The following is a 140,223-nucleotide window of genomic DNA, read 5'->3' on the forward strand; positions in this document are numbered from 1 at the left end:
ATTTAATAAAATTAATTTCATGTAGTTTGGGTTTTTTTGTGTTAAAATTCTTTAAAAATGACTGGAATAAAAACAACTTATGGTTTTTGTGAAGGATTTAGCTATTCTTATTGTGTATCTGCGCATGTAGCGAATACGGAATAAATCCAACGTAATATTAATCAGCTGTTTTAAATTAAAAACCATTCCGGGTTGATATGCAGGTCGTGAGCGCTGAGCAGACGGATTTAGGAAATATTTTTGTTATTGTGTCAAAATTCAAAGTTTTGAAAGCATTTCAGTCGAGAATGTATGTTTTTTAAACAAGAATCTGCAGTAGGTTCATAAAGATATCGCCTATTTAAACATTTCCTTCGAGTTTTTGGCGATGGGAGCTCCAGATAATTAGCGGGCGCTCCGCGAATATACGGGACACCTCGGCCAGTCTCTCTGAAAATCTCCGCTGGCTGTGACGTCAATGTAGTGTTTAAACTGTGGATAAAATTCATTTCGGGTAAATTTAACGGGCAATCTTTGGTCTTATAAGTCTATAAGCAGTGTTTCTTTGTATAATTTGTTTGTAATTTGTAAATATTAATTACAATAAGGATTAATATGAACTGGGTTTGGACCGAGGGGCAACCTTCCGATCTCTCTAATGAAGCCAACACGGAAGTGACTTAAACTGCAATTCATCGACTTGCCGCTTGAGGCTGGCTCCAAAAGGGAGTCAATTCCCATAGACTCCCATGTTAAAAATGGCCAACTTTACAGTGGAAAATAATATGTTTACAGCCTGGTACAAAAAGTGTTTTTGGCCTATATAGCTAATTTCCCCCTGCGTGACAACTGTGAGGGGGGTGAATTTTTTTGTAACTCATCCATTTAGATTATATTAAGCCTTAAACTTCTGCATAATTAAGGGCGTGGCCGCTTGAGTGTCGGTTGAACAACCACTGCTGTCACTAGACTCGCGCTAGGCGGGCGTGGTTTCACCTCAGCTTCACCCATGTACCGCCTCTTTACCCATTTTCGGTTTTCCGCGAGTAATTCGCGGGGACGCGCGGCCCATACGCAGCCAAGATGGCGACGGCAGGCAACGCCTACTTTAAGCTTCAAAAGCGATCTTAACAAACCAATGGGTGACGTCACGGACACTACGTCCATATTTTTTTACGGTCTATGGTTTGGACGTAACTTCAGCTTTAGGACCCAGGAGGTCGCATATCTAGGATGCAGTCGATTCGCATGCTGCGATTGGTGGTCCAGATGCAACTCATTTTGAGTGACAGAAAAACTGACCAATCATACTGTTCCTCTGAATGGGTGGGTTCTCTTATCACTAACTCTCATAGATATGTATCATGTATGTATCTATTATGACAAATTCTGCTCGCTCGCTCACTCGGTTCGTGTTTTAAAGACAAATGTGACTTTACTGCGGTCTTTTTCGGTTTGTTTAGTTTTGTGTTAATTATATCCACAAAGTATTCGAATAAAATGGTAATGTAAAACTATTATCCACTGTAATTAATAGTGTGCTCAACTGCGACGCCCTGTGTTGAATGTTCCCGCGGAAAACATGAACAACCATTTCTGAATGAATTGTTTGACAAAGGCCTCTTACTGGAGTACAGTATCATTACTGAGGGGAAATATAACATTATTCCTTTAATTCCACAAAAGGTGAGTAAGAAATTAAATGTATAAGTTGTCTTTTTAAAATGTTTAAGCTTTCTACAAAATTGAACATTTATTATTATTATTATTAATTTCTAGTGCTGTGTTCAAAATATCGATACGATGATACATCGTCATGGACGCCTGACGATGCGCGCATCGATACAGCACCTTCCGTATCGATTCGGATGCACTTTTGAAAGTTACGTGACGAAACGCTGTTGATCCATATGGAAAGGGCGCATGTGTCCCGTGGAGTACGTAGAGTTAAAGGTAGCGGGGTATAGTTTCACTTTGCGTGTCTGTCTCGCTGGCGCACGTGTCTGCATAGCGAGCCGCATACTCGCGCGCGCTCTCTCTCTCTCTCTCTCTCTCTCTCGCTCGCGCGCATATTTAAAATCAATGAGTTCAGTATGAAAGCGCAGATATCTTAGCCTATACTACAGCAAAGGGCTTTATTAGCCACTCTCTTATAGAGGGGTTGCAAGTTTACAAACATTGCAGGGTGCGCGCGCAACCAAGAGGCAGAAAGCCCGATTGGTGAGCTGATCTGCTACTGCAACAACCTTAATTATTGAAGCGTTCTTTATTGTTTGTATATAAATAAGACTTGATTTTAGTTGTATCTGTTTTTCTGTCTTTATTTTTGCAGTGTTACTGTGATACATGTATGAATTATAATGTTATAATTATAATGCTAGTAACGTAATAGTCGCATCTACTGGTATGTTAACATCAGGCACCCAGCACTGACTCTGTTGGTACTATTTTCCACGCAACAATTCCTTGGCATTTTGAATTACAGACACCGCTACTAGCATACAACACAATGCACGTCTCTTCTTTCTGCCTCTCGGTTGCGCGCGCAACCAGTTAGTGACGTCGCCGTGCAACCCGTCTATAAAACAGTACTAACCCATTTGAGAAGAACAAAGATTTGTATGTGAAAAGTGTACGTCTAGAGAAGAGATACAGAGCTACTTCAAACTATAGCTGTCACATTAATAATCTGATTTCTACTAAATAGTATTAACTCTGACTGCATGTTTATAGATATGTTCAAAGATATAAAATAATTAAATGAGACAATGCCTAGAGTAAGGCACTATCTTTGTAAAACTGCTTTAAAAAAACATAAGTTACAACACTGCTTATTCAATGTACAATAAACAGATAATAATAATGTTACAAAATTCTGAACAAAAAAATGTAATTCAAAATAGTCTTGTATCGTGATGCGCATCGTATCGGGGAATTGTTGGCGATACACAGCCCTATTAATTTCGCGACCTATTATCTAAATTGTGTGTTCATGAAGGCCTGAGGCAACGTGAAACATTGCTGAGGGAGAACTTTATTCACAACAAAAGGTGAGGAATATTATTAAATAAATATATTTTTACATATTATATTGTGTATATAGTGTATGTGTGTGTACATGTGAGTTACTTGGTTAACAAATAAATATGTGACTATCCTATCGTGTGACATTAAAAAATGTAGTGAAAAGATTTGCCCTTATTATATATATAGTTTTTATATATTCTAAAAATTTTTTTTTATATTATTTGTCATTCCAATGAGAATTTATTAACAGTTTTCGATATTACTGCACATTTCAAACACACCTAATAAGCCACAAACTCAGATGAACTCCATTGCACATATCTTCCAGTTTTCTTTAAAACATTTTAATATACAAGTTTAATGTGTGGATTATTTCAATATTCAAGCTGTATACATTTATAATGGTTTTAAGACATATTTGCTGTTTAATGTTGCAGGATAAAGATGAATAGGTGGGACTTGAGCAGCTTGTGATGGCTGTAATTGTAAAGAATGGATTTTCTAGAAGTGGAAGCCCAAAGGATGCTGGGATTGTTATCGAGGCCTTAAAGGTGTTCCCAGGACAGGCTTTGTCCTCACTGGATTGGATTGGATCTATGCATTGAATCTCCATCTTTTCAGGTGTTTCAGAAACTTTTCTTGGAGCTGGATTCTTCAAAGTTTATAAACTGATTACAGTACAGTAAGTCTAAACTGCTGTCTGATGTTCTGGGTGTGAATCAATGTAACAGAACACAAACATGGAACCTTTCGTCGGGAAATGTGGACAGTTTTCTTTAAAGACTGTAAAATACTTTTTGTACACTGTTACAAATACACCATTAAAAATGAGATGCTTTCCTGTTCTTTTGACTGCAATAAAATAAGAATTGATTCATCTTTGTCTGTCATTCTGAAATCAGATATAATACTCATTACTAATAATAATATTAATGGATGATGTTAAATTAAAATAGTATAATTGAATAGTATTTATTGTATATTGCTAGGTCTTTGTCCTGTATACCCAATATTTTGTTTAAATTTAAATTAATTTCTAATTGCAAATTGCAGATTACCTTTTTGAATGGGTTACTATTAAGGAGTTTATGGAGTGATTCTAACTCAATTTTTATTTGTTGAATTTAATTAATGATATTGCTTGTAATCTGTTGCCACACTTTTATTGAGTAGATATGGCATAATATTTTTTATTGTATATGGCTAGATCTTTGTCTAGTATACACAATATTTTTGTTTAAATTTTAATAAAATTTTTAATTGCAAATTGCAGTTTGGCTTTTTGAATATGTTAATATTAAGGAGTTTATAGAGTAAATCTAAATCAATTTTGATTTGTTGAATGTAATTAATGATATTGCTTGTAATCTGTTGCCACAGTTTTATTGAGTAGATGGGGCATATTATTTTTTACAGTGTATAGCACCAAAACTATTGATTTGAATCGTAACCATAGAAAAACCGTTTTTAGTGCCATATAGCACCGGAGAAGCACCAGTGAAGCACCTGTGTAGAACCATATATAGGTGCCATATAGCACCACTATAGCACCACATATGGTTCTACATAGCACTATATGGTTCTACATAGGTGCTTCACTGGTGCTTCACCGGTGCTATATGGCACTAAAAACGGTTCTTCTATGATTACAAGCAAAGAACCACTTTTGGTGCTATATAGCACCGTTTGTTACAGCTGTACAAATAAATGCGTTAAATATATGTATTTTTAATTATTGGCTCATTCAGTATTGAGGAATGATTTATAGGACAGATGGTAATTCTGTGTAAATGTTTTAAGCTGCAGATAGTGAGAAAAACTGTTTTTATGCCTATATATATGTTCTAGTGCATGTGTTCTCAATCTTTTGGGAGCTGAGGACCCCTTACAGGGAAGGAACCCCTTTTAATTAACAGCTAAAAAACATATGCTTACTATAGTTTCTTCTTTTAGATATTTGTATTGTAGATGGTAATTTATTTAAAAAAATACATTTGAGACAACTACATTTGTACTTTTCAAGTTCACACACATGGTTTATAGTAAACTTTAAAGTTTACTTTAAGTGCTTCAACTTATTGCTCATATGAATGATTCAGAACAAATGTAACAGATTTAGAATATAAATTGGTTTTACAGTTGTTTTATGTTGTAATGGCGCCCTCATGTGGTTTGGTTGTGAGCTGCAGAAATGCTTGCTTTGACAGATGATGTAATACAGCAGTTACAATGGGGAATGCACGCCTCCTCTTCTGCCTTACTAGTCAGGTCACTTGCTGCAGCTGAAGCGAAAGTATCTGCACCCAGTCACACATAGGCATCTGTGTTCAGTTCACATCTGACTGAAACTATAAGCAGAAGTGCAGTGCAGTGAGGTGAAATGTACAGACAGGCACAGACATGCCGTTTGTATGGAGAAGTTCAGTAAGTTGTATGTAACACCTTGAATTTTTTTCAGCTCCGTTTTATTGATAAAGCGATAAAGACATTGATTTTGTCGCTGACTATAGCATAGCAAATATCATTGCATCATATGAACCGAAAACGGCCATCACTAAGATCCAGAAGTGAAACAACCTATTTTAGAAAAATATAATAGTAAAATTATCTGTCAGGGATGGTGGTGGATGAACCCAAGTGCAGACAGCTCTCAACTCAAAATACTTTTATTATAGAACAAAAAATCCCTCGAGGGGGTAAACAAGGCAAGACTGAAATAATAGCAAACATGACAAAACTAAAAAGACTCCTGACGATGACATATACAAACACATACAATGATACCACAAAGACAAGAGACACAATGGCATTTAAATAGGGGAACTAATTAGGGGACAATAACAAACAGGTGAGAAAACTAATCATACATAATTAGGAAACAGGACGGTAAGGTTAGACTAAAGACAGGAGAGCACGTGCCACACATAACACATAGGTCACGTGACTCTCCACACAAACACAGAACACTTATATGAGGGTGTCAGGATCCTGGGACTAGAAACAAAACTAAACACATAATGTCAGGATCCTGACATTATCAACCCTGCTGAAAAAAACAGCATACCAGCAAGACCAGCATATGTTGTGTTTTGGTGCTGGTTTGCTAGTGAACACCAGCTAAACCAGCATTAAACCAGCATCAGGACCAGCATTAGCACCAGCTAAACCAGCAACAAACCAGCATTATCACCAGCTAAACCAGCATTAGCACCAGCATGCCATGCTGGTCATACCAGCATATGTTGTGTTTTGGTGTTGGTATGCTGTGACCACCAGCTAAACCAGCATAGACCAGCATAATTCCCATGCTGGTCCATGCTGGTTTGATGCTGTTTTTTTCGGCAGGGAAGTAAAATAGCAAACACTGCATTTACTGACCAACAGCTCAAATTACGTTTCACATCATCATATTTTTTACCACTTGTGCTACAGTAAGAGCATTAAGTGCTGATCAAAAATTGTTAGAAGCTCTACTTTCTGTACTTTGAGTTTTTCTCCAAAGACAGAAACAGAACCAGGAGGATCACCAAGAGAGTGTTAGTTGTATGATGTTTTTTTATTATGCTACGCTGTAGACTACTCACACATTTGATCATGAATGTTCAACCCCCGCGGAAAGGACATCCATCTGGCACACTGAGGCACAGGTAACTGACTTTGAACTAAAGAAAAAAGAATCTTTTCATTAAGAGTTGAAGTTCTGTATTTCACAGTTAGGTTAACTTTGTGATCTTCATTCTGTTTTTCATGTAAAATGACATTGGATGCTACTTGACAAACATTTTATACAGTAATTGTACAATAAACATTCAAAACATTGTAGAAAGTAAGAACATAACCATTTCCCCCTGTGTTTTTTGTTTTTTACTCATCATCAAAACACCCATCTAACAAACACGGTATTTCTTCTGTAGAAGAACTGACTATATGGGCCATGAGAAAGAGATTGATGTCAACACTCTTGAAGCTATCAAACAATTTCATACCATGAGCAGCCACACTGGATATGATCGTGGACACCTGAACCCCAACAGCTTCCAATGCAATGAAGGCCGTAAGGCAACGTTTACGCTGACCAATGCTGTACCCATGGATGCTTGTTTCAACCGTGTCTACTGGAAGAGTTGGGAGAGCGCTCTGAGGAGTGATCTTGATTTGACAACAGTCTACATTATCACAGGTGGGGTACCCTGATGAAAATGTACGAATACCACAAAGGTAAGTCTTTGTAGATCTGTTGCTGTTTATACTGTATGTGAAAATAACAGGAAACATAAGCCTAGATTATTAAAATACCAATAGAGTCTCACTTTTCACTTCTTTACATTTATATTTTTTTACATGGCACAATATTACATATTCAGGTATATTAGTGAGTTTTACCTGCTATAAAATAATTAATTTATAATGTTTATTAGTGGAACTGAAGGTTGAATTAAACATGAAGAGCATGAATGTTGTCATTCGAATTCAAAATGCTATCTCGTGCAACTTTGATACCACAGTCATGTGCCTTCACCGCAAGCATACGCTGCTTCAAGGAAGCTATCAAGTACTGCAGTCGCCATTTTGAGAATTTTGACGTGACAGCAAAAAGATGTTGTCAAAATTCGTGAAGATTAAGTTTCTGCGTTGTTTTTTAGTGATCATCTTGGTGATTTCTGTTGGTAAGTTTCATATAGCCTATGCCAGGGGCGGAGTGGGACCAAAAAATCTACCGGGAAATTTCGTATACCACCGGCCCTCCGTGGTAAAAAAAATGTCTCGTAGCCTATTTGTAGTAAAACTAGGGTAATACAAATCGTAATAAATTTGCCGAACAAAAAAACATTTTCATAATATTAATAAAATAATCATGGCTAATTTTCCTAAATGAGTGAAATTATACCTGGTTTAAAGACGGAGTTGCGCACCTGTCAATCAGCTATTACATAACAGAGCGAGACCAGAGATGAATCGCTTATAAACGGGAGTAATATGGAATAAGTTGTGCATCTTTGAATAACTGTAAGAATATTTCCTTTAAATATAATTTTTGTCATATAAAGTTTTGAGAGATAATAATGTTTTTTCCACGGTTATTGCTTATTTATTTAAACGTGTTTGGGGCATTACCTCAGTGATTATTTCAGTAATATTGCTTTTTTTTCCGCTAATAATAATACAATTTACATGCTAATCCTGCTTCCTTGTCTTTTTATTAATTTCATTATGCTGTAATGTTAATTTATATTTATAGGTAATGGCATATGAGACGTTCATTGACGTTATATTATATCGTCTAATATTCAAATCATATCCGGAATAATGTGTGCATCTAGAATACAGATTCATTTAAAAAAAAAAATTGTCAAAGTTTTGAGAAATAATAATGTTGTGAGGATATTTATATATTTCAGTTGAATACTCTCGTCTATTAATATGGAAATCTAATAGAAATCTAATAGTAGGAAATATAAAATGTGATACTGCAAAGTTACCCTTCTAAACAGGCACGTGCAGAGGGTGGGGGGGGGCGGCAGGTGCCCAAGCACCTGCCCCTTTACCCCTGGATGACCAAAGTGCCCTTTTTGTCTAGCCATTTTTTTGTAATTAATGCCCTTTTGTGAAGGCCTGCCCAATCTAACTATTAGTAAAATTAATTAAAAATAATTTAGCCGCAAATAAAACTAGTCACATGATGACGTATTGACCTTTCATTGGACAATCTCTTTAGGGACGATCACTAGCTCACAGTAGCGGCGCGCCCACACGTGCACGACACGGTGCGCAGTACAGGCCAGGGAGGATCCCCCTCGCGCCGGCATTGAACCGAAGCGGTATGCTTGTTATATTATTATTATTTTACAAGAACAATGTGAGGAGAGCATGCACAGGGTCCGTGTACCTTTTGATAGTTTGTTTTTCAACTTCAAATGAAATAATCAAAAACAAGAAAACAGCGCCTTTGTTTGTTTTTTCGTTTTATTACCGAAAGACAAAAAACGAGATTTCGAGTTGATTTTTCGTTTTTTTGTTTTTTTGGTACAAAACGAATAAACCACTCTAAAATTCGTTGGGACATGTGGGCGGTCGCTAGACGCACCTATCCGCCAATTGGTCAACCAAAATGTGAATATGTGACATCATCTGTTGTTCCTCAAGTCTGTTCAACAAAATAAAAGTCCTCCCCTGCTGTAGCAATAGGCTAATCTTTAAACTTTACAGGTCATGTCTTAAATTGTGCTTTCTTATGTGTAACTTAACGGGTTTCGGACAAATATTTATTTCATAAATATTAATCTGCACCTGCATGTTTTAATTTTATTATTTTATTTTAGATATTTGGTGAAGCCGCGCTACCCTTTATAAACAGCGCAGCCCTTACAAAAAAAAAAATAACCATGGTTTTACTACAGTTAAAACCAAAAAACCATGGTTACTGTAGTAAAACCATAGTAACTACAAAATAACCATGGTTTTGACAATCATGGTTTTCAAATCCATATTTAAACCATAGTCAGTCAGTGTAGTAAACCATAGTTTTGCTGATAGTAATCAATAGACCAAAAAAACATGGTTACTACACTTTTACCACAATAAAACCATGGTTAATTTATAGGGTGTAAAGTACAGGGCCGGGTTTCCCAAAAGCATCGTAAGGCTAAGATCTTAAAAACCCTTACGAAAATTAACCATGGTTTTATTGTGGTAAAAGTGTAGTAACCATGATTTTGGTGAATGGATTACTATCAGCAAAACTATGGTTTTACTACACTAACCATGGTTTAACTATGGTTTTTAAAAACCATAGTTGTCAAAACCATGGTTGTTTTGTGGTTACCATGGTTTTACCACAGTAACCATGGTTTTTTGGTTTTAACTGTAGTAAAACCATGGAGCATTTTCGTAAGGGAACGATCGTACGAATCATCTTAGAATTTCCCAAAAGCTTCGTAACAAGTAGCACTTGAAAATCATCGTAGATCTACGAGTGGTCTGGAGTAATCGTTAATTCTTAAATTTAAATGTAGGCTATATTTATTTATTGGGTTCTTATTTGTTTATTTTATAATAAATATATAATATAATATATAAAAAATTCAAATGAGAAATCAAATTTAAATGACTAAACATAAATTAATAAAGAAGTAAAACGTATTTAGTACAAGTTGGTAAAAGTTTTTTTTTTGTATTTTGGTAGAAGTTGGTATAGCAAATTGATACATGGTTCCTACTGATTGCTGCTTCATCTAAAAATGTTTTGAGGGGAAATGGCATCTAATTAAAGAAACCAAATAAATATTTACAGTACAATGCAATAATCCATAATAATAAATAAACATATATAATAAAAACAAATAATAATAATCTATGCTATAATATGAAATAAAATGCAGAAGGCATTTCGCGGTGGAACGAGTCCTAACTAAATACGGAAAATAATATTTCATTATGCACAAATTATTAAAACATTTCATAAAACAAGTCATTGATCAATTATGATTAATAATATTAAAATATTAGTGCACATCGGCAGATCATTAGCCTAAACAAGCTTCTGCTACAAATTTGAGTCATTCTATTGGTGACATTTCAGCACTTAACAAACGGATAGCGACTCGTAAGTAGCAGTTATATAACAGCTTTGTGTCCGAAAACAGATCGGCCGAAAATTAAACACACATCCGCTTCCGATTTATGGCCGATTTTCATGACTGGATTTTGGGATTCACACATTTATCTGTAGAGGGATATGTTTGCAGATATGGTAGCACATGTTCGATGTATTTTCTCCTTTTGCAGCCACTCTTCGTCCACATTTCTTGCAAACTGGATATCCATCTTTAAGGACAACACGTGCTCATTTTTGGGATACCCAAAGTATTCCCATAATGCAGATTTTAACTTTTTCTTAGCGGGGGATAGAGGTTAGATTTGTGTTCTTTGGCCATGAAATTTTCTCTGCTGTACAGAGAAAAGCTATATGTGTGGAGTCTAGCAGTCATGTGAAATGAAGTATATATGCGCAGAAGCACAGATGAGATTTCCTTTATTATAATTTTTTCCAAAACCGGTATTAAGCAAATGTTTACGGTATGATAATCGTGCATGTTAATATCATGGTATACCGTCATACCGGTATACCGTTACAACCCTAGTTGGCAAAGGCTCGACTTCCAACGAAGTAAGCAGCTTTCCCTTGTTTTCGTGCTTTAGCCACCAGTGGCCACAGCTGCAACCTTCGCTCTCTGACTGCAGGGGACAGGTCTTCGGCAAAACGTAGCTTGTTATTATGCAGGAAAGTAGACTTCTTTGCAGCTTTCCAGACAGCGTCACGGTAAATACGAGCACCAAACTGTATAATTATCCCTTGAGGCTTGGTGGCACCTTTCTTTAGTTGGCCAGGACGGTGCACTGAGTCAATAACATCAGGAAATTTGGACTTGTGTTCCGGCAGGATGGATTGACAGATGTGTATAACCTTTTGACGGACGTTTTGGTCTTTGTTTTCAGCCACACCGTAGAGTTGCAGGTTCCACCGTCTCAAATAGTTTTCCAGCTCATTAATTCATTGTTCCAGTATGCTTGTCTTTTTCTCTGCGATGCTGACACGGTTATCAATGTGTGTCACTTTACCTTTCACATCACTGATATCAGCGCAGGCAAAATCAACAGTCTTCTTTAGTCCCACAATCTTCAGTGTGTTGTTAGAAACCATTTTCTCCACACTCTTTTCCAGAGAGTCGAGTCTCGTGTTGAAGATGGCTGAGATTCTCTGCACGATACCTTCACTGTCTAGATCGACGGAGCGCTGCGTTTTTTGGTGCAGGAGCTTTGGAGGGAGTTGTGGAAGGAGTTATAGGGAGAGCGGGAAAATCTGTGTCCCTGAGGGAGATCACAGGAACATATGTCATGCCGTAGTCGTGCAGGTTGCTCACAAGCAGATTATCCGTTGATTTCTGCATGCTGCCGTAGTTGTGATGCTAGTTAGCAATGCTGTTAGCCGAGTTTTTTCCACGTGCGTCGTTAAAAGGCGAGTATTTTATACAAAACACGGTTAACAATAAGATGACATGGTGCACTTAACTCTGCATTAAGGTATCTCCAAAAATATACTTTAAGTTACTATGAATCAATATGCAAGTCTGAAGGTGAACAGCTCTGGAGCGTACATGCACTCACACTGCCATCTTGACAGCTTCCTATAATGTAAGAGATATAAGGTAGCGTGTGAACTGTAGGGATGTTAGCCGGGACACCAAAGCTCCGAAAAGTGTGTCAAAAAAATGAAACGATTTTTAATTAAGCGCTGTATCGATGCTTGATTCGTTCTATCAAAATCACGTGACCAATGACGTCCGAAGCTTCATTTCACACACACCCACGTGACTGCTTCATACTTTGATTCAGGGTTTAAACTGCTTGAAACAGGATGTGTCCTTGTAGGTTGTATGTGTATGAGTATGTAATGGATTGTTGTCATGTATTTAATATATGGATTAATTCATTTATTCATCTTTCCATTAATTCATTTTTTTTTTTGCCTTCGAAATGGTTGGAAAACATTTTGGGACACAGCGCTTTCCCCCACTTTCTCCAGCAGAGTTCTTCGTCAAGCTTTGATTTGAAAAGCCTCGAGTAATGAATCTTTTTCCAAAACAAATGTGCTAAAAGCTTTGGTGGTTTAAGAAAAGTTCACTACGCCAACAATAGTTAACTGGCTGAAATGCGTTTGAGAGCCCTGATCTTGCATCTAACGTTCTAGAGGTTAATACACACAGCAATATAAACAAAAGCTGTGCATGCTCTCCTCACGTCGTTCTTGTAAAATAATAATAGGTAACGTTAACAAGCATACCGTTTCGGTTCAATGCCGGCTTGAGGGGGATCCTCCCTATGCACTGTGTTGTAGTAAGAGCACGTGAGCGCTGTGAGCTAGGGATCGTCCCGGAAGAGATTGTCCGGTCATCATATGACTCATTTTATTTACGACTAAATTAAGGTACCACCCACAAGCCCAACGACAGATACAAGTGGAGTGGGTGAAGGGGTCTCATGTTCGTTCCTTCCTCAGCGCTTCTAGAAGAATAATTCCATATCATGATTAAATTAATTTCTTTGATCTCTGTGTTTAAATTATAATCTGACTCCAATTTAATATACTAAGAATTTAGTGCATTATTCCAATTATCTGTTGATCATAATTTAGATGTTTGATTATTTATAAATTCCCATAGTCTTAATTATTTGTTCATTAGGGACCCGATATCGCACAGGATATATGCCGGCCGTTTGCGTACATCTCACGGACACAAAATTGCCAGTTCTGATCTTAGTCAGAGGTTGCCGGGTAAACTAATATTTTTATGTCTGGCCGCCCCATGCTTGCTCCGATCATAAAAATAGTTACTTTAGTCATGATCATGCAACTTGCTAAGGCAGGTGATAGACATAAATCTGAGAGTCCTGGTGAATGTGCTACCTGCTCCATTCAACATCAAAACACCAGTGTGATCATATCCTGACATACTTATTTTGCGGTAATACCAGACTCCTTCTAATCTACTGGAAATAATAATTTCTGAAAGAATTAAAATAAATCAATACAGTTTCTGAAGAATTAAGATGAATCAAATGTAACAATTTATTATACCAGGCAGGTTTCAGCTTCAAACATAAATTAAACAATATCATACAGAATTTGATTCAATTCCAATTAATTAAAATGATCAACAGTTGCAAAAGTTACAAAGTCATACCTGGCAATAGACACTCTGGCTACAGAGTACTTCCATCATGAATATAATATACCCAAAATGGTCTAGGAAGATTCTTGTTAAAGATTTCTCCCATAATGTTTGAATACACACACCACACCCAAAGTGTGGGGAAGATTCTTGCTAAAGAATACTTCCCTGAGTCTCTTGCCAAGCCACCTTATATACACAGAACGAGACAAAGAATAATAACATCTCAAATCAGGATTTGGTTGGTCGGTTCTCGTGACCTAAAGGAGCACCAAATGGGACTGTTAACCATCTGTAATCTAGATCTCCTCATGAGTTGACACCCATCACAGAAGTACAGATTATGTCTTAAGTTTTAAACTTTGATATACTTTCTCTTAACATTATAGAAATTAGACCTTTTTAACCATCGCACCATGACCTTTAAAACAACACCAAACATGAAGATGAAACCTTTGTAGCATCACAACATATGATATACTCAATGTTACATGTGTTTAGTATATTTCCAGAAACCAAAACCTTAAGGGAGAAAAGAGAGGGGGTGAAATACAGATCAGGGCTGCGTTCCCCGAAACCTTCTTAGCTCTACGTCGTTCTTAAGTTGTACCTTAAGCTGTACCTTATCGTTAATACGTGTTTCCCGAAACGTTCTTAGTTACGTATCACTTCTGTAAGTCATACGTTCGAAAGGTTGGTCTGAAGCACTCTTAGCTATACCTTATCCCACTTGACTCCGCTAGGGGCCATGACTGTGATAAAAGCTTGTGTAGATTGCATGCTATATAACTAAATATCTGTAAAAAAAAAAGTTGAAGTACACTCCGTGTTAAATTAGGCATTTTTTATTTAAAGATTAAAATATTCACATAATTAGACATTATTACACTGATGGTTGTTAGATTTTTTATATTTTTTCCAAAGGAACATCAGCTTCGAAATATTACAGGCTTAAGAAACTATTTAAAAAGAGTTTGGGTGAAGGAGTTGGTGAAACTATGGCAGGGCGAATCTATTTTAGCTGCAATAAAACAAATCAAGTAAAATCGCAGACCACAGGAGCACATTCATCACGAAATCATAATTGTTGATTTTCCTAAATATTATTATTGATGTTAAGTCGACTTTGCATCGAGGTTTTTTAATGTTTTCTAACTTTGAGGCAGCTGCATGCCAAATTCTTTATAAACACTCAAAAGAAAATGCTCCACTTGATAATTGCTTGTATAAGGTCAACAAATTTTCCACATTAAAACTCAAAGCTTAAACCTAAAACAATCATACTATATATTTATATATCATATAATATATATTTTATGTTATATTTAAGGTAAACAGACAGGCGCGGCTCCAGAAAGGCGTCCATTAAGCGTTATCCGCATTGTAAACGCGCTGCTTGCGCAGTGTCCAAACACATAAACGCGTGAACTAATGAACAACAATTTGTTTTTCTATATTTTAAGTGTAATGCCAAGCCAGGTGACTTGCACGACCCACCTTATTTCCCTGTGCAACGCATTTATTGGGAACCCCTAATATATAATTATCCTTTAAAGTGAAGGAATAATGGATGCATTGGAGCAGTTTATGCATTATACTTTTGGACATGAAGTTGCGAGTTTTGCATGGATTCGATATAAAATAAAATATACAAGGTTTATATTTAGTTGTTTGCAATTTGAAATGTTTTTACCAGATATTCCTAATAAATGTAACTTGAACTATTTCTGAAATGTTTCTTTAATAAATAACACCGCTATCTGATAAAGCAGCGAAGTACCTATTACATAAAGTGAACAATTGATTGTCGAGCAATCGATATCAACCTATTCAGCACCATCGCCATGGACAGCACCTGGTAACGTCGTACGTAAGAAAGTATACCTTAAGAAACCCGCTAAGGTACAGTTCGGGAAACACGCCTAGAAAAGGTAAACCTGTAGTTAAGGTTTAACTTAAGAGTCTTCGTAGCGCGCTAAGGGAGAACGTTATCGGGAAACGCAGCCCAGTTCCTGGGTATCCGTAACCCCTGTGGAGAGAGACAACAGGTCTCTCAAAATAGACACAGAATGAGGTTTTATTGTTTTATGGTCCAGCTCCAAAAATAAACTCTTGTCCACCTGTCCTACAGTTTTCATTAATTTTACTATTAGTTGGATTGGGCAGGACTACACAAAAGGACATTTAATTACAAAAAATGCCTTGATAAAAAGGGCATTTTGGTCACCCAGGGGTAAAAGGGCAGGTGTACGGTCGGGCACCCTACGCCCCACCCCCCCCCCACCCCCACCAAGCACGTCCCTGGTCGGAGTTTACTAAAGACACGGAGTGGACAATTAGCGACTGACCTTATTGCATATGCATTTGTAGGAGTTTCCTTTTCAGACGCAAAATTTATGTATTACCACTACAATCTGCACTTTTTTGGACATTGTTGTTCAAGAGGAAAACTTAATTTTATCTTCCACTACTTCTGTCTGCCATCTAATCCATAACAAATAGATATTTGTTACAGATTACAATTTATTCTAACTGGTTCACATGGTAACTGTTTATTAAAACTTTCTCAAGGTCTCTTTAAAAAGTCCCTTGGGAAGGAATAAATACTTCTACTATTAATCCTAATGGGTCTGAAACTTTTTTATAAATCAATTACTCATGAGTAATAATTATATTTAATTCTCTCAAACATGCAGATACTCTGGAGTTTCATGTTCGCGGTTCTGGTCCTCTGGTTGTTCCTCTGGGAGGTTCAGTGGTTCTGCCCTGCTATGTTGAAACTCCTTTAGTAATGGAGAGGGTGAAGGTGGAATGGACAAGAACAGATTCAGAGGCTCTGGTTCATCTGTTTCAATATGGAGATATTAGACCAGAGGCTCAACATCAGGATTATCATGATAGAGCTCATTTCTTCACTGAAGACATTAAACATGGAAACTTCTCCCTCCTGTTGAAGAATGCAAGAGAAGAAGATAAAGGGATTTACAGATGTAAAGTTTACAGTAACAAGGGTGCTGACAAAACTTTGGTTAAAATAAAAGTTGTTGGTAAGTGATGATCATTTTTATAATGGCATTTATTTTAAGATATCATTTCATAAAACAATGCTTGTACTATTGAATCAGTCTTACCTGCTGTCATACTTTATCTGTTTTTTTTTTTAGAATATTTGATAGTATCAGGATCAAATCAGTCCATATCTGCATCTGTGGGTGATGACATCACTATGAGCTGCTCTGTGAACTCTCACATCAAACCTGAAGAGATTAAAGAGGTTTCATGGAGGAAAATAAATAAAGATAAAGAAATCCTGGTTCTTCTCTGTGAAAACAATGAAACTTTACCAGAATTATCAGATGAGCAATTCATAGACAGAGTTGAGTTCTTCACTAATGAAATCCACAGAGGAAACTTCTCTCTCAGACTGAAGAGAGTCAGAACTGAAGATAAAGGAGTTTACATCTGTCAAGTGTTTACTGGACGACTTTCAGCAAACACAACTGTAATACTAGAGACACTGGGTGAGTTACAGAAAACAATCCAGACAAACATATGTTGTATTGATTTTTTCCAATAGTAGAAGAAATGGCTATTTAAAGCTCCCACAACACACACTGCTTCTGAATATATAATGTCAATCTGGAGTACCTATAGAGGAGTATTTCATCTTTCATATCTTCATATATAGTCTTTTGATCAGATTTCTAAGACAGATCAGCTCTAGCGATTCTTTCCGATAACATATGAAAAAACTTTGGAAGTTACGAGCTGCGGGAAAAGTGAGTCACGAGGCAAGCAACACTTTATACAACCCTGGATAACTTATGATTCACTACATGTGCGGGACATTTACATTGTATGCATTTATGCGCTGATTTCCAACATAACACAGAAGTCTTACTTACCACATGCAACTCTTGAGACTTTCAAGTGTTAAACAAACACACACGCAAAACTCCGCTGCTACCCCTGAAACTTTTACGACCCCTGGCAAAGTGCATTTGGCACAGAAATACTCGGTAACAAAAACTTTGTTAATAAGTCAAAATGCATGAAATACCATTGAACCACCCCTTTTAAATTATTTCAACTTTATATTTATAATTTATAGCAACTTTTTACCAGTCAAGAAAGTTTAAACGAATTGCAATTGTAAGTTTAATCAACCTAAATTTACAGTATATAATGATCCATTCATTCTATCCTTGCCACTTGGGGAAGAATAATGCATTTTAAGGGGGCATTTTATGCAGCCTTCAATTTGGCACACAGCTACAGAATCATTTAAAATGTTTTAGTCGGAAAAAACACTCTTTCAGGCCAGTCTTTTTAGACAACTTTTTAGAAGTTCAAAATTGATAACAACATTTTATGGATTTTTTTCACTAAAGCTATTTAAATTAGACACATCATCAAGTATACTGCTGTGTGACATGCTTTTAAATCATGAAGACATCAACATAAACTAAATTTCACTGAACCCAGAAAACTGACAGCGCATTTATTACATTTACAATTACATTTACAACTACATTTGAATAAATAGATTGCATTTCTTGATGAAGGGCATTTAATTTAAATTTGCAAAATAAAAACAAATGTGTATCCTGCATTGCTTTACAACTAGATCAGTGCAATATTGCAGTTTATGTCTTTTATATATTATTTTCTTATATAAATGGTTAAGAATTGGCAGCTTTTAAATAAAGCTGTAATCAAACTTATATTTTTTAAAACTGGTTGTAACTGTGTGTGTGTGTGTGTGTGTGTGTGTGTGTGTGTGTGTGTGTGTGTGTGTGTGTGTGTGTGTGTGTGTGTGTGTGTGTGTGTGTGTGTGCACGCGCGTGTGTGTGTGTGCGCGCGTGTGTGTGTGTGTGTGTGTTGCAGGTTTCTCAGCTCTACATATATTGGTGTTGATTCTCTGTATTGCTGCATTTTTATCAGCTCTTCTGTTCTGCCCTCTCACATACTGTACATTAAATAATAAAGGTATGCTTTTCAGCCGGGAACAAGCTTCATAATGTTTATTGAAACAATGTTTTGCAAATACTTTTCGTTTTTACTCAAGGCATAAAGCTGCTGCTTCATGTTTGTCTTCACTTTTGCCCAAATATTATGATGTTTCTGGCTTCGGTCCTCTGGTATGCTGCTGAAGGTATTTCAATGTTAATTAAAACTCATTTATCTAAATCTATTTGACAATTAATTCATTTTTTTCTAAAAATGTAGGCCTTAGTGTCTTAAAATGACAGGCAGACATTTATTATTAAGTTATATTAAATATTTCTAACATTTTATCAGGATCTTGGCTTGAGACAGTCTCTTGCTGTACGCTCTATATTTTGAGGCCTCTGAGGTTGTTTTGGGTTACACCTCATATCAGTGATTTTCCAGGTTTGTCTTTTTTTACAAATTAAAACTCGGATCTTTAGATTTCTCATAATGTTATTTTCTAATAGGTGTTCATTTATTTTACAGTAAATTCATTCTATAATATGTCATCACCGTTACAGTTCTTTTATTCGCACTTACAAGATTTGATCTTATCTTACAGACACAATTATTAACCATATTAAGTCTTCACATGCTGATCAGTATTTTCCTGCTGTTACGGTAGTAATGTTTTCAGGTTGGTACAGTTAATCCATTATTAAAAATATTGTTATGTTGACATTTTGTATTAGAACAAAACTATTGGTTACAAATTCAATTAATTGAAATAATTTTAAAGTAACAACCTTTTAAAAATCTATTCATTTACTATTTGTTTCTCTTTAAGTGTCATTGTTAAAGTTGATGTAGTGCTTTGTTTATTTAGTTTTTTAAAATGAGATATTATATGTCTGTGCTAGCTCTGTTAGCAGAACATTTTAAAGACATCAACAAAGTCACTGTTGTCTTTATCTGTGTATCACTGGTCCTGGTGTGTCTGAGCTTCGTCATACGTGAGTGATGTCATCTCAAATGTTTTTTTTTTTTACGTTATAAAACCTTAAAACAGTCAGAATGTTAATTATGCTTATTTAAGATTTTAATCACTTTCCAACTTTTCAACTGACCTCAATAATACAATGTAGGACAATGTGAATGTCAGACTTTGTTTGGATACACTTTCTTAAAATGTAGCTGTAGCCTCCAAAAAATATAATAAAGTTAAACATGTTTTTTATGCTTAGTTTTCCAGGATATGTTGTGTTCATATTCTGTTTGTGTTTCTCTCACCTAATCAAAAACTTAGATTGATGCTATTCAAGCTTTACATTCAGAAGAGCACTTGTTATCCAGTATAATAATGTTGCTTATCTTTGATCACAATAAAACTAGAATTCTTTAATGTAATAAAATCATACAAATATTTGTTTTTTCATTTTTGTGATAGATTTGGCTAGATGCTGTGTGAAGTTGCTCTCAGGCTTTGGTGAATCATGTCAACTAAAGAGCAATGAAACTATTAAGAGTGTTGCTGCCTGGTTGTGTTTTTATTTGCTGTCTTCAGCACAACTCTGTCTTTTTATCTACCGTGTTGACTTCTGGACAAGTAAGCAATAACATTTCAGACTCTAGCGGATGGTGAATTAGTTGTCCCCTTCTCTAACTGTCTCTTTTTTTTAGGATTGATTATTGTTGCAGTGTTGCCAGTGTTCGCTGGTTCGTGTTTTTTACAAGGGTGTTGGACTAACACAAAAAGGCGCAGGATGTTAATATTCTATCTGCTCTATTAAAACTGCATTTATCAGCAAGCTTTTTTGAATATAATGTAGGTGATATTATGTGTGATTTTTTTTGGTAGTGTTTTGACTCTCTTTGCTTCTTATCTTTTTTAGGGTTTTTCTATCTAGAAAAAGTGATATGGATACTGATGTGTTTGTTGAGTGTGTGGATGGTTTACTCTTACATTGAATTCCTGAGAAATAAAGAAGGTATGCATATTTTTATTAACTGTATTAAAACTTGATTTTATTAAATCTCTGTTTAACATTTTTTAATTGTGCATCAATTATAAAATACCTACTTATGTTTTCAATAATAAATAAGGCTGTGGTTGTGTCGACAGGTTATGTAGGAGTGGTTTGTATGGCTGGATTTTCTCAAGCGTTGTGGGTGAACATATTTTCTGAAGTCCCAGTCAATTATCCGAGTAAAGTATCAGTTTTCTTCTTTCTGCTTCTTTTGTTGTTTTTCAAGCATAAGATCTGGATTAGTTTTTTGATTACAGCAAAGTTTCAGTATTTCTATTCCAGCCTAATTAAATTTTCACTTTATAATGAATACTAGTGTTGGCGTAGCAAAGCTTTCTTAAACCACCAAAGCTTTTAGCACATTTTTTTTTAAAAAGATTCAAATCAAAGCTCGACGAGCTCGATGTCACAAAATGTTTTCCAACCATTTCAAAAGCAAAAAATTATGAATTTATGGAAAGATAAATAAATGAATTAATCCATATATTGAATACATGACAACAATACATTACATACTCATACTAACTCAAAGCAATAAAGATTTTGTATTATGGGTGTGGAAATAACAAAAACAATAATAAAGGATGTAATCCAGGTGCATGCACACAAAGTCATACACATTCCAGCTTATTACACTACTAATCAAAACAATATATAAAAGATGAAATGACTGCTGATTGGTGGGCCTCTGTGCACATGACCGATATATGAACCGATATAAGCTTGAATAATGATACAATTAGCCATAACAAATAAAATATGTTACACTATGCTGACACGAATGGGATAGTATAGGCTACTTCATGATATGATATGAAAGATGTGAAATAACAAAAAGTTGCCTATCGGTCATTATTCATTTTAACAATCTAAATCTAGGATCATATATTAGGCTCGGCTCGCTTCACCCCAAAAGCCAAATAAATTATCAACTTCTATCAACCTATAAACTTTTGCAATGCAACAGAAAAGGAACAACGCAAAACAATACATATTAACAACCCACAGAGGCACATTCTGTTTCAAGCAGTTTAAACCTTGAATCAAAGTACGAAGCAGTCACGTGCCTGTGTGAAATGAAGCTTCGGGCAGTCTATAGAAGTAATTTTTTTACAGAACATATTTTAATATTTTTCTATTAGCATTACACATTTCAAAGTAAAATGTAAATGTAGATTTGTTTACAGCTACTTACAAGATTACCATAATCAGACCAGCATCACTTTACAGACATTTGCAGAAAGCTTTACATTCTTCAGCATACTTTTACTAACTTTGCATAAAACCAGCACAAATGTAACTTTTTATACGTGCTAAATAGGACATGTTATAAAAGCTAATAAAACAATAATACCAACAATTAAACTTTAAATCACAAGAAGTTATTGTCATATTTCTGAGATTTCTGCTGTTTTCAATAGAAAACTGGTATTGTAAAGTAAATAAGTGCAATAATAATTTTTAACAAAAACGCTTCACTCTGCTCTACAGCATTTTGGAACAAAAACGTTTTGTTCCTGTTTGGATCAGTCGGTCTTGTTCTTGTGAACTCTGTGGCACTGATGACAGACTTAATATTTAAAGCTGGTGAGTTAATGTGACTTTATATTGATATTCTTAAGGTCATGATAAAGAGCATGTGCTGGTTGCATCTCATAAGCAGATCTACATTATAAGATACTATACTGTGCATTACACTGTTAAAAATGTGTTTTCATCCTCAGTTAACGGTAAACGTCTTGTTGAAGATCAGAGAATTGTTGTCTTCCCATTTGAATGCCTCTTTACCGTACCTCTTCTGATTTTACCCATTTTTACACCCTGTGAGTAAAAGTGTCATTTTGTTGTATTAGTGTATATGTGTTGTTTATGCTAAAAAAAGTGAAAGAAGTGGAAACCGCGAGTGTCCACTGTGGTACTGCTTGTCCAACCAACTTCAGCAAATGGTGTACTCCATAAGAGCAGGTAGCTTCTCAGTAGCAGATACTGCTGGCTTTCGAAGTGAGAAAAGCACCTGCTGCTTATATCCCCACGCGGTGGGGTGCCGCCGGTAGATGCAAATACCTGCATGCCATGTTCATTGGCGTTTTAGTAGTTTCTCGAAGTAAATTGGTCTCTCTAAGCGAGTTCACAATTCGACGGTCACGACATGACGTCGTAGTGACTGACTGAAAGGGAACCGCATCCAAGTGCAATTGTCCTGGAACCTAGAACCCGAGCTTTGAGATGGGGCACAGCAGCAGCACCCGCTGCTTTCATGTCAGTCTACAAAAGTCTCCAACCACGCCAGAAAAGATTCGTCCTAGTTGCTTTTTTTAAATAAAGTCGCTAAAGTTGCTAAATCTAGCAACAAAGTAACCAAGTTGCTCAGACTTTTTACACTACTCGGAGTCAGACTGTGCATGCTTGTTTGTGAACTCTGCCTCTGGTTGGCTTACGATGGAAATTAAGCCAATCATCATCAGTTATGTTTCTCCCAACACACACACACACACACACACACACACACGAGAAAAACAGTGTGTGGCTTAGACAGGGCCGGATTAACAAATTCTGGGCCCCTGGGCACAAAGGCATCATGGGCCTCTCCCACCCCTCTTCCTATCAACTCAACCTCAGCTAGTTATATATTTAAAACTTCGTGCTGATAGGTCTGGCACACATCTCTTACACCCATGGCAGTCTTTTCAAAGTCTGAAAACTGATCCCGAAGTGATGCCACAATTGACAGCAAAGAATCCAGTAGTTGCACAGCAGTCTTTAAATCAATGTCACTTTTCTGCAACAGCTCACTTTTCATCTTAAACCTGTGTAGGACGGCATTCCAGAAATGGGCCATGAAGGCTGTTTCCAAGCGTTCCATTTTGTCACACAACGAAGTTGCCTCACGCCGTCTATCAAAAGCGTCATGCATGTCTAAGTGATCTAAGTCTGGGGTTGAATCAACAATCACTGAAAAATATTTGGCATGCTGCAGCTCAGCTGCAATGACCCGCTTTATTTTCTCCCCCATTAGCACAATGAATTCCTTGCATATTGTAGAAGACAAATAAGAGGTACTGCCTCTACCCTTCTGACTATATTTCTGAATGTGATCAGCCAAAAAGGGATTAAACTGAGAAATCAGCTCTAAAATCCCAAAATAGTTTCCATTGTGCGCTGACCCTAGAAGCTCATCGTCGCCACGGAATGGTAGGCCTCTCTCACTTAAAAACTTTATCACCGCAACAACGCGCCTCAGCCAGCACCTCTTTCCAATACTTGCTCTCTCCCTCCACTTGCCGCACAAGTGATGCATCAACAGTACCAGTTGCATTACATCGCTGTGATAATGCAATCATGTTGGTTTTATGCTGTATGCTCTTCTCATGTTCAGTTATACGATCAGAGTGTTTCCAATCGCTAAATCCTGTTATAAATACATTTGTTTTTGTAGACAAAACCTTGCAGGCAAAGCAGAACACATGTCCAGTACTAGGTGAGTAAATTAGCCAATCCCTTGAAACTATTTCTCCATTTTGTAAGCGGCAAGAAAATAAATCATTAGTTAGTGAACGTTTCCTACCGCCAGCAACGTCCCGTGTTGACGCTGGATATTTGGCCGCTCGGTTTTGGAAGGCAGACACCCCGCTTTCAATTAACGCTGTTCGAAGTCGCTCGTCCATCGTGCCCCACAAAGACGGGTCATTTATTTTCCACGGGTTGTGCTTGAGCTGGTTGCACTAACCTCTGGGACCGTGTCGCGTGTAGCACTGCTTGCTCCAGGTGGTGGCGAGAGCGTCTCCGGCGGCTCGGGCTCGCAAGCGGGACTGGTGGTCTCACAATCAGCCTCACTGCTAACATTAGCAACAGGTGCCTAGTCTAACGAGCAACTAGCAACCAGCAACCTCCTTTTTAAAAAAGCTGTCGATAGAAGGCGCACTTTGTAAAAGAGCTGCTCCTCTCGCGTCTTTCTCCTTTTTTTGTTTTCGCTTAATATATCCGCTAGGAGTGCGTCAATCCATTTTTTCTGGTTTTGTGGTCTAGCTACGTTTTTTTCTTAATTTAGTCAAGAATTGACATTAAACCCGCCCTCCCTTACGATTGTACCAATCGTAAAGGGCATGTCTTCTGGTAGAAAATATTCACACTATTTAATTGGTCAATTTGTCACGCTTATACAGTGAGTGTGTACACATTAGACTGTTGACATGCACGTTTTAATTTATTTTAGTGGCATAAATGCACATTTCATCAAAATATGTTTTATGTACAAAATGTGTTTTTTGTATTTGATGTTGTGCAAAAAAAAAAAAATGCATGTTACGTGACATGTCGTCGGGGGCCTCCTGGTGGCAACTGCCCCAGTTGCCCGTATGGTAATCCGGCCATGGGCTGAGAGAGTGAGCCTACACAGGTGAAAATCACTTCAGTGAGATAAATTTTAGTAACGAACAGCATTTTAATGTCAGTAACGGTAACAGTGTTATAACGGGGAAACAGTAATTTATTTGATTACTCGTTACTGAAAAAAATAAAGCAGTTACTAACGCCAATTACTTATAACGGCGTTATTCCCATCACTGCTCATAAATAATAATGAGACACCAACGCATGATGATGTACTACTGTACAGTGCTTTGTCACATTACAGCCCATACAAATATCACAAAAAAGCTAAAAATTACAGTTTCCTCCTAATGTCAAATTAACAGATACTAACATTGTCTTCTATGATGTGAAACACAAGAGGCTGCGTTTACATTTTGCATTAACATGCGATCTCGGTGATCCGTTCACGCAGATCCGATCATCCGTATATCAGGACACGGCGCGTTTACATTTGTCACATAAATGTGGCTTCTGTATCTGGATGTGTGATCGAATCCCGTGCGGGGAGACGCGCGCTGGGTGGATAGCTGTCAATCAAAATCGGTACAGCTGTCTTTAGCCACAGGATTTAGGGTTTTCGCGCTAACAGCAATCCCGTATTGCACAGTGCTACTGAGAAGCCAACAGCAGAGAATAACTAGCAATCCCAACAGTCGTGTTGTTCACATTTTAAGCGTTATATTTTTTAGCTTTAAAAGCTTTATAGCGTCCGCACCGCGGATGAATGTCCTGTTTAACTCTACATGAACTTGACGTGCACCCGCATGCTTTAAATCAACAACAAAATCCGTGTGAAACATGACCGACTCCACTGTTTTATTCTGCCTTAATAACGGGCAACCATAAACTGTTGTTAGTTATGTTTCCTGGTAATTTTAATATGATTTAATTAAAAGAGCTAACAATTTCCTAAATTTCCTGTTCATAGTGCGTAAGAAGTAATGTAATTTACAAACACATATAAGCAGGGGCGCTGCTAAGGATTTTGGGTCCCATGAAAAGAATCTTGACAGGGCCCCCAACACAGCTGCGACTTTTTATATTAGTTTACATAAAATCATGTGCTTTTATGGTATTTTGACTACCAATGGGGTGAGAAAATTTTACTTGAATTAAGTGTTTAAGAAAAAAGAAATCTTATTTCACAATTTTTTTTCTCACCCCATTGGCAGATAATTTTGCTTGTTTTAAGGACAATTTCACTTAAATTGTATATTAATTTGTCTTAAAACTAGACTCATTTACTTCGGTCATTTTGCTCATCAAGAAAAAGCATCTTAATTTAAGAATTTTTAGATATTTCTACTGAAAACAAGACAAAAATACCAAGTAAGGAAGTCATTTTTTTCCAGCATTTTCTTGACCTTACATGAGGAGAAAATTGAGTTCCCTTATCATACACTTGTAACACTAGAACGGCCACCAGTAGTTATTTTAACCGCAACATTTAAACTTATGCATTGCAAAAAATGATTTTCAAGAAAAAAATTCTTAGGGCCCTATTTTAACTATCTGAAACGCAAGTCCGAAGCGCAAAGCGCAAGTGACTTTGTGGGCGGATCTTGGGCGCTGTTACTATTTTCCCGGCGGGAGAAATAAGTCTTGCGCCGGGCGCAAATCAATAAGGGGTTGGTCTGAAGTAGGTTCATTATTCATAGGTGTGGTTTGGGCGTAACGTCAAATAAACCAATCAGAACGCTATCCAACATTCCCTTTAAAGGCAAGGGCGCAAGTTCCATGGCGGGTTGCTATTATTATGACGGATTTGACAGGCGCACGCCAGGAGCGGTTCACAGCCGAGGAGACCGACGTTCTTGTAAGAGTAGTCAAAGACAGAGAAGTTGTTTTGTATGGGGATGGGAGAAACCCGCCCAAATCAGCGTCGGTTAAACAGGCGTGAGAGGAAATAGACGCAATTGTCTCATCAGCTGCGCCAAGCACTACATTGATGTCAGGAGACGCTGCGTCCACCCTCACCGCTGAAAGGGTTTGGGGGCTTTGAAATCGGACACAAGAAACGCAAGCAAGGTCCAACCCCAAAGTAAACTTACAAATCAAGTTCATATACATTAAGGTTTCTTATGAAAACATTTTAATTATTATTTAGATAAAATAAAAGTAATACAGCCACACAACAAACTTATGAAAATATTTTAATCGTTATTTGCATGATAATTGTTTAATGCTGCCACACAAAATAAATAAAAACTATCACCACAATGCTCACCACAATGATTTCCCTTATCTCATGTGTTAATATTTTTTATTGTAACAATTTATGATTTAATGATTTCCCTTATCTTCTATTTTTTATTGTAACAATTTATGATTTGCAAAAATAACTGTTGCATCTGTGTAGATTAGATAAGCAATGCGCGTTGTGCACGCTATACATTATGGTCAAGCATGCGCCCTTAAAATAGCATAATGAACCACGCGCAACGCGCCACTGACTTTAGACTAGTTTTTTTTGGTTAGTAGCGCAATTGTTTTTTGAAACTGCAAAATAGCATAAGAGGTTTGCGCCGGAGCACGCCTCCTTTTTTGCGCTGAACCGCCCAGGGAGCGCAAGTTCATTCCCTAGTTTGCCGACGTGCGTCTGTGGAGGGAAAAACCCGCTGTGCGCCGGTGCAAAATACGAAATGATACATGCGTCACTGACAAAGTCAATTGCGCTGGGTGCAAGATAGGCCCTTAGTATTTTTTTCTTGTTTTCAGTAAAAATATCTAAAAATTCTTAAATTAAGATGCTTTTTCTTGATGAGCAAAACAACCCAAGAAAATAAGTCTAGTTTTTAGACCAAAAACATTACATTTAAGGGATTTTGAGCATAAAACAAGCAAAAAAATCTGCCAATGGTGTAAGCAAATTTTTCTTGAATTTAGTGTTTAAGAAAAATTTTCAAGATTTTTTTGCTTACTCCATTGGCAGATTTTTTTGCTTGTTTTATGCACAAAATCCCTTAAATGTAATATTTTTGGTCTAAAAACTAGACTTATTTTCTTGGGTCATTTTGCTCATCATGAAAAAGCATCTTTATTTAAGAAATTTTAGATATTTTTACTGAAAACAAGACAAAAATACTAAGAATTTTTTCTTGAAAATAATTTTTTCCATGTGGTAATTATCTTTAACACTAGAACGAACAAGGCGTCATTTTGACCGTTTGAAATTTGCATAGTCAATAACTTTGTCTAAATAAATCACGTGCATAAATAAACATGCTTACTTGTCGAAAAATGCTACCGTAGAGACCTGGGGCCTCGTGTAAGCGTGCGTGTTAGCACAGAAAAGTGCCGTAGGCTACGATCATTGTCACGGACAATTTAGGCCTACTTACAAACCCACCTTGGTAACATAATGTCGACCCTTTGCCTCTTTCACTTCTTATTAATTTCTCTTTCCGTTTTTGACTTCTAGATTTTTGAGGCATTTTCACTTCCTTGTCAGTCAAGTTGATATTCTGCCGGCACTATAAGTGAAGTCAAGCTGTGTTGCCTGGATTATACAATTTGGGCGGACTGAACCATTTTATAACAATTGAGAGGGGGGAAAGGGGCCCACAGACATTTGTGTTTCCTAAACAAATAAATTTTTTGATACCAGGAAACAGCAAATAGAATAATTTAAAGTGAATAATTTTTACTATTAAATATTTTTAGCACCACAATTTTGGGGGCTTCTCTGGGCCCCCTCTTACTCGTGGGCCCCGAGAATCGTCATTGTTTACCCCCCCTTTACAGCACCCCTGCATATAAGTAACCTTGCATAAAACCAACACTGAATAAATGTATTTGGTTAATGTTATTATGGTTTGTACGTGTTTTAAAGTAACTTAAAATATGTTAAATGGGACAGAAACAGCCGATTGACCAGAAAGAAGCGCAACATTCACGTTGATATGTCACCATGGAAACTCAAACATTATAACGATCCTGAATTCTGCCATTAAATATTAAATCTCTCTATGAATAGGAACATATAACATATGCCTGAATAACTTAAATACAGTCAGCAGTGTTAAAATGCTTTTGAATATCGATTTATTAAGATACTTTTAAGCGTAGCTTCCATTGCTCCACAAATATGAATGTATGCGTCTCTCACCTGCGCTCCATGACCTAACGTCCTTTATTTTTGAGTTGTCAGTGAGAGGAGATGATAGTGGGCGGGGTTTTTTGTGATGTTGACCTGTTAATGCAGATACGATGGCTGGATTGCGTTTATATTACTCTGAGATCCGATCACAAAGCGTCCTCGACTACCTCTGCATCAGGACACACAGATCGGATAACATTCCGATCACAGACACGTTTACACTTGTCTTTTCAATGTGTATGTGGACAGCATCCGGATACAGGTCGCATGTTAATACCAAGTGTAAACGCAGCCTCTGATAATATCTAAAAAAGGTGTTGGTTAGTGTTTCATGACGCTTTAAACATTTTAATTTAACTAAGGCTTACAGTAGACCTGACTTTAGTTAAGCCATGGTCTGTGAAACCAGCCCTTAAAAGGCATAGTTCACCCAAAAATGAAAATTCTATTTTCTCATCCTTATGTTGTTCTAAACCTGTATGAATTACTTTTTATTGTGATGAGCACAAATGAAGATATTTTGATAAATGGTGGTAAGCACACAGCTGATTGTTACCATTGACTTCCATAGTAGGAAAACAAATATTATATAAGAAATGTGATAAATGATGAAGAAGATATTTTGTTAAATGATGGTAAGCACTCAATTGATGGTACACATTTTTAACTCATTTTGTTTTTTACTGTGGAATTCAATGGGTACCATTAGCAGTGTACTTACCATAATTTCTCAAAATATCTTATTTTGTGTTCATCAGAAAAAATAAATTCATACAGATTTACAACAACATGAGGATGAGAAAATGATTTTTGGCTGAATTATCCCTTTAATCTTTTATTGCATTTGTAATTTAAAAATCCTGTTAGAGAGAATAAAGTTGTCATAAATTCAAAGTACTTTTAAAATAGCTTTTAAATAGTAGTAATCATTTATTATACTGTCTTTGGTATTTGTGCTGAGACTGAGACTTTGGTATTTGTGTCTGCTTTCACACCTCAGGGACAGCTGTCACATCAGAATCTCAAGAGGACTCTCTGGTTGGTAAAACTTGGTATATTTAATATGATTTCTAAGCTACATTAATTAAAGAATCACTGAGAGTCCAAATAAATACATGTCAGCAAAAGCAGAAAGATTTGTTTCAAATGTCTTCTCTCTAACACAGAACTCAGCAGATTTTGATGGGACTTTTAACCAGAACTAGGCCCAGGAAGATCTTTAGAAATGGATGTTGTAAAAGTGCCTTTGCGCAGGAATGAGGAAAAGAAGGATATCACCTGACCTGACCTGACCGTAGGTCTCTCAGCATAATCTGTATTAACTGAATTTCGTAACACTGCCTATGAAGGCTGTCCAAAAAATGTTTCTCCCGGAGCTGCCTTCGTGCCACCAAAGTTATAGATGGATCGTTTTCCGCCTTGGCTATCTCAAGATTCAATGTGCGCCTGTGACGTCTGGGTATTTTAAAATAAACATTCAGAACTGTAGTTAAATCAAAGTGTATATTTTGCCAAACTAAAGGCCCATGTATGCCCTTGTGAAAAAAGTTCACTTTGATATATTTTTATAAAGTGCACTTATCACACAAAAGTATACTTTATCCAGAAATTTCCCCAGCAAAAATGGGACTTCTTATGCTCACAGTTTAAATGCAAGTGCAGTTTATGGTGCTATAGACACTCAGACTATACTGAAACAACATAGTCAAATATAACAGAAAATTCCCAATTTAACATCTTCCCTTTCAGGTGGATCTCTATGACTCCTTAAGAGTCCAGATACTAGAGACGTGTCTGAGCCCAAATACAGGCATAAACCTGAAATGCAGGTGATAGGTGTGATAATGCTTAAAGGGGTCATATCTCACAGTAATAAACTATTCATTATATGACCTCCCGATATAGCATCAGAACTAAAATTGTGCAACACAGATTACTTTAAGTTAAAATCCACTCACTCCCAGGCATGAACATATAATGCACATATTTTCACCATTGCAACAACATAACACTGTACCTGGTATAAGTTTTAAAACTATCCAGGCTTAAAACATCACACATATTTATGATTAATGACTTAAAATCCAAACTCGAAAGTTTGTCATACATGCAAAACCATTTAGCATCTCACATAGGAAATCACAAAACTCCTCATAATGCTAATCTACTTTTAATATAAAATCTATGCATTTTTCTTTTAAACTACGTAAAACGTTACAGTGTATGTAGGATATATGCATGGTAGTCATAAATTAAGGTTTTAGTCTCTGATTAAATAAAATAAAAGTAGTACTCTACTTGTAAATAAGACCTCTTTGAGAATAAGATAAGTGACGAATTAAGCCATTTGACGTGGTTGCAAACATGTCTAATGACATTAAACTTTAAAAAAAATGGTTAGATCTGAAGTGCTGGCATTTCTATCGATCAACAACATGATTCTCAATTAGACACACAACCATTGATTGCGACTTTGCCAACGTATATATATAGAATTTGTGAACAATGGTTAAATAAGAAATTCAGAATCTGTTTGTGTAAAGTTTTCTTGGTATGTTTTAATTTGCTTTACTGAGATCTTAGAACTGGTTAACTTGCATTTCAGTGTTCTGAACTAATAATATAGTCATATATCATATACATATATAATTGTGCAATACGTTTAAAGTGTACTTTTCAATGTACTAACATGCAATTTATGTGAACTAAAATACACTTTAATGTCTGTTGGAAATACATTTAAATATGAATTCAATGTAATGTTTTCAAACAACTAAATGTATATTAATTGTAATTACTGACAAATATATCACACTTTTATTTTAGATTAAATGCAATATGGTAATTTTTTTGTGTGTGTTTTGAACCATTTAACTGCCACCTTAATTTATCTTATGTAACAATATTGTACATGAAATATGTATTATGTAAGCAGTAGGGTACGAAAGGCTGTGCTGTATTGTAGAATAGGTAACGGCTGAAGGGCGTTTCCCACAACCCCTTCCGCCGTTGCTTATTTTACAATGCAGCACTTGCCTCGAGTACCTTTTTTGCTTTTATAAAACAGTTACCACACAATATTAAAATAAAAAATGTATTAGTGCAACTTTCATGAAGTAAAAAATAAAAGCATTCCTTCCATTAGAAAAAATAGTCCCTGACCGTGAACAACAACGTTCCAATCTATAATATGCATGAAAGCTCACATACAAACATCAAACCGTTCTCAAAATGATACGTGTGGTTGCAAAGGTGTTGCTAAGGGCGCAGTGATAGAACTGTTGGGTAAAGCGGTCATAACCGTGTTTTATTGTGAATAAAGCACAGCTATTGACCAATCAGAATCAAGGATTGGAACTAACCGTTTTATAAGTGTACAATGTACAAAAAAAATGAAAGTGATGTATCATTTTTGAATACGCAAATGATTTGGTATATTTTTACATACTTCCAGCTAGACTAATAAGTCGTAACTTGAAGAGTGCTTTTTTTGGGAAAACTAATTTGGCAGTATATTTTAAGTTTTTAAGTGTATTTTTATAAGTGAACACAATTTAAAGTGTACACTTGTTAGTGTACTTCTACAGTATGTGCTAAAGTGGAAAAATTTTTGGTATGCTTAGTACACTTTAAGTATGATGTAAAAAGTAAACAGTTGGATCAGTACACTAGACTTGTTCAATTGGTAACATCCCCAAAAATATTTTTTCAACTTTTCAACTAAATTAAGTTGGTTTAAACAGACGCAAAAACAATAAATTTCAAATACATATTTTTATTCACAGCATTCATAATTTACAGTATTTGGTTTTAAAAAGGAACAATTACTCATTGATTAATGATGTCAAGATGATGAGGTTTTCTAACATCTTTCTTCAACTAAATCAAGTTTAGTCTGACTGATAGTTTTGGCCTGATGGCAGTCTGAAAAAGCGAGAAAAGAAGTGTTTAAGACAGCGCATTTATTTAAGACTGCCCATTTAGCATATTAAATCTATAGTTTACTAGCTAAAGAGAACAATGAAAACTTAACAGTTAGTATATTTTTACATAAACACAAGTTTTACTAGAATGTCCTCATATACATTACTTTGGAAAAGTCTTAGGCCACCACCACCAGACTTGTTGTTTTATAAGTTTTAATGTCCATCCATATTTATTTTTCAATCTATTTTATTAAGATACAAACAGAAAATACAGGAAATATGTACAAGTGTTGACCTCTCTTGGCACTAAACACTGTGTGTTTTTGAGCAGAATGAAGTACAATGACTAATTTCTTTAAAATGAGAAATGAGGATTTAATTTCATTTAGGTTTAAGAGATTCTGCAGTTTCCTGTTATTGCTCAAGTGGAAGGGAAGTTTACCCTAAAAACTTGACACATCAGTTTACATTTTTGACAGTTATAAATACTATATACACATTTCCTGTGAAATATAATTGAAACAAATATATATGATCACTATAACATTGCAAAAACAACTTATCTAATTCTGGCATGGTGGCCTAAGACTTTTGCACAGTATTGTATATAGGTAGCGCTAAACACCATGCACATCTGTGGTTTCTAAACAAAATATTTGTTTCCAATTTTTTTTCACTCCAATTAGTTGTAGTTCTTTGTTACTTCTATGCCTAATAGAAAGAATTCATACAGTATATTTGTTTTCTTTTAATTTTTCTGTAATAGAAGTGTGCCATGTGAAGTTGCTGTCCATTTCTGGAGAAATATGTAGAAGGATGTTTGATAATGTGAAAAGTTTTTGGCTACTTTTATTATGTCACATTGATCTATACACTCTAAAACAAATGTTTTATAAGTGGTTCACTGGCTCGTAACCATTTTTAGTGCTATAAAGTAGCTAAAGCACATACACTATGTACCACCTGTGTAGAACCAAGTGATGCTATATCACTGCTTATGGTTCTTCATGGTGCTATATATAGGTGCTATAAAATTAAGCTTCTTAAGTGCGATTTAGCGTGCATTTATATTGCATGGTATTTGTGAATTTTAGCTTGCTCACCTTACTTCTATAAAATGTTAAAAATATAAAAATAAATAAAGCAAATTACTCTTAAAACTTTTTTGTCATGCTTCTGAGGTCTTTGTTTTTGGTGGATTGTTAAATAGTTTAATACATGCACTACAGTTTAATTGTTTATTAAAAACTAGACACAATATGTGTTAATTTAACACATTCATTTTAAGAGTGTATCTACATTTTATTTAACAATACTGATTATGCTTTGTGATTCAGGTCAGGAGGTCTCCTTGTCTTCTTCATCATTGTTCCCAGCTTCAGCAGGAGTCCCATCAGATTCTGGTAAGGTCTGTGTTAAGGAGGAGACATTTAAAAACAAATCTTTCTGTTCTTGAAATCTCATTCCCTCAGAAATGTCACTTGTTTTCTTTATTAATGCAATTTTCTTACAAATCATAAATATATAAAATATACTAACCTTAGATTCCTATTCTGACAGGTGTCCCTGCAAAGTGAGATCAGATCAGTATTAACTCATGATTTGCGCAGTGTTTTATTTTCCCTTCAATGTATTTTCTTTTAATTTAATATTTAAATATGTAAATGAACCAAAAGCCTGCACTGTGTACAGTATCATTTTCTGGTGTTTGCTTTTGTTTGCAGTTTGTTGCTTTGTGCTTATTTTACTAACACTATTTTATTATGGTATTGAAATCATGGTGATGTTTTAATAGAACCCATTTTTAATTTGATAAACACTAAACATATAAATATGTAAAACTACATTTTGTTATACTAAAAATGAGTTGTTTTTAATTTTGGTTTTTATTTTTTAGGAAGAAATAACATGAATAGCATCCTTTACTCAAGAATCAAAAAAGCAAAACATAAACTACTTTTTTTGAAACATTACAGTTGCTGAATTAGTTGGTTTCTAGTAGTCGTAGTTTATTTAAAAATATAGGAAAATTATTATTTTAGAGGTTTTTAATTCATCTGTTCCAGAGATAAATATTTTAGCACTTGCGTGCAAGTTCTGTAGCCAAGCAGAAACACAGTGACACTTGTTTTGTTTATATATTTGTTTTGTTTTTTAACTTCTTAGCTTAATATAGCTGTAAACTGATTTTATAAGACAGTGCCCCCACGATTCTTGTAAGTTGGCGACAGAAGGGTTTCGTACAGACTGATCTCACAGGAAGTCGTGTTAAAATCGCAAAAAAATTTGATTAATTTATTTGTGTCCATGGCACGAAAATCAACTTTTTTTTCATGCCTTGAGCATGAATTGCTTTTTCGTGTCACTTGCACAAATTTCACCAAATAGTTTTTTTTTGGTTGGCGTGGCACGTGACGACTCTCTTTTTCATGTCAAAAGCAGTAGGTTTTCAGTTTCTTTGTTTTAAAATATGCTTTTAAATTTTAACATGCAAAATTCAATGGCAAAATTTTTTACCATCCTTAATAATATAAGACGCTTAGTGGGTTGTTTACTTCTTTAGATAAGAGCATAAAGCTCAGTAGTCTACTGGTGTAACTAGTGTACGGTGCACCATGTTTACAAGCACACATTTATTATTAAAGTAGTTGTCTCATATTTTAAATCAAAGCCGTTTTTTTCTTATTTCATATAACTTCAGAAGTTAATTTCTACAGAAAAATGTGTCTATTTAATCTCTTAAGGAGACATTTCACAAGACTTTTTTAAGATGTCAAATAAATCTTTGGTGTCCTCAGAGTATATATGTGCTGTTTAAGCTCAAAATACCATATAGATAATTTATTATAGCATGTTAAAATTGCCACTTGAGCAAAAATGTGCCGAATGCAAATGACCTGATCTCTGCACTAAATGGCAGTGCTGTGGTTGGATACTGCAGATTAAGGGGGGGTATTACCCCCTTCTGACATCACAAGGGGAGCCAAATTTCAATTAGCTATTTTTTCACATGCTTGTGGAGAATGGTTTAGCCTACCAAAACGAAGTTATTGGGTTGATCTTTATACATTTTCTAGGTTGATAGAAGCACTGGGGGAGCCAATTACAGCACTTATAATATAAAGAGTTTCGTTGCAAAACGAGATAACCACCGTTTTTTTAATTGTTCAGAAATCTCGTTTTTTGGTTATGCATTCCAATTAATTTCAATGCAACTGCAGCTGGTTTGTTTTGATTTAAACCTTCATAACTTAAAAAATACAGCTAAGTAGCACCATAAAACAAAATAATAACATCATAACATAATAATAAACATGTTTTGACATGTTAAAAAATGGATTCATCTCGTTTTGCAACGAAACTCTTCATATAATATAACACGGAAAAAGTCAGATTTTCAGTATATGTCCCCTTTAAAATAATTTCAAAAACATGTCAAAATATTTTTATGCCTATGCATTCATAAGAAACACTGAATGCTCAGGTTTTGCACTTTATATAGTAATGAACGTTCTTATTTTTATCAATAAAGTCAAATAATTTGTAAATTCACATCGGATCTGGGCTCTTGAATTAACTCTTTTAGGGTGTTTCTCGCGGGAGCCACTAGATGGCGCAAAAGGACAAGTTTATTTTCTGTTATTTTTTGTTTTTCGGTCTGTAAAATTAATTAAGAGTTTAAATCAAGACTGGGTTATTGTTAATCAGTTTCTTTTTTTACTTTATCAATGTAATAACATACATAACATTTATGTAGTTTAGTAATAATTGTTTTAGTTTAATCTAAAACTAACTTAAGATAATTACAACAAACTAACCAATAGATCCAGTTTTTACATTTTGAATGCTGCAAAGAAAACAAGTTTATATTAATTTTTCAAAGCACAATCCTGATGTTTCTACATGTATTTTAGGAACAATTCAAAGTTGAATTTTGGTGGCATAACCATAATCTTTAATCACATCCGGTCTTGGCATGTCCTTAGTTTTTTACATTGCTTTTAAGTGACTAATCTCTCGTAAGTTTTTTTAACGTACTGAACTGAAAAGTTTAAACTTTAAAAAAGGGGACCCTAAGGCTTCGTATTAAAAAAGTGTTATAAAAAGCCTTCAGTTAAACATGGCTATATTACATTAAAAAAAAAAAACATTAAACTGGGCAGCAGGTTGCTTGGATCCCCCCCCCCTTTTTTTTTTTTTTGACGTTTTGTATAAGAGCACCTTCAATTTTTTTCTAACATTTCTTCTGCTTTTTCTGAGCACTTTAGATTTTTCCTGATTTCCTGAAAAAGTTTAAAGTTTACTTTAAGTTCTTCAACTAAAAAAAAAAAACAAACCTATTGCTTCTTGTTCATGTGAATGATTCAGAAGAAATGTAACAGATAGAAATTGGTTTAACAACTGTTCTATGTTGTAATGGCGCCCTCATGTGGTTTAGTTGTGCAGACAGAAATGCATGGTGTGACGGAAGATGAAGTATTAAAGCGGTTGCCATGGGGAATGCACGGTGTTCTCCAGCGTAACATCACTGAGAGGATGTTTCATTAAATTTGGCAGTAAACCGATTTGCATCCATCATTTGAGTCGGTGTGTTCTTTCCGTGTGTCTTCTAAGTTCAGTCTGAATATCTCTCTAATTACCTCCGTTCCTGATTCTTGTAAGACATGTGACTCGCACAACACAAAACAACAACAAAATGCATCACACGTGGCCAGGCACATTTCCGCCTACAATAGTCAAAAGGAACTTGTTGTGTCGTATTGACGGATTTCAAATCGTTCTTTTGACACGCAAGTTTCGTCTAAATACACGTGAAGATGAATTTCCTGCATTGTATTTTGATGCTTATCTTCGTGATACATGACGGTATGTGTTATAGTATTATTTTATGGAATTTATTTACTCATTGGATAAAGTGCTTACATGGATTTTAGATGTCAATTATTCTCTTGCTGTTGTTATTTATGTTGCATGCTGTTTTTTCTCTCTGTTTTTGTTTTTATTTCTAATGAACACAAAAGAAGATATTTTGAGAAATTATGGTAAACACCCAGCATTAAGTGACCATTGACTTCCATAGTAGGAAAAAATGTAGTATTGTGATAAATGATGAAGAAAATATTTTGATAAATGATGGTAAGCACACAGTTGACGGTACCAATTAAATTCCATCATATTTTTTTATTCCTACCATGGAAGTCAATGGTGACTTACTGCTCTGTGTTTACCATCATTTCTCAAAATATCTTCTTTTGTGTTTATCAGAAAAAAAGAAATTCATACAGGTTTAGAACAACATGAGGATGAGAAAGTGATGACATAATTTTCATTTTAAAGTGAACTATCCCTTTAATCTTAGTTTATTTGTCTTGTGATCATCACGTTGGTTTTCAATTTCCTGTCTACAAACCTCAGAGGGAGGAAGTGGCTTCAATAGTCAGACACTGCACACTTTTCACCTTTCTGGTTTTGTTTATCAGCTCATTCGTTGAGAGCTCCAAAAACTTGACTTATTTTACAGGAAACAACATAAACTTAACACATGAAATGTTATTTTATTTGTTCATAATCTCACAATAAACACAAAAAAAAGTCTGAATTTTATTGTTTTTTTTTAATAAGTTTTTGGCCTATTACCGGTTTGGTCTATAGATGGGTTGCTCGGCGACGTCATAACTTCTTACGCGCAACCGAGAGTCAGAAAGAAGAGACGTGCATTGTGTTGTAGGCTAGTAGCGGTGTCTGTAAGTCAAAATGCAAAGGAGATATTGTGTGGATAATTGTACAAACAGAGTCAGTGCTGGGTGCCTGATGTTAACATACCAGTAGATGCGACTATTACGTTACTATCCTAAGATTATAATTCATACATGTACATGTATCACAGTAACACTGCAAAAATAAAGACAGAAAAACAGATCCAACTAAAATCAAGTTTTATTTATATACAAACAATAAAGAACACTTCAATAATTAAGGTTGTTGCAGTAGCGGACCAGCTCACCAATCGGGCTTTCTGCCTCCTGGATGCGCACGCACCCTGTAATGTTTGTAATAAGGCAACCCATCTATGAACCAACAGAAAATTCAATTTGATTCCGCTAGGTTTCAGTAAAGAGGCGAAAAGAATCAACTTTAATTACATTCTAAACAAAAGTTATTGAGATCTAACTGAAAGCAGGCATGTGGAAGAAATAGATATTGATGCATTTTTTTTTTACTTGTGCACTAAAGACATATTGTTTGGCCATGTCTGCTCACAGAAAAGTGAAAAAAAGTCTCATTTTGAAGAAAACAAGCTAAAGTAAAAGCTTATACAGCGTTTTGGGCTCTTAGTATCTCACAAAAGTGAAAGTGAGTTCCAGTGAAAAGAAGTCTTAATGCTTCATCATATAAAGACATTTTGAAAAATGTCATCCTCCCAACTTTGTGTGAACAGTTTGGGGATGGCCCCTTCCTGTTCCAACATGACCAGTGCACATAGCAAGTTTAATAAAGACATGGATGAGCGAGTTTGGTGTGAAGGAACTAGACTGACCTGCACAGAGTCCTGACCTCAACCCAATAGGACATCTTTGGGCTGAATTAGAGTGGAGACCATGAGCAAGACTTTCTTGTCCAAAATCAGTGTCTGACCTTACAAATGTGCTTTTAAAAGAATGGTAAAAAAATCCTCATAAACACACTCCTAAGACCTTGTAGAAAGTCTTCAGAGAGGAGTTGAAGCTGTTATAGCTGCAAAGGGTGCAGGGCCAACTCCATATTAAGCCCTATGGATTAAGAACAGGGTGTCATGCTCAACAATTTATGTATTTTTTATAAATATGATGATGCAGTTTAGACCCATCGGTCTCCATCAAACTGGAGATATTAGACCAAAGGCTCAGCAGGATTATCATGATAGAGTCCATTTCTTCACTGTGACCAGATGTTGAGTTTAAACAAGTATTTTTAATATTTTCAAATGTTATAATGCACCAAAACTGAAAAATGTGTAATGTCTAAGAAAACATAAGTTGGATCACTTATTTAAATTTGTTATCAGTTTACAAATTTGACAACTGTTGATGTTTAGATGAAAAGTTAAGATTGTTGTGTTGAAATCAGAAATCTGTGGTTAAGAGGAAATCTAAATGGTCCTGTAATCTTCCCCAAATATGGTAAAAGACCCTCAACCATTCCCTTTAGAAGAAGAGGAGTGAATTCTAAACCAGACCCCTTAAACCAGCAGTCATTCATAGCCTGATAAAAACCTAAATTATGCTTAAATTGTTGTTTCTAATGGGTCTGAAATGGTGGTTTTTTTCTTAAATTATTCTCAAATATTAATAATTATTCTCTTAAACGTGCAGATACTCTGGAGTTAAATGTTCAAGGCTCTGCTACTCTGGTTGTTCCTCTGGGAGGTTCAGTGGTTCTGCCCTGCTATGTTGAAACACCCTTAGTAATGGAAAGTGTGAGGGTGGAATGGACAAGAAAAGATTCAGACATTCTGGTTCATCTGTTTCAAAATGGAGATATTAGACCAGAGGCTCAACATCAGGATTATCATGATAGAGCTCATTTCTTCACTGAAGACATTAAACATGGAAACTTCTCACTCCTGTTGAACAATCTGACAGCTGAAGATAAGGGGGTTTATAGATGTAAAGTTTACAGCAACAAGGATGCTGACAAAACTTTGGTTACAATAAAAGATGTTGGTAAGTGATGATGATCATTTTAGAACGGCATTTGATTGATTAAAACAATGCTTGTACTATTGAATCAGTCTTACCTGTCATACTTCATGTTTTTCTTTTAGAATATTTGATAGTGTCAGGATCAGATCAGTTGATATTTGCGGATGTGGGTGATGATGTCACTATGAACTGCTCTGTGGACTCTCACATCAAACCTGAAGAGATTGAAGAGGTTTCATGGAAGAAAAGAGATAAAGATGATGAAATCCCGGTTCTGCTCTATCAAAGCAATGAAACTCAATCAGAATCATCAGATGAACAATACAGAGACAGAGTTGAGTTCTTCACTGATGAAATCCACAGAGGAAACTTCTCTCTCAGACTGAAGAGAGTCAGAACTGAAGATAAAGGAGTTTACATCTGTCAAGTGTTTACTGGACGACTTTCAGCAAACACAACTGTAATACTGGAGAGACTGGGTGAGTTAAAGTGAACAATACAAACCTGATAAACATGCTGTGTTGATTTTTTGCAATACTAGAAGTGGTTATTTACAGTAGGCTATATATCAAACGGGCTTTTATTACACACTTTATATTAGAGTGTGTTACAATTAAAAGGCTGGATGCCTTCAATGGACGCTTCGTCGAAGGCAATGACTTGGTCTTCGAAGGGCACAGCCTCAGAAATTCACAAAGAGAACTGTAGAGAGAGTCTAGGATCCATAGTGTAAATAGGAGTTGCTACAAATTATAAAAATAAAGTTGAATTAGCTTAAAGGTGCATTGTGTAACTTCTAGAAGGATATTTTGACAGAAATGCAATATAAATGACATATTTATCAGTGGTGTATAAAGACCTTACATGATGAACTGTTTTTGTTACCTTAGAACGGGGGTGACAAACTCTGTTCTTGGAGACCTATACCCTCCTGTGCCCGGTTGCATGAAAGTCCTTAAGCTAAGAAATCCCTTAAATATAAGGTCAAGGGTGCCCTTAATTAAAAATGGGTTGCAAGAAAAACCCTTAGTGAACCAATAAGGCTGTAAATATTTACCCTTAAATGCTAAAGTATTACCTAAGTTCTGCTATAGAGACAGAGCGCAGTTATGCAAATTTGAAAACCACGCCCACCGGGGGTGGAAAGCGATCCAACAGTCTCCATTGACTTTGTATTGCGAGAAGCCGCCTCCTTGTCATTTCTGGCTTATAACAAAAAACTGAATGATGCCTAAAAGCTGCTGTGTGACAATATGTACAGCTAAAAAGCCAAAGAACACAGAAATAAGTTTTTATAAGCTGTCGAGCCGTAAAACCCAGCTTTTAAGGAGAATAAAGTGGATCGCCGACTACGTTTCCCCCTAGTGGACACAGTTCTACTAATAGAAGTACTATGAAAAGTTGCCTTTTTCCATTTCTGTGTCTAAACGCTCGTTTTTTGGGGTCGACAGCTTATAAAAACGTATTTACAGATTAAACTTAAAAACAGATTAATACATAAAAGCTGCTATGTGACAAGGTGTACATCTAACAACCCAAACAAACCAAATACGTTTTTATAAGCTTTCAACTTCAAAAAAACGAGCGTTTAAAGACACAGAAATGGAAACAGGCAACTTTTCATAGTACTCCTATTAGTAAAACTGCGTCCAATAGGGGGAAACGTAGTCGGCGATCCACTTTTTCTCCTTAAAAGCTGGGTTTTACGGCTCGACAGCTTATAAAAACTTATTTCTGGGTTCTTTGGCTTATTAGCTGTACATATTGTCACACAGCAGCTTTTAGGCATTATTCAGTTTTTTGTTATAAGCCAGAAATGACAAGGAGGCGGCTTCTTGCAATACAAAGTCATTGGAGATGGTTGGATTGCTTTCCCCCCCGGTGGGCGTGGTTTTCAGGGTATGACGCGCTGCGCTTTGTCTCTATGCGTTGCTACAAAGTCCTTAAGTCCTATTTTCCCTTAAAAACTTAAGTCCCTTAACGTCACACGCGATGGCTGATTTTATTGTTATTTAAGAAAATGAAGTACCAACGCGCATTTCTAACGATCGAAATAATCCCTTAGAGAAAAGTGATGCGCATTTATTAGGAGAATAGCAGTTGATCGTCCGTCAATCTAAAGTGCTTCAAGTTTGAATTACTTTGAGGTTTTATACATGCGGCACTTTACAGTCTGTTATTTGCAATGTTTCATTGTACACAAATCCGCCTTTTGTTGAGCTGCGTGCGTTGATTTGTTTACGGTTTGAGATTTTGTAACTATAGCAACAACCGCTTCTCCACTGCCGTGTTTTGGCACAGACTACCGTAAAATACTTAGTATAAACACTTAGGTAAGGGTGACAGTTAAGACCTTTGTTGCAACGCTCTTAAATAAATCCCTTACCTCATAGATTTTTACTCAGGGAAACCCTCACTTAAGGAGTTTCATGCAACCGGGCACTGAATTTTAGTTCCAACCCAGCTTCAACACAACTGACTCAAATTTTTAGGTAACCCTGAAATGCTTGATTGCCAGGTTCAGGTGTGTTTGATTGGGGTTGGAGCTGAACTCTGTAGGACAGTAGATCTCCAGGAACAGGGTTGGTCAACACTGCCTTAGAATAAGGCGTTTTATCTACATACACCACAGGTCTCCTTATGTGGAAGTTATCAATATGTTTAGCCCTAAACAGACAAACTGTTCTACAGAGTGCGTTTCATCCCCATGTTGTCTCAGACGAAGACATGTTTGTCCTGTGGCAGCTACCGTATGTTTTGAAATTGAAGGGTGAGCTATTGGTTGCAATTCCCAATCTCACCACTAGATGCCGTTAAAATGTATGCACTGTACTGTCCTCAACATGTTTTAATGGTTTGACAGTCAGATAAACTCCCTTCCCTCACATGACTCTGAAGACAAGAAGTTTATTTATCCACAGGTTTAATGGTCTTGGGTATGGAGTGAAACTACAAACAAATAAACATATTTCAATAATCATAATAATGTCCACAAATTACCAACAATTACAGCATTGTATCAACATCCACAATAATGTAATGTTCTGCAATACAAACGTAACAATTTGAAAAATAAATAATGAAAAACCATGATGCTAAACACAATGTGGCTAATGCAATAAATAATAATAATCTTAAACCATAACAATTTACATTTATATACAAATATAATGTACATCCATGTCAATCAAACAAGTACTTACAAGTGATGCTGTTGCAGGATTAAAAATTACACAAATATATGGCGCTTAAAGAGAGCCATCTTAACTGATGTCCACATGGAACACTCACTACTTCCTGATTCACTTAAATACCAGAAATCACAGAATTACTGCAACATCAACTTGCCACTAGATGGCGCTTTAAACCCTAAATAGATTGAACAGGTTAACTAGTGCCATGGATAACATTAAATAAATACAGACATTAAATAATTAAATGTGTTACTAAATTAAACACAAAATAAAGAATCTGTAACATTAAACTTGTTCCAGCACACTCCCCGTCTGACGTGGATTACACGTCACTACTCACGAGTCATTTAGATTGATCTAATTTTGTTTGTCAGGAGTAAGAAGAAGGATTGTCTTAGTAATAGGCCGTAGGAATACCTTTGGGCCTTCCTTTTTAAACACCTTGACTTCCACCTTACGAACTTTGTTGTCCTTGCTCGGGAAGACTTGGGTCACAACTCCCATAGGCCATTCATTCCTTTTTTGTTGTTCATCCTTCAAGAGCACAATACTTCCTACTTCAAGGTCAATCTTACTAGAAGGCCACTTTCTTTTTGGTTGCAAAAGAGTTAAGTACTGCTTTTTCCATTTATCCCAGAAAGTTTGTGCCAAGTGTTGTACCTGTCTCCACTGTCGATTATGAAGGTTTTTGAGTATGAATGGGTCATCTGGGTCAGTTGACACTGGGACAAGAGGTCGAGCATTGATTATAGCAGCAACTTCTGCCATTAAAGTGGAGAGTGTCTCATGTGTTAGTGTTGAAGGTCCAAGCTGTTGGAACATTGCATCTAGTATCCTTCTCGCAAGTCCAATCATCCTCTCCCAAGACCCACCCATGTGAGATGCATGAGGCAGGTTTAACTGCCAGATACAGCCTTGATCCACAAGAAATTTTTTAACAGAGGTCTTGTTGAGATTAGATGAAATGTTAAGCTCCTTGCAAGCACTTATAAAATTTGTTCCTCTATCTGAACGAATGAGCTTCACAGGCCCTCGAATGGCAAGAAAGCGGCGCAAGGCATTAATGAAGCTAGATGTATCTAAAAATTCAATTAGCTCAATATGCACAGCTCTCACACTCATGCAGGTGAATATTACAGCCCACCTTTTGCTCTGAATAAGACCACCTCTGGTACGTCGTGCCGCCACACCCCATGGGCCGAAAACATCTAATCCCACATTCGTAAATGGAGGGTCAGTGGACACACGATCTGCTGGAAGGTCAGCCATTTTTTGAGTCTGAGGTTCTCTTCGTAATCTCCGGCATGTAACACATTCATGAATGACACTGCAAACACGTCTCTTGCAGCCAACTATCCAATAACCAGCAGCACACACTGCACCCTCTGTGTAATGTCGTCCCTGGTGTTGGACTTTCTCATGATGATGTTTAACTAAAAGTGTTGCAATGTGATGTTTCCCAGGGATAATAAGGGGCTTTTTTACATCAAGCTTAATCTGTGCTTCTGCTAATCGTCCTCCTACTCTTAGCAGGCCGTCTGTGTCTATGAATGGGTCTAAGCCTTTAAGGAGGCTTCTTTTGGAGAGCTTGTTTCCTGTTTCCAAGTCCTTATACTCTTGGGCATATGTCTCCTGTTGGACTGCTTTGACGATAATTCTTTCAGCACATAAGAGTTCTTCAACTGTTGGAGCATTGGAACAGTAATGCCAGCCCTTGCAGCTTGACGTTTCTGTTGTAGAACCTTTGTGGAACTGACGAGATATATGAAGAAGACGTGCAATGGCATGAGTGATAGACTTCCAAGTGGAAAATTTGGAGAAACGTTGTGTTCCAAGACTCTTATTCATCATTGTGGTCTTCAATGTGGAGACTTGAGGACGTACCTCTTCATCTAAAGAAGGATCCACAAGCTTATATGTGTTCTCTTCAGGTAAAGTCTGGGGGTTGTTTTTCAGAAACTTTGGTCCGTGTAGCCAATTGGTGTCTTGGAGATGAGCAGCAGAAACGGACCTTGTTGCAATGTCCGCTGGGTTCTCATCTGTATGAACATACTTCCATTGATTTGGATGTGAAGACTTGCGAATCCGAAGGACACGGTTACTGACATATACATAGAAGCGCCGGGTTTCATTATATATGTAGCCCAACACTACCTTACTATCTGTAAAGTAAGTAGTGTCATCCAAGGGTATGTCAATTTCTGAAGTAATGAACTCTCCCAGTTCCACTGCCAGAACTGCAGCACATAACTCAAGACGGGGAACTGTTTGCTCAGGGCTGAGTTTTGCCTTACCCATGATGTAGCCGACATGGTTTATTCCACATGAATCTGTCAATCTGAGGTAGCCCACTGCAGCTATGGCCTTTGTTGATGCATCAGAGAAGACAAATAACTCTTTTCGTGTAGCTGTAGAAGGTGATATGTGTGTGTAACATCTTGGAATCTGAAGCTTACTTAAATCCTTAAGAGAAAGTCTCCACATGTCCCACTTTTCTTGCATTTCTTTGGGAAGAGGGGAATCCCAGTCATCATTCTGGTTATTAAGCTCTCTCATGATGAATTTACCCTGGATACTAACCGGAGCAACAAAGCCGAGGGGGTCAAAGATGCTATTAATGGTGGACAGGACACCTCGACGAGTAAAGGGTTTTGCATCAGTAGCTATTTCAAAAGTAAAGGTATCAGATTTCAGACTCCAATTCAATCCCAGACTGCGCTGTGTAGGAAGTATATCAGATCCAAGATCCAAATCTTTGAGATCACTGCCATGATCCTGAGATGGGAAGGCCTCTAGAACTTCTTTGCTGTTAGAAGCTATCTTGTGAAGCCGTAAGTTGGAGCCGGCTAAAATCCTCTGTGTGTTTTTTAGCAGGTCCACTGCTGCCTTGACTGTAGGAAGAGACTTTAAACCATCATCAACATAGAAGTCACGGTTTACAAAGGTCTTAACCTCAGACTCACCACTTTTAACGGACTGCCTGAGACAATAGATGGCAACAGCCGGAGATGGACTGTTGCCAAATACATGGACGCGCATGCGGTACTCAATGATGTCTTCAGATGGATCATTATTACGGAACCACAGGAACCTTAGGAAATTGCGGTCTTCCTCTCTCACCAGGAAACAGTAGAACATTTGTTCAATGTCAGCTGTTATGGCCACAGCTTCCTTGCGAAATCGCATAAGCACCCCAAGTTAAAAGAACATCATTCAGTGAGACATCCCCATGACGGGCACTGGAATCAAAGACAACTCTTATGTTCCCAGGTTTTTTAGGGTGATATACCCCAAAGAGAGGCAAATACCAGCACTCCTCTCCTTCCAAGAGAGGGGGAGCTTCTTCAGCATGTTTGTTACTAAAAACTTTACCCATAAAGGTAAAGAAGTGCTGCTTCTTCTCTGGGTTTCTCTCAAGATTCCGTCTCAAAGTTGACAACCTTTTCATGGCTTGACATCTGTTGTTAGGGAGTCTGCACCTTGAAGCTTTGAAGGGCAATGGCGCCACCCAGCTGTTGCTTTCATCTTTCTCCAATTCTTGTTCCATGATGTGAAGGAACGCCAGATCATCAATAGATGGGGCCACTTTGTTGTCATCACAGGTAACCTTAAACACTTCTTGACCAAACTGAACACCTTTGTGATTGTAAACAAGTTGCTCCATAGAACACATTCCATTGCCATTTCTCCAATCATTACTGTTTCTCTCCTTCACATGAAAAACATTTGGACAGGGATCAAAGATGGATGGTCGTTGTTCTTTTGTGTTGGTGAAAAATGTACTCACAGTAGTAGACTTGTGAATGCCATTAAGACAAACATTGCCAACTATCACCCATCCTAGGTCAAGCTTTTGTGCATAAGGAGCATCGTGAGGACCGTTCACCTGTCTGCGAACCTTATGGACTCTGATAATGTCACGACCCAGAAGAATCATGATACGAGCATCTGGATCTAACTCTGGTATGAATGGAGCTATAGGCTTCAGATGAGAGTGATAGAGTGCAGCATTGGGTGAGGGAATTTCTGCCCTATTATCAGGAATGTTGTTACACTCTAACAAATTTGGTAGGGAGAGGATAACCTTTCCATCTACAGACTCAATTTGGTAGCCAGATGCTTTCCGACCGATGGTCTCTGTCACTCCAGAACACGTTCTAAGGGTATACGAAGTAGCCGGGCCATTTTCTTTGAAGGCATCAAAGAATTCAAAACGAGCCAACGACCTATTGCTCTGCTCGTCAAGGATCACATATACTTTCAGTGCTTTCTCAGGCCGGTCTTTAGGGTAAACTTTCACCAAGCTGATTTTTGAACATGACTTATTACTAAGGTCATCTTTGCAAACTTCAATGCAATGAGCTTCCACTTCGGTTGGTGGTGTGGAAATTTCCTCCCCGCCATGCTGTGGTGAGGAGGCAACTTCTTGAACTTTTAGAGCTGGGCCTGGATGCAGTGCAGAAATGTGTTTCTCACTTCCACACTCAGAACATTTAGTCAGAAATCTGCAGTTCCTGGCTATATGTGTAGTGGCTAAACAACACTTAAACAGATTCTTCTTTCTTTCAAAAATGCTAAACGTTCCTCCAAAGGTTTTTCACGGAATGAACGACATTTCCTAAGTAAGTGAGGTCTTTTGTGAATAGGACAAAGTCTCTCAGCATCCTCAGCTTTCCGTTCATCTGTGTCAAAATGAACAGGGGAAGATACACTTATCTTGTTAACTGAGACTTCTCTTGATTTGCTTGGCTTCCAGCTAGCCTTGTCTGCCTTATGAAGTGAATCTGTTTGAATAGAAAAGTTGAACCCTGGGTCATTCCTTATTCTAGCTTGCTGACTAACAAAGTCAACCAAGACCTTGAAGGGGGGGAAAAGAAACACCATACTTCTCTTTGTAACCAGATCCATGTGACAACCACTTTTCTTGTAGATTAAATGGTAGCTTCTGAACTATGGGATTGATACCCCTAGATGTGTCCAGATATGACAGGCCTGGAAGGTATCCATCAGCCTTTGCTGATTCTATTTCCATAAGAAGATCACTCAATTCGTGAAGCTTTGAGTAGTCTTTGCTAGAAATTCTTGGGAAATGCTCAATACGCTTGAAAAGTGCTCTTTCGATAACCTCTGGAGCACCATAACACTCTTCCAGTCTAGTCCATATCATATCAAGGCCCCTCAATGGCTGATTAATGTGTACAGACCTCATGCGTTTAACATGCTCAGCTGATTCCTTTCCCAACCAACCATTTGACTAACAAGTCCATTTCTTCACTCGGTGTCAAGTTCAAACCACTTACAGCATTTTGAAAGGAACGCTGCCAGGCTCTGAAGCTTTCAGGTTGGTCATTGAACTGTATTAAACCAGTATTCACAAGTTCACGGCGAGCAAAATACCTGACAAAGTCTGAAATGTCTGTCTTATCTTGTTGGGAAGGTTGAAGTGACGGACTTGCCATTGGGAAAGGTGATGTGGTGCTTTGGGCGAAACGTGTATGCTTTCTGTGCTGTTTACCACCTTGAGTATTACTAGAAGGAGGATTCATGGCTGGTGAGAATTGTGATGGTTGATCAGAATCTTTCTTTGGTTGCATGTGATAGAATTCAGCATCGTTTGAGCAACTCTCTGCCTTGAAACTTGTAGCATAAACAGAATGTCTTACAGGTAATTCTGTGTGAGGCTGTATGGTTTCATCTTGAGGGAGTGTTTCTGTCTTTGTTGCTGATTCTGTGACTGCATGTAGATTCATCTGTTCAACGTATTCAGATGTCCGCTGCATAACATCAACAGGAGATGTTTCCAGTGGAGGATCTTGTTTACTATGGACGCTTGTGTCAACAGCTGCTTCTAAAGCTTCTGCTTCAGCTACGGCTGCAGCAGTTTCTCTCTCTAACACCATTTTATCCATTTTGGCCTCCAATTTGGCTTTCTCCACCTTTATTCTTTCCTCCTCATCTGCATACATCAAACGTGCCTTAGCTGCTTCAGCTTTTGCTCTGGCCATTGCAGCTGCAGCATTTGTAGAAGAGCTACCTGATCGTGAGCCGGACGAATATGATCTGGTTTTAAGTGAGGATGTGGACTCCATTGTGCACACAATACCCATTCAATTTACTTGAATCTTCACAAACTGCAGCTGTAACTTTTCCTGCAGCCACTTTTTCACTGTACTGTCCTTAACATGTTTTAATGGTTTGACAGTCAGATAAACTCCCTTCCCTCACATGACTCTGAAGACAAGAAGTTTATTTATCCACAGGTTTAATGGTCTTGGGTATGGAGTGAAACTACAAACAAATAAACATATTTTAATAATCATAATAATGTCCACAAATTACCAACAATTACAGCATTGTATCAACATCCACAATAATGTAATGTTCTACAATACAAACGTAACAATTTGAAAAGTAAATAATGAAAAACCATGATGCTAAACACAATGTGGCTAATGCAATAAATAATAATAATCTTAAACCATAACAATTTACATTTATATACAAATATAATGTACATCCATGTCAATCAAACAAGTACTTACAAGTGATGCTGTTGCAGGATTAAAGATTACACAAATATATGGCGATTAAAGAGAGCCATCTTTACTGATGTCCACATGGAACACTCACTACTTCCTGATTCACTTAAATACAGGAAATCACAGAATTACTGCAACATCAACTTGCCACTAGATGGCGCTTTAAACCCTAAATAAATTGAACAGGTTAACTAGTGCCATGGATAACATTAAATAAATACAGACATTAAATAATTAAATGTGTTACTATATTAAACACAAAATAAAGAATCTGTAACATTAAACTTGTTCCAGCACATGCACACTACCTTTAAGTTATTTTCAACCTTTACATTTTTATAATTTATTGCAACCCCTCACCAGTCAAGAAAGTTGAAATGAATTGTAAATTCAAGTTGATTAAACTTTAACATTTAAGTGCCGCTCGAGGAAAGCAGGATGCATTTTGAGGGGTGTGTAACTGATGTGTGTGTGTTACAGGTTTCTCAGCTCTACATATATTGGTGTTGACTCTCTGTATTGCTGCATGTGGATCGGCTCTTCTGTTCTACTCTCTCACATACTGTACATTAAATAGTAAAGGTATGCTTTTTCAGCTGGGACAAAGCTACAAGACATTTATTGAAACATTGTTTTCCAAATACTTTTTATTTACATTCTAGGCATAAAGGTGCTGGTTCATGTTTGTCTTCAGTTTTGCCCGAATATTATGATGTTTCTGGCTTCAGTCTTCTGGTATGCTGCTGAAGGTATTTCAATGTTAATTGAAAATAATTTTTCTAAATCTATTTGACGATTAATTCAGTTCTTTCTAAAAATGTATCTCTTTGAGAAAACGCTTCTCTGCCAATGACGAGTTTTTATAAACGGGTTGCAAGTTTACAAACATTGCAGGGTGCGCGCGCATCCAGGAGGCAGAAAGCCCGATTGGTGAGCTGATCCGCTACTGCAACAACCTTAATTATTGAAGTGTTCTTTATTGAATAAAACTTGATTTTAGTTGCATCTGTTTTTCTGTCTTTATTGTTACTGTGATACATGTATGAATTATAACCTTAGGCTATTAACGTAATAGTCTCATCTACTGGTATGTTAACATCAGGCACCCGGCACTGACTCTGTTGGTACTATTTTCCACGCAACAATTCCTTGGCATTTTGACTTACAGACACCGCTACTAGCATACAACACAATGCACTTCTCTTCTTTCTGCCTCTCGTTTGCGCGCGCAACCAGTTAATGACGTCGCCGTGCAACCTGTCTATAGCAATCCATATTTCCGCTATTATCCACCAGGTGGCACTCTTACCCAACTTATAAAACTTTGAAGCACCCACTAATCCAAAAGCAGTAAATTCTCTGTGTATGTTTTGATCATCACTCTGAATCTGATCTCTAACAAAAGTCTTTTACAAAAATGCAATTACCTCATCTTCTTGCTCAAAATTTTTTATTTTTGAAAAGCCTACACATATTTAAGAGGTGATAAAAAGAGAACAAATGAAAGCAGATTCAAATCAGATTGTCTGTTTTTTCATTTGATATTGTTTGATTATATATTTAAAGAAGAACATATTCTGAAAGGCTTTTAAACTTTTGTTAAAATGCTGGTGCTGGTTGGCAACTTTTTTCAAAAAACGCTGGCAGGGAAAGAGTTAAAATGACTATGCAAATGACAGCCAGACATTAAGTTCTATCACTTTATTTTCTTAATACTCTGACATGTCTTCTAACAATTCTAACATTTTTTCATGGGTTTCAGGATCTTTGCTTGAGACAGTATCTTTGCTTGAGACAGTCTCTTGCTGTACGCTCTATATTTTGAGGCCTCTGAGGTTGTTTTGGGTTACACCCCATATCAGTGATTTTCCAGGTTTGACTTTTTAAAAAATTAATACTCAGATCTTTAGATTTCTCATAATGTTATTGTCTAATAGATTGTATGTATTTTTATTTTACAATAAATTAATTCTATAAAATATGTTATCACCATTACAGTACTTTTATACACACTTACAAGATTTGATCATCTCTTTTTCCAGACAAATTTATTTACCTAATCAAGTCTTCACATGCTGATCAGTATTTTCCTGCTGTCACAGTAGCAATGTTTTCAGGTTGGTAAATCCATAATAAATATTGTTATATTGACATTTTGTATTACAACAAAGTAATGGTTACAAATTCAATTTACATAATTTAAATCACAAGAAAAAAACTTCTAATCTATTAATTTATTCTCTTTACGTGACATTGTTAAAGTTGATGTAGTGCTTTGTTTATTTATTTTTTTAAATGATATTTATATATATATTTTAATTTGTTTGTGCTAGCTCTGTTGGCAGAACATTTTAAAGACATCGACACAGTCACTGTGATGTTTATCTGGGTATCACTGGGCCTGCTGTGTCTGAGCTTTGTCATAAGTGAGTGAACTCACCTCAAATGTGTATCTTTTTTAAATGCACAAACATTATAAAACATAAAGATATGTTAAGCATTTTATAGAGGAAGCCATTTTATGCACTTTTGAACTGAATACAACCTAAATATGTCAGCCTTTGGTTTAATACACTTTCTTAAAATTTACTTGTAGTCTCTAAAGAAAACACTCAAAAACAAGTTTTTTATGCTTATTTTTCCAGAATATGTTGTGTTCATATTCTGTTTGTGTTTCTCTCACCTAATCAAAAACTTTTAGATGGATGCTATTCAAGCTTTACAATCACATTTATTGAGAAGAGCAATTGTTAAGTATAATAATGTTGCTTATGACCACAAGAAAACACACAAAAATAGTTTGTGACTTTAATGTAAGAAATTCATACAAGAGTACCCCCTCTTAGAGAGTTCTTTGCCATGAGGTGCCATGTTCAACATCCAGTGGTCAGTATGAGAGAATTGTACTAAAAGCATCAAATTTGAAATGTTGTAATACAAGATACATTTTATGGTCCTGTCAAGCAGATAAAAATGAAGATATTTGCATGGTTAAACAAGGCCTACATCTATTATCATATGCTGAAATATGAGGGATGTACTCACGTTTGTCACATACTGTGTTTGTTTTTCATTTTTGTGATAGATTTGGCTAGATCCTGTATGAAGTTGCTCTCAGTTTTTGGAGAATCGTGTCAACTAAAGAGCAATGAAACTATTAAGAGTCTTGCTGCCTGTTGCTTTTATGTGCTGCCTTCAGTACAAGTCGGTCTTTTCTTCTACCCTCTTGTTGGCTTCTGGACAGGTAAGCAAGAACATTTCAGACTCTAGCGGATAGTGAATTAGTTGTCATCTTCTGTAACTTCCTCTCTCTTTTATAGTATTAATTGCTGCAGGGTTGCCAGCGCTCGCTGGTGTGTGTTTTTTACTCAAGTGTTGGACTGGCAGAAAAATGACACAACAGCGCAGTATGTTAATATTCTATCTGCTCTATTAAAACTGCATTCATCAGTGAGCTTTGTTGAATATAATGTAGTTGATATTATGTGTGATTTAGTGGTTTAACTTTCTCTGCTCAGTTTTTTTTTATCTAGATAAAGCGGTATGGATACTGATGTGTGTAATGAGTGTGCGGATGATTTACGCTTACATTGATTTCCTAAGAAATAAAGGAGGTGTGAATATTTTTATTAATTGTATTGAAACTTAATTTTTTTATATTTCTTATTTAAAGTGAATGTTTTAATTGAACTTACTTTTGTTTCTAAAAATAAATAAAGCTGTGGTTTTGTTGACAGGTAATGTAGGACTGGTTTGTATGGCTGGATTTTCTCAAGCGCTGTGGGTGAACATATTTTCTGAAGTCCAAGTCAATTATCCGAGTAAAGTATTCGTTTTCTTCTTTCTGCTTCTTTTGTTGTTTTTCAAGCATAAGATCTGGATTAGTTTTTTGATCACAGCAAAGTTTCAGTATTTCTACTACAGCCACTATAATTCAAATTTCACTTTATAATGAATACTACAGTATACTGTACTAGGATAGACATTTTTTTAACAGAATACTATTAAAGCTCCCATAACACACATTGTTTCTGCCCATCTCATGTTAATCTTGAGTAGTAGTAGTATTACATTCTTCATATCTCTGAAGATTCAATAAGGCTGGCTTACTTGGAAAGCTGAAGAAGACTTTCTTCTCCTTCCATCCAAAAACACACTTCTTTTGTGCCATTATTGAGTCTTGATACTTGTCCTGTGACAAATATGCAAAGTGCATTCGGCACAAAAATACTCTGTCACACGGCCACCTGCTGTTTAAAAAAGTCAGAATGCATGAAATGCCGTTACCCCCCCCCCCCAAAAAAAAAAAATTCTATTGGCATATAAGTAAAATGTAATTGTAAATTTGTTGACAGCTACTAACTAGATTAACATAATCAGACCAGTATTACTTTACAGACATTTGCAGAAAGCTTTACAGTCTTCAGCATACATTTACTAACTTTGCATAAATCAGCCAGCACAAATATAACAATATTTAAAAAAATATATATATATAACAAAGTGTTGAAGGTGACACGTTATAAAAGCTTAATAGCGCTTTTGCACTATCAGGCCTGTGCGAGCCAGGGCTTCAAACGGGCCTCACGGAGCCAATAGCCTACGACCTCCAGCTGTGTAGTCAAAATCAAGACGCGTTAAAGTAAATAAGTGCAATCATTTTTTTTTACAAAAACGTTTCACTCTGCTCTACAGGGTTTTGGAACAAAAACGTTTTGTTCCTGTTTGGATCAGTCGGTCTTGTTCTTGTGAACTCTGTGGCACTGATGACAGACTTGATATTTAAAGCTGGTGAGACTTTATATTGATATTCTTAAAGGAACACGCCCAGATTTTGGGAACTTAGCTTATTCACCGTATCCCCCAGAGTTAGATAAGTCCATACATACCTCTCTCATCTCCGTGCGTGCTGTAACTCTGTCTGACGCAGCCCCTCTAGCTTAGCTTAGCACAAAGTCTAGAAGTGAATGGCTCCAGCTAGCAAACTGCTCCCAATGAGTGACAAAGTAGCGTGAACATTTTCCTATTTATATGTTGTGATTTGTAACTCTGGGGGATATGGTGAACAAGCTAAATTCTCAAAATCTGGGCATGTTCCTTTAAGGTCATGATGAAGAGCATGTGCTGGGTGCATCTCATAAGCAGATCTACATTATAACGGCGCATTCACACGGGGCGTAAGCGTTAACGCTTAACGGAAGGCTTGTCTGAAGCGTGCCCAACAGCCAATCACAGTGGCCGCTACACATGCTCCGTTCTTCCATAAACGTAATTGGCTGGCTCTGTCTAGGTAATTAGCATAAGGCGATCTGATTGGCTGACGCACGCGTTGCCGCTTGAAAAGTTGAGAAATGTTCAACTTCTGCCGCAAGCAACGGCATTGACGAGGCGCCAACGGATCCACACTTCAGTTCGGCAACTCATGACGTCACCCATTAAAAGTGAATGGGAAGCGTTAACGCTTACGCCCCGTGTGAATGCGCCGTAAGATACTATACTGTGCATTACACTGTTAAAAATGTGTTTTCATCCTCAGTTAACGGTGAACGTCTTGTTGAAGATCAGAGAATTGTTGTCTTCCCCTTTGAATGCCTCTTTACCATACCTCTTCTGATTTTACCCATTTTTACACCCTGTGAGTAAAAATGTAATTTAGTTTTATAGTGTATAAACAAAATGATTGCATTAAATGTGTTGTTGATGCTCTAGCAGTGTATTATTGTGCTTTACTATTTAAATGTGATATTAGGCCACACCTTAATTAGCTGTTGGAGCTAAACTCCAACTTGGTAACCCCTGCATTAGGAGGTTATTTAGTATGATTAAAGCTACTATAACATACATTCAAAATATACATACAAAATGTTGGGTTGTTTTAACCCATGGTTAGGTCAAATTTGGACTAAGTTATTAATAACCCTGTGCTTAGTTGTCCTTACCCAACTCTGGGTTAAAACAACCCAGCTTTTGGGCTGAATTTTCCTAGCATGGCAACAGTTTGTTCAAAGTTAAATGAATATTAAACATTAACAAGTCTTTATCTTTACAGAATAAAACTAAAATAACAGCCTCATGCAAAGCATTATGGGAACCAAAATCTGAAAGAAAAAACAGAAAAAGGCTGATTAGGATTTCTGGTTTCCAGAATGCTTTGCAGCTCCAGTGTCTTTGGTCTTCTTTGTATTTACTGAGACTGATTAATACATTGTCTGCTCTCACACTTTAGGGACAGCTTTCAGATCAGAATCTCACCGGGACTCTCTGGTTGGTATATTTAATATGATTTGTAAGAAAGCTACATTAATTAAAGAACAATGAGTTTAATAAGATCCATGTCAGCAAAAGCAGAAATATTTGTTTCAAATGTCTTCTTTCTACCACAGGATTTTGATGGGACTCATGCTGAAAAGTGGACAGATTTTAACCAGAACCAGAGGACAGGAGAATCTTTTGAAATGAAAGTTGTAAGAGTACCTTTGAGCAATGAGGAGGAAGAGGAGGATATCACCTGACCTGAGGTCTTTCAGCCTAGTCCGTATTGTGAGAGGTCCTTTAGGCATATATCTTTTTTGTTACTCCCAGATAACAACCGCATATAATTAATAACAAGCCTCATTGGGCAGTTTTATGCTTATAAATATATGGCTTAAAGGAAATGTTGTGAAATGTTTCATTTCTTAAAAATGAGCTGAAAAAAGATCACGTTATACTTACTGTGTGGCGAGTAGCTGTGTAATAAGCAGGACAATGTACAACCAGCTTGTTGATATCCTAAATAAGTCCATTCAGGGTTATACAAGACTCATCTGCTTAAGTTAATGTAAACGGGTAGAAAAGAAGCATTAACTCTTTCACTGGGTGCTTCCGAAAGTGCTAAAATACTGCATCCCAAGTTGGGGAGACATCCATGCACATCCGAATACAATGATTGCTGTACATCCTGTTTTGATACCATCATCAGGTCGATTTCTTAAAGCAGCATAAATGTATTCTTCGCTTCCCTCAATTTCGCATAATTCTTTGCATGTGCGGGTAATGTGATTGGGAGCCTGATCTCGTTCGGAAAAGTAAAATGGCAGCCAAGAAAGCGCTGAGCACTGTTTTAAAGCAAATATATAAAATGTTCACTTTTCACAACTTCATATGCATTTCTAGCTAATTGTATATTGTAGTTTTGAAATATTTGATTAGTTACCACAAAGGCGCTATTTGTTTATAATTCAAAAAGAATTTTGTTACGCTGCCTATTTAGGTTGTCCAAATGTGTTTTCCTGAGCTGCCTTCATACCGCCAAGGCAATAAGTCACTGCCTAAACTTTCAGACATTGTATCAATGCAGCCTATGACCTGCTAATTTTGTACTTTTAAGTTTTAATGTATTATGTCTTATTTATGATGTGAATACAAAGTGTTTTATTAATATTATTATGCTTTAACTTTAAACAAACATTTGCTAGTGAATAACATTCATTTATATTTACAGTACACTGTAAAAAATAAAAGTACATTTTACGGTAGAAAACTGGCAGCTGCGGATGCCACAACTTTACTGTCAAAAATACGGTAGTAACATTATTGGTTTTACGGGATTGCATTTTTTTATAACTGTCTATTTAACATTTTTATGTTGCTAAAAACAGTATATACAGTATCTGTCAAATTCTTTATATTGTAATATTTAATGTGTAATGTAAAGGTTTATGTTGTAATAATTACGGTTCATTACCATCTGACTATTTTATAGTTCAGAACTGTCTAATTTAAATGCTACACTGTAAAAAAATCCATAAAAAATGGCCAGTACTTTTTCTATTATGTTTACGGACATTTCCTTTGATTCCTTTAAAATTCTGTAGATTTACAGTACATTCTCCGTAGTCTTTATGGACACTTCAATTCGCCTATGAAACGCAACAATGGTGACAATCAACAACAAAGCTTCATGCCGCAATGCATGCTGGGTACCAGGATTGTAAAAAACCTATTCATAACTCCCATGCATCATACATTGTGACATGACAAAATTGTGCAACTTTCTTACCATTTACTGTCACCATTGTTGAGATTTGTAAACCAATTGTTGATGTATCTCTAAAGCAAAAAAAAAAAAAAAAAACTAAAGCAGTCTTGTTCAAAACAGTGCCATTTTCACAGAACATAATTTTTTGTGCTTAACTCTTTATTGTTCTTTATCATTTTATGTTTAAATGATAGGCATGACATATAAGCAATCCATCTAGATCATGTGATAGTTTTTTTTTTTTTTTTGCTGTGTTATATAAAATTTATTGTAAATCAAAACATTTCTCAGGTAATATTAACTGCTGCACTTTTTGTATGTTGAACACATTATTTTGAGCAAAACGCAACTGCGATTTACAGCGTTATTGTGAATTAAAATGACTTATTACCAGGATTTAGGTCATACCACCCATTTCAAACCATCAGGTAAATATGTAAAAACAGTGTTTTGTTGTATTTTCTTGTACTTGCAAGTTCGACTTGACTTTATTTTGAAATTTAAAAGTATAAATATTTGTTTGAATATTTTAATAAATGTTTTTGTTTCATGTCCTGTGTGGTTCTTTGTTTCAGAGATATTGCAGTATAACTCCGCTCCAAATGATAAGATTTCATGAAGGCAGACATTGAAAACGTACTTAGAATATCCCACAACTTAACCTTCTGCTGATAATTTATTTGTACTAAAAATAAGAATAATAAAATGAACTTTTATGCTTGTACAGTATAATGTACCGTTTATTTTACAGTAAATGAACCAGCCACAATAAAACAATAACACCTATTACAAACCAAAAACAAAGAATGTAAAAGAGACACCTGGTTTTCTTGCAGTGTGCAAATGTTGAAAAGGATATGAATCATTGCAGTTGGTTAGCTGTACTAGTTGGTTTTTAGTAGATTATTTTAAAATGTAGGACACCAAAATCTTTCTAGAGGATATTGTATTTAACTGTCCCAGAGATACATGTTTTTCCTCTTGTTTGTAGTTCTTCAGAAACAGTAATTCACTGTTTAATTCAGTAAATCGGTAACTGGTCGATTCTTTGACGTCATACGGCGTTCAGTCTGCGCAGCGCCGCATCAAGCACTTCACCAATATAACAACTGCTATCTGATTGGTCGTTATCGCTAAATCCCACCCCCACCGCTAACCAAATTGGTCCAATCAGCATGGGCCTCAACCAACGTCGTCCTTTACAGCCAATCAGTTACGTGTACGGATCGAACGTCACTATACGTAATTAATATTCATAAGTTGTACAATCACACACGGAACTGTGGAAAACAACCGAGCGTTGAGAAAAGTGAATGAAAAACCGTACGTTTGTAGTTTTTCTAGTTTTAAAATACGTTTTTACCTTTTAACAAGCAACATTCAACGACAAAAATGTCGCTATCTGTAATAATATAAGGCGTTTTGTGCGTTAACGTTGTTTACTGCAGTTTGAATCGAACATTACGTTAACGTTACTGTTTTGATGTATTATCTTTCTCTAAATGAATAATATGTGTCTTTCTGTATACTCCAGTTTGTTTATCTTAGTTTATTTCACATCACAAAGCGTTAATTATCGTAAAATAAAGTTTGTATTGATGTCTGGTCAGTTGAGGTTTGAAAATGAAGTTTTATCGATCTCATTAAGCTGTTGATTCACGCTTAGTTGTTTTAGAAATAAATTGCATGTTCTATTAAATAAACTAACCCAATTACTACACTACAGTGAAGTATTGTTTAATATACTTCTAATCTGATGTGTTTCACTGAAGTAACCAGTTAAAAACTTAATTAGCCTACTGTTTGTACAAGTTACTGTATTTACTAGCGAGTGTTGGTCCTATTAATTGTATTGTATTGTATTGATATATTTTTGCGTTTTTACCAGAGCAGAATGATAGTTGCATGCCTTTGTCCGCAAATACGTCATCATTGTAGTGCATTTTAAACACACACTTTGATTTTATTTGAAGTATCTTTGCAATGGGGCAAATATTTTGCATGTAGTGTAATATTCTCGTGTATATGACTAGATTTGCTTTATGATAGTATTGAGATCGTGAATCTTTTACAAATTTGGATTTTTATAACATGACTCCTATACACTGGCACATTTCTGACAGACTTGTTTGTCAAGAGGTGTTATTTTTGTTATTTACGTCATCATTGTTGTTTCAGGTCTCATATACATCATTTGAAAGTTTTGATGGCATCTGCAGAGTAAATGAAGTGAGGTGCTGAAGAGATTTATCATCATCTGTCATCTGAAACAGAATGGAGAACTCATCATCCAGAGATGAATACAAGATCCAATCATTTGATATGGAGACGCAGGCGCTCCTCAAAACCGCTCTGAATGATCCAGGGTCAGTTGATCTGGATAAAGTATCCAGTGTTATAGTCGAGCAGTCTCTGAAGGACCAGGCCTTTAGCAGAGAGGCTGGACGAATCTGTTACACTATAGTCCAGGTAAACACAGTACAGACAAACATATAAAACATCACGATTAAACTAGAGAAGAGATAAAAGCAATTGTATTTGTATACTGAAAAGTATTTGTATAATTTCTGTAGCATTTGTCTTGCCATTTTATCATAATATTAGGTTTGTAAGTAGGGTTGTGTATTGGCAAGGATAATATATCACAGTGGATAGGTCACGATACAAATTGATATCTTGATATCCTGCAGTACAATATATACACTCACCTAAAGGATTATTAGTAACACCATACTAATACTGTGTTTGACCCCCTTTCGCCTTCAGAACTGCCTTAATTCTACGAGGCATTAATTCGACAAGGTGCTGAAAGCATTCTTTATAAATGTTGGCGCTTATTGATAGGATGGTATCTTGCAGTTAATGGAGATTTGTGGGATGCACATCTAGGGCATGAAGCTCCCGTTCCACCACATCCCAAAGATGCTCTATTGGGTTGAGATCTGGTGACTGTGGGGGCCATTTTAGTACAGTGAACTCATTGTCAAGAAACCAATTTGAAATGATTTGAGCTTTGTGACATGGTGCATTATCCTGCTGGAAGTAGCCATCAGAGGATGGATGGGTACATGGTGGTCATAAAGGGATGGACATGATCAGGTAGGCTGTGGCATTTAAACGATGCCCAATTGGCACTAAGGGACCTAATGTGTGTCAAGAAAACATCCCTCACACCATTACACCATTGCATTAAGGAGAAATTGAACAGGTTTTTGTAATAAACCTTTAGGTGAGTGTATTGAGATACATTTTAAATACAATACAATTTGTGTGTGTATCCCTTGCGTTATTGTGGTATGTGCTTCACAAATACATGACAAATAAAAGCGTACATTAAACTGAAACATTCATAAAACTGAAGTAGTGAGTTTGCTATAAAATGGTCAGATACTAGAGGTTAAGAAAAGAGATGCGTACACGAAAATCTAAAAAGAACTTGTTGTCTAGAAGCCACAAAAAAGTTCAAAACGTTTTCCAGATCAAATCTTCATTAGATCTCGGAGACGTATAGTTGAATTATTTTGAGCTTTCGGCCCAATGTTCCTGTGCGGATCTCCTTCATTTTTATTCTTAGTTTTATTTTTGGATCTACGTGCCAGCAGAAGTTTTGTTTATCACATTCGTTTGGACTCTTTTCTGGTGATACGCTTTTTCAGTCTCTAACAAAATTATCATAATAGTTAGCTTTATCAATAGTTTTGCACAGCCCTAGTTGTAAGTTCGTTTACTGTAATTTAGTGTATTAGTGTTTTCTGTATGGATATAAGTACATTTACATTTATGCATTTGACAGACACTTTCATCCAAAGTGGCTTAAAGAGCATTTGGGGCATGTTAAGGCCGAAGTGTAGTGTTTTTTTTACGCGTATGTAGGGGTCCGTGTACAGTGCACGCTATGCACTTTTCGTCACCAGAAGAGTAAGCGCGTACTGTAAGGACACTGACGGATTTTTGAAGCCTCGCGTATGTAGTATGTTGGCCACGAGAGGTATTGCAATTTGTCGCAATATGCATGCATCGAATATCAGCACATGTGTATGAGTCTAATGAAGTATGCTTTTTTAAGGCTGTGCATTTGACTGTGCCTGTATGCTTGCGTAAAACAGACGATACCCGGGGTTTAGTGTGTTTGTTCCCTGGCAGTTGAACCCATGGCTTATGTTATGCTTTTTGTTAGACCGAAGTACAGTCTTTTTATTTGACTTGTACACAGAACTTCGACGCATGCCCATTGTGACGAAATACAGTGCATCTCCTGGGCTACATACCACATTCTCATAGGTGCATGTGCAACTTATGTGCACATTGTATTCAAGGTTTCAAAAATATGGCAGACCCATGCGTACACACATTTTTTTACTATACTTCAGCCTAAATGCTTTCCCAGTTGAGCTACAGGAACACTAGCCAGTCATTCCTGTTATATGGCTACGTGTATGAGAAGCTCTGCAATGAAGCTACAGTGTGATTGTACAAATGATTGTAAATTGATATTAAAAAACGTAAACTTGATCTCATTGCAGACAGAAGCCAAACAGAGCAACAAGTGTGTGTTTCGCCGTCAGCTGTTAAACCGACTTCAGCAGGAGTTTAATGCCCGAGAGGAGATAAGGAGGAGATCCACTCAGGAGTGGGTTTGTCTTGTGTCCTTCATCTGCAACATCTTTGATTACCTCAAGGTGAATCCCCATCTCATGAATGGTTGCCATACATGTTTACACAAATCACCTACAGTAGATTACAATTAATGCATCATGAAAATTTAAAGATTTACTGATTTTCGTTTACTATAAGATAATAAATACATGTGTTAATTTAAGTAAAGTTGTTGGCCTATGTTTAACTTCTGGTTCTGTTGGCTGTAGGTGAATAACACGCCCATGGTGCCGCTGGTTCAGCCTGTGTATGACTGTTTATTCAGATTGGCACAGCCTGATGCTCTGAAGAACGAGGAGGAGGTGAGGTTGCATGCTTTATGCTAAAGGATTAGTCAATTTTCTTAAAAGAAAAATCCAGATAATTTACTCACCACCATGTCATCCAAAATGTTGATGTCTTTCTTTGTTCAGTCAAGAAGAAATTATGTTTTTTTTAGGAAAACATTCCAGGATTTTTCTAATTTTAATGGACTTTAATGGACCCCAACACGTAACAGTTTTAATGCAGTTTAAAATTGCAGTTTCAAAGGACTCTAAACAATCTCAACCGAGGCATAAGGGTCTCATCTAGCAAAACAATTGTCATTTTTGGCAAAAAGAAATAAAAAATACACTTCTCGTTCTCCTCTGGCTGTGTGACCAGCCAGCGCGATCTCACGTAATATGTCATCACGTCAAGAGGTCATGGATGACGTATGCGAAACTACGCCCCAGTGTTTACAAGTGTGGAGAAAGAGGACCATTCCGATGTTGTTGTATGTGGAATGATACTAATTAATGTCTTTGTGTTAGTTTATTGTTTAAAATGGTCCACAAATGTGCGTTTCAAATATATGTAATGTGTGACCTTTTGACGTCATTACGCAATTACGTGAGGTCGCGCTGGCGCATCACACGGCCAGAGGAAGAAGAGAAGTTGTGGTTTAAAAGTGCATTTTTTTTTCTTGTCAAAAATGACAATCGTTTCGCTAGATAAGACCCTTATGCCTCGTTTGGGATCGTTTAGTGTCCTTTGAAACTGCAGTTTTAAACTACAAAACATAATTTCTTCTCGAGTGAACAAAGAAAGACATCTACATTTTGGATGACATTGTGGTGAATAAATTATCTGGATTTTATTTTAAGAAAAAGGACTAATCCCTTAAGCGATCAGCAATTTTTTCCATTAATCATTTTTTATGTGATCGATTCAGTATTGACTCTCAATAAATAGTTTTTTTTAAGCAAACGTTGAACATAGAATCTCATTAACACTACATTGTCACCTATGTGAAAGTTTTCCAAACTGGGGTTTGGTAACCCCTGGTGGTTCGTGAGGGAATAGCAGGGGGTTAGTGAGTTGATAGAAAATAATTAATTACAATTAAGTTATACAATTTAAATTATTAATTTTAAAATAAAAACTCTAAAGAAAACATGTACATTTTATTTGTTTAATTAATTAAGTGACCATTATATAACACTACAATATATCATATCATAGAACTGAGATACAGTTATGTACTAATCAAAGAAAATGACCAAATAACTTCATAACAATAACAAAGTAACATACTATTAATAAACATACTTAAAAAACATTGTCAAGAATTTAAAGGGGACATTTCACAAGACTTTTTTTTTAAGATGTCAAATAAATATTTGGTGTCCCCAGAGTATGTATGTGAAGTTTCAGCTCAAATACCATATAGATAATTATTATAGCATGTTAAAATTTCCACTTTGTAGGTGTGAGCAAAAATTAGCCGTTTTGGGTGTGTCCTTTAAAATGCAAATGAGCTGATATCTGCACTAAATGGCAGTGCAGTGGTTGGATAGTGCAGATTAAGGGGCAGTATTATCCCCTTCTGACATCGCAGGGGAGCCAAATTTCAATGACCTATTTTTTTCACATGTTTGCAGACAATGGTTTACCAAAACTAAGTTACTAGGTTGATCTTTTTCACATTTTCTAGATTGATAGCACTGGGGACCCAATTATAGCACTTAAACATTGAAAAGTCAGATTTTCATGATATGTCCCCTATAAGTCATGGGGGTTCTGGTGACAAAAAGTTTAAAAAGCTTTGTTATGTTATAACGGAGATGTTTAAAATAGTTTAGTATATTCTCTCTCTATTTCAGATGGACTGTCTGGTATTACAGTTACACCGTATCGGAGATCAGCTGGAGAAGATGGATATGCAGCGCATGGATGAGTTGTTTTATCTTCTGAGGGACGGGTTTCTCCTGCAGGACGATCTGAGCTCAATGGGTCGACTGCTCTTGCTGGAGATCCTGGAGTTTCGTGCGGGAGGCTGGACCCTCAGTGACACCGCTCAGAAATATTACTACAGTGAAGTGACAGACTGACACCTCCACCAAAATTCAAGGAACCAATGGAGGAAAAACACTGGAGGCTTTATGTTTTAAGGAAGGCTTTGAGAGTTACTAGGTATGTGGGTTGACAATAGAGGATTTAACCAAGGTTAGGGTGTTCAGGTGTGTTTCTGGTGTTCTGTAGTTTTGATATGGTAAGTAGTAAGATGGCTCACTTTCTCCGTAAACATTCCTGTGGTCTGTAATAATGTTACAGATCCCAACATTCCCGAAACAAACTATTAGTGTGTGCTGTAATGCCGTTCAATTAGGGTTAAGCAACACTTTTCTGAAGATTGTTGAACCACATCTGTTTTCTGTGAAAAATAATCATTTGTAGCCAAAGTTAGGCAGCTTTTTTCAGGAAATAAAAAAGTTTTTTGTGATCATCGAGGTCTTTAATAATAAGTGATAATGAGATTTCAGCTCATGAATCTCTGCTGAAAATGTTTCAGGCCAAAAACATATTTGCTGTTTTTAAAGGATAAGATGAGAAAAGTTTAGCAGAAGCAATATGATTCCTATGTGTGGTTTAGTGTTTAAATGCAGTACATCTTTCGGGTATATTTTATACTTTTTATATGATGTTAACACACATTTAAAAACACACAAGTGATGGACCAAAGCAAAAGACATCATAATAAATTTAAGAAGTGCGCATATTATTACAGTATCACAATGTTTATTTCCAGTGGATTACCATCCATCAAATAAGGACAGACTGGATTGAAATGTCACAAAATAAAATAAATAAGATAAAAAAAATAAACTTTATGTGTTTTAGCATACATTAGGAAAGCATCTTTCATCATTAAAAGTGAACATATTATGAAAATCTGACTTTTTTCCATGTTTAAGTGTTATAATTGGGTCCCCAGTGTTTTTATCAACCCAGTAACTTAGTTTTGGTAAATTTTCTGCAAGCATGTGAAAAAATAGCTCATTGAAATTTGGCTCCCCTGTGATGTCAGAAGGGGATAATACCGCCCCTTAATCAGCACTTTCCAACCACTGCACTGCCATTTAGTGCAGAGATCAGCTCATTTGCATTTAAAATGACACAACCAAAATGGCACATTTTTTCTTACACTTACAAAGTGGCAATTTTAACATGCTATAATAATTGATCTATATGGTATTTTGAGCTAAAACTTCATATATGTACTCGGGAGACACTGAGTATTTTATTTTACATTTTAAAAAAGTCTGTGAAATGTCCCCTTTAAGCTTTGTTTATTCTCGTGCTTTGCGCCGCACCGCGCGTGGCCAAACCAATACAAAGTAAAGGATAAAAGTCGTTCACTAGAACAACCTTTGGGCTTGTAGCATCAAAGCTTGATGTATAAATATGAGAACATCAATAAAGCAACGATCTCTTAAATATGTCGTTATTAAACATTATCATTTCATTAACATCTTTACTAAACAAATGATGCCAAAATCTCAAGGTTTGTATTTTACCCCTCATCCGGTGGTACATTCAATACAAATATAAGCCAATAATTCTGAATTATATGTAAAAGAATGTTTTAAATGGCAATGTTTCCACACTTTAATAAGGGGTGGTTTACCGGACAGATTTTAGCTTAAGTTTTAGTTTAATTATGAAATATAACTAGTTTTAACAAACATTTCTAACATTAAAAACCTTACTAAACCAAAGGCACTGATGTATTTTAAGATGTGTCTGTGCAAGTTATAGTTTAATACCTGTCTGGGAAAAAAAACCCTGCAGATAAATAGTATATGCATGGATCGATCAAAGCGATATGTAACGACAGGCTTGCTTGCTCAGCCAGAATTGTCTCAAGGCTTGTCATTTTTGGATGTGGAGCTGCGTCGAGTATAAACAAGGCTTTACTCGCCTTCATGTCACTCATATGACTTAATTCTGTGGAACTTACCCAGCAAGCAATTTTGGCTAAAACAAGGCAAGATTTGGGCTGTTAGTAAAAGTTTATGGACGTCTACCATAACCCAAGAATATACGATGCGTATATGTTTACAACATGTAAAAGCAATGAGAGCAAACACCTTTTGACTTTGCTTATAGTACTTCTCAAACTTATTTTGACATAAACAGCATGTAACCAAATTCAAGGTTATTTAGGGTAGAAGTGGGTTATCATAGTCTGACTATGTTGGGTCTGTAGTTAGCCATCATTTCACTCTCGTTTTTTGCTTGCTGGGTAATGTTTTTTTATGTTTCCATATCATCAAAGTGAATTGAGACCCCCAAATAGACAGAAATTAAGGGGTCAATATAGGTTGCACCTTCATATTTGAAATTTCATGAAGTATAGCTTTTTGTGACATTTAGGTTCAATTTTACTGCAAACCTTGCCTTAAAAATGTGTGATTGTTCACTTTCATTATGTAAGGAGCTTATTCTGCTATAAATTACACCCTTTGTGTTTGATTATAGAAAATCATATGGATGTAAAAATATTTGAGCGTGAGTGAATTACTATTTTGGTTTGTCGATTTGGTTATTTCTTTTAAAGGAAAGGTGAAATGAAAATTCTGTCATTTACTTCCTCTCATATTGTTACGAACCTGTATAAATGTCTTTGTTTTGAATAACATAAAGGAAAGATATTTCGAGGAATGTTTGTACCCAAACCGATCAGGGCACTATTGAATTTCGTAGTAGGAAAGAATACTACTATAAAAGTCAATAGGGCCTCTGATCGGTTTAATTAAAAACATTTCTCAAATATCTTCCTTGTGTTCAGGAAAACAAAGACATTTATACAGGTTTGTAACAACATGAGAGTGAGTAAATTATGAATTTTACTATCCCTTTAGCCGGCATTTTTTTACCACTCTCTTTCTGACTGGACTGTAAATGTTATCACAAACGATTACAAATAAAAGTGTCTTTGATTTGTTGACCGTTTAATTATTTTAATGTCAATAGATCACTTTTTTGACACCTAAAGAATTCTGAGACTGTATACATCTTATTTTTATTTTTTTATACAAAGACAATCTGCACGTATGATTCAAGACAACACAGTTACTTCCATTGACTTCTGTTTGGATCAGTGTCCATCAAAACTCTTGATGCAGCCAGTCAGAAACAAGAAGGTCCCATTTTTGTGTTTTGTTGTGAGAGTTTAGTTTGTCCGTCTCTTTACCACCAGCGGTAGTGAGCGTATGCCCGGTTGGCTTCGGCCATCTTGTGAAGGTCGTGTTTTCGCTTCACTACGTTTCCTTCGTTAGCAAAGGCAGCCAGCAGCTCCTGTGAGAGTTTTTCATACATGTGTGTGCGACGATGTTTGTGATCTCTGCATTCTGCGATCATCCACTTCATGGCCAGAAAACGCCTTCGATTATCTGTGAGAGGAACGGGCACCTGGGAGATAAACACATGAATGTGAGTATCAAGATTTGATTGTATTGTGTTAAATGTTGATGACTATGCATTCATATTTGTTTTAAGGAAGATACAAGCCACAACATTTTTACTTTGAAATGATACAAGACTAAGTAAAGACAATTTTTGGGTAAACTATTACAGTTTAAATACATGTATGCTAAATTGTATATGAGAGTGTGTGTTTTACAGACATAACTTTGTGAAGGTCAAATGTTAAAACATGAATATTTACCTGGTAAAACTTTCCTCCTTTCTGAATGCTGGCCAGACCAATGATGGGTTTGCAGTTTTCTAGGGCCTGATGGAAGATGGCGTATGGATTACATTCAATGTCTTCTCTATTAGATGGAGATTTGTGGTATTTCTCCACCTGTCTCCTCTTTATGGTCTCCAGTGTCTAAACCGATACAAAAAGCAGAATTATATCAAGCTGTAAAACATATCAGACTTTATGTAGATGTCTTGTGCGCTGTGGTTTCATTCAGACCTGGTTCATGATTCCTCTAGCAAGGATTTTATTGCCATCTTCCATCATCATGTTGATGAACTTACTGTTGAGGAGTAAAGATAATTCACACGTGTTAGATGATCTATACAGAGATTATAAATGATGATATTTATTGTTGTTTGTTAAACTGAAGGTGTTTACCTGATCACAGGGTCATTGAAAGGAGAGCTCGTGGCGCTTGACCCTGCAGCTTTTATTGGTCTCACTGTTTTAAGTTCTCTCAACTCTTTCTGTTCAGGACTGAGATCTGATTCTGGATCAGCGTGAGCATCTTTACTGGGATCAGGATCCATATAATATGGATTATACCGACTCCACCGCACAAAACACAGACTGAAAAGAGTTATCAGAATGATATAAGAAAACAACACAACGTGATGTCAATGCAAATTTAGGTAACAGATGTAAACACATTTGCTATTGTAAAGAACACCTATAAAAAATGTAAAACTGAATAAAACAACAATTAAGTAGCACAGTTGTGAATAAATTATTTAGATTCTAGATTGGAAATTAAGGAGAAAAACAAGTAACGTAAAATATTTACCTCGATGTCCAAGGTTTTAAAAAACGTCCGATGGAGGCAGCCATTTTTAAAATGATGTAAAAGATTGGTCTTGGATCAGTCTAAGCGAACCAAACTGTAATGTTTACGTTTGCGCGAAAGCGAATCACTGATCTGAGATCAGACGTTAAACATCAACCTGATGCGACCGTTATAGGACCTCTGCTAAAGAAGGCTGTCTAAATGGCTGCCTGAATAAAATAATGTATTTGATTATTGAATATTGAAAATAAAAACATAGTTTAATGATTTTCGTTTATTAGCTTAACATATTTATATATATTTTTATGTTTTAGAATTATTTTTTCGAAATAAATATTGATTAGGAAGTTTATGTGAGTTAATGCGGTTTGAGTCAAACGAAACCCTGCATACTATGGAAGGCCAACAGGGCAAAAACGTGTTAAAAAATACGTGTTAACACGCACTACGTGTTAACGCGTAAGTGCGTGTTAACACGTAAATCACGTGTTAACGCGTTAGAAATCATGGACATGGAGTTTTACCACCATCTAGTGGTGTGGCGAATCTGACCTAAATACACAGAACCGACAGATAGATAGGATTGTAAATTGAAGTATTTTATCCTAAATATATATTTTTAAAAGTAATTAACAGTGAATAATGATCATAAATAGTTTACAGCTTGGACTACATATAATAATTATAGTATCATTTAATTTTGTTATAAATAATTTTGTTAGCTTTGTGAATTAGGCAATAGTCCCAATTTCTATTTACTTTGTGTCTAATGTCTTGTTCTTTTAGTACCTGCCTATGGAAAGAATTTTATTCTTAAAAATAGAGGTGTTAAATGATGACACAGTAGTGTCACACAATTCTTATAAACAGTAGAGGATGATTAATATTGCAAGAAAAATTTCTTTAAACACTACTTAACCACAGGTAATTTAATTAAGTTTATGTTAATAACAATTGGTTAATAGCAAGATTATGAACGTAAATGGAATGTATGCTCAAGCAGATGGTACATCTGCATCATTTGTGAACACACACACACACACACACACATTATGATGTTCTACGTATGAAGTCTTTGAACTACCTGCCATCATGATCTGATTGCACTTAAAGCTAATTCAGCTAGTTTATAAATGCCTTATAAAATTTGTTTTTCACTAGTGTCATACACATATCCTTAATAATACAGTATAGCAATACCACACTATATAATTACAACCAATTTAGCATATGAACAACAGATGGAACTCTATATGTATGGCCTAATGGGAGAACATCAATGTCATTGTATAGAGCAGTTAGGCTTTAAAACATGCTTTTTGAATTTAATTAATAATCTTATTTTGTCTGAAGGAGGCTCTCTACTACAAACCTTTTAAGCTTTTTTTTTTTACTTTTTGGCACGCATTGCCTCAGACAAAGTTTCAATATCAGAAAGTATGTGTCATAGATCAATCTGAGGCTTCCAATGGATTAGTCACGCTCAGACTGTTTCTTTGTCATAGTAACTAGAACTACTCTGCAGCAGATACTAGAACAAGTATGCAAATGTAATAAACTTTTGATGCTTTTTTTCTGTGTATTTTCTGACCTTGGGTGTGGATCTAAGCAGTGTTGATTTAACTCTGGAGCTTTTGCTGAAATTAGAAATAGTTTCAACTACCCTAACCTAAAGGACTGAGTGGCAAGGTAAGGAAAATAACAGGACAAAGAGTACACTTCTATTAGTAATCATAATAACTTCTTACATTGAACTGATTATACTTTGATTTCTGTAATTTTGTTATTATATTTGTGTGTAAGTATGAACAGGGTTGGGAGAACTACTTCAACATAATTTCCAATACAGTTACAAATAACCTTAAAGAGATGCAGTAACCTAATTCAAGTATCACAAAATGAAAGTAATCAAGACTTACCTTTAGACTACTTCAATGTCAAATATGTAAATAAACTTAATAGAAAAGCATCAGAAGAGTCTTTCAAACTCCAAGCAGATATGAAACAGATAGGCTACTCACTACAGGGGGCTGCAAGAATAAAACATTTTATTTTTGATTATGCCCTCGATAATTATGATAATTAATGTTGATTAATAAACTACATTAAAATGCTTAATTGCATTTTTATAGGTAATTCATTTTAAAGGCTAAAACGTTTGAATGGTTTTTGCTTGCTTACTAATTTAAGACATCACACTGACTTTCTGAGTGACATGGAAACAAAAGGTTTTTCAAACTTGGACTAAATTGTATAGAAATTGGCTACACTGCACAATAAAACTCCCTTTATAATGGATGACGTGGGAATTACTTGGCCCGTCTGACCTTTGGATTATAATCAGTACAATCAATGTACAGTAGAGAACACAGCAAAATTGTATTGGGAGCAATTTAGGGGCGGTTTCCCGGACAGGGATTAGACTAGTCCTAGACTAAAATAAATGTAAGAGCTGTACAAACTAAAAAAAAATGCATTGACATATCTTAAAATACATCAGTGCTCTTTGTTTTGCCTTAAAATGCACACAAGTAATGTTTTTAGTAAGGTATGTTTGTTTATTTTTTCCTAATTAAGCTTAATCTTGGTTTAAGAAAACCCCTGTCTGGAAAAACACCACTTTGTTTGTCATTTAGTGTTTTGCGTTCATATTCTTAACTTTGGACATAGATTTATTAATATATTATTAAAATGATAAGATCATTAATGCATTGTCGGTAAACCATGCTTTCAATGAAACTGGCTTTAAAAACAATAACTCGTTTTAGTCATTTGTGCATTGCATGTCGTTACCACTGTAATAGATTGTGTATTGATAGGCTGAGACTGCCACCTTGTGGATCATTATTGTAAAGGCCGTTGTTATGTTAAGTTTGTGAGAAAAACCTTATTGAGCCTTTGCAGCACCTGTAGTGTGAGTCTGTTAAGAAAGAAAGTAAAGACGTGTTTAAGTCGTTCTGCACACAGCCTCTTTATTGTTTCCACCCGATACACTACAAATGGCGACGAGGATATTAAACGAATACCACTGCGTCAATGAACTGTAAGAGTCACGTACACTGGTCGTAGTAAAGGAATAAAAAAAAAAAGTTTTTTTTTTCCGAAGGAACCAGGCACGTGTTGTATTAGCAGTTAACATTGGAAATCAGCATGGCTGTGCCAGTCGGTCGTGTGGATGAATACAATGACGCGAAGGAGGATTTTGAGTCATATCTGGAGCGTTTGGAACAGTGGATGTTGGCAAATGAAATCAAAGATGAAAAGAAGGTGTGCGTGTTTCTCTCGGTGATTGGAGCTGATGCTTATAAGCTGCTGAAAAATCTGGTGTCTCCGACGGTGCCGAGTACTATGGGGTATGCTGATCTGGTGAGAGCGCTGAGCTCGCATTACAAGCCGGCACCGATTGTGATCGCGGAACGGTTTCGATTTCAGAAGCGTAACCAGAAAGAGAGTGAAACTGTCTCTGATTATGTGGTGGCTTTGAGGCAGTTAGCAGCTACCTGTGTTTTCGGACAGTACCTGGATGATGCACTGAGAGATCGTTTTGTGAGTGGATTACGCTCGGATACCGTGCAACGCAGGTTGCTGTCTGAAAAGGATCTGACCTTCCCGAAGGCTTGTGAGATTGCAGTAGCAATGGAACTGGCGTCAAAGAAATCGATGGAATTTTCTGGGCACAGCGAGCCTCAGCAGGTAAATGCCCTGTCTAGTGCAAGCTTTTCTGATAAGGGGAGGAAAGGACAGTTTAGACGACAAAATGATAATAAAACACAAAGCAAAGGACAGAAAGGAGTAAAAAAATTACTTTGGACCACAACAGACATGCTACCGATGTGGGGGGAAACACTTAGCACGTGACTGCAAATTTAAAAATGAAAAGTGTCATACCTGCTCCAAAATTGGACACATAGCCCGTGCATGTAGAAAGGGAAAGGCCATTTCTCAAACTCAGTATGTAGAAGCTGAAGTAAATACATCCAGAGGGGACGAAGAGGCTGAACTTTTTGGATTGTATGCAATATACTCCACCTCACGCTATGAAAAGGGGTACACAGTAGATGTCGCACTGGATGATAAAAGAACAACAATGCTATTGGATACAGGGTCCGCTGTGTCAGTGGTATCTGAGGATTTCTACCAGACAAATCTAAACCATTTCAGTTTAAAACCAGCCCCCAAGTTAAAGCTAAAATCTTATTCAGGCCAAAGTATCGCTGTTCGAGGATACATAATGATTCCAGTGCAGTATGAAACACAGCAAGTCACCCTTCCTCTGGTCATTGTAAAAGGAAGTAGACCAGCTCTGATTGGTAGGAACTGGTTAAAGGATTTACACCTGAACTGGAAACAGATTTTCACTGTACACAGGGTGCTTACACAGGCAGACGGAACCCTAGGAGTGAACGAGGTGTTACAACGCCACCAGGCAGTGTTCTCTGAGAACCCGGGCTGCATAGAGGGTTTTAAAGCCAAAATCCGTATAAAACCAGGCACCACACCAATCTTTTGCAAAGCTCGCCCAGTTCCTTATGCATTGAAGGAAGCAGTCGAAAAGGAGCTGGACAGGTTGGAAAAAATGAAAGTGATTTCAAAGACGGAGAAAAGTGAGTGGGCCTCTCCGATTGTCACTGTACCAAAGGCAGATAAAACAATCAGGGTTTGTGGCGACTACAAGGTCAGTATTAATCGGTGTATGGAAGAGCAGACATACCCACTACCTAACACCGAAGATTTGTTTGCTACTTTAGCAGGAGGAACATTGTTCAGCAAGCTTGACCTCTCTCATGCCTACCAGCAGCTGATGTTAGACGAAGAGTCAGAGAAATTCCTGACAGTTAACACTCATAAGGGCCTGTATACTTTTCATCGCCTCAGCTATGGTGTTTCCAGTGCACCTGCAATTTTTCAGTCTGTTATGGACCAGATTTTACTAGGCCTGGATCATGTGACTTGTTTTTTGGATGATATTCTCATCACGGCTTCATCTGAAGAGATGCATTTAAAAAGACTGAATGAAGTGCTTACACGTTTGGAAAAACATGGTGTCTGAGTGAAACTGTCTAAATGTCAGTTTTTTCAGAGCAGTGTGGAGTACCTTGGACATCGCATCGACCAGGATGGTCTGCACCCCACAAATGAAAAGATAGCAGCCATAAACAAAGCGCCGGAGCCAAAAAATGTCACTGAGCTGAAGTCTTTCTTAGGTCTTCTTAACTATTACAGTCGTTTCCTGCCGAACTCCTCCACCATTCTCCACCCTCTACACACCCTGCTGAGAAAAGAGGCAAAGTGGGTATGGACTTCTGAGTGTGCTAAGGCATTTGAAGATGCAAAGCAGCTATTACAGAAAAATAATGTGTTGGTGCATTACGACACACGTTTGCCACTTCGGATTGCGTGTGATGCGTCACCCTATGGAGTAGGGGCAGTGATTTCTCATGTCATGAAAAATGGAGAGGAACGGCCTGTGGCTTTTGCATCAAGGACATTAACTGAGGCTGAAAGAAAATATGCCCAAATTGAAAAGGAGGCACTTGCCATAATTTTTGGAGTTAAGAAATTCCATAAATACCTATATGGGAGGAAATTCACACTCATTACAGATCACAAACCGCTGTTAACTATTTTGGGACCAAAGTCAGCAGTTCCAACTTTAGCAGCATTAAGGATGCAACGCTGGGCTCTCATTCTTATGGCATACAGTTGTAACGATCAGCCCTATCAGCCGAGTTACAAATAGTTAAAAGGGGTCAGATCTTACTGTGTGAGGTTAAAACAATGTTAAAAGGATGACAAACAAGTGAAATGAAATTAAATAAGTGTATTTACAAGATCACAATGAACTTAAAACAACACATTAAAACTTAAGACTGTTAAAAGAAAGGAATACAAGAAAACCAAACCTAAAACAATCTAAAAGTTCAAGCGTGTTAAAAGTCCAAATGTGCAAAGTGTTCTCCAGTGTATATACAATCCAATGATAGTGTAATCCACAAAAGATGTCTGGAAGGGTAAGTCCACAATGAAAGAAACTCCTCAATCCAGCAGTGAATTGGCTTTAGCATATGCTACCCATGTGCTCTATGCTACTTCCTTTTATAGGGTTACTTCCTGTTTCCTGTCATGTGATCACTCACATGACAGGTAAACCATATCAAAATAAAAGACATACACACAAATTAAAAGTAAGAGATAAAATGGAATAAAATGGCTAAGACTACATGTAAAACCTAGTTAAAACTCAAATATACATAAAATCATAAAAGATATATATTGAGCGGTTAAAACATGCGTCTTGTGTGGCGGTGTCGCGTGGTCCCCCCCCTTGGCTTGCCGCCTCGGGGGGGGGGCTGGTCCTTTCGGGGTGCTGTCGGCCGTTGTCCGTCTTGTGGGTCTCCTCTTGTGCGTGTGCATTGGAGTGTCTTTGTGGGGGATTGGTGCCTGCTGGGCCCTCCCGCGTCGGCGCTGGCTTGCCGGGGGAGTCTGTGGAAATACGTAAGAGAGGTGGGATCCAATACCAGACTGGGCATCCCTGGGTAGATGGCGCCGCTCCTCCCGGGGTCCTGAAGCACCCAGCTCTTCTGGCACGCCGCTCTCCCGGGTATTTCCTCCTTTCCGGCTTCGTGGTCTGATGGTGAGAAGTAGCTGTAGCTGGTGATGAACATTGATGTTGAGGCTGTGAATCTGGTTTGAGGCCGATGACGGCATACTCCTCGTTTTCCACACCACACCCTTGGCAGTTCTTTACAAAGGTCCAGACGTCTTTGCGGATGGTAGGCCACCAGGCCACCTCCAGGATCCTGAGGAGAGTCTTTAGTCGACAGTGATGTTTCTCCTCAGTCCTTGAATGGAGGTGCTGTATCGTCCGTTGGACCAGGGCCTGAGGGATAATGATCTGTATCCTGCCCTGGTCGTTGTCCTTCTGGATCTGACGATACAGCAGGCCCTGGTGGCTCCTCACGCTGATGTTGTTGTTCTGGGATGTGGGTGGAGAGATGGTCAGTTCCTGGAGCATGACGTCATCAACCTGCATGCTGCTGAATGTGTCTCTGGAGAAGGGGAGAATGGAGAAGATGTAGTGGAAATCTGGCCCTGCTGATGTAGTGGCACAGAGTTCTCGGTCAGTGACTCTGTTGAAGATTCGTGAAGTGTTCAAGGTGATGTCAGGAGGAATACCAGGGGAGATCGTGGGTGGTGCTGGGCAGGCAGTTGATGAAGGTGGGGAGACAGCGGCTTCTGGATGCTTCTTTTGTTCCAGTAGCTTTGCCCATTTCTTGTCTCGCCGTTTAAAACAATCAACCACCTCTCTTTCCAGTGTAGCCACGGCATCCTTCACAGATTCCTCCAGCTTACAAAATTTAAAATCCACAGCCTCTCTAAAACACACTTCACGGTTAAGATTACTTTCAACAGAGTCTTTAAAATCCTTCTCCAGTTTTAAAACAATACTTTTAAGATATGAAACTTCAGCACGCAACAATTTACATTCACATTTGTGTAAAACCTGTTCATCATTAAAACCAGCAGATGTTTTAAAAGAAGCAGCATTTACAGAGTTATTCATCATCTTTTAACAATTCTCAACACAGTGTTTACAATCTTAAAAGATCCCCGTACGGGCCACCACTATGTAACGATCAGCCCTATCAGCCGAGTTACAAATAGTTAAAAGGGGTCAGATCTTACTGTGTGAGGTTAAAACAATGTTAAAAGGATGACAAACAAGTGAAATGAAATTAAATAAGTGTATTTACAAGATCACAATGAACTTAAAACAACACATTAAAACTTAAGACTGTTAAAAGAAAGGAATACAAGAAAACCAAACCTAAAACAATCTAAAAGTTCAAGCGTGTTAAAAGTCCAAATGTGCAAAGTGTTCTCCAGTGTATATACAATCCAATGATAGTGTAATCCACAAAAGATGTCTGGAAGGGTAAGTCCACAATGAAAGAAACTCCTCAATCCAGCAGTGAATTAGCTTTAGCATATGCTCCCCATGTGCTCTATGCTACTTCCTTTTATAGGGTTACTTCCTGTTTCCTGTCATGTGATCACTCACATGACAGGTAAACCATATCAAAATAAAAGACATACACACAAATTAAAAGTAAGAGATAAAATGGAATAAAATGGCTAAGACTACATGTAAAACCTAGTTAAAACTCAAATATACATAAAATCATAAAAGATATATATTGAGCGGTTAAAACATGCGTCTTGTGTGGCAGTGTCACACAGTTATGATATTGAGTACAGAAGATCAGCTGATCATGCCAATGCTGATGCTTTGTCTCGCCTACCCAGTGCCTCATTCGACAACACAGGAGAAGAGGGAGGTATTTTCTACTTCTCACATGTGGAAGAACTACCAGTGGATGCAAGGGACATAGAGAGAGCCACTTTAAAAGATCCTACACTGAACAAAGTGTGGAGCTACACAATGAATGGATGGCCAAGTCATGTTCAGGCGGAAGCACTGCGGCCTTATTTCATACGCAGGCAGGAGTTGTCAGTGGAACAAGGTTGCGTTCTTTGGGGCCAGCGAGTCATCATACCCCCAGGCTATCGACAGCGCTTGCTGGAAGACCTGCATCATGTGCACCCAGGTATATGCCGCATGAAAGCTCTCGCTCGCAGTTACATGTGGTGGCCTGGCTGCGATGGGGAAATTGAAGAGCTTGTGAAAAGTTGCTCTATCTGTCAAGCTGTTCAGAAAATGCCAGCAGTTGCACCGCTGCACCACTGGAGATGGCCAGAAAGAGTGTGGCAGAGAATTCATATTGATTTTGCTGAAAAGGACAAGCAGTATTTTCTGGTGGTCATCGATAGTCATTCAAAGTGGTTAGAAGTTTTTCCTATGTCTTCTACCACCTCTCACAACACCATTGAAGTGCTCCGAAGCCTGTTCTCTGCATATGGACTGCCAGAAGAGCTGGTATCAGATAATGGTCCACAGCTGGTGTCGAGGGAGTTTACACAGTTTCTAGAGAGAAACGGTATCAAACACACTGCGGTTCCTGCATATCATCCTGCATCGAATGGAGCTGCAGAGAGGTCAGTGCAGATTTTGAAACGTGCACTTACAAAAGATGTGTTGGAAGTGGAGAAAAAGGGTTCCTTGTCACTCAGTCATAGACTTGCAAATTTCCTGCTCATGTACCGCAGTACACCCCACACAGTGACGGGACGGACACCAGCTGAGTTATTTCTGAAACGCCAAATACGAACCCGTTTCAGTTTGCTAAGGCCCAAGCTTGCCAGACGGATTGAAGAAAAACAAGCCACTCAGAAACTTCATCATGACTGTGGTGGCTCATCTCTTCGCTTCTTTCAGGAAGGGGAAGCGGTCCGCGTCCGAAATTTCAGGGAAGGAGTGGAAAAATGGAATCAGGCAAAAGTACTAAAAAGACTGGGAGCTGTCACATATGTGGTACAAGATGGTCAGAGGCAGCGCACAGTGCATGTTGATCACATGTTGCCGTGGCGAGGGAATGTGGTGACACTTCCACAAAGCTTGCCCTCACCAGTGGTCGAAAATGAGCCGCCAGTAACTATGGACTGTGTTTGTCCAACTGTTTTGCCCAGTGCACCTGTGACGCAAATACCACCTCCTGTTCTCAATAAACCCACTGAACAAGTTGTTGAAGAGTCCTCTCCCACAGTAAATAAAAGCTCTCCTGAGAAACGGCGGTACCCAGAGAGGGTCCGTGTACCACCTAAAAGATTGGATCTATAACTGGCAGAACTTTTGTAGGTAAATGTAAATCTGCAGTGCACATAAGCTGCCAAGAGACATTTTGCTTTTGTTGAAAATAAGAGTTAATATTTTGCTATAGTTTAGAATTAATTGGGGCAAGTGATTTATTTTGGTTGTGAGATTGAAAGGCAAAGTTTGTTATTAAGTTTGCTAATTATTCTAAACTACAGAAAGAAAATGTTCTTGTTTAAAACTAAAAGGGGAGGAATGTAATAGATTGTGTATTGATAGGCTGAGACTGCCACCTTGTGGATCATTATTGTAAAGGCCGTTGTTATGTTAAGTTTGTGAGAAAAACCTTATTGAGCTTTTCCAGCACCTGTAGTGTGAGTCTGTTAAGTAAGAGAGTAAAGACGTGTTTAAGTCGTTCTGCACAGCCTCTTTATTTGTTCCACTCGATATACTACAACCACTAATGAGCACAAGATGGCAGATGACTTCTTCGCCACTATCATTTTGAGTCGTATTTTAAAGGAAGATTTACAAGCAATAGCATGCAATGATTTTACTATAGCCAACTTATTAAATGAAGATCCAAAATTAGGAAGTCAAATGCAGTTTGAGATTTATTAAGAATAGTGTGTTATATAACAGGATATAGAAGAGGCAGATCATTATTTTCACACTCCATCACAGCAGGTGGCGGTATGCACCTTTAAAGTTGGTTCGTAACCCGCCATTAAACCAAAAGAAGAAGATGAAGATTGTAACGTCAGTTGCTGCGTCCGAAAACTCAAGGCAGTGACTCGTTGCCTCGCTGCCTCATAAGGAAATGACTTCGGAGGCATGAAGGTAGCTCAGAGAAAGACTTTCGGACACACTTCAAAGGCAGCGTGTTTGAAATTTAAACAGAGAGCGCCTTTGTGATAACTAATCACATATTTGAAAACTACAATACTAGTTTCTCGCTAGAAATGCAATTAAAATGTGTAAAAAGTGAAAATCTACCTTTATTTACACTAAATTGGTGGTCCAGTCGCGTCCTTGGCCGCCATTTTATTTTTTCGAACTCGGCCGGACTCGACCAATCACATTCTTAATGTACGTCCACGCATAGGTATCTCAGGAGACAGGAAGTAAACCAAACATTGAATTCGGACATGCCTTGATGCCTTGCTGCCTTGGAAAGCTGCCTCAGAAGGCAGCAATTTAGAGTTTTCGGACGCAGCCAGCGTCAGTACCCGATCCGTGCCGCCTGTCCAATCTGTTTTGCGCATGCGCATAATTGTGCGCATGCGCAGAAGCTCAACTTGTTTTACGACAGTTTACGACCCTACCTGATCTGTTCTACGCATGCGCGACAACCGGAGTTTAAAAATAGTGAAGAAATGCGTCATATAAGAACACCGGCGAACATATGGAGGCTAAGGTAAGTGACGGAAATGTTCGTTCAAAGGTTTTTAATGCAGATATACAGGCGTCTTTATGCATAAACAACAAGGTCGCTAAGACATAATATACAGTATTTCATATCATCATGTAGTAGTTAGATAGACTAGCTGGCTGGTTAGGCTTACAATGAAATGCAGTGTGTCCGGTTACCTGAAAACTTCGAGTGTTTAAACTAACATTTATTTGATGGTGTATTGGCCCTGACTAGATTCGTGTGACATGTAGGCTAAACCACAATCCTTGTTGATACCAGAGGTGGACATTACTTAAGTATTTTACTTTCTACATAAAACTAAATGTTTAAGTATTCCTTTTTAATCAGTGTTTTACTTTGGAAAACATACATTCTAAAGTATATTATCATAATTTTTACTCCACTACATTTCGTAATTTCAAGTGTTTGGTTTCCCTACTGAAAATCCAGCTAAAACCAGCATAAGCTGGTAGCTGTTTTTTGCTGGTTTAAGCTGGTCAGGCTGGAAGACAGCTGACCCACCAGCTTTGCCAGGCTGGGAGGACAAGCTTAAACCAGCTACTGCCACCTTAAAGCTTATGCTGGTTTTAGCTGGATTTTCCAGTAGGGGTGTATTTTAATCTCTATCTGTTTATCTTATTTATGTTTATTGTTTCGTCATGTCATCTTTGTTTTAATCCCTTTCATTGTCTGTGCATGTCACATTAAAAATGTGCAATATAAATAAAGTTTATTTAATTTGATTTAGTCTTTCATCATTGTATCTATGTGTTAACATTGTAGCAGCATATGGTGAGTGAAGATATCTTTTTTTTTTAGTCATTCGTATAAAGGACCAACATGGACCAGTAGTTATTTCATGCTGCCCTTCGGCAGTACCTACTAAGTGGGATGTCGATGTCGCGGTTGACTGGAAGAGAGTCATGCGGGTGGCCAACCACTTCGTTGTAGATGGTAAGTTAGTTGAGATAACATTGGACAGACAGACAGACCAATAAATCAATAAATTAATAAATCATCTATTTTTGCAGGAAATCATCTTTTGTATACTATTATTTTCTTTTCAGTGTTTTACATCTGCTCTTGGTTGTTTCCATTTAATGAATCTCGCACTGCATACTATTGTTTGCTTTGTGACGAATTAAATGTTATGTTTGTAGGTTTGTCCATGCTGATGGCTATGCAGCATAGTTGAAGCAGACCTGTCAGAAAACATCTCTAAGGTGCTATGAATCCTATGACTAGTAAGTAGAACCTCAAACTAATACATTGCTGTTCAAAGGTTTAAGGTTGTGGTTTATTTATTTAAAATGCACCCATTTCATTGCTAAAAAACAACGTTATCTTGTGTATTTGGTATAATACAATGTGTTTGCGTGGTTTCTAGTAAAAAAAATATATTTTCCACATACCGTACATTTTTGTAGGTTTAGATTTCCCTCCTTCCTCAAACGCATTGATTTTGTACAGAACTCATTGATTTAAAAAGCTAATTGACCAGCTAATCTGTACATTGTGACGCTCCTTACCATGTTTAAAAAAAATTGCTCGCAATGCTAACAGGAGTTAACTTACAGGCCAAAGTGGGAAGAATTATGATAATGTCGGTCTTGGCTACATCACTAATCCCAGGAAGTAAACTGTTGCCTACAATCCGTGTGTTTGTAGTCCAATAAAAGATATTTACATTGGAGGCAATAACTTGTGTCATCGTTTACTTTGGGGTTTATACCTTTAGCATATCGTTAACATTTACTAATACACACTTACACACCAAAGGAAATGCAAAAAAGTGAATCAGACCATAGTTGCACTTTAACAAAAACAGTTAAACTGTTTTTTAACAAAAACAGTTAAGAGTTTACTCCTAAACTCTAACAGTCTTAATTAAGAAAAACACCTTTTCTAAGCCAAGCATTCACATACACATCTTATGACCTTGTTCTCCAGTGATGAAATAAGAAGTGCACATAAGCTTTTGCTTGAAATAATATGAACCACAGTAATCCTCATCCTTCTAATTTTCCTTTCCTGTTTTTTTCCCCATCAGGATACACATCCTAAAATTACTAGAGGTTACGGAAGCTCCTTTTTGGATCCAGCTTCATTTGTGAAGACTTCAGATGATGCCAACACTCACAGAGGCTTAAGACGATGGCAACAATAGATGGACATACAAAATTGCCAAATATAATATTGTAATTACTGCCCCAAAGCGCAAGTTTGCCGATTTTTAACCCACTTTATATTGTTACAAATACAATAGATGCTAACATTTGAACAGAAAATGTTTCCTCTTTATTCTTGAGTTAATTGTGCTGATTTATTCCCATTTTTTTATCCACAATTCTTTGCCAAAATGATGTTTTGCATCATCCAAATGGTTCATTTTCAAATTACAGACATTGTAACAACACAAAGTGGGTTGAAATTCTGCCAACTTACCCTATAATAATAATAATTGTCTTTTAACTGAACAGGACTTTAAACACATGACTTGTATTAACTTAGAGCTATTGTGAAATTAATATTGTTTTGTTTCCAGAACATTCTCCTCAGTGAGTCACTGTTACCTCAGACTGATTAAGGGATTTTTTGTAACCTTGAAACATGCATTGGTTTTATTATGGTAAAACTGCATATCTTATTTCAAACCAAGGTTTTGTAACCATGGTTCTACTACAGTAACATTATAGTAATGCTGGAGTGAAACTGTGGTAACCATATTATTTTAAATCATGGTAAAGTTTGTGGTTACTAAAATGCACTTCTATATGCTGTTGTAAGAGCATGATTATTTATTATTTATTAATAAACCATGGTTGATTTTATTTTTACTGTGGTTTTACTGCAAATTATGGTAAAAAAAATTATAGATAACTTTTGCATGGGTACAGAAAAAAAAGTGTAAACTGAAAGTCACGTTGGTTAAATGCATCTGATAAATGTAAATGGATTTGTATATTTATTCTGTTTACTGAAAATAATACATTTGCAGTTGCTATTGTATATTGTTTATTATTCTGTTGAAAGACATTTTGGTTAGAGTGATTTAACGATTATGAACCATTAGCCGCTGTATGTTAGCTGGGATGCGGTTTCGGATAATTGCCTTCATTTAAATATGTCTTTAAAAAAAGTCTTCATTTAAATATGTTTAAAAAGAGTCTTTATTAACTACACAAAAGTGTAGCCTACAAAAATACGCTGCCAGTTGTTATGCTTGGCCGTAAAGTGTTTCAACGCATGCGTGGTACCAATCGCACAGTGAAATGATGACGTTTTCTACCACGCAATTATGCGCCTGCGCAAAACAGATTGGACAGGCGGCACGGATCGGGTACTGACAGTCAGCTCCTCGTAAGCATTAGGTAAGTGCTCGCTCACAAGCTTATGAATAATTATATTGCAGCGAATGCGTTACGACAGGCACTGTCATTGTGTGATTAATTAATGATATAGTGATCCAAGCATTACGTCGAGTTTGCCGTAAGCTTACCTCATAGCCATCATAAGCCAGGTACGCTGACGGAAGGGTATGTAACCACACGGAAGAGCCAAAAAGTACTATTGAGGAATACAAACACAAAAGAAGCAGCAGTAACAACAACAGAAAACTGTTTTGTTAGATAAATGGCCTTGGGCAAAAGTCTTTATAACTGTAATCACATAAGTTAGTGGAAACAGTGTCAGGCTTTCCCAGATGGAGATAATATAGTGAGGTAAAATTTTAGCGCTGTTTAAATGAATGCGTTGTGTTTGTTATTCATTTAAAAATATGAACATAAAGTTATGACTCATGACAAACTGGCAAGAGAGTTAATAACACAGATCTGTCCAAATATGAGGGAAACTATATTCCTTTGTAGCCTACTGTGTAGCATTATTAGAGTACGTTGGTCTATATAATTTCCTTGTTGATTTTACATTAATACTATGATTTTACATTTGAATAACCATTGTTTCAAAAATCATAAAAACAAATCTGATTCTAGTTATTACTAATACAAGCAACTTTTTATGGTTTTCTATATGCTTGTCTTTCACAGATTATTTACCTAGTATTTATTCACAAGATTGACCGAAGCTGATTTAGATGACCAAATTATGAACATTGTGACCCACCCTGAGGCTGTAAGAGTGTGCCTGATGAGAGAATGCATACTTTTATAGGACTTAATATACTCAAGAAGACCAAGCGATCCTTATGGGACTGTACATGCAAAGCAATGTACTCCAGACCGCACAACTGGACACATACAAGTACTTTTTAAAAAGCTCATTATTCTTCTTAACTTAAACATGCATGCTTATTCTTTCTGCTATTGTCTGTTTTATTATTATTAAACAGTTTTGTTTAAAATTGTTAAAACATCTTTATCCTTTTTCAGATTATATTTTTGTTAAAGATTTTTATTATCTACATGTCATGTCTGTGTTTATTTCAAGTGCAAACAGTAGAACTGTCACAAATGAATATATCTATGACTTTGCACCTGCACTTAATTTAGACATTTTTAAGCATTTTAGGTCAAAATCAGAGTGTAACTTTTACTTTTCATACTAAATGAAATATTCAGCCCCAAATAGCACTTGATTACAGAAGAGTTTTCACTTGTTAACCTGACCGATACAGCAACCATCACACCAAACATTCCAAAACCTGTTTCATTAGATAGAAACAATCAATGAATTTGGGCAACCAGTGTCTGATTGAATACTATAGCTAAAAGTGTGTCACAGCTTTGTTCTGATCGGTTGTTTCTGTTTATGTGTTTTGTACGCTGTGTGTTTTGTCATTGGTTTGTTTTGACAGGTGGCCATGCACGTACCAGTCATTGTCTTAAGCCCAGGATACACTGCAAGATTTTTGCTCTCCTATAATATCATTACCTTATCACACTGTGCGCCATGGATCATTTAAACTTGGGTACGACAAGCATGTAGACTGTATAATGATGACACCTATTGACTCATAGGTTGTGACGACTGTGACTCCAGTTAAGTGCAATGTCACCAGCATGTGCTTTTGTTAAACAAATACTGGTACGCTGGTCGACATAGGACCACCGAAGAGCCACGATCACAGAAATTGCCACAAATGTTTCACAATGGTAATCTTTCGTTTGGGACCGCCAAAAATCATGCAGTGTATCCCAGGCTATATTCTCCCCTCCGTCTAGTCATCATCTCATTAATTATGAGATGCGCTGTCAGTGCTTTTTCTTTCTGACTCTTCTCTGTTCTCTCCAGATTGTGCCCTGATGCCATCTGCCCCGTTCTCCCAGCCTCATCTTCCCTCTCTATGCCTAGCTTCACATCGGTTGGCTCTTCTTTGGCTCTCTTCATCCCGTCTGCCTGCCTCGCTGCTCTCCCTGATAACATTTCCTGACTGATGCCTTGCACTCTGACTCTTTCTGCAAGGTGCCATTCTCAGCAGTGACTCAATTTAGTGCCATCCTGCTGCTTGGTGAGTCTCTGCATTCTGGAATTGAGATTTTCATTGCCCATTCAATAAACTGTTTTGTGCCTACAGTTGAGTATGTGACTTTTTTTTGACCAAGTGATGTAAGTAAGGTCTCAACTTTATACCTTTTAATATTGATTTCTAGTTACACAGTTGTCTTTATGATGGGCCTAGCATTTGTCTGTATTTCTGTTTCCTATGTCAATACTACCTATTACAATGTTTTTGGTTGAAAACAATTATAGGCCTTTGTTGCCAATGTTTGTTGTTTATGGGTTTTATTAATAATCAAATATTAAATAAGATTCATTTATAACTGAGCAAAAAAATTAATCCTTTTGGAGTTTATATTCCATTATAATTTGCCTAATTCTTACTAGAGTACATGTAATAAAGTTCTGTTTTCTTTATCATTTATGTTTTTACTACAGTACATTCTGATTGTATAAAGTTATAAGACTTAACAGTTTACAGGCTGTGATGTGCATTAGGCCTACATATACTAACATTCCTAGGTCATCCATTTCCCAGGGCAGCACAATAAACTTTACCATTTATGTGTTGCAGGCATTGCACTTCTGAGGTCATCACCATCTTTCTTCAGCCAACCAAAATGATTCTCACCAACCACCCCAGCTCTGCTAAGCTTGATGTTGGAGGTCTGCTGTTTTTGAAGCAGGGGACCACTGTCCATTAAAGGCTTCATAAACCATTTAACAAAATCACATAAGATAGGGTAGTTCATACTCCATGCGATGTGCCATACAATGGAAGGGCCATGTTCCTTATCACATCTGGATACTGCAAAGCTCCTGTCTCCTCAACAATTAACGAACTAATCAATTATTAAATGAAGAAATGCTATGTAAAAGCAAAGATATTTCTTCCTGTGGAATTTGAGTCTTAAATTTAGTAATTACTGTTTTATGGCATAAATAAAAGTTAAATATTATATTATTTTAAAAGCATCTTGTATCTTTTTTCATTCCTAATGTATTCTACTAGTAGTGTGTCAGGCACTTAAACCCTTATGAAAAAAGTAAAGGAAAATAGAGAGCATCATATCAAAACAACTGTTTATTTGCACATGCAACAATAAACTATGGTATACATCTCTGTTTTCATTACAATATTGAAAAGGATGAGTATTTGGAGTCTACAGTACTGCTTGCTCCATCTCCAGCAAAGATAAAAACATCCTAAGAAAAAGGACTCATTCACATAGTATTCCTCTTTTTACAACGTGACACATTTTGCACAGACAACACAGCATCTGGAGGACGTATATGATCCTCACCAGTGTTATTTATTGTTTTTTCCTGTGTGTGTCTAATGATAATAAAAAAAATATAATTGATCAATTATACTTTGAAGGATAAAGCAAAACTACTATATTTACTATAAAGCTATCTAAACCAATAGCAGCTTCATAAGACTTAAGGTGGTTATCAAAGGGACTAACAAACAAATATAATGCATATGGGTTGACCTGTGAAAACATAATGTCCTGTTTTCATTTGTCAGTTACCAGTTAGGCTTTAGAAACATGATAAAGTATTTAAAAATATAGTTTGGAGAAATGTGTGAAAGTGGTCATGAATTTCAAGGGTTGAACGATTATAGTTAACTGTTTAAAAATATGTAGTTGTAGCCTACTAATGCTTTTATAAAATGCTCAAAATATATTTTAGATTACATCCTGTGATATCCAAGCCTTCTTTCTTTCTGTGTTTTCAAAGCTCCACACCAGTAGGTGGTGGTAAAGAAAACCGTGTAGGTACGCGTTAACACGTGATTTACGTGTTAACACGCACTTACGCGTTAACACGTAGTGCGTGTTAACACGTGATTTACGCGTTAACACGTAGTGCGTGTTAACACGTATTTTTAACATGTTTTTGCCCTGTTGGCCTTCCATAAATTTCACACACGGTCGCCACGACGTAAGTTTGGTCATCATATTATGTCGACGTTACGTACACTTACGTTTTTGCGTTAGCTGGGCCACAAAAGGGAAAGTAAACAAACTGAAAGTAATGTGGTCTGCCGACATTTTATGATAATTATGATTTCTACATCAGAGAAACGTTTTTACGATTATTTATAGTAAACATGTATGGTTGATTTGTCTTTAGTGTATTTAAGATGCACGTGCTTTACTGTATTTTTATTTCAGCACTGCTGATGATCGCTGATGGTATGTAATATCTGTTTATCAGAACTTTCACGGATATCTTTCTTTGTCTGTCAGTACGTTGATATTTCAACAACTTTGTTTTTAAATTTAATGTTTTACTCGTTGAGGTTAAAGGTTGCATTGCATTATACTGTCTAACTGAAATGGAGGCAATATGCTATAAAATCAGTATAATGCGATTTACTGTGGTCCGAATTTCTACACTTAACTAGCTTAATGGTTTGTGGGGTAAATGTTACTGTCAGTTCATTCTGGGAAGTTTGTGATTATGAAAAAAAATGCAAAAATTAAGGATAAACCAATGGGACTTAGTCCTCTCATTTACAGTAGCCTCCAGCATTTATCAGACACACCCAGTTCAGTCTCTGTTTATAATCTAATGATTTGAAGCTGGTGTGTGATGGAGACAGATAACATGTGCAATGTTGGGAGCTCCAGGACAGAAGAGAAGAACGGAACTATGAGGTGTACAGTGAAACAATAACAAGTCTTTAGTTAAAGGCGGAGTCCACGATGTTTGAAAGCCAATGTTGATATTTGAAATCACCTAAACAAACACGCCCCTACCCCAATAGAATCTGGACCTTCTGTTGATAGACCCCGCCCCACACATACGCAACCCAGGCAACGATGACGGTTAGTAGACACGCTCCTTACTGTTGATTGGCTATAAGTGTGTTTTGGTAGTCGCTCAAACTGATTTTGCCAAGTGGTTGATGTCCTCAGGACAACACAATGTGTTGACCCAACGACAACAATTTTCTAAATAAAAACAAAAACAACCCCAAAACCCAACCCAAACCAAAAACAAACCCAAAAAAAAGAGGGACAAGATAAATAAAAAACAATGGTCTAGAAACAGCTAATCTTCGTTGTAAGCTTAAACTTGAAACAAACTATAATCTTATTTCTGAAATCTGATTGGTTGATTGAAATGTTGTTCCAGGGTCAACATAATGTTGGCCTGAGGACATCAACCACTTGGCAAAATCAGGAGAGCCTTTGGTAGTCGGCCCGTCTCCTTTTCCAAAGCGTTTTTCAAACACGGAGGCGGAGTCCACGATGTTTGAAAAACGCGTTGGAAAAGGAGACGGGCCGACTACCAAAACACACTTATAGCCAATCAAATCAAATCAAATGCCGGTTTGCGTATGTGTGCGGCGGGTCTGTCAACAGAAGGTCCAGATTCTATTGGGGTAGGGGCGTGTTTGTTTAGGTGATTTCAAATATCAACATTGGCTTTCAAACATCATGGACTCCGCCTTTAAGTTAAATTTGTACAACAACCTTGTGTTATTTAAGCTTTTTGTTTGTTCCACATTTTCACCCACTTTAGGGTTTACAGTGAAGGGTCCTTCAGGTCCTCTGGTTGTTCCTCTGGGAGGTTCAGTGGTTCTGCCCTGTTCTGTTGATTCACTCTTACCCCTGGATGATCTGGAGGTGGATTGGAAAAGACCTGATACAGAGACTCTTGTTCATCTGTATGAAGGTGGAGATATTAGACCAGAGGCTCAACATCAGGATTATCATGATAGAGCTCATTTCTTCACTGAAGACATTAAACATGGAAACTTCTCCCTCCTGTTGAACAATCTGACAGCTGAAGATGAGGGACAATATACATGTAAAGTTCACACTGGACAAGAGTCTAATGAAACTGTGGTGGAAATTAAACATGTTGGTGAGTAAGAATCAGACAAATTCAGGTTAAACATTAAACAAAAAAATGACATTCTATGTTGTGAATCTATTCTATTCTGTTAAATCCTTTCAGAGCGTTTGATTGTGTCAGGATCAAATAAGTCCATATCTGTGTATGCGGGTGAGGACGTAACACTGAGCTGCTCTGTGGACTCTCACATCAAACCTGAAGAGATTGAAGAGGTTTCATGGAAGAAAAGAGATAAAGGCGAACCCATCACAGTTCTGCTCTATCAAAGCAATGAAACTCAATCAGAATCATCAGATGAACAATACAGAGACAGAGTTGAGTTCTTCACTGATGAAATCCACAGAGGAAACTTCTCTCTCAGACTGAAGAGAGTCAGAACTGAAGATAAAGGAGTTTACATCTGTCAAGTGTTTACTGGACGACTTTCAGCAAACACAACTGTGATACTGGAGAGACTGGGTGAGAGTAACAAAGAATGACAGAAATATATTTTGTGTAGGACTGCAGGATTTTAAAACCCAACCGAATGAAGTAATCAATGACAATGTCAATATGGGATAATGGTATTCTATAAGTATCAATGATTAAACATATTAATTCAGTCAAGATGTACATTATGTAACTCGTGTGTGTGTGTGTGTGTGTGTGTGTGTGTGTGTGTGTGTGTGTGTGTGTCTCTTACAGGTTTCTCTGGGTTACACGTATTGGTGTTGATTCTCTGTATTACTGCATGTGTATCTGCTCTTCTGTTCTGCTCTCTCATCTACCACAAATTAAACATCACAGGTATGCCTTGTTGTGATTTAGAAACACAAATGAACTGAAAACACAAATCCGACAGAGTAATATTTTAAATACGATGACTTTAGTTCTTGCCTGTCTGCCACAATTCTTTCATGGCAAACATCTAACACCCATCACTTATGTGTTCACCAATCTTTGGAATAGCATCAAAAACTAAATGTGTACAATTTCTGATTCTGAAGTCAAAAGCAACACTCCAACTCTCTACAATGTTCTGATTCAGAGATCTAGATTATGGGTAAATTCCAATCGGAAATTATCATCCCAATAGACCGTTTCAGCAATAACAACATAAACAAGTGGTTGCACGTAGCTTCCGGTAAACTCTGCTAAGAATAAATAACAATAAACGTAGTTTATTTATATAACACGCAAAAACACAACACATAGATTACATAGGAAACCAAAACATTTGTTATTTTCGACGAGGCATTTGTTCAAGAGATCAGTTTAGCAACTAGTCAGACCATTAAAAAAAACGAAACCGGAAGTAAAGTTCGGATCCAGACGTGTATCACGTGCTTCCAATGAAACCGTCTATACCCTATTGCCTTTGAAGGTCAGGGATCTTAATGTGTAAACTCTAGAGGAAGTTGGGCAATAAAGTTGATTCTGGACTTCATAATTTACAAAAGTTTGGGTGTTGATGTTTAAAATCAGCTTCAATGGTTTAGAAAGTGAATTTTTGTTTAGTGTTTTTATTTAGGATGGCAGGTTAAGTGTAGCCTGGTCCAACCAGACTCTCGTACGTTCATTTCATTTGTACAGAGAGTCTGGCCACAGTCCATTGCAAAGTGTTTCTTCCGTTAAGGAGGGACTCTGTTGAAGTTTAAAACTATTGTATCTGCCCAGAGTCACTCAGGATCTGCCATAACCAATCGCTAACATGTGGTCGTGACGTATATCATGCACCGAAACCGGCCGGAAACAACAAGTCAGAATAATCAGACAAACAAAACTTAGCAAACCTGGTTCTTGCTCCGGCTTTAACTTCTGTATATTCGACAGTTTTGCAACAACGGACCGAATAGCTTTTCTCACGTCTTTCTTCGCTGCCATTACTGAACTACAACTCAAACTGACGCATGACCTCAACGACATCGTTCTTAGCCACCCCCATCTGTTCGCTGATTGATGAAAACGAAACCCTACAGAGCAGTCCCAGACGTAGTACTGAAGAAGCAAAATGAAAATTAAGCGGAAGCACGTAGGAGGGCGGAGCCAGGCTAGGTTAAGTGGTCATAAAAATGATCTTAGTTGCATTGTAGGGTTTGTTTGTGAAGTTTACCCTTTAGATTTTTATTATGTTTGGGTGTTTTTAAGTGGCGTATGGTGCCTTTTTTCTGAGGTGGTAAAAGACAAAACATGTGTTCGGGGTGTCGTGTGTGATGTCAAAATATTTGTTCAGTGCATCATGGGAACCTACGTGCATCACGTGTCATATCAAAATACGTGCCTGCTGCATACATGTGCAAAGGGTTCATGATAAAAGAGTCACGTCTCGCAAGACATTAGGTGTGTTCGATCGGCAGCTGACTTGAAGCAGTGCATGCCGGTTCATGATTTTGTCCGACTTCAGCTGGCGCTGACGGCATGTGACTGTGGCGTATAGTATAAAAGTACTGCCAGAGCGTTTCGAGAGCGGCCGCATGGAATTCTGATGACAACACGGCTCTTTGTGATTGGTTGCCTCACTGATGACAATGATCACGTGCGTTTCGTGTTTAATCCAACCTTCAGTTTCACTAATAAATTCCTGTTTTCATAACAGGTAAAACTCATATACCTGAATATTTTATAGGGTGTCATGTAATAAAGTAAAAGTGAAAAGAAGCGAAAGACCAATCTCTACACTGCAAAAAATGACTTTCTTACTTAGTATTTTTGTCTTGTTTTCAGTAGAAATATCTAAAAAATCCTAAATCAAGATGTATTTTCTTGATGAGCAAAATGACCTAAGAAAATAATACTAGTTTTTAGACAAAATTTTTTAATTCATTTAATTCATTTTTAATTTAAGTGAATTTATGCTTAAAACAAGCAAAAATATCTGCCAATGGGGTGAGAAAATTTTACTTGAATTAAGTGTTTAAGAAAAAAGAAATCTTATTTCACAATTTTTTTCTCACCCCATTGGCAGATAATTTTGCTTGTTTTAAGGACAATTTCACTTAAATTGTATATTATTTGTCTTAAAACTAGACTTATTTACTTAGGTCGTTTTGCTCATCAAGAAAAAACACCTTAATTTAAGAATTTTTAGAAATTTCTATTGAAAACAAGACAAAAATACTAGGTAAGAAAGTCATTTTTTGCAGTGTATTGGTATTTTAATAATCTAGGCTTATGTTTTCGTTATTTACGCGCATTTTACTGTTGAAACGGCAAAAGATTTTTTTTACAAATTCACTTCATTCATGATGAGAAAACACGGCACACACGTCACTACGCATTGCAGCAGGTGTCCGATTTGACGGCTCCATCTTCAACTCTGTAAGGAGGTCCAAATTTGGCCCCGTCCATCCGTTTGGCCCAACGACGGAATCCAAACGAAGGGTTATAGCGCGTTCGGTCTTTTCCGGCGCTTATAAAGACAAATTAACGTTACGCAACTTTACATCTGACTCCAAGGATATAAAACGTATTGTAATATGAATCAAATTGATATAAATATAGAATTTGGATAAACGTTTGATCATTCTATTTAACTCATCGTTATATTGACTCGTTCAAGTGGATCTCAATTGTCGCTTAGAATCCTTGCATCAGCTGCTGCAGGTTCACGATCACAAACTCGACCATACAACTAATCAAGAGTTAAGAAGTTCGTCAGACCTTATAATTAAAGGCAGTCGATTCGTCGATGCTTAACCCTGTAGTTAAAATTAAGTGGTTCGTCAGACCAAAGGCAGACGATACGCCAAACTTAACCCTATTAAGATTAAGTGGTTCGTCAGACCAAAATAGTAAAAGGCAGACGATACGCCAAACTTAACCCTATTAAGAGTAAGTGGTTCGTCAGACCAACATAGTAAAAGGCAGACGATACGCCAAACTTACCCTATTAAGAGTAAGTGGTTCGTCAGACCAAAATAATAAAAGGCAGACGATACGCCAAACTTACCCTATTAAGAGTAAGTGGTTCGTCAGACCAATATAGTAAAAGGCAGACGATACGCCGAACTTACCCTATTAAGAGTAAGTGGTTCGTCAGACCAAAATAATAAAAGGCAGACGATACGCCTACTTAATCCTGGCCGTAGACTTGCGGTAACAAAGGATACATCAATTTACTTGTAGTCAATAATTCAGAGTAAGGCAGAATAAATGCAAACGTAACAATTTATTAACCAGGTAGGTAAAACATAATTCAGAAGCCAATTTACATTCCAATTCAAATACGAAACAAACGAAAAACCGTTGCATACCTGGTAAGGAGATGAAGATCTGGTTACAGATTCCTCAAAATAAAATAAAAAGAAACATGATGCTGTATCAAAGATACAGCATCATGGGGGTGCATTTCTAGATATCGAAAGTCCCGTCTAAATCTTCTACACATCTCCTTAAATAACCAGAGAACAAAACATATAGGAATTTGGTACTGATTGGTTGTTGTAAAACTAAGGGCTGTCCTTAATTTGTATACAGTGGGTGATTGGCTTATGCTTAGAATGGGAGTTGTCTATCAACATTGAATGAAGTTTCACATACTTTAACTTGAATTCTGTTGTTACATGAGTGAGACCATTGTAACCACTTGCAATGAGACATTTCAATAGAAAAGAGCTACCCTTGATTGTCAAACATCACATATCCATACAAATGGTAAATCTGCAGACAGATAGATACTCTTGATTGTCAAATATCACATCTCCATACAAATGGTAAATCTGCAGACAGATAGATACTCTTGATTGTCAAATATCACAACTCCATACAAATGGTAGATGAGAGAATAAGAATACAAATGTAGACACCCTAAAGGTGTGTCTTGAAACCCAAATGTGTCGGGAGTCCACTGTGAATCGTAGAGAGTTGCCTTCTCAGGCACTCACTTTGCCCCCATGCAGTGTCCTTTGGGGAGGTGCTATATTTATTCAGGAAAATTATCTTACAGCTCCGCCGCTTGATCATATCGGAGAACATAACAGTTCCGATGGGATCAACATACAGTAAGATGTTAGCTCTTGGTGGTGTCCAATCTCTGTAGTGTTCGTAGTGTTCAAGTTCAGTGTGTCAACCAAGGCCTGTGTGCTTTGTTCAATGAATGGCCCATTCTTTTGCGAAAAACCACCTGTTCTTAGACGTTCTGTCCCTTTGAAGAAAGTTGTCACCTCTGAACGGTGATCTCCTCTGATTTCAGACATCGTCAGGTGGGGATCATGTCATTGACAATACATCACTGTGTGAAACACCTGCACATTCTTAAGGACCATTCATTGATTGAACATTGATCAATACTGATAGACTCAGCAACATTATCAAGAGATTCATAGGGCAAACCATAAATATAATAAATAAAAAACATAGCACATGATACCTTGATGTTAAAAGTGCAAGTGGTACGGTCTCACCAGGTCAAAGATATTTGATCTATAAAATTACCATTGTTCTTTCCCACTGTTGTATTTGGAGTTTAGTTGAATTTAAATGTACTTGGTCTCTGGATATTGAAGAAGATGCAAAAGATCAGGTTAAAACAAGGCATAACATTGAGGTATGCATATTATAAAAATAAAACCCAGATAATGAAATGTTAAAATAACCTTGAGATATGCATGTTACAGATTGTATGAAGATAAAACCCAGAAATTGTTAAAATGATCTTCAGGTACGCATATTATAGATTGTATAAAATAAAACCCAGAAATTGTTAAAATGATCTTCAGGTATGCATATTATAGATTGTATAAAATAAAACCCAGAAAATGTAAAAATAACCTTCTTCAGGTATGCATATATTGGGTCATGTGGAAAAATAAAACCAGAAGGTGTTAAAATAAACTTTTGGTTATGCATACTATAGAGTGTATCAATTAACGTGATAGTAAAATATTGCTACAATAGATTTAGGTATGGGAATGGTAGCCCATATATAATAATAATAATAATAATAATAACAATAATAATAGGCAAATAATTGTGTAATCGTTCCATACACACATCTATCATGAATGTTTCGAGGGAATTCTGAATTCTCTTAGTATAAGCACCTTGTAGGCCTAAGATTAATTTAAGAATATGTTCAGGACATGTTGGGTCCATGAGCACAATTGAAGATTTAGAATCTCAGATTTCAATGTGTTTGCATGTATAAGTAGGTGTACGAGTGTAGAGATATGTGAATACTTATATAGGTGTGTATGTGATATGTTGGCTAAGTCACATTTGATATTAGGAGTTGAGATGTAAATGGTTTGATTGATTCTTGAAAATTGTTTGTGCTGTTGTTTAGTGATAAATTGAGGATCAGGGCGCCACTGGTCCTCACTTATGACAACAACAGTAAGATTATTGATTTGAGATTAAGACAGTAAGTTTGTTATTGCAATTAAAAACATAATTATCAAAGTGTGACTTTGCCATGTAAGTTTCTTATGAGTGTTGTAGTTTTGTTAATATGGGTGCGAATGATATCACTTTAGCATATGTGTTAGATTAGATGGCTCTGTTGGTGTAACAGGAGAATGTTGGTTTTAAGTGTAGTGTTCAGTTTGGAATATGTTGTGTGGTGTGTGTTGATAAACATGATAGTTTTAAATGTCTTACATACAGAGCAAATCAAATGTCAAAAATAATAGTATTAAACTTAGAAAATTGCTCTTTATCAAGATTTCAGTAGACATTAAACTGATCAAACTTCTGAAAAGAAAACCCAAAACAGATGCTTAAATTCAGACAGTTTGAAATAATGACTAATTCTTGGTAAGTGAGTGTTTGCTATGTGATTTAATTTAACTGAGGCTATGTGTGAATACCATGCTGCAACAAAGGTGAGGAGGATAAATTGTGATGCAAATTTAGTCCTGTTGTTAAAACAGGGAGCCAGTTCGATATTATCGGTATGAGGTTGTAATCTGGCTCAATAAGTCTTCCAACACCAGTGTTTTTAGTTAGGAAACATGGTAAAAGTGCTACTGGATCCTGTTGTGATGTAAAACATTTTCATTAATGCAATTATATAACACAATGTAGCCACATGGCATTTTTGTGCTCCTCTTTAGGGTCTGACTGCAGCTATACAAGGAATAGCAGAGTTTACCACATAGGAGACAAATCCTTCAACATAGAAACACATACGAAACAAACAACTAGAATGTGTTCTATAGAAATATCAATGCCTTACGATCAATTACAATCAGAAAATGTAAACGGATCACTGCAATGAGAATGTTAAACACATGCTAACTGGCTGTTAAGCCACACAAGCATGTGCCCAATCTGTATTGGATTAAAAATGGGTTAGTGATTTCCAGTTAAATGGGTTTGGTTTACTATCACAAGTGTCATGTAATCTTTAAGTGTTAAAACATGGCAACATGTGACAGCACATTCCGCCCTTTTGACACTGCATAGTGGACCAATTCTGTGGGTTTGGCCTGTGCAAGTTAGTACATTTAATGCACCACGTTTTACCATCTGAGGCCTGTTTGGCCATTATAATATAATGTATATTGCAACTTGATCACAATATAGATTATATTACATTAAAATAGTATTAATTAAAAATACTTTCATTACTGATCTCTTTTAAGGAACACCAGGCTGGTGTTTGTAATTTGCAAGATGTTACTTTATCAATGTATTTGAATGTGAAAAGGTGTCAGCCCTGGACAGACTGGTGTGAGGCACAGACGTTTATTGGTTCATGCTAATGTATTCCTACAACAGTTTCAAGACTAAGAATTGTGTGGCCTTTCACATCTCTATAAAGCTGTATAAAACTGTCTTTAAACAATATTCACAGACTCATAGGGAAAGACTAAGCCAAGAACTTTTAACAGTCCTGGTGTTTATCAAGTTCTTAAAGAACACTGAGATTGATTAACAGAAGGAAAAATATGGTTACAGACAATGTCTCTCTTAAAAGAATGTTCTCTCTTGGGAACAATGGATAGCCCGTTATCTGAGTGGGGGGTAAGCCCTTTCATCTCAGTTGGGTGTCTCACAGTGAGAGATAAGACCATTTGTGTTGGCCTGGGACAACATTATATTTTCCTGCAACAATTTTAGGTTTTGCTTAATTGTATCTCATCAATGGAGAAATACTACATTGAATTAGAAGTTTGTAATTGTAATATGACTTACTGATTCCATTCTATCCTCATTCAATCCAGAGTGATCTTTTAGAAGACTCACTCACAACAAGCAATCTTTACTAGTTTTAAATCATCTCCCTATTGCTTAATGTCCACCATTCAGTTACATTTCTCTATGCGTTGGGGATTTTTAAATCCAACAACGCTGCCTTCAATCATTCATACATTTCCTTCATTCTCCAGCTTGATTACAATATTACCTTAATTCATCAAATATAGATTGTACACTGGTGTTTGCAGCATTTAAAAACCTTACTATCTGTGTGCTTCTCACATTTCAATTGTCCAAGTCCTCCTTTCACATGCAAACACATTCATTGCATTGTAGTTTAAATCATCCAACATCATTTTTCAATTGTTGAAAGTTATTTTGGCACTCTTTCCAGGTTGTGCATTTACTGTCACAACATAAACAATTGTGTAGAATTTGGTGATTTAAATTTAGATTCTAGATGTTTTCCTTGTTTGGGGATCAGAGCAAATTTTGGATGATTTAACTCCAATTTAAGACAATCTTTTGTTTTCCGTAGGCATGTTAACAAAAGATCTTAACAGGGCAAAGCAATTCATTCTTCATTTAACATCACACAGCATTTCCTAATAATGTGGTTTCATTTCATTCTTAAAGGCCCCACCGGATTTGATTTCCAGTCTAACATTAGGTATATTTACAACCTATTTCATAAATGTGGGATGTTTAAAACATTCCCTTAAACATTTTTAAAAGGCAAAGAAAAGATTGACTTACCACATCAGCTGAAGAAATAGAAGAAGATCAAACCTTTAGCTCCATGAAAAGACTCTTATTCTCCAGGGATCGAATCAGTCGTACTTTGTACATTTTGATAAGATTTTCTCACTGGTTGAATATCACGTCCCGGGAATCACCACTTTGTAAGGAGGTCCAATTTTGGCCCCGTCCATCCGTTTGGCCCAACGACGGAATCCAAACGAAGGGTTATAGCGCGTTCGGTCTTTTCCGGCGCTTATAAAGACAAATTAACGTTACGCAACTTTACACCTGACTCCAAAGATATAAAACGTATTGTAATATGAATCAAATTGATATAAATATAGAATTTGGATAAACGTTTGATCATTCTATTTAACTCATCGTTATATTGACTCGTTCAAGTGGATCTCAATTGTCGCTTAGAATCCTTGCATCAGCTGCTGCAGGTTCACAATCACAAGCTCGACCATACAACTAATCAAGAGTTAAGAAGTTCGTCAGACCTTATAATTAAAGGCAGTCGATTCGTCGATGCTTAACCCTGTAGTTAAAATTAAGTGGTTCGTCAGACCAAAGGCAGACGATACGCCAAACTTAACCCTATTAAGAGTAAGTGGTTCGTCAGACCAAAATAGTAAAAGGCAGACGATACGCCAAACTTAACCCTATTAAGAGTAAGTGGTTCGTCAGACCAACATAGTAAAAGGCAGACGATACGCCAAACTTACCCTATTAAGAGTAAGTGGTTCGTCAGACCAAAATAATAAAAGGCAGACGATACGCCAAACTTACCCTATTAAGAGTAAGTGGTTCGTCAGACCAATATAGTAAAAGGCAGACGATACGCCGAACTTACCCTATTAAGAGTAAGTGGTTCGTCAGACCAAAATAATAAAAGGCAGACGATACGCCTACTTAATCCTGGCCGTAGACTTGCGGTAACAAAGGATACATCAATTTACTTGTAGTCAATAATTCAGAGTAAGGCAGAATAAATGCAAACGTAACAATTTATTAACCAGGTAGGTAAAACATAATTCAGAAGCCAATTTACATTCCAATTCAAATACGAAACAAACGAAAAACCGTTGCATACCTGGTAAGGAGATGAAGATCTGGTTACAGATTCCTCAAAATAAAATAAAAAGAAACATGATGCTGTATCAAAGATACAGCATCATGGGGGTGCATTTCTAGATATCGAAAGTCCCGTCTAAATCTTCTACACATCTCCTTAAATAACCAGAGAACAAAACATATAGGAATTTGGTACTGATTGGTTGTTGTAAAACTAAGGGCTGTCCTTAATTTGTATACAGTGGGTGATTGGCTTATGCTTAGAATGGGAGTTGTCTATCAACATTGAATGAAGTTTCACATACTTTAACTTGAATTCTGTTGTTACATGAGTGAGACCATTGTAACCACTTGCAATGAGACATTTCAATAGAAAAGAGCTACCCTTGATTGTCAAACATCACATATCCATACAAATGGTAAATCTGCAGACAGATAGATACTCTTGATTGTCAAATATCACATCTCCATACAAATGGTAAATCTGCAGACAGATAGATACTCTTGATTGTCAAATATCACAACTCCATACAAATGGTAGATGAGAGAATAAGAATACAAATGTAGACACCCTAAAGGTGTGTCTTGAAACCCAAATGTGTCGGGAGTCCACTGTGAATCGTAGAGAGTTGCCTTCTCAGGCACTCACTTTGCCCCCATGCAGTGTCCTTTGGGGAGGTGCTATATTTATTCAGGAAAATTATCTTACAGCTCCGCCGCTTGATCATATCGGAGAACATAACAGTTCCGATGGGATCAACATACAGTAAGATGTTAGCTCTTGGTGGTGTCCAATCTCTGTAGTGTTCGTAGTGTTCAAGTTCAGTGTGTCAACCAAGGCCTGTGTGCTTTGTTCAATGAATGGCCCATTCTTTTGCGAAAAACCACCTGTTCTTAGACGTTCTGTCCCTTTGAAGAAAGTTGTCACCTCTGAACGGTGATCTCCTCTGATTTCAGACATCGTCAGGTGGGGATCATGTCATTGACAATACATCACTGTGTGAAACACCTGCACATTCTTAAGGACCATTCATTGATTGAACATTGATCAATACTGATAGACTCAGCAACATTATCAAGAGATTCATAGGGCAAACCATAAATATAATAAATAAAAAACATAGCACATGATACCTTGATGTTAAAAGTGCAAGTGGTACGGTCTCACCAGGTCAAAGATATTTGATCTATAAAATTACCATTGTTCTTTCCCACTGTTGTATTTGGAGTTTAGTTGAATTTAAATGTACTTGGTCTCTGGATATTGAAGAAGATGCAAAAGATCAGGTTAAAACAAGGCATAACATTGAGGTATGCATATTATAAAAATAAAACCCAGATAATGAAATGTTAAAATAACCTTGAGATATGCATGTTACAGATTGTATGAAGATAAAACCCAGAAATTGTTAAAATGATCTTCAGGTACGCATATTATAGATTGTATAAAATAAAACCCAGAAATTGTTAAAATGATCTTCAGGTATGCATATTATAGATTGTATAAAATAAAACCCAGAAAATGTAAAAATAACCTTCTTCAGGTATGCATATATTGGGTCATGTGGAAAAATAAAACCAGAAGGTGTTAAAATAAACTTTTGGTTATGCATACTATAGAGTGTATCAATTAACGTGATAGTAAAATATTGCTACAATAGATTTAGGTATGGGAATGGTAGCCCATATATAATAATAATAATAATAATAATAACAATAATAATAGGCAAATAATTGTGTAATCGTTCCATACACACATCTATCATGAATGTTTCGAGGGAATTCTGAATTCTCTTAGTATAAGCACCTTGTAGGCCTAAGATTAATTTAAGAATATGTTCAGGACATGTTGGGTCCATGAGCACAATTGAAGATTTAGAATCTCAGATTTCAATGTGTTTGCATGTATAAGTAGGTGTACGAGTGTAGAGATATGTGAATACTTATATAGGTGTGTATGTGATATGTTGGCTAAGTCACATTTGATATTAGGAGTTGAGATGTAAATGGTTTGATTGATTCTTGAAAATTGTTTGTGCTGTTGTTTAGTGATAAATTGAGGATCAGGGCGCCACTGGTCCTCACTTATGACAACAACAGTAAGATTATTGATTTGAGATTAAGACAGTAAGTTTGTTATTGCAATTAAAAACATAATTATCAAAGTGTGACTTTGCCATGTAAGTTTCTTATGAGTGTTGTAGTTTTGTTAATATGGGTGCGAATGATATCACTTTAGCATATGTGTTAGATTAGATGGCTCTGTTGGTGTAACAGGAGAATGTTGGTTTTAAGTGTAGTGTTCAGTTTGGAATATGTTGTGTGGTGTGTGTTGATAAACATGATAGTTTTAAATGTCTTACATACAGAGCAAATCAAATGTCAAAAATAATAGTATTAAACTTAGAAAATTGCTCTTTATCAAGATTTCAGTAGACATTAAACTGATCAAACTTCTGAAAAGAAAACCCAAAACAGATGCTTAAATTCAGACAGTTTGAAATAATGACTAATTCTTGGTAAGTGAGTGTTTGCTATGTGATTTAATTTAACTGAGGCTATGTGTGAATACCATGCTGCAACAAAGGTGAGGAGGATAAATTGTGATGCAAATTTAGTCCTGTTGTTAAAACAGGGAGCCAGTTCGATATTATCGGTATGAGGTTGTAATCTGGCTCAATAAGTCTTCCAACACCAGTGTTTTTAGTTAGGAAACATGGTAAAAGTGCTACTGGATCCTGTTGTGATGTAAAACATTTTCATTAATGCAATTATATAACACAATGTAGCCACATGGCATTTTTGTGCTCCTCTTTAGGGTCTGACTGCAGCTATACAAGGAATAGCAGAGTTTACCACATAGGAGACAAATCCTTCAACATAGAAACACATACGAAACAAACAACTAGAATGTGTTCTATAGAAATATCAATGCCTTACGATCAATTACAATCAGAAAATGTAAACGGATCACTGCAATGAGAATGTTAAACACATGCTAACTGGCTGTTAAGCCACACAAGCATGTGCCCAATCTGTATTGGATTAAAAATGGGTTAGTGATTTCCAGTTAAATGGGTTTGGTTTACTATCACAAGTGTCATGTAATATTTAAGTGTTAAAACATGGCAACATGTGACAGCACATTCCGCCCTTTTGACACTGCATAGTGGACCAATTCTGTGGGTTTGGCCTGTGCAAGTTAGTACATTTAATGCACCACGTTTTACCATCTGAGGCCTGTTTGGCCATTATAATATAATGTATATTGCAACTTGATCACAATATAGATTATATTACATTAAAATAGTATTAATTAAAAATACTTTCATTACTGATCTCTTTTAAGGAACACCAGGCTGGTGTTTGTAATTTGCAAGATGTTACTTTATCAATGTATTTGAATGTGAAAAGGTGTCAGCCCTGGACAGACTGGTGTGAGGCACAGACGTTTATTGGTTCATGCTAATGTATTCCTACAACAGTTTCAAGACTAAGAATTGTGTGGCCTTTCACATCTCTATAAAGCTGTATAAAACTGTCTTTAAACAATATTCACAGACTCATAGGGAAAGACTAAGCCAAGAACTTTTAACAGTCCTGGTGTTTATCAAGTTCTTAAAGAACACTGAGATTGATTAACAGAAGGAAAAATATGGTTACAGACAATGTCTCTCTTAAAAGAATGTTCTCTCTTGGGAACAATGGATAGCCCGTTATCTGAGTGGGGGGTAAGCCCTTTCATCTCAGTTGGGTGTCTCACAGTGAGAGATAAGACCATTTGTGTTGGCCTGGGACAACATTATATTTTCCTGCAACAATTTTAGGTTTTGCTTAATTGTATCTCATCAATGGAGAAATACTACATTGAATTAGAAGTTTGTAATTGTAATATGACTTACTGATTCCATTCTATCCTCATTCAATCCAGAGTGATCTTTTAGAAGACTCACTCACAACAAGCAATCTTTACTAGTTTTAAATCATCTCCCTATTGCTTAATGTCCACCATTCAGTTACATTTCTCTATGCGTTGGGGATTTTTAAATCCAACAACGCTGCCTTCAATCATTCATACATTTCCTTCATTCTCCAGCTTGATTACAATATTACCTTAATTCATCAAATATAGATTGTACACTGGTGTTTGCAGCATTTAAAAACCTTACTATCTGTGTGCTTCTCACATTTCAATTGTCCAAGTCCTCCTTTCACATGCAAACACATTCATTGCATTGTAGTTTAAATCATCCAACATCATTTTTCAATTGTTGAAAGTTATTTTGGCACTCTTTCCAGGTTGTGCATTTACTGTCACAACATAAACAATTGTGTAGAATTTGGTGATTTAAATTTAGATTCTAGATGTTTTCCTTGTTTGAGGATCAGAGCAAATTTTGGATGATTTAACTCCAATTTAAGACAATCTTTTGTTTTCCGTAGGCATGTTAACAAAAGATCTTAACAGAGCAAAGCAATTCATTCTTCATTTAACATCACACAGCATTTCCTAATAATGTGGTTTCATTTCATTCTTAAAGGCCCCACCGGATTTGATTTCCAGTCTAACATTAGGTATATTTACAACCTATTTCATAAATGTGGGATGTTTAAAACATTCCCTTAAACATTTTTAAAAGGCAAAGAAAAGATTGACTTACCACATCAGCTGAAGAAATAGAAGAAGATCAAACCTTTAGCTCCATGAAAAGACTCTTATTCTCCAGGGATCGAATCAGTCGTACTTTGTACATTTTGATAAGATTTTCTCACTGGTTGAATATCACGTCCCGGGAATCACCACTTTGTAAGGAGGTCCAATTTTGGCCCCGTCCATCCGTTTGGCCCAACGACGGAATCCAAACGAAGGGTTATAGCGCGTTCGGTCTTTTCCGGCGCTTATAAAGACAAATTAACGTTACGCAACTTTACACCTGACTCCAAAGATATAAAACGTATTGTAATATGAATCAAATTGATATAAATATAGAATTTGGATAAATGTTTGATCATTCTATTTAACTCATCGTTATATTAACTCGTTCAAGTGGATCTCAATTGGTCGCTTAGAATCCTTGCATCAGCTGCTGCAGGTTCACGATCACAAACTCGACCATACAACTAATCAAGAGTTAAGAAGTTCGTCAGACCTTATAATTAAAGGCAGTCGATTCGTCGATGCTTAACCCTGTAGTTAAAATTAAGTGGTTCGTCAGACCAAAAAATAAAAGGCAGACGATACGCCAAACTTAACCCTATTAAGAGTAAGTGGTTCGTCAGACCAAAATAGTAAAAGGCAGACGATACGCCAAACTTAACCCTATTAAGAGTAAGTGGTTCGTCAGACCAACATAGTAAAAGGCAGACGATACGCCAAACTTACCCTATTAAGAGTAAGTGGTTCGTCAGACCAAAATAATAAAAGGCAGACGATACGCCAAACTTACCCTATTAAGAGTAAGTGGTTCGTCAGACCAATATAGTAAAAGGCAGACGATACGCCGAACTTACCCTATTAAGAGTAAGTGGTTCGTCAGACCAAAATAATAAAAGGCAGACGATACGCCTACTTAATCCTGGCCGTAGACTTGCGGTAACAAAGGATACATCAATTTACTTGTAGTCAATAATTCAGAGTAAGGCAGAATAAATGCAAACGTAACAATTTATTAACCAGGTAGGTAAAACATAATTCAGAAGCCAATTTACATTCCAATTCAAATACGAAACAAACGAAAAACCGTTGCATACCTGGTAAGGAGATGAAGATCTGGTTACAGATTCCTCAAAATAAAATAAAAAGAAACATGATGCTGTATCAAAGATACAGCATCATGGGGGTGCATTTCTAGATATCGAAAGTCCCGTCTAAATCTTCTACACATCTCCTTAAATAACCAGAGAACAAAACATATAGGAATTTGGTACTGATTGGTTGTTGTAAAACTAAGGGCTGTCCTTAATTTGTATACAGTGGGTGATTGGCTTATGCTTAGAATGGGAGTTGTCTATCAACATTGAATGAAGTTTCACATACTTTAACTTGAATTCTGTTGTTACATGAGTGAGACCATTGTAACCACTTGCAATGAGACATTTCAATAGAAAAGAGCTACCCTTGATTGTCAAACATCACATATCCATACAAATGGTAAATCTGCAGACAGATAGATACTCTTGATTGTCAAATATCACATCTCCATACAAATGGTAAATCTGCAGACAGATAGATACTCTTGATTGTCAAATATCACAACTCCATACAAATGGTAGATGAGAGAATAAGAATACAAATGTAGACACCCTAAAGGTGTGTCTTGAAACCCAAATGTGTCGGGAGTCCACTGTGAATCGTAGAGAGTTGCCTTCTCAGGCACTCACTTTGCCCCCATGCAGTGTCCTTTGGGGAGGTGCTATATTTATTCAGGAAAATTATCTTACAACTCCTCCCTCGACTGCAAGCGGCAAACCTCGCTGATCGGTCTGGGATAAAACACGAGAGCATATCTTTTATCATAAGCCCTTACAAAGCATCTGTAGCACGTACAGTGAGGAAAATAAGTATTTGAACAGCCTGCTATTTTGCGAGTTCTCCCACTTAGAAATCATGGAGGGGTCTGAATTGTCATTGTAGGTGCATGTCCACTGTGAGAGACATAATAAAACAAAATCCAGAAATCACAATGTATGATTTTTTTGACTATTTATTTGTATGATACAGCTGCAAATAAGTATTTGAACACCTAAGAAAGTCAATTTTAATATTGGGTACAGAAGCCTTTGTTTGCAATTACAGAGGTCAAACGTTTCCTGTAGTTTTTCACCAGGTTACACACACTGCAGGAGGGATTTTGGCCCACTCCTCCACACAGATCTTCTCTAGATCAGTCAGGTTTCTGGCCTGTCGCTGAGAAACATGGAGTTTGAGCTCCCTCCAAAGATTCTCTATTGGGTTTAGGTCTGGAGACTGGCTAGGCCACGTCAGCAATACATGGCCCCGGTCATCCTCTTCTTAATACAGTGCAGTCGCCCTGTCCTATGTGCAGAAAAACACCCCCAAAGCATGATGCTACCACCCCCATGCTTCACAGTAGGGATGGTGTTCTTGGGATGGTACTCATCATTCTTCTTCTTCCTCCAAACATGTTTAGTGGAATTATGACCAAAAAGTTCTACTTTGGTCTCATCTGACCACATGACTTTCTCCCATGACTCCTCTGGATCATCCAAATGGTCATTAGCAAACTTAAGACGGGCCTGGACATGTGCTGGTTTAGGGTTATTATAGTAAACGAAAACTATCACGAAAACTGAAACTAGTAGTGAAAAAAACATTTTAGTTAACTGAAATAAAATAAAAAAACGAAGGTTTATAAAAAAAAACTAAAACTAAACTATAACTAAAATGTGGACCTGCAAAACTAACTAAAACTAAATATAGCTTGAGTGACCGGATGGAATTCAAGCGTAGTTCAGGCAGACCACTGATCGCTAACTACTCCAGCTGACGCTTAGCTGCTTAATCACTCTCACCTGCTTTAATCAACAGTATTTAAGCAGTCAATCAGACGCTCTGTAGCTACTCTGTCGCACAGACAATTTCACTCTGTCGCACAGACAATTTTACCGAGTCTGTCGCACAGACATTTGCATAGCAGATCGTAGACTGAGCCAGTACTCATGCGATCGATAGAATTTTATTCCTTACCCTTTTCGGCGTTACCATGGCTTGCTCGGAATCGGAAGATGTTGCAATACTCTCTGTGGAAGTGCCGGAAGACATCCATTCCGTACAGGTATTAAGATAATTTGTGCGTATATCTCCTGTCAGGCCCAAAGAACTTATGTTTCCGTGATCTTTGAGCGCGCTTTTCAGTGCGTGGGCTTTGGGTTTGTGCACGTGTGCGCACTGGAAGAGGTTCACTTTGGTATCTTTGTCGCTCAAATAGTCTAGGATCGCTATGTCACTGTAAACGATAGCTTTCTTATCGATAGTATAGCGGGATGTTCTGTTGGCAGCATTTCATGCAATATTTGGCAGTTTTGCCATGTTTGCATTTGCGTGTTTGCAGCGGTGGGCCGGTAACGTTGGACCAATGTGACTGCAGGCGGGGAGTGTGTCCGTCATTCGTTCCAATTCATTTCGATATGAATCGTTCGGGTCACCTTGCAGTGTCAGTGTATATATGTTGTTTTAATTGATTGCCTCAGAGTTCGACAGTTATGGTTTTGCGGCGTTTCGTGTCTTGCACTTGATTTAGCGTCCCGAAGGCAGTCGCTGTCGCTCTACGCATCTTCAACAAGCATGTAAACTAGCATAAGAAACCAGCGTTGCCAACTATTTTCAATGGAAAGTAGCTAAGCTTGCTTGGAAAGTCGCTAAATGTCGCTAGATTACGTCATTGCGTCATTTGCATAACAGTGAGGTCATCACGTCACATTTGCATTCTTACTACACTGGCTTACTACATTATTTCACGTTTCTCTTTCTCTCTGAACTGTCAAAAATGTTATTTTAAGACACATGAATGCTTGAAAATGTTTTCTCGTTTGTTTATCTGCTTATGTTCTCATAAAACGAAATGTGTGTATGTTCATGTTTATATGGCCAAACAGTCCAGTTTCAAAACATACACTGATAAATGATGGGAAACGTTGTTTTGTAGGTAAATAGTTCATTAACGCGTCAGCTCCGTACAGTTTGTCTGTTCTAAATGTGCTGCTGCTCAGCTCCCTCAAGTACATTTATTTTATGTACAGTGATTCATTTTATTCAAAGACCATTTTATATTTATATCTCGCCATTAATGTAAGCCATCGCGGGATCCGCCTGCTCCGGCTTCCCGCATGCACGATTATGCCGTCTGGACGCGGATAGATAACCACTTCTCCTGCCCTGATTGCAACTGGGAGAGACTCTGCTCTGCTGCGCAAGGACTAGACCGCCTGTGAATGCTTTGGGTCGGGGTGGAGCCCACAGAAGCAGCGGTAGCTGCTCATTGAGAAGAGTGAATGTCACGTAAAAAGTCTCCAACAATGCCAAGATGTAAGAAACATCTTGCACGCGTTATCTTGTGTTGGGGGTCCGTTAATTAATGATTAACTAATGTCAGCCTCAGCTGTCCTTCATTTTATTTCTCTCCTCTGAACCTGCCTGTTCCAAATCTGATGAATATCAGGGAACCGCGTTCCCTTTTGAGGTATGCTACCCAACATGCCAGGAGCCGCGTACTCCGAGACAAGCAGTCTCTAGAAGTTATGCACTCAACTACGTTGTTGTGTTTGGGGGATACATGCAAAGGATGCATCTTAAAGGTGCAGTATGACAACCGAGCCCCTTGATTCCTCAGCCTTTGGCCAAATTCAGATATTTGTTATAATATATAAATATATTATATAATTTGGTATTCTTAAAGTGGTCCTGACTGAACTAAAATTTTGGAAAACAAAACTTGCGTTTTCGTTTTTTAAATGTTATTGGATCAGCAGTTGAACATGGAGTCACTCATATTACCGGATCATAAGCAAATGTTCAGCAGGGGCACGTTCAATCTCACACCGGTGCGCAATGTTTTGCTACTGTTTCATGGTTGAACGACATGTTTCCTGGAAATGGTGTGCAACGGCGTGCAACAGGTTTTAGAAGCGTTTTCTCTGGTTTGGTGGGTGTGTCAGAAATGTTGGGCCAATCAGCGGCAAGATGTATAAACACCACTTGGTAGTAAAGAGACAGCTCGTTCAATGCGTTCAAGTTGGAATGTTGTCTTTCATTCTGGACAGCAAGGTCAGTGACTGTAACATTGAGGGTATTTTACAGTATTAAACACACATTTATAAAATTTTTATCAGGCTTCAGAAACATTTAAAAAAGAACACAAAGAATGGCCTCTCAGCTACCGTAGTTGCAACTCTTGCGTCATCACAACAGGGTCTTCAATGCATCACCGTTTTTAGTTTAATAAACGTTGTGCAACGTTTTGTCGGGGCTGAACGCAGCCCAGATGTTGCTGAATCATTAATGACCAATAGGTGGCAGATGAATGTCTATTAGAACTCCTGACCTGCACAGCAGTGTCACGTACTGTAATGTGTATGACGGCTAGTTTATTAAGACAACCTGTCTTCTGCTGGCAAACCATTACAATAACTGAAGATGGTTTAATTATATCAATGTACTGTACATGGAAGCATTTAAATGTTAAACATGGCTGAAAACGCTGACGGCGACCGCTTGCTTGGCAGTGTTAGCTGACGCTTTTTGGTTGCTATAAACAAGAATGTCCGCTGAACTTATCTAAAATTTTATATGCTTTTGCGGATAATCAACAAATAATATTATATATTAATATTGAGTCAACAAATAATTGTTAGTACTACGATGTCTTCTGGTACAGAAATGGACACTTACAGAACATTAAAGGGACCATTGTCCGCCAAAAAAAAAAAATCAATTTATACTCCACACTCCAAACAGATGGGGGCAGTATACCTCCAGAAAGTGAGTTGGTCTATTTTAATTTAGGAGCTGCTAATTTAGCAGCATATATCAAGTTTGATTTACATTAGCAATTAAGTTATCATTAGTCACAAAAAAAAACATTCAGTCTCATTAAAAATGCAATGTTTTCCGCTACGTTTCGTGCGTCCATTTGGTGTTAATTATCATCAAAGACACTTCAAGCTTCTTAACTAATGTTACATTTTAGCATCAGCTTGGTAGATAACGGGTGAAAACCGGATCGGATCCGTGGGTAGAGCTAACTATTAAACGCTAACAGCTAAGGATGCGCGATCATTTGCATGCGATAACGTTAGTCATTGCGCTTCTCGTCAGTGAAGCCTGTTTCTTGATTAAAAGTGAATCGCCATCGGCTGCTTTCAGATGGAGCCACATTTACTGCACAAAGCCGTAGTTCATGTACAAGCTGAGCATAGGTTATCCCAAGGCCTATTATAAGTGAACTTCTAGCGAAATACTAACAGCATCTTACTTGCCAATCGTAAAGAAATGTTGTCATTTCGGAGTCGAACCTCATTTCTTTCATGTCCATTAGTTGTCTCCAGCGATGAAAAGCAGTGCCAGTATTTACTCTGGTTCGGTTCCTTTATTTATCAGATTTGATTTGTGATTCTGAGCTCGTTTTTTCCCTGCAGCGAATGGTTGTGGTAGTGGTAAATGTCTCTTGCTTCAGCCATTCTTCCGCTCTCTTCCGCTTCCCTGAACTGAAATACGTCCGAAAACCCTATTGCAAGGCAGGAAGGCATCAAGGCATGTCCGAATCCATGGCTGTCCGAATTGCATTTCTCTGAGCTGCCTTCATGCCTCTTAAGTCAACAAGTCTGCCTTAGTTTTCGGACACAGCGGTAGTACTTCCCGCACATGCGACTTATTCGTGTATTGCAGTTTGGCTGGCGGTTATATACGTGGCACGCATAGCGCCTCCCATGGTTGAAACTGGTATTACGACACCTGTTGGGCTGTAGCTAGTAATTTAGCATGCTCATTCAGATTGATATCTCTGCAGCACTATACCTTGTCATTTTTTTAATGACATATTTGCCCTTTTTTCTTCTCATTCTTTTGATGCGTGTAGCTCATTTTTTAAAATCTTTTACCTCAATTATTACAAATGGCACCTTTAAACTTTGCATTGATTTTCAGTTGTTGTGCACAGACATAAGTTTGTACAAGTAAGATGTGCTGATTCAATCTAAATTATCTGGGTTATTTTTAACCCAATGCTGGGTTCACGAGTTCACACTTACAAATAAGTAAGTAAGATAGATTAAATTAGTAAACGTATTTGGCATGCTGTCCGGGAAGAGGTCTCTGAGCTCGGAAACGGGCCTAAACGCAGAGTATCTTTTTTCACCAAGCTGCTTGGCAATTTCCCCGTAGCCCTTTCCAGCCTTGTGGAGGTGTACAATTTTGTCTCTAGTGTCTTTGGACAGCTCTTTGGTCTTGGCCATGTTAGTAGTTGGATTCTTACTGATTGTACGGGGTGGACAGGTGTCTTTATGCAGCTAATGACCTCAAAGAGGTGCATCTAATTTAGGATAATAAATGGAGTGGAGGTGGACATTTTAAAGGCAGACTAACAGGTCTTTGAGGGTCTGGGCCCGATTGCATAAAGCACCTTAAGTGTAATTTTCCCTTAAGTTCACCCTTATGTTTCCCTTAAACTTGAGGGTGTTGCAGAAATAACCCTTACGTTTTTTCTGTTGCGTCTCCATGGCAACAATAGTATTTTATAACAACAAACCTGGGTTGCTGTTGTGAAACACTTAACGATTACTCTTACCTAAGTGAACCGTTTAAGGCAGGGCTATTCAATTGGCGGCCCGCGGGCCAAACCCGGCCCCCCAGGTAATTTGATCCGGCCCTTTATGTAGTCTGTAAAAAAGACATCTCTAGAATAAATTTAGTAAGTTAGAGAACGGGCCGTACAGTTAAAGTTGATGCGCGTGCGTCTGTTTCATACAGCATGAGCTGCAGAGCGCGAGTCACGTGACTGGTGCGAGCAGCTGTGTCACGTGTTTATATTCGCGCTTTGGTCTCCCCCGCTCGCGCCCGCGTCTCAAGATGCAATAGCTGACAGTGGTGAGTTAAGAGACCGGTCTCTATGGCTGTTTTAACTTTATTTGTTGTATTTCCAGCTTAAAAACACTGCCTTTTCCGACAATTGTTGTCTGATATGTCAGCTCAATGACTTGCTTATCCACAATGACATTTACGTTAGATGTCTTAATAAAGGAAACTCGTTGAAACGATTTTGTGAACTAGACAAAAAGTTTCTCCAAAATTCAAAGCAGACTAAATGCTCAAATATTATGCGAGTCAACGTTCTCACACAAGAATGCAATTAAAACGAGTTAATCGCCCATCGCTCAGAGCCCAGCACCTGCACCACTGTATGTGCATCGCGCTGACAAACATACACCTGATTTCACTCCTCTTGCGAAATCTAAAAACATATTCTGTCTTATTCGAAGCTAGCCTACTGTTTGCCAGTTATTAAGATGGCGGTTGTAGTGTAAATAGGGCTACTGTAATAATAAGCTTTGACAAAAAACAGCATAAAACAATTATGTTCCATATTATAAACTGTTTTGTTATGTGTACTTTAGTGAGTAAATAAGTTAAATTCTCAATGAGTGTGATATGGATCTTATTTACCTATTTAAATGTAGAATAAAGCTTACTTGGGCATTTTACAATGCACTTATGTTGTTATGCAATTTTAAAAATATTTAATTTATTTAAAATATTTATTAATAACATATGAACATGTCTGGATGTAGAAAATCCTACTTAGACATCTAACAATGCACTTATGTTGTTGAATGCAGTCTGAAAATACATGTTTGTAGAAAAAGCAACCCATTCTCACCAAAAAGCGTACAAATAAAACCCAAGCGAAAATGGTTTAAAAAACAGAAAACAAATGAGAAAACAATAAATAAAACGTCACGAAACGATTCGCCATATAAGTGAATGGGAAGGACTGGCGTATCATATGCACGTAAAAGCGGAATTTGGCGTATCTATTGCACGATAATCACACTGCGTGTCATTTGTACGCATCTTGGTGAGAACGGGTAGAGAAAAAGCCTATTGTACAATGCACTGATTTTGTTTTTATGTAGTTTCAGAATATAACATTAGTATGTTTAAATGTAGGAAAATGTATATCTCCGTTACATCACTGTTATTTCTCCGGCCCCTCATTTGTGATGCTTTTCATGAACTGGCCCCCACGAAAAACTAATTGAATAGCCCTGGTTTAAGGGATTATACTATATGCAATACCCTTAACTCTTTCACCGCCAGCATTTTTCATGATTTTCACAAAAGTTTAATGCCTTCCAGAAAATGCTCCTTTTTAAATATATAAACATACAATATACATATGAAATAAAAGAACAGACCCTCTGCTTTCAAACAAAAAAATCTGTTTCATCCTACCTTCATGTGTTCTGTTTTTATCACCTCTCAAATACAAGCCCGTAGGCAGGGGGGGTTCGGGTGGTTCGAACGAACCCCCCCTCACTGCCAAAAGGTCCAGAATTTAAGTTGTTTTTTCGCTTGATTATTGTCATCATTGTTTTAATCAATGCTTGTGACAAATATTCTGGGTTCCTGTTTCAAATTAATATGATACATTATTGAAGCTGGACGCATGATTTCTGTCATTTTCTGATGCTCGTTTTATTTGACAACGCTCAGCGCTCGTTTGACTTCTGCCTGCGCTGCGCAGACCGATCGGAATGTGACGTCTTAGCACCGCGAGACCGATTCAATAGTAAATAACTCACTATGCTTTTAAATAGATCTCGCGGTAGTGTGGTGTCACAAGTAAGATAAGTAAGATAAAGTCAAAATTATTCCGAGATGACCAATAAAATCAGACTGAGGTGCAACACAGGGGTCAGATGCGCAGTTAGTGGAAGTGCAAGAAAGATGTAAGTAATCAAACGCTGACTATTATACAGCAGTTTAATGATCTGAGATATGAAACGCAGTGATTGTCAAGGTTACAAGACAAGAAACATAAGAGCACATATGGGTGTCCAAATTTAATGCGCTGCTTTAACTTCCTCCAGTAATTCACTTCCCATTATTCAGCGTGTTTATTTACAAAATTCAACGCCACTCTTTAATTCTTTAAGATATCTTTTTTACTGTATGATTAGATTCACTGTGTTGTACTGAACTGCTGCGAAGCTTGAACTTGAAAACCCGACGCATCACGTGCGCCCACCGGTAATGCGCGTGCACGGAGTTTAGAGCCCATATTCATCTTTTGGCTTAAACATTTTATTGCATTAAAGTTAATTAAACAACAAAAGAATAGAAAGTCACTCACTGGTCCTGACTGTAACCTATAGTGTTGAGCTCTGCTATTAAAAGTAAGTTTAAGGTTTATCGTGGAATTTTGATTTTCTGAACAACTTTTACTAAAGTTACTGCAGTTAACAAGAAGCCTTTTGCTTCATTAACAGACATTAAATCAGATGTGAGAAGTTTAAAATTAAGGCTTGCATTATGTTTACATCTTACACAGTTAGAATAATGCATGCAGGGCAAGAAGAATATTTATCTAATGTGGGGTAATGTGAAGTAATCGTAGATTCATTTATGCTTTTTTTAATTATTTCAGTTTTCTTTCATGGGATATGGACCCCCTAAAGTAGCCTCTGCCAACCCATTTATACAATTTTAGTTCTCTGCATTACTGATGTTGTATTTAAGCATATTAAGTGTATAATAAGTGTGTGCATATTTTGAATTAATTTAATAAACTAATTATTGATGGCCTTTAGTTAATTCACTAAAATGATCCTATATTCAGTAAGCCTATGTTTACTTTACTGACAGCCCATTGTGCCCAGGATGGTAAAATAATTATTACAATGCATTCCTATAATGACCAACACAAATCTTCTGCATACTGACATGGTTTGAAACCTATAGTTATTTGATTCTTTGGTTTTCTGATGTTTTTTGAAATTCATATATGTAGAGCAGATAATTTTTTTTCCTGGGGTGCATGCCCTAGAAAAATACATATATGGACCTCTGTATTTATTGAATCTTGCGTATGGCCCTGCTCATAATTAAATACAAAAGGAGGAGAAAAACTGCAAAAAAGGTCCACTTTTTGAAAAAAAGAACCCCCCCATTCAATAGGCTGGCTACGGACCTGAAATATGTGTAGGTTTCATCAAAAACACCAAATTTTGAGCAAAAAGCTGAGATAATTCAATTTTTGTGAAGGACTTTTGATAGAGATCAGATGCAGAGCGATTTTTAAAACATACACGGACATACAGCTGTTTGCCCTAGGGCAATACTTCCGGTTTCTATAAGTTGCGGAATAGCGCCACCTGGTGGATAATAGCGGTATTGCAGATTGACGAGATATCTCGTCAATGGCGGGGAAAGAGTTAAATAATTCTCTTAGTTAAGGGGAATTTACCCCTTAAGTGTCATACTTAAGGGAAACACTTAAGGTGCTTTATGCAACCGGGCCCAGAATTCTAGCTGATAGACAGGTGTTCAAATACTTATATGCAGCTGTATCATACAAATAAATAGTTTTAAAAAATCATATATTATATCCTGTGATTTCTGGATTTTAGATTATGTCTCTCACAGTAGACATGCACCTAAGATGACAATTTCAGACCCCTCCATGATTTCTAAGTGGGAGAACTTGCAAAATAGCAGGGTGTTCAAATACTTATTTTCTTCAATGTATTTTGACATGACGTTCAATGCACATAGATTCACATGATGCACAGAAAACATACGTTGACATGACGATCCACACACAACGATGTTTTGGCGAGTTCATGATTCGTGCCTCCTCGGAAAAGAAGTCACGAGCCGCCACTGGTGCTTTTACATATATAATATCATGATATGGTATTAAATTAATTGTAGCGATACAGCTTGTGTATACTTGAAAATGACGAAGATAAAAGACTACATAAAACAATAATGTATACTTATTTGAATATGTGTATGAATGTAGGTTCCCATCACTATTTTGACTGCACAATACATGTTTGCTATAAAGTCTTAGAAGTGGGAATAAATGTTAACAGATATTACCTGTTTAGGTTACATCTTCCCTGGACAGACCAGCTGCCCCGTGTGGTATCTTCATGTTTCTCTTGTCATTTGTCCAAACATCTGTGTTTTCTTTGCCTTCATCATCTGGGGTGTTATTGAGGGTAAATATTATGTGTTTCAATTAGTTTTGTAATAATATAAATTACAATACTAAGAATGTAGCAATGTAGTAGTCATTATACATGTCAATGACTCAGGTGTGGTATGATGGATTCATCAACATGTTAAAACAACACAGGTTGTGTCATACATTATGTTATGTATAATGCATCATTGAATTGATTTCAGGACTTCTGAATGAGACCATCACTTGCTGTGCTCTTTATATTCTGAGGATCTTTATGTTGTTTTGGGCCGTGCCATATTTAAAGTATCTTCAAGGTATGTTTTCGTTTGAAAGCTTTTAATTTTTTGTCAAGCATATACAGTAAGTAACTGCATATTAAAGCTGCAATTCGAAACTTTTGCTTCTCTATTGCCATCTATGTTTGAAACAAAAAGTTGCAATTATATTTGTGGAGTAATTTTCTATACATGGGGTCAGTTGTGCTTTGGCACTGCTGCTCTGCGTGAAGATGAATCTAATGTCTGTATTCACTGCATCAATGCGGATCTGTCATTTGTATATTAACAGTTACAAATGCATCTTACATGTCCTACTGTATATCTGAAGAAGTTTTCTGTACAAATAATATATCTGCTGTGTTAAAATGAAAACATAAATGTTTCATAATTATCTAAATTAATAGTTGCTGCTTTAAAAGGTCAGCAGCAAAACAAGCTTATAGATTGCTGAGCTTCATGCTACAGCGTTTGACTGATGTGCAATGCAATGCTGGGGTATTTCTGAAACCCTTATTGAGTCTTGAATTAAATCATTTGTTGTTATATATAACTAAATGAAAACATGCCCGTCCAGCTTCATGTAGTGGTTAACCACTTATATACAGTAGTTTCATGCAGTCTTAACTGAGCCAATGAAGGCAACAAATAAGAATACAGTTTAGTCAACTAGACAAAGAATTAAAAATTATGGCAGTGCTTTACAAAAGACTAATATGGTGTATTCAACACTTTCTGTTTACAGATAACCATCAAACATGGATTAAGTTTTCAAGTATACCAAGAGAATTATCTGTTTTTTCAATTATTGTTTATTCAGGTAAATATACACAACATAAAGTCATTACTATGATATTATAGGTGCTATATGCTATAGTACTTATTTTGATGACTTTGAAGAATTTCAGAAGTTTAAAAATAATTTATTTTAATTTAAAAAGTATTCTTTATTAAGTTGACATAATTTTAGAGTTTTTTTATTATTATTATTGCATCTTGAATTTAAAGATTCTTCAAATATTTTGTGTTTCACCCCAGCCTAAGATCATTTCATTACCTGTTAAATGTTCATATTCCTTTTGCAGTTTTCTTTGCATGTGCCTGGAAAGAGCGTGCACACGACACAAGCATTGAAGCTCGTGTAGCTTTTGGAATTAGTTTTGGAATAGTGGTACTGCTGAGTCTCATTATCATCTTCATTAAATGTAAGACTTTCCAAATGACTTTTTCAAGTTTAAAATCCTGGCAGATAATGAAATCTGGTTGCAACACACACACACACACACACACACACACACACACACACACACACACACACACACACACACACACACACTCGTACACACACACACACACACACACACTGGTAACCATGTTTTGGGGGGACATTCCTTAGACGTAATGCATTTTATACCATACAAACTGTATATTCTATTCCCTTCCCCTAACCCAAACCATCACAGAAAACTTTCTGATACTTCACATTTTCAAGAAACATCATTCTGTTTCATTTATAAGCTTGTTTCCTCATGGGGACATCAAAATGTCAGGTACAATGGGGACAATTGGTCAGGTACACACACACACACACACACACACTTGACAGATAATCTTCTCTCAAATCTAAAACATTTTCACACTACAGGATTTGAAAATCAAAGTGTATCACACACTACAGGATATTATTAAGATTATTGTGCCAAAGCAAGGGTTTTACGTCATCCCAGGGGACGTGAATGTAAAGGAATGGAGATTGTAACATGTTTTCAAAATTATTTACATTTGCAGCTTTCTTCACTTACCTGGTGTGATAAAAACGTAGGCGATCTCTCCTCAGCTCTTGTTTATGAGGCGACAATCCTGATATGTTTTAAGGACGCTTCATTTATTCAGTCGTGTTGTTTGATGTATATGCGTGCAAATTCTAGCAGAAACTCAATCTACTCCTCATGCAAGATGGGACAGTTTTAATAGGGTAGCCCATTTGGAAATGTTAACCAAAATAGGTCATTTGATGTGTTAATGTTGATCATGTTGATCTAAAAACATATTTTTTTATGTTATTGGCTTTATATAGAATTGAGTGACCTATGAAGTTTTTCTATGTTCTGTTTTCCTGTTCCTTAAAAAATGATTATTGTAGGCTATCTTGCAGTATAGTGTAAATTTAGTATTTACATTACTGATGGCTTTGGACAAATATGTCATTTATTGTAAAACTTACTGAGTGTCGATCTGAGGCACAGCTGATTCTCATTTAATGCGCATTGCACTGCAGTGCACTTGAATGAGGTTCAACAGATAATTTATATTTCGAATAACTAATTGCGTGATAGCGTGATGATATGAGTGCAGTGATGTTCAAGAAATTCAAGTATGTTATAGATAAACTTAATTTTAGTTTAAGTTTAATGTTTCTCACTGCCCTAGTTCTGCTGCACCTATTTGCCTACATGCCGGTGAACAACAATGCACGAATGATGAGCTTGCACCTTAAACTACTTTTATGGTTATTTATTGTTATACAGATAACAGTAAAACATCATCCGGAACTATAAGTGGTGTACTTTTATTTGTGTACACTCATAATAAGAACAAATCAGCGTACTTCTTAATTTGTACTTCGAAGCCAATCAAGGTCCATGACCTTATTTTCTCTTAGATTTTTGGGAGGGGAAATTGGGGTAAATATAGGCCAATAATCCGGTAGTGTGAGGCCGGCATAAGATGTGAATTGTTCTGGATTTTGACATTGCAATATTTTATTACCTTTGGGCTTAAATAATAAGGCATTATTTCATGTAATGTTAAATGGTCCCTTATTGTATATTTAAATCCATGTATTGGATGATGTAATATGTTGTGATGGGCTAATATGTAATTGTGGGACATTCATTGGTGGGAATTGTATGCGGGATCTCATACTTTTATTAGTATTTGACAGCTCTCCTGATTTTCCCAAGTGGTTGATGTCCTCAGGGCCACATTATGTTGACCCTGGGACAATATTTCGACTACTTTTCATACGCACCTCTCGTTCTTCAGCTGTGCTGAGTTTTTGTTGATTCACTTTAATTTAACAACACACAAACAATTATATTTTTAAGCGTTGCCTGGTGTTTTTGCATTGGGTGTTTGAAGGAGCCCCATGTCTTCCACAACCACAAATACTTTTTCTGCAGTGTATGTCATAAAGAGCCAAAATCTGTTTTCCAGCTCTTACTGCCTTCTCCTGCTTAAAGATAGCAGCCCCATGTGCCCAAATCAGTAGAGTTCAAATCAAAGCTTGTAAAGGTTGGGCTACAAATGACCGTGTCAGATATCTCTAAGATGCTAAAAACTAGCAGAAAATGTTAACATTAGCTCTCAGTATACAATGTAGAGAAAAGTAGACTATGAGAATTTTATTATTACCTGACTAAGCAAATTGAGTCTTCAGTGTAAAGTATTTAAAGGAACAGTATGTAGGATTGTGGCCAAAACTGGTATTGCAATCACAAAACTTGTGGCTAAAACTGGTACTGCAATTACACAACTGGTGGTCAATACACAAAATGACAACATAAACATCAGTTGAGGGCTGCAACTCCACTTTTTAAATGACAATATCCTGGCCAGACCACTGTTGTCAGCGATATAAGTATTTGAAATGAAAATGATTTCTTAATGTCTAGTGACATATCAGGGCCATTTTATGATTCATTTATATAAATTTCTTACATACTGTTCCTTTAACGTTGCAAGGAAGAATTATCCTTCCCCTTTCTCATAGATTTGACCAATCTAGGTACTATCTTGCATGCAGCTATATTTGTATTATGTTACTCACTACTGTTTTCTTTTTCAGATTTAAAAAAACAAAAAACAATTAGATGTTTGGTTGGTGTGCTGTCTATTATTCAAATCGTTCAGTTAGCATTGTCATTTGGACTTGCAAATCTGGGTAGGTGACACCTATGTACAAATCCCTTTTATGTGTAATTTATTAACAATATGGAACCAAAGCAACTAATAATATTAAAATAATAAAAATATCAACACATTCAACAGTGCTATAAATTCTATAGTGTTCAAAGTTATTTTTTCTATGAAAACTCAGCCAGTGATGTAGATTTAAGGTGATCATGATTTCATCAAGAATGAAATTCTCATTTATTAACATCCTTGTAACAACATTCCTATCAATCAATCAGAGTATGTCAGGATTAATGTTGGGTTTATTCTTATACACACCATCATGAATCTATAATTTCCTGCTGATGTTAGGGTTAGTTTATGGTTCTGAAAAAGTATATTTGATACAACCGTTGTTCCAGGACCAACCTACAATGTTCGTTCATGAAACACGTCTTACTTACTTTTTAATATGAAAATAATGGACCATAATTCTTTTTATTTTTAGCCATGGATTCTCAGTTTGTGGTCCACGTTGTACTGCTTGGTGTGCTTTCATTGATTTGTTTACTACAAGGCAAGTTCAATACACTCTTATATGTGTGTGTGTGTGTCTAATCAAATAAATCCAGTAATATTAATACTTCTGTATATAATTAATTTAATCATTGTATGAATTTGTAGTTATTTTAAATATTATAGTATTGCATGAGAATGAAAAAAAAAATCACAGTGAACAAATTAGTTGATAAATCAGTTACAACATTAGATTATATATAAATGTTTACATGTAAATAGTTCAGCTGTGTCAGATCTAAGATCAGTTGTTTGATATGAACTACAAAGTTATATTGAATGCAGAATGCCATTTGTTTCACAGCTTTAAAGATAACAGGGATGTTATCATTAAGGCTCCAGGAAATCCTTCTATGGATAATATTAACAATGACACTGCTGGATATTCCTGTAGTGATCATTCTTCATCTAGGCATTTTGGAAAAACAGAAAGGTATACTTCTTATCTCAACAATTGTAACTATTTGATGTCATAAAAAAGTTTTTGATGTTCAATCAAGTAAATTTGTCACGGGACAGCTTATATAGGATTTTATGTATGCGATGCAAATATTTTAAGAAAAGTTCCTAGTGTTTCTCATGTATTACTATGTATTGTAGTCATCAGTGGCGGTCCTGGCTAGATTTACGCCCTAGGCGAACCATCCCTTGGCCGCCCCCAGAAAAAAAAGAATTACCCCCAAATCCCGCCACCAACATGTATTATTTTATTATATATAATCTTAAATACAAAAAGGTAACAAGAACAGGGAAAAACAAGATAAATAAATGTAATACAGTACACACACACACACACACACACACACACACACACACACACACACACACACACACACACACACACACACACACACACACACACACACACACACACACACACACACACACACACACACACCTCATCAGACTCCACAACCATGTCTGACTCCTCATTTTTGCCAGTGGGTGCTCTAACTCCAAAATATTTCAGAAGTGCCCCTGAATTTACAATTAAGATACAATATGTAAGTTAGATACACTTACATCACACATGCATCAGTTACCCAATTAAAATGACCATAACACACATTTTATTAGTTTATAGGATGTTAACGAATGCTAAGCATACACTACAAATTATTTAAAAAGCTAAATCACTCTGTAGCTTACAAAATGGCATGTCAATTTATATTAGAAGTTATTTAAGTTCACATATAGCGTATATAGCAATAAAAAATGACACAGTCAGGAGCTCTGTGTGAGTTTGCACTTGTTGTGTTGCAAAAACAAACTAGACTGTGTGTTGCCTATGGGTGAATTTAGTTGCATGACATGGTGCCTCAATTCTAATAGTTGCTAGTTCAGCAAAACTAAAACAAAAAAAAAACAGTCGTGTTTTGTGGCTAATAGCAACATATCAGCAAGAGGGCGAGGCTAATATAAATAACGTTAGCCTATTTCCTACAGTCACTCACGTCGTCACTCTTAGAAATCGGCATACCTTTATCTTTTGCCCATTTTTTCTCATCTTCTTTTCTTCTTTTTCTGATCTGGGCAACTGATGGCTTCTTTTGTCTTTTAATTTGATCCATGGCATGATGATGATGAAGACTCGACCTCATTAACTTTGCATTACATTTTGCCAACAACAACGTCCGTTAGCCCGTCAATCAACCGGTGTCACGTGACGTGAGTCACGTAGATGACTCTAAAGATTTTTTTTTCCACAAAATCCAATTGATAACATGTTCGTAGGTATGTGGGTCTAATTTTAGGAATGAAAAATAACATTTATTTGGAAGCAGACCCAGCAGTTTGTGTTGTGTAGCCTCTGGCCTGGGATCAGTCTATCCCTCGCTCGCCCCCATTAAGGCGAGCGAGCGATTTGCAGTCGCAAGTTGTTTCCCCGCCCCTTTCTCCCGTGCCTCTTCTGACACGCACACAACCTGTGTATGACTCTCAGCACTAACTTGACATGGAAATGAGCGTTTGTCTAAAAAAAACGCTTTGATGTATTTTTTTTTTTTTGAGTGCGCTCGTGCGCCCTCACATAGATTGCGCCTTGGGCGTTCGCCCACATTGCCCATAGCAAAAACCGGCCCTGCTAGTATTCATGTATTCTTGTTTCAATAATTTGTTATTCTTGATATAACAAGAATTATAGGATTATTGGCCTAAATTTACCCCAATTTCCCCTCCCAAAAATCTAAGAGAAAATCGGGTCATGGACCTTGACAAATTAAGAAGTACGGCGTTTTGTTCTTATTATGAGTGTACACAAATAAAAGTACACCACTTAAAGTTTCGAATGATGTTTTACTATTATCTGTATAACAATAAATAAACTTTAATAATCTCAACTTTAGTTAGCCATGTACAGTAATAACTAATCAGTTTAAAATAACTTATCACTGTGTTTATTTAAATGTATTAATTGTGTGCTGTCTTTGTTTAACAGATTTGTTGGGTTGGATCGGTGTCATTTTATTTATGGAAGTCCTAAAGATGATTGAATGCTTTGAACACATTGTGCACGGTATTATCCATATCTCAATTACCGTACTGATGCTTCCTAATAAGAGAGACTTTTTTGGCATTTTTGCTTTGATGGTCCTGTGGACAAATCTTATTGTGGTAGCTACTTACATTTTCTTTCGTCTACATGTTTTTCTCATGCTCTCAGAGATGCACTCATCTGAGAACTTTTAAAACAAAGATCTTTGAGTAAAGCCAGGTGTGCATTTCTAAAAATGAGATAAAAGGTTGCAACACCTGGGTGTTTAAGGCCTTATTTAATTTAAATAATGTTTTAAATTTGAGATTTGAGCCTTAAATCATCATTCTCTGCTCCCCATATTTACTTTTTTTTGCTCACAGAGGCCAGATCTTTAAGAGGGCATAAACAACAACCCATTGATGCTGTGGTAGCTGATACAAGTCTACAAGGATCAAGTCCATGTAATTACTCAATTCTTAAATATGAATGTTTGAAAATAAATCGTACATTTTATATACCCTATGTTTAAAAAATCTTTTTAAGTACATTTTTTTAATGGGTTTCATTTTGGCAGACCAAAAAATTCAAAATCAAATCATTGAAAATCTATTGGAATTGCGCTTGGATGTGTTTGTGAGCAGTAGCCTGTGTTGTCACTTTGCTGTGCCAGACAAATGCTTTTGTTATGTTTAACTTAAAGTTATATTTACATTGTTGTAAAAAATATTAAATTATTTTGATACACAGTAAATTCATGATGATAACATATTTACACACTCTTTTCATTTTCCTATAATTCTATAGATAATCATATATGTAATTTTATATACAAAAAATAATCCTATGGTCTGACATGTACATTTTCTGTTGTTATTTTGTTTTGTTTAATTAAGAGGATTCACTGGGTTTGGAGACCTAACTGGATTTTTATTGTAAGCCTTATATGAAAGTAAATATTTTAGAATTAATGTGAAATATTTACAGCTCCCATTTTCTCAGATCTTTAAAAATCCTTAACAATAATTCATTTTGCAGAAAAAGCAAAAAAATCTGCATACTCCATAACATTTAACAAATAAAAAGTGACTTTGTGGCATAGCTTTGCGTGAGGAACTGGGCAAAGGTTGCTTCAGATTTGAGATGAGACCAGGTTTCATTACAAAATTAATGCAACTTTTTGATTGATTGATTGATGTAATGTTTTTTTTTTGTATGTCTGTGTTTTAGGGCTTCTCTGCAATGTAGTAATGTACATGTTTGGAGCAGTTGGTGTGGTTTTGTTGAGTTCTGTTGCCCTGATGGCAGAACTTGTTCTTAAAGCAAGTAAGTGAAAACATCATATGGTTTTTGAGATGTGGAAAAGCGGAGACGGTTGCATATTCAGAGTTAACAAAAGTGTTTCAGTAAATGATATAAATTATATAGTTTTGATATAAAATATTTTGCGATTTTTGTTGTTGTTGTACTTAACCAAAACATGGTCTGCTTATACAGAAATTAAATCATGAAATTGCAAAATTGTTAAGGAATAATTTTTATTAAATTTTAAATGAGTGTTGCAACTGTCCATGTGGTTTGTATGTAGTTTTAATCCATTAAAGTTTGGCTTCTATTACAAACACTCTCTGAGAACCTGAAGAAAAGGCAAAACGTATAAGTAAAGACATGTATACACTGTCAAAAATAAAGGTACAAAAGCTGATACTAGGGGAGTACCCCTTTAAAAGGCCTTAATATTTGCCATTTACGTACAAATATGCCCCGTTTATGTACCAATATGTTTTTTAAACTACCAATATGTACCTTTGATGTACTAATATGCACCTTTGGGTACAAAGGTATACCTTTTTGAAAGGATACTGTCTATAGTGACAGCATTTGTACCTTTATTTCTGAGAGTGTACAGATACAATCCAGATTGCATTGTTATAAATGTCATAAATGTTATACCACATTGTGCTTTTAAATTCTTAGGAAATGGTGAGCGTGTGATGAATGATCTGAGAGTCATCGTCTTTCCTTCCGAGTGTGTTTTTGCCTTCTATTGGGCAGTTTTACTCATGCATGCTTTCTGTAAGTATCAGTTTTTTTATTATTAAAGCATGACTTCTGCAGTTTAAACTGTAAATATGATTGCACTGATTCATTCATTGTAGTGACTGTCTGTTATCCACTTGTTATGACTACTGGAGGCCTTTTATTACTTTAAAATCACTTTATTTATTAACATTTGTTAATGCATTAGGTAACATAAACCAACAATGGACAATATTTTTTTTGTTAATATTAGTTCATTGTGCATTAACTTTTGTTAACAGTTACAACATTGAATTTTAAAACTGTATTAATAAATGCTGTAAAAGTATTGTTTATTATTAGTTAACTTTAGTTAATGCATTAGCTAACATGAACTGACTAATGGTTCATTTAAAGGGGACATATCATGAAAATTTGATTTTTTCCATGATTAAGTGCTATAATTGTGTCCCCAGTGCTTCTATCAAGATAAAAAAAGTGTAAAAGATTAACCCAGTAACTTAGTTTTGGTAAACCATTCTCGGCAAGCATGTGAAAAATAGCTCATTGAAATTTGCTCTTCTTGTGATGTCAGAAGGGGATAAAACCGCCCCTTAATCTGCACTATCCAACCACAGCACTGCCATTTAGTGCAGAGATCAACTCATTTGCATTTAAAAGGACACACCCAAAACTCCACATTCTTGCTCATACCTACAAAGTGGCAAATTTAACGTGCTACAATAAATTATCTATATGATATTTTGAGCTAAAATTTCACAAATGTACTCTGGGGACAGCAAAGTTTTATTTGACATCTTAAAAAAGTCTTGTGAAATGTTCCCTTTAAGTTAGGTTGATTCATTAAATAATAGAGCCTTATTGTAAAGTGTTACCCAAACTTCTTATGCATTGTAACAATTCAATTTTCCATTATGATGAGTTTAGGTTGGTTCTTGTTTCTGGATTTGATTTTAGACACTCAACACATGTGCATTGAGACAAAATGCAATGCATCTCCTGGGCAACCTTACGTCACCTACGCGTACAATGTACGCAGGGTTTCAAAAATCTGACAGTGAAAAAACTATAAGACTATACTCCGGCTTTAATAGTATGGTCTGCTGGGAGTACACAAGGGAAATTTGTGTCACACGCACTGTACGCAGACCCTTGCGTATGTGTAACATATTGACCATACTTCGGCGTTAGGACCAGGGACGGACAGGGGCTAAAAAACAGCCCTGGACTTTCTCCCAAATAGGCCCACCGTGCGCAACAGACACAAGGATGTCCTGATACGTACAGACTTTCGGACAAGGTTATTTAATATTTTGTCAATGTCATTTTACACTTTGATGTATAATAAGGCTGTGAAATAATGAAAGTGCGATTTGGAGAAAAAATCTAATTGCGATTTTTCTGATCAAAATTGCGATTCGCGATTTAAAGTGCGATTCATTAGTATATAATAAAAGAGCTACATTCAGGTTTGTTGTGGTGGTTTTAATAGCACCAAAGAAAGATGCTGTGCTACTGTTTATTTAAAACCTCTTAAACATTGTACCAAGTTGTCTGCAGGACTTTGCTCTTCTGCAGACAAACTTTTTTTATCTAAGAACATTAAAATACAATTTAACAAAAATGTTTTGAAAGTTTTATTTAAAATAACATATAGGCCAATGTATTTTGGCTGTCACTACAACAATGCTTCTGACAAGCAAATGTTTAGTTTTTTCTTTTAATCATAAGACTATACTCATCTTGTTTTACTTTTCAGGCATCTGTAATAAATGTAAATATATTAGTTATTAGAATCTATGATTTAACATAAGCAAAAAATACAAATAAAACACTGCACAGTCCTCACTGTATGATTTTAAATGTGGAGCTGCAGAAGCTTGTTCAGTTAAGAGTAAGGACTGATTTTAATTTTTGGTGTGTAATAAACATTTCTGACACAGAAAGCACCAGGTTACTGTCACTTTAAGACACAAGACAGCTTTAAAACTGCTCCTCTTCAATATACTGATAAACATCCAGCTGTTTATGTTCACTTAGACAAGAAAGAAAACTTAAGTTTAGTAATCACGCGTGTGCCGACTGCTCTCTGTGTGCGCGCTTCATGAACCCTCTTGCCTGTAAATATTCAAAGCGGTGCAGATGTGTGCGTGCAAGAAAGTATAATGTACCTCTTTCGTCTGCTGTGTTCCGGGCTTTAATGAAACCTGCTTATAGTCTGATGAGGCGCTTGTCATTGTTTGCGATGCATGACGAGAAACGGACGTATATACACCTTTCTTTAAGTCCAACATTACACAAAAGTGAAATGTTTTTGCGCATTTCTGTCCTTTCATTTGCCGGTTAATGAGTTATGATGGGTTTTTAAAATGACTGAATCCAAAATCTGCCAACTTCATGACATTCCGCGTTGTGCAGTTAATTCCATTTGTATGCATTTCGCGATTCTGTCCGTGTTTTCGTCATATGGCCGTACACTTTGTTGAGGAGTTGAACTGCTGCTCGCGCTCATGTTTTCCAAATGGTGTTATCTGGCGTGTAGTCAGCACCTCAGTGTTAATGCCCTCTATTGGTTTAAACTGCATCAAACGTAAAATGCGCATGAAGCGAACTGTCAAAAACTGCGTACTAGATGATTGTTATATTTGATAGTTTTGAATCGAAATAATCGCAGCTCTTGCGATTCAAAAATCGCATCCATTCACATCGCGATTTCGGTTTAAAAACGATAAATCGTGCAGCCCTACTAGGCCCTATTAATTTAGTCTGTAAAGCTTTCACAAACAACCACCAGGTCTTTGCCAATTCCACAATACTAAACACAAATATAAAAGAGAAGGAAAAACTGGACTCTGATGGAAGACAGACAGAAAGTGTAAGCTAGGATTTTTTTGGTTTAACTAATATTGGGTCAATTATTTAGCTCTCTTTCTTGTATGTTAGCATGTTTAGAGTGGTAGCAATGCATGCCTGATATTTTCCTGTTTAATTCAATACCTTAGTCTTCAATTTAGCAGAAAATGAGCTCACTACAACCTCTCATATACAATAAAGTCAGTGAAAGAAATGAAAACCAATGCAATATGATGAATGTCCACCCACAGAATGGGGTTAGATAAATATTTTTTGCTCTGGGGTGTGTGTGTGTGTGTGTGTGTGTGTGTGTGTGTGTGTGTGTGTGTGTGTGTGTGTGTGTGTGTGTGTGTGTGTGTGTGTGTGTGCGTGCGTGCGTGCGATTTTGGTTAGATGACAGTTGTAGGTTACAGTTTGAGAAGAGTTTACAGTTTGACAAAAGCACAATGTTTTGTTTTATTGCGACTGTACACAAATATAAGCAAACACTTTGCAGTTTGAATGATGTCCCATATGAACAAAATGACGGAGTATGTATTGTTTTTACGTTTCTACTGTTCAAAAGCGCCCGCGCCTCTCTCTCTCTCTCTCACACACAAACATCACTCTCTCTCTCTTAAGCCTGGTGCACACTGTGAGATTTCAGCCAGGATTTAGCTGTCTGGGACAAATTTTAAATCCTAAAAGATTTCTAGAATCCCAGGCTCAAATCTGCCGTCTTTGATCGCTAGTTTGACATGTTCACAGACAGCCGATTAATGACCGTTGCGATCAAAATTATCCTCCGACAAACATCTGGCAGGGTCAGAAATTTTGAGACACAATCCTGCTGTGTGACATCTTCCTACGACAACCGGCAGCTCAATAACAAATAGAAGCACAGAACCCGATGACACAATTAGTGCGGCGACAACAACCAATCAACGCAGACAAATGTAAAAAAGAACCAGGTAGACTGTACAGCAGGAGGAGAAACTTGTATGGAAAGATAAAGATTGTTTGTACAACGTGTCATCGCCACTGTACCATGATAGGATAAAAAATGAAGCCGCCTGGAGAGAAATTGCGCTGGAAATTCAATCTCCTTCGTTTTTTCTTCTTTTTATGCTCGAGACAAGTTATGATTAAAATGAACAGTAGATGTTGTTTCGGTTTGTTAGCCTTTGCTTCAGCGTGTGTTTTCCCAGCCATCGTCAATCGATGACATAAAACTGCGGATGCGTTTGTTTGCGTGCGTCCAATTTTTAAAAGTCTTTAAACTCGTACAGTCTGACATTGATGGAAACTGAGATCATATAGTGTGACATGGACTTAATTACGATCTTAATCGCACAGTGTGGCAAGCAACAATCCTAAAATACTATTTAAAATCGCACAGTGTATACCAGGCTTTAGTTGCGCATTAAGTTAATGTTCACGCAAGTTCTATTTATTTTTATATCGTGTATATTATATTATAATGTCACGTGTCCTGCTACTACTGGCACTTAAGGATTACTTACTGATGTGCGTACGAACTACGTGTGCATGTTTGCTTATGTAAAGTTAACTCTGTCTGTCCCTCATCATGACCAGGCTGTGGATGCTCAGGCTCGCAAATTCAGGCTCACGAATTCCAGGGGCCTCATTTATCAACATTGCGTAGAAAATGTTCTATATTTTGACCTACGAATGAAATTTAGTATGTGGGCAAGTACAAAAAAAGCGGGATTTATCAAACATGCACACGTAGTTCGTACGCACATCAGTAAGTAATCCTTAATGATAAATCCCACTTGTTCTTAAGCACCATGCTCGTGCACGTTCATGGTCATTTGCATTACGAAACGCCTCCAATGAACCATATATGGTGACAACACCTCCCTTTATAAGTCACGTGGTTGTCCTTTTTCCCTCACCGCAATAATGGCAAAGACAGCGAAAAATATGAACTTTACAGACAAAGAAACTGAGTTACTGCTGGATGAGGTTGAATCCTAATAACACATACTGTTTGATTAGTGCGGGAGGAATGACTAACAAAATAAAACAAATCTGCATGGGAACATGTTACAAGTGCATTTAATTCCGTTGAATATGAGGAGAGAACAATAAAAAAGTGGTTTGACATTAAATTATCAGCCAAAAAATAAATAAATAAACGCGTCACAGCACACCGACGTGAAATCAGTGCAACTAGAGGAGGACAGACAACTTTTCACCTTGGACAGCAGCATATAACCTTCATCAACGGCGCGATCTTTGAAAACATGCTTCCGGCGAAATGGATGATTTGCCAAGTCTTTCAATAATGCAAGATACGCCACTGAATTAAGCATTTGACGGAGCTTTCATATATATGGTTAGACGATAATTTCATTAATTAGCTTCAACACTGATTTGCAGTTACTTTATTACCAGTAATCATTTTTAACATCTGGGGGTGGATAATAAAGTGTTTTTTGTAATGCTGGGGATGGACGGTCCTGTGTAGTATCGCTATTCTACCACGAGATGCTCTGCGTACGCATACTCTGAGGCAAAAAATATTTATCCAAACCCATTTAAAACAGTCTGTGGGTGGACATTCATCGTATTGCATTGTTTTTGATTTCTTTCATTGACTTTATTGTATATGAGAGGTTGTAGTGAGCTCACGTTTTCTGCTACAATGAAGAATAAAGTTATTGAATTAAACAGGAAAATATCAGGCATGCATTGCTACCACTCTAAACGTGCTATCATACAAGAAAGAGAGCTAAATAATTGACCAAATATTAGTTAAACCAAAAAAATCCCTGCTTACACTTTCTGTCTGTCTTCCATCAGAGTCCAGTTTTTCCTTGTCTTTCATATTTGTGTTTAGTATTGTGGAATTGGCAAAGACCTGGTGGTTGTTTCTGAAAGCTTTACAGACAAAATTAATAGGGCCTAGCCACTTTCATTATTTCACAGCCTTATTATCAAAGTGTAATATGACATTGACAAAATATTAAATAACCTTGTCTGAAAGTCTGAAAGTTTAAGGACATCCTTGTGTCTGTTGCGCACGGCTAGGGGCGAATGGCCGAGGATGGTCCTATTTGGGAAAAAGTCCAGGGCTGTTTTTTAGCCCCTGTCCCTCCCTGGTGGGTAATAAAGTGTTTTTTTATTGCTGGGGATGGTCCTGTGTAGTATCGCTATTCTACCACTAGATGCTCTGCGTACGCATACTTCGAGGTGTGTGTATATTTACACACATTTACGTATAAGTGCAATTTGATAAATTCCACGCTTCGCGTAAAACTGTTCGTACGCACACTTTACGCACACTTCTGTTCGTACGCACGCTTGATAAATGAGGCCCCAGGAATCTGTGGACCAATCACGGCTAGAAGGCCGACTCTGCTAGCAGCATATAAGTGATCGTATTAGTGCCCCTGCTGTTGGCTGTTCATATTGCGTTATTAGACTTTTTTGCCTACGGCCGGCGACGACCCTCCATTGAACGGCTGTTCTGGACTTTTCCAGAACACCCAGATTGCCAATCCGTTCCTGCTTTAGACCACATACTTGTTAAATATCATTTTTGTTGTAAAGTGTGCTCACAAATGTATCTATAGATGTGAAACATAGACATAGGGCTAAAAGAAAATAAAGAAGGTAGCGCCCTCCCTATACACAATGTCACTGCCTTTTGTGGTCTTCAGTACTTTTCGAAAATCTCCAGCCTGCAATCTCCTGTCTAATGATTATAAATTGTATTAGTTAATGTCACTCCCTGCAGGTTTGTACTGCTCATGTGCGGAGCTTCCTCTCACCAATGTTGCAATTCTGCAAAGCAAAGGCCTATTAAAGCTGATGTGTTAGCATGGATTGATTAAATAGTAATAGAGTCAATTTGACAATGATAAATATTTTTTTCTCTAATATTTTCTGTTCCTACAGGGAAAATTGTTAAGACTGAGTAAGTTCAGATTTTTATAAGAAATTTGTTTTTATTAGAATTATGCAGACATCATTAACTTTATATGAATTCTGTTTCACATACAGATCGGCACACAATCAAAATAACTCTTCTCAAAGACACAGACGTGATCAAAGGGTAACAATGACTTAATATTTAATCTCCTCCATGTGTTACTCATGACATCTTAAAGTTTTGTCAATGTATACAGTAACATTTTTTTTTAAACACAGGACTTACAAGAGCCAAATGAAATGGCGACACTGTACGGCACGTGATACTGAAGTTTCACAGACACATTAATAAGGAACAGACTTGTTTTTCCTTTGACTGTTTGCTTTCTCTGTAAAAGTATGAATAGTCATAGCTTACTTCTAACCAAACAAGTTGAAAGTGAGGACTGATCTACATCTGTAAAGCAGGTGTTTTTGTGCTGTTTTATTGTCAGCTAACTCTATATTTGCCAAATCATTTCAAATGTAAACTGTGCTTTTTTACTGTTGTTTATAGTGTTATATAACAGCTCAATTATCAAACAAATATAGTTTGTAAATGTGCACACACCGCTGTTTACCATGATGAGTATTTTAAACGAACAGAGAGGCACATTAGCCCAAAGTATCCGTTTGCATATACTTGACACATTGCATTTACAAGTATATTTTATTTGATAATTTGTGTGCGCACACAGGTGCTTGACTGTAGCATAATTGCAGTCAGCTTTTTACTTTGTATGGTCTTAATATTTCAAGCTTAAGTTTGGTGTAAAGTTTATAAATAGAATATGTGATGTACTTGAATTTAGGATTTCTGCGAGGTGCTGCCGTCTTTGGCAATATTTTAGATAGCGATATACTTCCTGGCTCCCGCATCACCCTGTCTTTGTTGTTAAGCCTCACCATTGGTTGAATTTGATATACACATTCAGACGCACTTACCCCTTGAGGTGTCCCCAAAGTGTTACCACAGTGACGCAGCGCGAGTTCCCTCGAAAGAAAACTGTAACAATGTATCTTTAAATGTAACTCGATGTAACCTTCCCCTCCCTTGAAATGTGTCCCCAAATTTAGTCCGTGAATTTGAGGGTATTGCATCTGGAAAGTCCTTGAAAGGGCCTTGAATTTGAAGTTAACTAAGGTGTGAGAACCCTGTAGAAAAAGGAGAAAAGAATAATTCTGGAATATATGCAATTCAGAAACAACAATATAAACCTTATTGTAAAGTGTTACCAATATATTACTTTTTCATCTGTATTACAAAAATCAGTTAGCCTTCATGTTATGACATATTTTTTAATGAAGGAATATTTTACAGGTTTATAAACTGACAGAAGGATGGAACTTTGTTATATTTTTATTGTTTTTGTAGATATCCTTTTAGACATACACTTTCTGTTTATATTATAGTTACATGATTATTTAACACTGTTTAAATAAAGTGAAGTGATGAAAGAACATATCCCTCAGGTTGGCTGTATAGTCTGCATAAAATCATCTGCACTGAAATCATCTGATTTCTGTGAATGTGTTTGTTCTGCTCCTCCAACATTTTGATTTATTGGTTGAACCTTTCTTTATACTTCACATTCACATACATTCACAACCTAAAATTTAATTCGTTTGAAATAATACTGTTAAATATGGAAATAACTGATCGCAACAACAAACGACTTTCGTTCATTTTAGCTACCATATATAGGCCTCCAGGCCACCACACAGATTTTCTTAAAGAAATAGCAGACTTCCTATCTAAGCTTACAGTCACTGTAGATAAAGCCCTTATCGTTGGTGATTTTAATATCCATGTGGATAATCCAAAAGATGCATTAGGACGTGAGTTTATGGATGTTCTAAATTCTCTCGACATTAAACAAAACGTGTCAGGGCCCACGCATACTCGTAATCACACACTAGACTTAATTCTGTCACTCGGACTCAATATTAATGACATCGAAATATCACCCCAGAGCGATGCCGTTTCAGACCATTGCCTTGTGTCATGCACAATACTTCTAGATAGGACCGCTCAGCCTACAACATGCTACAGATTAGCCAGAACAATAATTTCCACCACTAAAGATAGCTTTATTAGCACTCTTCCAGACCTGTCTCAAATGAAACATGTAGCAGATAATCGTGAAGATCTAGATATTATAATAGAAAACCTGAACAACGTCTGCTCTAGCACGTTGGATGCCGTTGCTCCCATTCGAAAAAAGAGAATCAAAGAAAAACCGCCAGCTCCATGGTATGATCATCATACTGCAGCCCTTAAAAAAGTAGCAAGAAAAATGGAAAGAAACTACCGAAGCACAAAGTTAGAGGTATGGCGTTCAGCATGGAAAGAGAGTGTTCAACACTACAGACAGGCTATTAAAACTGCCAGATCTACCTATCTCAGTACGCTTATTAAAGAAAATCATAACAACCCTCGTTTTCTATTTAGCACAGTTGCGAAACTGACTAGAAACAAAGAACAAACAGAAACCAATAGTAAACTCCAACACAATAGTGATGACTTCATGAACTTCTTTACTAACAAAATTATGTTTATTAGGGAAAACATAGAAACTACGCAAGCAGCCATCACTCTACCCAATAGTACATTTTCCACTAGATTACCAAACGAACATCTTGAGTCATTTAATCCTACTACAATAGAAGAGCTCTCTAAACTAGTAACGTCATCCAAATCATCGTCCTGTATACTAGACCCCGTTCCCACAAAATTACTAAAAGAGGTATTTCATGTAGTGTCAGACACGGTACTTAATATCTTTAACTCATCTCTAGAATTAGGATACGTTCCAACAGCTTTCAAACTAGCAGTTATTAGAACGCTCATTAAAAAGCAAAACCTTGACCAGGGAGATCTTAATAACTTTAGACCAATCTCAAATCTACCTTTTCTTTCTAAAATATTAGAAAAAGTAGTGGCAAGCCAGCTACGCACATTCGTAGAAAATAATAATACATATGAAAAGTTCCAATCAGGATTCAGGCCCCACCATAGCACAGAGACAGCGCTGCTTAGAGTTACAAATGACCTCCTATTAACATCCGATCGTGGTGAAATCTCAACCCTTATATTACTAGACCTTAGTGCAGCCTTTGACACAATAGATCACACAATCTTACTCAATAGACTAGAAAACTATGTTGGCATCAGTGGTCAGGCGTTAGCCTGGTTCAGATCGTATCTAACCAATCGATATCACTTTGTTTATGTAAATGAGGAAGAGTCATATCACTCCCCCGTTAAATACGGCATACCTCAGGGATCAGTTCTAGGCCCTATCCTATTCTCGTTATATATGTTACCTCTAGGAGACATTATCAGGAAACATAACATAAGTTTTCACTGCTATGCGGATGATACCCAGCTTTACATCTCGTCGCATCCTAGCGAAACCCACCAGTTTTCTAAGCTAACAGACTGCATTAGTGATATTAGGGACTGGATGGCACAAAACTTTCTTATGCTAAACTCCAATAAAACAGAGATACTTATTATTGAACCGAATGGCTACAAACATAATATGTCAGATTACAAGTTGCCCATAGATGGCTGCACGGTGGTGCCATCTTCCACGGTTAAGAATTTAGGCGTAATGTTCGACAGCAATCTATCTTTTGATAGTCATATCGCCAACATCTGCCGCACAGCATTCTTCCATCTTAGAAATATCTCAAAAATACGCCATATGCTGTCTGCATCAGACGCAGAAAAGCTTATACATGCTTTTTTGACCTCTAGAATAGACTATTGTAACTCGTTACTCGGGGGATGCCATGCAAATCAGGTAAACAAGCTACAGCTGGTTCAAAACGCCGCCGCAAGAGTGCTTACTCGATCTAAAAAGTATGACCACATCAGTCCAATTCTGGCATCTTTACACTGGCTACCAGTTAAATATCGTATACAATTTAAAATATAACTAATCACCTACAAAGCCTTAAATGGCCTAGCGCCTTCGTATATTAAAGAACTACTATCAGAATACAATCCATCACGTAAACTGCGCTCACAAAATTCTGGTCACTTAATTATCCCTAGAATATCAAAAGTGTCTAAAGGTGGTAGATCCTTTTCCTACTTAGCCCCTAAGCTCTGGAATGATTTACCAAATAATGTTCGAGTATCAGACACAGTCGATCAATTTAAATCTAAACTTAAGACATTCTTCTTTAACCTCTTAAACCCTGAGGACCCAGTCCCGGGTACAAAATTTCGTATTTTGACTCAAATAAAATATTCTTTTAATCTTTAATGGTCCATCATGGACCCCAGTAACACATATGAGATACTGTTTGAAAGCTTAGACTCTCTACTTTCTCCAGATATGCATCACTTTGAGAAATCTTTTACTGTAAGAAAGTTATTTACACTTAATTTACACTATCACCCCCCCCATAATTTTTTATATGATTTAATATTCACATATTTCATATTTTTCAAGTATGACAAACATGGGCAAGTCTTATATCAACTGAAAGCTCTCATTCTCAGGAATAAGGCTACAGCGTTATTTTTGTTCTATTATCAACACATATCCAACAATAGTTGAATGAATAATAAGGTAAAAAATCGTCTTTTGTAAACATATGGGATAATTGAGTGTGGACTGCCTCAGATAGCACATATAGCCACAAATGATACACCATCTTTTCTCTTAGGTCCTACTCTAAAAAATGAGTCCATTCACAGCATTTTCTTAGGTTGTGTGCATGAATAATCCCTTGTTATTTATTATATGTCCAAAACAAAAAATTAATATCTATATGAAAAATGTGTTTTCGGACACTTCAGTAAAATGAAAATAACTTTTGAATGCGACATGCTAAAGAGATCATTCTTTTTTTGGGTGTTTACTGTCTGCTGCTGGTAACAACCAGAACTGTCTGCACTCTGCTAGAGCACACAGAACCGGAGTTATACACTATCAGAGGCAGTATTTACAACATATAAAAAGAAAATTTGGTGTTTCCTCATATGAAAAACAACATAAATAACACTATTTGTCACAAACAGCAGCTTTTTATGTAACTTCAAAGGGTTTTCTTTAAAATGATATAAAGCAATTGCATTTATTCCACTGTATGTGGTTATGGTAGCACTTCAAATGTTTTTTGGCAGAAATTTAACTCCATAACCGTATTATTCCTCCCATCAGTTGGAGTAAAATAACTTTTGCATAGATTATGATAGAGAAAAAAATCTTTTTTCCTCTGTAAGCTGGCAATTGCTGGAATCAAACAAAACTGTCTGCAGGGAGCTGAGGCACTCAGGGCCAGAGTTATACACTTTTAAATAAAAACTTTAGAAAAAAAACATCAAAAAGCGCCTATTTATTTTTGTGTTTATTAGAGGACTGACATCACATACAACCATGTTTAGCACTTTCAACAGTGTTTTATGTAATTTCAAAGGGTTTCCTGTAAAATGATACCAAACATTTGTATGTAAACCTCTGCATGTGGGTATGGGAAGCTTTTGAAATTGGGTAGGCCAAATCCAGGGAAAAATCCCCAAAATAGCTTCAGGGTGGAAGAAGTTAACAAAGCATTCACATAAAATGTCCAGTAAATGTACATTTCCCGCCGTAGTTAGTTGGTCTAGAACAAAGCACTCACATACCTCATATGGGTAATATACTATTGCCGCAATAGTTAGCCTGTCTGGAACCGAGCCGACTTGAACCACTATAATGTTTGACACTTGCATTGCATGCATACGGCCCCTACGCTAATAGAATTCTGTTTTTCTCTCCCTGTCTCGTCCTCGACCACGAGGACAATGAGACAAACAGACCCAGTTCCGGTTGCTGTGAAGATCATTGCATCACTGATCCACTGGCTGTCCTTCAACGTGATGACCAGCCGATGCCCGACCAACGACCACCGGCTAAACCAGTTTAATTCGCTTACCCGCCTCCTATCCCTACCGTCTCTATATATATATAAATATATATTAATTCCTCCCAAGGGTTTTTGTCCTTCTAGGACTTTTTCCCATTGGGTTTTTTTTCCTAGAGGGTTTTTAATCCCAGGGAGAGTCAGCCAACTTTGGCTTAACTTAGCACTTTACTGTATACGTTACATTATTAATATGCTCGCTTGTACGGTTTAACCGCTTTCTCTACTTCTTATATTATCTATTGATTTTCTGTGTTCTCCTCTACATCTTCTCATGTAAAGCTGCTTTGCAACAATTAACACTTGTGAAAAGCGCTATATAAATAAAATTGAATTGAATTGAATTGAATTGAATAGTGTGTTTACTGTATAAAAGTGGATGAAGGTTTAAAATCCTATAATGTACACTTAATGTAGACATCTTTGTGCGTTAGCTTTTAACACATTATGTTGATTTTGTGTTAAAATAAAACACATGTTGTGTTAAAAGTAACACAAAATGTGTTGTTTAAATAATAACACAGAGATGTGTGGATTCCATGATGAACCCAGAAGCAACACTAATGTGTTTTTTTTTTATTAGTTCTAAGAGTATAGCTAATATGTCGTTTCCAACGCTTCATGTAATACACAAGTACATTTTGGTAATGTGCTTATTGTGACCAAAAGTGTATTTCTTGACCAGAGCCAGCTTTTGGCAATTTTAAAAGTAACAGTCGCCTGCAAGTGATGTAAACTGTGAGAACAAAAGTAATGGTTATAAAATTATTTTGTCTAACTAGATGATGCTTTTTTCTAACTTTCTTTTTATGTCAGTCCTGATGATTCCTGATGGTGAGTGCACAAACTTATACTGTACACCATTGAATTGCAACATTGATCATAAAAATTCAAATACACCTCTTCCTTCAATGATAAATGAAGAGTTTCGTTGCAAAACGAGATAACCACAGTTTTTTAATTGTTCAGAAATCTTGTTTTTTTGGTTGTGCATTCCAATTAATATCAATTCAACTGCAGTTGGTTTGTTTTGATTTAAACCTTCATAACTTAAAAAATACGGCTAAGTAGCACCATAAAACAAAATAATAACATGATAACATAATAATAAACAAGTTTTGACAAAAATGTAAAAAAATGGATTTAACTCGTTTTGCAACGAAACTCTTCAAATTATGACAATATTTAT

The 140,223-nt window shown here is 36.7% G+C and overlaps 5 protein-coding genes and 5 long non-coding RNA genes across 11 annotated transcripts; 9 read left to right on the plus strand and 1 right to left on the minus strand.

Moving 5' to 3' along the window:
- Positions 1 to 18,796: 18,796 nt before the first annotated feature.
- Positions 18,797 to 19,704, plus strand: LOC129436623 (uncharacterized). The gene is made up of 4 exons (XR_012359015.1): positions 18,797 to 18,891; positions 19,038 to 19,130; positions 19,291 to 19,365; positions 19,589 to 19,704. It is a non-coding gene; the product is annotated as an uncharacterized lncRNA (long non-coding RNA).
- An 18,107-nt stretch (positions 19,705 to 37,811) lies between these two features.
- Positions 37,812 to 56,347, plus strand: LOC129426095 (uncharacterized). 2 transcript variants are annotated; one of them, XM_073857762.1, is made up of 14 exons: positions 37,812 to 37,957; positions 40,444 to 40,794; positions 40,896 to 41,252; positions 50,987 to 51,088; positions 51,169 to 51,255; positions 52,269 to 52,379; positions 52,549 to 52,623; positions 52,840 to 52,932; positions 53,592 to 53,750; positions 53,827 to 53,913; positions 54,025 to 54,120; positions 54,244 to 54,327; positions 55,202 to 55,297; positions 56,043 to 56,347. In XM_073857762.1, exons 1-14 carry the CDS (start codon positions 37,909 to 37,911, stop codon positions 56,147 to 56,149), a joined length of 1,854 nt encoding a protein of 617 aa, XP_073713863.1. In that variant the 5' UTR covers positions 37,812 to 37,908; the 3' UTR covers positions 56,150 to 56,347. The 2 variants fall into 2 exon arrangements, with proteins under 2 accessions (XP_073713863.1, XP_073713864.1); XM_073857763.1 differs by having other exon boundaries at positions 52,287 to 52,379.
- Positions 56,348 to 59,696: 3,349 nt separating this feature from the next.
- On the plus strand, positions 59,697 to 65,928 carry LOC129436698 (MIF4G domain-containing protein B). Its single transcript, XM_055194941.2, has 5 exons — positions 59,697 to 59,849; positions 60,705 to 60,995; positions 63,050 to 63,205; positions 63,392 to 63,484; positions 65,309 to 65,928. The coding sequence occupies exons 2-5, from the start codon at positions 60,801 to 60,803 to the stop codon at positions 65,534 to 65,536; spliced, it is 672 nt and encodes a 223-aa protein (XP_055050916.2). The 5' UTR covers positions 59,697 to 59,849; positions 60,705 to 60,800; the 3' UTR covers positions 65,537 to 65,928.
- A 2,566-nt stretch (positions 65,929 to 68,494) lies between these two features.
- Positions 68,495 to 70,134, minus strand: LOC129436697 (small ribosomal subunit protein uS7m-like). The gene is made up of 5 exons (XM_073857764.1): positions 69,980 to 70,134; positions 69,574 to 69,765; positions 69,412 to 69,475; positions 69,157 to 69,321; positions 68,495 to 68,900 (listed from the first exon to the last, which is right to left on the minus strand). The coding sequence occupies exons 1-5, from the start codon at positions 70,021 to 70,023 to the stop codon at positions 68,679 to 68,681; spliced, it is 687 nt and encodes a 228-aa protein (XP_073713865.1). The 5' UTR covers positions 70,024 to 70,134; the 3' UTR covers positions 68,495 to 68,678.
- A 10,797-nt stretch (positions 70,135 to 80,931) lies between these two features.
- Positions 80,932 to 84,114, plus strand: LOC141351193 (uncharacterized). Its single transcript, XR_012359433.1, has 4 exons — positions 80,932 to 81,108; positions 81,925 to 82,059; positions 82,266 to 82,349; positions 83,156 to 84,114. It is a non-coding gene; the product is annotated as an uncharacterized lncRNA (long non-coding RNA).
- A 1,341-nt stretch (positions 84,115 to 85,455) lies between these two features.
- On the plus strand, positions 85,456 to 87,529 carry LOC141350927 (uncharacterized). The gene is made up of 2 exons (XR_012359016.1): positions 85,456 to 86,575; positions 87,140 to 87,529. It is a non-coding gene; the product is annotated as an uncharacterized lncRNA (long non-coding RNA).
- A 1,056-nt stretch (positions 87,530 to 88,585) lies between these two features.
- On the plus strand, positions 88,586 to 90,920 carry LOC141350862 (junctional adhesion molecule-like). The gene is made up of 3 exons (XM_073856699.1): positions 88,586 to 88,769; positions 90,106 to 90,450; positions 90,544 to 90,920. The coding sequence occupies exons 1-3, from the start codon at positions 88,718 to 88,720 to the stop codon at positions 90,918 to 90,920; spliced, it is 774 nt and encodes a 257-aa protein (XP_073712800.1). The 5' UTR covers positions 88,586 to 88,717.
- Positions 90,921 to 116,963: 26,043 nt separating this feature from the next.
- Positions 116,964 to 121,870, plus strand: LOC141350863 (uncharacterized). The gene is made up of 6 exons (XM_073856700.1): positions 116,964 to 117,117; positions 117,305 to 117,397; positions 118,104 to 118,178; positions 118,444 to 118,563; positions 121,206 to 121,301; positions 121,761 to 121,870. The coding sequence occupies exons 1-6, from the start codon at positions 116,979 to 116,981 to the stop codon at positions 121,868 to 121,870; spliced, it is 633 nt and encodes a 210-aa protein (XP_073712801.1). The 5' UTR covers positions 116,964 to 116,978.
- A 237-nt stretch (positions 121,871 to 122,107) lies between these two features.
- LOC141350928 (uncharacterized) lies at positions 122,108 to 125,672 on the plus strand. The gene is made up of 4 exons (XR_012359017.1): positions 122,108 to 122,261; positions 124,266 to 124,343; positions 124,685 to 124,765; positions 125,532 to 125,672. It is a non-coding gene; the product is annotated as an uncharacterized lncRNA (long non-coding RNA).
- Positions 125,673 to 126,264: 592 nt separating this feature from the next.
- Positions 126,265 to 134,580, plus strand: LOC141350929 (uncharacterized). The gene is made up of 4 exons (XR_012359018.1): positions 126,265 to 126,377; positions 133,101 to 133,119; positions 133,206 to 133,257; positions 133,353 to 134,580. It is a non-coding gene; the product is annotated as an uncharacterized lncRNA (long non-coding RNA).
- Positions 134,581 to 140,223: the final 5,643 nt, after the last annotated feature.

This window comes from Misgurnus anguillicaudatus, chromosome 19 (assembly GCF_027580225.2).
Source record: "Misgurnus anguillicaudatus chromosome 19, ASM2758022v2, whole genome shotgun sequence".
NCBI lineage: Eukaryota > Metazoa > Chordata > Actinopteri > Cypriniformes > Cobitidae > Misgurnus > Misgurnus anguillicaudatus.

Excerpts from the sequence above, each read along its gene's own strand:
- LOC129426095 (XM_073857762.1), top strand. The coding sequence starts at position 37,909 with ATGAATTTCCTGCATTGTATTTTGATGCTTATCTTCGTGATACATGAC. Across the intron at positions 53,751-53,826 it reads TCTTGTTGGCTTCTGGACAG|TATTAATTGCTGCAGGGTTG; the intron begins GTAAGCAAGAAC and ends TCTCTTTTATAG. Across the intron at positions 53,914-54,024 it reads AAAAATGACACAACAGCGCA|TTTTTTTTTATCTAGATAAA; the intron begins GTATGTTAATAT and ends TTCTCTGCTCAG.
- LOC129436698 (XM_055194941.2), top strand. The coding sequence starts at position 60,801 with ATGGAGAACTCATCATCCAGAGATGAATACAAGATCCAATCATTTGAT. Across the intron at positions 60,996-63,049 it reads TCTGTTACACTATAGTCCAG|ACAGAAGCCAAACAGAGCAA; the intron begins GTAAACACAGTA and ends ATCTCATTGCAG. Across the intron at positions 63,206-63,391 it reads ACATCTTTGATTACCTCAAG|GTGAATAACACGCCCATGGT; the intron begins GTGAATCCCCAT and ends TGTTGGCTGTAG.
- LOC129436697 (XM_073857764.1), bottom strand. The coding sequence starts at position 70,023 with ATGGCTGCCTCCATCGGACGTTTTTTAAAACCTTGGACATCGAG. Across the intron at positions 69,322-69,411 it reads CTAGAGGAATCATGAACCAG|ACACTGGAGACCATAAAGAG; the intron begins GTCTGAATGAAA and ends GTATCGGTTTAG. Across the intron at positions 68,901-69,156 it reads AAGGAGGAAAGTTTTACCAG|GTGCCCGTTCCTCTCACAGA; the intron begins GTAAATATTCAT and ends TTTATCTCCCAG.
- LOC141350862 (XM_073856699.1), top strand. The coding sequence starts at position 88,718 with ATGCACGTGCTTTACTGTATTTTTATTTCAGCACTGCTGATGATCGCT. Across the intron at positions 88,770-90,105 it reads ACTGCTGATGATCGCTGATG|GGTTTACAGTGAAGGGTCCT; the intron begins GTATGTAATATC and ends CACCCACTTTAG. Across the intron at positions 90,451-90,543 it reads GGTGGAAATTAAACATGTTG|AGCGTTTGATTGTGTCAGGA; the intron begins GTGAGTAAGAAT and ends AAATCCTTTCAG.
- LOC141350863 (XM_073856700.1), top strand. The coding sequence starts at position 116,979 with ATGTTAACAGATATTACCTGTTTAGGTTACATCTTCCCTGGACAGACC. Across the intron at positions 117,118-117,304 it reads CATCTGGGGTGTTATTGAGG|GACTTCTGAATGAGACCATC; the intron begins GTAAATATTATG and ends AATTGATTTCAG. Across the intron at positions 121,302-121,760 it reads ATTTGGACTTGCAAATCTGG|CCATGGATTCTCAGTTTGTG; the intron begins GTAGGTGACACC and ends TTTTATTTTTAG.